The sequence below is a fragment of the Nicotiana sylvestris genome, chromosome 10, assembly GCF_000393655.2.
Source record: "Nicotiana sylvestris chromosome 10, ASM39365v2, whole genome shotgun sequence".
NCBI lineage: Eukaryota > Viridiplantae > Streptophyta > Magnoliopsida > Solanales > Solanaceae > Nicotiana > Nicotiana sylvestris.
Genome location: NC_091066.1, coordinates 93,876,864 through 94,021,042, shown reverse-complemented (window position 1 = coordinate 94,021,042; position 144,179 = coordinate 93,876,864).

Below are 144,179 nucleotides of genomic sequence, written 5' to 3'. Positions count from 1 at the left end.
TGATCTTGCTCATTATGCCACTGTGATACTCCGCACCGATATAGAGAGGGTGCAGAGGTTTATTGATGGGTTGGCCCAGCCGATCCGTGTTCAGATGGCCATGAGTGCCGGTAGTGAGATTTCATTTCAGGAGGCGGCAGATGGTGCCCACTGGATAGAGATGGCACTTGCTCAGGGAGGTGGTCATGGGTCAGATAAGAGGCCCCGTCATTCTGGTAGATTCAGTGGTACCTCGTCTAGAGGTAGGGACTCTTATGGTAGAGGCCATCCTTCGAGGCCCTTTCAGTCAGCTCTCCAGGCTTCTCATGGTACACCAGGTGGTCGTGGTTCTCAGCCGCAGTATTCTGACCAGCAGCTTTTCAGTTCTTCATCAGCACCTATCAGTACACCACAACTTCATTATTCTCAGCAGCCGAGGGCTTGTTATACCTGCGGCGATGTGAGTCACATTGCTAGATATTGCCCTCGAGTTTCCAGCAGCTCGCAGCAGCAGGGTTCTCGCCCGATGATCCAGGCACCAGTTGCCCCATAGCTTGCCCAGCCAGCTAGAGGCGGGGGTAGAGGACATAGAGGTGGAGGTAGAGGTTTTAGAGGTGGAGCTCAGACCGCTAGAGGTAGGGGTCAACCAGCAGCAAATCGTCCCAGGGATATGATTCAGGGAGGTGGGGCCCAGCCCCGTTGTTATGCTTTGCCAACCAGGCCAGAGGCTGAGTCATCAGATGCTGTGATTACAGGTACTATTCTGGTCTGTGATAGGGATGCTTCTGTGCTATTTGATCCCGGATCTACCTATTCATATGTGTCGTCCTATTTTGTACCCTATTTGGTTATACCTAGTGACTCGTTGAGTATTCCTGTTTATGTGTCAACACCGGTGGGTGACTCTATTGTAGTCAACCAAGTTCATCGTTCTTGTATCGTAGTGTTTGGGGGTCTTGAAACCCGTGTTGATTTGTTGCTTTTGGACATGGTCGACTTTGATGTTATATTGGGGATGGATTGGTTATCCCCGTACCATGCTATCTTGGATTGCCATACCAAGACCGTGACCTTAGCCTTACCGGATTTACCCTGTTTTAGAGTGGAGAGGGACTTCTGGTCATTGTACCCGCAGTGTTATCTCGTATATGAAAGCTCGACGTATGGTCGAGAAGGGATGTTTGGCCTACTTGGCGTATGTTCGCGATTCTAGCGTAGATGCCCCTTCTATTGATTCTGTGCCCGTTGTTCGGGAGTTTCCTGAGGTTTTCCCTTCAGACTTGCCGGGTATGCCGCCCGATAGGGATATCGACTTTTGTATTGATTTGGCCCCGGACACGTAGCCCATTTCTATCCCGCCATATCGTATGGCCACACCGGAGTTGAAAGAGTTAAAGGAACAGCTGCAGGATTTGCTTGAGAGAGGTTTCATTAGACTCAGTGTTTCGCCTTGGGGTGCGCCGGTGTTGTTTGTTAAGAAAAAGGATGGTTCAATGAGGATGTGCATCGATTAATGGCAATTGAACAAGGTTACAATTAAGAATAAGTATCCACTGCCGAGGATTGACGATTTATTCGACCAGCTTAAGGGTGCGGGGGTGTTTTCAAAGATAGATTTGAGATCTGGCTACCACCAGCTGAGGATTAGGGCGTCTGATGTCCCTAAGACAGCATTTCGCACTCGGTATGGGCACTATAAGTTTTTGGTCATGTCATTTGGATTGACTAATGCCCCAGCAGCGTTCATGGAGTTGATGAACCGAGTGTTCAGACCTTATTTGGACTTGTTCGTGATAGTCTTCATTGACGATATTCTTATATACTCCCGCAGTCAGGAGGAGCATGAGCAGCACCTCAGAGTGGTCCTTCAGACCCTAAAGGATAGTCAGTTGTATGCTAAGTTCTCAAAGTGCGAGTTTTGGTTGAGTTCGGTCGCATTCCTGGGTCATGTCGTATCAGCAGCAGGTATTCAGGTAGACCCGAAGAAGATAGAGGCAGTCAAGAACTGGCCTCGACCAGCTTCAGCTACGGATATTCGAAGTTTCCTGGGGTTGGCAGGTTACTACTGTCGGTTCGTGTAGGGGTTTTCATCCATTGCAGCCCCTATGACCAAATTGACCCAAAAGGGTGTCCAGTTCAGGTGGTCGGATGAGTGTGAGGCGAGCTTTCAGAAGCTCAAGAGGGCTCTGACTACGGCACCGGTATTGGTTTTGCCCATAGGTTCAGGGCCATATACGGTCTATTGTGATGCGTCTCGTATTGGGCTTGGTGCAGTGTTGATGCAGGAAGGCAAAGTCATTGCCTATGCTTCGAGGCAGTTGAAGATCTACGAGAAGAATTATCCGGTTTATAATCTCGAGTTGGCAGCCATTGTTCATGCCTTGAATATCTGGAGGCATTACTTATATGGCGTGACGTGTGAGGTTTACACTGATCACAAGAGTCTTCAGTATCTGTTCAAGCAGAAAGAGTTGAATTTGAGGCAGAGGAGGTGGTTAGAGTTGCTAAAGGATTATGATGTTACTATCTTATACCACCCGGGGAAGGCCAATGTGGTGGCCGATGCATTGAGCAGGAAGTCCGCCAGCATGGGTAGTCTTGCTTATATTCCAGTCAGCCAGAGATCGCTTGCTTTGGATGTTCAGGCCTTGGCCAATCGTCTTGTGAGGTTGGATATTTCTGAGCCTAGCAAAGTGTTAGCTTGCACGGTTGCTCGTTCCTCACTATTAGAGCGTATCCGCGAGCGGCAGTTTGAGGATCCCCATTTGTGTGTCTTGAGAGACACGGTGCAACGTGGAGGTGCCAAGAAAGTAACCTTAGATGATGATGGTGTATTGAGATTGCAAGGGCGAGTTTGTGTGCCCAATGTTGATGGGATTCGAGAGTTGATCTTAGTGGAGGCCCATAGTTCTCGGTATTCTATTCACTCGGGTACCGCGAAGATGTATCAAGATCTGAGGCAGCACTATTGGTGGCGTAAGATGAAGAAAGACATCATTGCGCACGTGGCTCGATGTTTGAATTATCAGCAGGTTAAGTACGAGTATCAAAGACCTGGTGGTCTATCTCAGAGGATTGCACTTCCCGAGTGGAAGTGGGAGCGGATTATGATGGATTTCGTTACTGGACTTCCGATGACTCGGAAAAAGTTTGATGCAGTTTGGGTCATTGTTAATAGGCTGACCAAGTCAGCGCATTTTGTTCCTGTTGTAGCCACATATTCGTCCGAAAGGTTAGCCTAGATTTATATCAGGGAGATTGTTCGCCTTCATGGGGTGCCGCTATCTATCATTTCGGATCGGGGTACGCAGTTTACCTCACATTTCTGGAGAGCTGTTCAACGAGAGTTGGGCACCCAGATTGAGTTGAGTACAGCATTCCATCCCCAGACGGACGATCAGTCCGAGAGGACTATTCAGGTTCTTGAGGACATGCTCCGAGCCTGTGTCATTGATTTTGGAGGATCGTGGGACCAGTTTTTGCCTTTAGCAGAGTTTGGCTACAACAACAGCTACCAGTCCAACATTCAGATGGCTCCGTACGAGGCATTGTATGGTAGGCGATGTCGGTCTCCAGTTGGATGGTTTGAGCCGGGAGAGGCTTGATTATTGTGTACGGATCTGGTTCAGGAAGCCTTGGACAAAGTCAGGATTATTCAGGATAGACTTCGTACAGCTCAGTCCAGACAGAAGAGTTACGCAGACCGCAAGTTCAGAGATGTTGCATTCATGGTTGGTGAGCGGGTATTGCTCCTGTATCGCCTATGAAAGGCGTGATGAGATTTGGGAAGAAGGGCAAGCTCAGCCCTAGGTTCATCAGTCCATTTGAGATTCTTGATCATGTGGGAGAGGTGGCTTATAGACTTGCCTTGCCACCTAGCTTGTCAGCTGTGCATCCCGTGTTTTATGTGTCTATGCTCCGGAAGTATCGCGAAGATCCATCGCACGTGTTAGATTTCAGCACTGTCCAATTGGACAAGGATCTGTCATATGAGGAGGAGCCGGTGGCTATTCTAGACCGGCAGGTTCGACAGTTGAAGTCGAAGAGTTTTCCTTCGGTGCGTGTTCAGTGGAGAGGTCAGCCTCCTGAGGCATCGACCTGGGAGTCCGAGTCCGATATGCAGAGCCGTTATCCTCATTTATTTCCCGACTCAGGTACTTCTTTCTTTTGTCCGTTCGAGGACGAACGGTTGTTTTAGAGGTGGAGAATGTGACGACCGAAGGGGTCATCACCGTAATTCTTCCTTGTTCCGTGCTCCCGAGGCCTTGAAAACCTCGCTTTTAGTTGCCTCGATTGGCGTGCGCAGTTCAGGCGCGTAGCCGGAAAGTTTTTATGTTAGAATATGTGAATTATGTGAAAGATTTGATGAATTTTTTTATTAATATGCATAATGTTGACTTCGGTCAACATTTTGGGTAAACGGACCCGGACCTGTGATTTGACGGTCCCGGAGGGTCCGTAGAAAAATATGGGACTTGGGCGTGTGCCCGGAATCAAATTCTGAGGGCCCAAGCCCGAGAAATGAATTTTTGAAAGAAATTGTTTTTCTGAAATTTGATATGAAAATTTGAAATGAAAAGGAGTTAGAAAATATAGGTATCGGGCTCGTATTTTGGTTCCGACGCCCGGTACAAGTCTTAAATATGTGTTAAGCACTATCTGTAAAGTTTGGCTAAAAACGGACGTCATATGACGTGTTTCGGACTAAAAATGGAGAATTTGAGTTATGAAAGTTGAAGAAAAGAAAATCATGTGTTTGAGGCTTGATCCTATGTATATGATGTTATTTTGGCGATTTGATCGCACGAGTAAGTCCGTAAGATGTTTTTAAGGTTGTGTGCATGTTTGGTTTGGAGCCCCGAGGGCTCGGGTGAGTTTTGAATGGGGCCCGGGAGGTCTTGGACTTAAGAAAATGCAGGTTCAGGTGTTGCAGACACCAGCGCGGCCGCGGTCATTTCCGCGCGGCCGCGATGCCTTTCTGTGCGATCCGTGCGGCTGAGTTTGAAGGCTAGGGTTTCAGGTTAGCCAGCGCGGCCGCGCACCAAAACAGTGCGGTCCGCGCTGGAAGGGTTCAGAGAAGCCCCACTTTTCTTCCACTCGGCGCGGCCGCAACACATTTTTTTGCGGTCCGCGCCAGGTCCTCAGAAAGGTATACAAGTTCGGAAATCTCAGTCATTTTTCACTTTTCAAAAACCCAAAACCTAAGAGGCGATTTTCCAAACAACTTTTCTTCTCCAAAACGATTGGTAAGTGATTTCTAACTTAATTTCTTTATCCCTTAACATCTTTTAACATAATTTCAACTTCAAATCAAAGATTTTCATGGGGAAAATTGGGTGTTTTGGGTAGAACCTAGGTTTTCTACAAATTGAGAAGTTGGACCTCAATTTGGGGTCCGATTTAAAAACAAATCATCTATTGGGATTCATGGGGGAATGGGTAACCGGGTTTTGGTCCGAACCTCGAGTTTCGACCACGTGGGTCCGGGGGTATTTTTGACCTTTTTGGGAAAAACCTTGAAAAATCTATTTTCATGCATTGGGGATGATTCATTTAGTAATTATTAATGTGATTAAGTAACTTATGACTAGATCCGAGCGGATTGGTGGTGGAATCAAGAGGTAAAGCTATACTAGAAGCGTGAGTTGAGTTTGGAGCATTTGAGGTAAGTGTTTGTTCTAACTTTGACTTGAGGGAATAGGATTAGGATGATATTTGCTACTTGCTAATGTGGAGTACGGTGTATAGACATGGTGACGGTTATCTATGCACCGGAGTCTAGCATGACCGTGAGTCTTGATTGCTTTTAATTCGAATAATGTGACACAAGCTCCATGTTTATTTGATAAGTTTCATATAATGTGAACGGTTGAGGAAGAATGATTTAAAAGAAGAATGTGTTGTGAATACTCCCTTGCCGGGATGTGTAGACTGATATATATATATTCTCCCTTGTCGGGATATTTTGGGCTGTTAGCTGTACCCTTGCCGGGTTAAAGGTATTGAGTTGTTATTCTCCCCTGAAGGGGTCTACTATATGAAGTCAGATATTATGAACTATAATATGGGATCGTGTGGCACGCCGTCCACTTATATATGATATTATGGGATCGTGTGGCACGCCGTCCACTTATATATGATATTATGGGATCGTGTGGCACGCCGTCCACTTATATATGATATTATGGGATCGTGTGGCACGCCGTCCACTTATATATGATATTATGGGATCGTGTGGCACGCCGTCCACTTATATATGATATTATGGGATCGTGTGGCACGCCGTCCACTTATATATGATATTATGGGATCGTGTGGCACGCCGTCCACTATATATATATATATATATCATGTAAACCGGAGTTTCTTCTATTTATTTCCGATATTTCATTTTTATCTGTTACTCCCCGATAGCATGTCCCCTCCCAGTTTTACTTTGTATTATCTTGTTATTGTTTTCTTCCACTTGTATATATATCTGTACAGGTTAATTGTGGTAGGTACTGTCTAGCCTCGTCACTACTTCGTCGGGGTTAGGCCAGGCACTTACCAGCACATGTGGTCAGTTGTGTTGATGCTACACTCTGTGTATTTTTGGTGCACAGATCAGGGAGCAGCTTACGGACCGCAACAGTAGGACTTCTGGGAGCTATCTTCAGTCCAGGGACTCTCGAGGCAGCCTAGCTGGCATTCGCAGGCCGAAGTCCCTTTCCATGTTTTTTTTTGTTTGTTTATCTAGTATCAGACAAACATAATGTATTTTCCCTTCAGACATTGATTGTAGTATTCTGCAGTAGTCCGTGAGCTAGTGACACCAGACTCTGGGTAGCATTTTGGTTCAAACTTCCGCACTTTTGGTTTTCAGTTGCTTTAGATTTAAAGTCTTCCGCTTAGATTTTGTCTCGTTTATTTTATTGTTTGAAAGAAAGCTGGAAAGGTGTTTTAAATATTTGGCTTGCCTAGCTCCGATAGTAGGCGCCATCACGACATCCGATGGTGGGAAATCCGGGTCATGACAATCCTAAAGGTTCAACTCATATCCACAAAAGTTCAAGTCAAATCCTAAAATTTCAATTTATAAACTAAAATTCCAGCACATAAACCAAAATTTCAATTCATATCCTAAAGGTTCAACTCATATCCACAAAAGATCAAGTCATATCCTAAAATTTCAATTTATAAACTATGATTCCAATACATAAACCAAAATTTCATTCATATCCTAAAGGTTCAACTCATATCCACAAAAGTTGAAGTAAAATCCTAAAATTTCAATTTATAAACTAAGATTCCAATACATAAACCAAAATTTCAATTCATATAATAAAGGTTCAACTCATATATACAAAGGTTCAAGTCAAATACTAAAATTTCAATTTATAAACTAAAATTCCAATACATAAACCAAAAATTCAATTCATATCGTAAAGGTTCAACTCATATCCACAAAAGTTCAAGTCATATCCTCATATTTCAATTTATAAACTAAAATTCCAATACACAAACCGAAATTTCAATTCATATCCTAAAGGTTCAACTCATATCCACAAAATTTCAAGTCAAATTCTAAAATTTCAATTTATAAACTAAAATTCCAATACACAAACCAAAAATTCAATTCATATCCTAAAAGTTCAACTCATATCCACAAAAGTTCAAGTCATATCCTAAAAATTAAATTTATAAACTAAAATTCCAATACATAAACCAAAATTTCAATTCATATCCTAAAGGTTCAACTCATATCCACAAAAGTTCAAGTCAAATCCTAAAATTCCAATACATAAATTAAAATTTAAATTCATATCCTAAAGGTTCAACTCATATCCACAAAAGTTCAAGTCATATCCTAAAATTTTAATTTATAAACTAAAATTTCAATACATAAACCAAAATTTCAATTCATATCCTAAAGGTTCAACTCATATCCATAAAAGTTCAAGTCAAATTCTAAAACTTCAATTTATAAACTAAAATTCAAAGACATAAACCAAAATTTCAATACATATCCTAAAGGTTCAACTCATATCCACAAAAGTTCAAGTCAAATCCTAAAATTTCAATTTATAAACTTAATTTCCAATACACAAACCAAAATTTCAATTCATATCCTAAAGGTTCAACTCATATACACAAAAGTTCAAGTCAAATCCTAAAATTTCAATTTATGAACTAAAATTCCAATACATAAACCAAAAATTTCAATTCATATCGTAAAGGTTCAACTCATATCCACAAAAGTTAAAGTCAAATCCTAAAATTTTAATTTATAAACTAAAATTCCAATTCATAAACCAAAATTTCAATTCATATCCTAAAGGTTCAACTCATATCCACAAAAGTTCAAGTCAAATCCTAAAATTTCAATTTATAAAATAAAATTCCAATACACAAACCAAAATTTCAATTTATAAACTAAACTTCCTATACATAAACCAAAATTTCAATTCATATCCTAAAGGTTCAACTCATATCCACAAAATTTCAAGTCATATCCTAAAATTTCAATTTATAAACTAAAATTCCAATACATAAACCAAAATTTCAATTCATACCTAAAGGTTCAACTCATATCAACAAAAGTTCAAATCAAATTCTAAAACATCAACTTATAAACTAAACTTCCAATACATAAACCAAAATTTCAATTCATATCCTAAAGGTTCAACTCATATCCACAAAAGTTCAAGTTAAATCCTAAAATTTCAATTTATAAACTAAAATTCCAATACATAAACCAAAATTTCAATTCATATCCAAAATGTTCAACTCATATCCTAAAATTTCAATTTATAAACTAAGATTCCAATACATAACCCAAAATTTCAATTCATATCCTAAAGGTTTAACTCATATCCACAAAAGTTGAAGTCTAATCCTAAAATTTCAATTTATAAACTAAAATTTCAATTCATATCCTAAAGGTTCAACTCATATCCACAAAAGTTCAAGTCATATCCTAAAATTTCAATTTATAAACTAAAATTCCAATACATAAACCAAAATTTCAATTCATATCCTAAAGGTTCAACTCATATCCACAAAAGTTCAAGTCAAATCCTAAAATTTCAATTTATAAACTAAAATTCCAATACATAAACCAAAATTTCAATTCATATCCTAAAGGTTCAACTCATATCCACAAAAGTTCAAGTCAAATCCTAAAATTTCAATTTATAAACTAAAATTCCAATACATAAACCAAAATTTCAATTCATATCCTAAAGGTTCAACTCATATCCACAAAAGTTCAAGTCATATCCTAAAATTTCAATTTATAAACTAAAATTCCAATACATAAACCAAAATTTCAATTCATATCCTAAAGGTTCAACTCATATCCACAAAAGTTCAAGTCAAATCCTAAAATTTCAATTTATAAACTAAAATTCCAATACATAAACCAAAATTTCAATTCATATCCTAAAGGTTCAACTCATATCCACAAAAGTTCAAGTCAAATCCTAAAATTTCAATTTATAAACTAAAATTCCAATACATAAACCAAAATTTCAATTCATATCCTAAAGGTTCAACTCATATCCACAAAAGTTCAAGTCATATCCTAAAATTTCAATTTATAAACTAAAATTCCAATACATAAACCAAAATTTCAATTCATATCCTAAAGGTTCAACTCATATCCACAAAAGTTCAAGTCATATCCTAAAATTTCCTATACAGATATATATACAAGTGCAAGATAACAATAATAATATAATACAAAGTAAAGCTAGGAGGGGACATGTTATCGGGGAGTAACAGATAAAAATGAAATATCGGAAATAAACAGAAGAAACTCCGGTTCCCATAATATATATATATATATATATATATATATATATATATATATATATATAGTGGACGGTGTGCCACACGATCCCATAATATCATATATAAGTGTTACGACCCAAAATCCCAACCCGGTCATGATGGCTCCTCTCGTGAGAACAAGGCCAGCCAATCAACAAAACAGTACATCTCTTTATAATTACTTAGCAGGAATAAGTCTAAATCATGGGCAATATAATCTTAAATGGGAAATAAACGTGATAGAACAAGGAAAACCCTCCCAACTCAGCCCGAAATCAGGGTGTCACAAGTCATGAGCTACTACAGAGTTTACTAATAGTTTACAAAGTCTGGAATTATCATAAATAACAAAGATAAGGGAGAAAACGGGGCTGCGGACATCAACAACTACCTCATTACTCCTAGTCACTGCCTGGTCTGGAAAGAATCAGCGCTCAGGAGCGAACTCAGCTCTGCCTGTATCTGCACACATGGTGCAGGGAGTAATGTGAGTACTCCGACCCAGTGAGTAATAAAAATAAATAACGACTGAAAACATGAAATCTCATAACGGCACAATATAGCGCTATCCCAAGCAGTAAAATCAGTTATACAGTAAAATAGTGAGTATCAGATAATTCTTCTTTTAAAACAGTAAAGACAAATAATTTCCACAGTAAGGATAAATCAAAAGCTTGCCCCTCGGGCTCAATATGTAAATCTCAGTATAGTATCAGCCCCTCGGGCTCACTCCCAACTCACCAGCACACAACATCAGCCCCTCGGGCTCACTCCCAACTCACCACACACAAGCAACGGCCTCTCGGGCCCACTCCCAACTCACCTGGGTACCCTGCGCTCACTGGGGGTGTGTACAGACTCCGGAGGGGCTCCTACAGCCCAAGCGCAATATCAATAGGCCTGAAAGCCTTCACACATCACACACGAGGCCTGAAAGCCTCCTCATATAACACTCGAGGCCTGAAAGCCTCCTCACATCACTCAACATATCCTCACGTATGGCCCTCGGCCTCAATCAGTCCAGAAAATAATCATAAGCCTCTTGGGCATCAGTAAAACAATAGTGCTCAGCTCAACAGCATTATAAATATCATTAAATCTCGAGTTGAGTATAAATGTAGCTGAGTTCACAAAATAATATAATTCAATTGGACTGAGTTCAAATAATATTTCAATTCGTGAGGAAAATAGTGATATAAATTCACAAAAGATTTCAGATAATTGGCACGAAGCACAAATATGGCAATAACCCCAATCATAGTGAAAAACAATATATCTTTATCAATTACGCGGTAAAAATATCAACTGGGATGGACCAAGTCACAATCCCCAATAGTAAATGACCCCGCGCTCATCATACAACGCGTGTCTCATCTCAACATAGCAGTATGTTGTGCAATCCGGGGTTTCAAACCCTCAGTGCATCATTTAAAATCATTACTCACCTCAAGACGGTCCAACGTCTACTCCGCTATGCCCTTGCCTCTCAAATTTACCTCTTCACACGTCAAATCTGGTCAAAACCACAACGAATACATTACAATAGGCTAAGGGAATATAACCCAATCAAAAAGACTCGAAAAATATCGAAATTCACGAAATTCGCAAAACCCGAGCCCCGAGCCCACTTCTTGAAAAATTACATAAGTCACATCAGCGGATTCCTCGTCTCGCCACGAGTCCGTACATATAAAATTTACCAAAATCGGAGTTTAAATGGCCTCTCAAATCTTATTTTCAAATCCCTAGGTCTAAATCTTCAATTTACTCCTCAAAAACATGTAATCTAGTCGGATTATTCGATGATAATTCAATATTATGAAGTAGAAATGATCACAAGTGACTTACCTCAAGATTTCCCAAGATTTCTTGCTAAAAATTGCCCAAAATCCGAGCTTGGAAGTCAAAAAAAATGACCAAACTCGGACTGCTGGACATTAAATCTGTCCAGAAATTTTCGGTACTGTTCACGCGGGGCACTGTTCATGTGCGTGAGGTCACTGTTCACTGTTCACCCGCGCAGTTACGGTTCACGCACGGGTACTGTTCACTGCTGCAGAAAATACAGCAGCTTTTAAGAAATTTGCAGCACAGCCATTTTTCACTAAAATGGCTCTAACTCCATCATATGAACTCGGAATTAGACGATTCTTGTTCCTATGAGTCACAAATAATAATACGAACACAACCCTTCAATGAAAACTCAATTCGAATCTCGTTTGCGCACTTCAATACCCATTTCACTTGTTAAACAATTAACTCACATTTCACGTCAAAAACCCAATCGCGACTTGATGAAATTAAACCAAAATTTTCTAGATTAGTCCTATAATTCATGATTTAAATTCTGGAAGTCTCGAAATCAAATTTGGATCTCTAGAACTAAAAATGAACCTTTAGATCATTACATTTATGCTCAAAACGGCAAAAAAATCTTCCAAAAATGACCCGTTGGGCATCCGAAACACACCTGAGGCCCCCGGGACCCCGACCAGTGATACCAACCAATCCCAAAATACATTACGGACTTGCACGAGGCCTCAAATCACATCAAACAATGCTAAAATCATGAATCAACCTCCAATCCAAGTTTTATGAACTTTAGAATTTCCAACTTCTATTTCAGATGCCGAAACCTATCAAATCACATCCGATTGACTTAAAATTTTGCACACAAGTCCAAAATGACATAACGAAACTACATAAATTCTCGTAATTCCATTCCGACCGTCGGAACAAAATTTCACCTATCAACCGGAAATTGCCAAAATACTAACTTCGCCAAAATGAGCTAATTTCTTCACCGGACCTCCAAAATCAATTCCGATTGCGCTCCTAGGCCTTAAATCATCCCCCAAAACTAACCGAATCATCGGAATTTAATTTCGAGCCCTCTAACTCACAAGTCAACGTCCGGTTGACTTTTCCAAACTAATTCTTCCTTAAAGAGACTAATTGTCCCATTTCATACCCAACTCGATCCGAAGTGACTCAAATTCACCAAGTACACATATTGAAACATGAATAAGCATTTAACGAGGAATACAAGACGAAAATACAGGAAACAACGATTCGGGTCGTTACATTCTCCCCAAATAAAACAAACGCTCGTCCTCGAGCGAGTTAAGAAACATACTTGGAGTTTCAAATAGGTGCGGGTACCTGCTCCGCATCTCCTGCTCGGTCTCCCAAGTAGCCTCCTCCACGAGCCGACCTCTCCACTGTACTTTCACTGATGCTATATCTTTTGATCTCAATTTTTGAACCTGTCGACTCAAAATAGCCACTTGCTCCACATTATAAGTCAAATTTTCATCTAATTGTACTGTACTGAAATCTAAAATATGAGACAAGTCCCCAATGTACTTCCGGAGCATGGACACATGGAATACCGGATGAACACCCGACAATCTAGGCGGCAAAGCAAGCTCGTAAGCCACCTCTCCAATCCTCCTAATTACCTCAAATGGTCCAATAAATCGCAGACTCAACTTCCCTTTCTTTCTGAACCTCAGAACACCCTTCATCGGCGAAACCTTCAGCAAAACCTTCTCGCCCTCCATAAATGACACATCTCGGACCTTCCGGTCTGCATAACTCTTCTGACGCGACTGAGCTGTGCGAAGTCTTTCCTGAATCACCTTCACCTTTTCTAAGGCATCCTGGACCAAATCTGTCCCCAACAACCTAGCCTCACCGGGCTCAAACCAACCCACTGGAGTTCTACACCGCCTCCCGTATAAGGCCTCATACGGTGCCATCTGAATACTGGACTGATAGCTGTTGTTGTAGGCAAACTCTGCAAGTGGTAAAAATTCAACCCAAGAACCTCCAAAATCAATCACGCAAGCACGCAACATATCCTCCAATATCTAAATAGTACGCTCGGACTGTCCGTCCGTCTGAGGATGAAATGCTGAACTCAACTCCACCTGAGTGCCCAACTCGTGCTGAAAAGTCCTCCAAAACTGAGAAGTGAACTGAGTACCTCTATCCGAAATAATAGTAACTGGAACACCATGCAACCGCACAATCTCCTGAATAAAGATCCTAGCCAGCCGCTCCGCAGAATATGTGGTACACACCGGAATGAAATGCGCTGACTTGGTCAGCCTATCCACAACGACCCAAATCGAATCAAAATTCTTCAAAGTCCGAGGAAGGCCACTCACGAAATCCATAGTAACTCTCTCCCATTTCCACTCAGGAATAATCATCTGCTGAAGCAAACTGCCCGATCTCTGTTGCTCATATTTCACCTGCTCACAGTTGAGACACCGAGCCACATATCCCACAATGTCTTTCCTCATTCTCCTCCACTAGTAATGTTGTCTCAAGTCCTGATACATCTTCGCAACACCCAGATGGATGGAATACCGCAAACTGTGGGACTCCTCAAGAATCAAATCTCTAAGCCCATCAACATCGGGCACACAAATACGGCCCTGCATCCTCAATACGCCATCATCACCTATTGTCACATCTTTGGCATTATCATGCTGAACTCTGTCCTTAAGGACAAGCAAATGCGGATCATCATACTGGTGCTCTCTGATGCGATCATATAAGGAAGATCGATGTCACGACCCAAATCCCAGTCGTGATGGCGCCCATCACACTACTAGGCAAGCCCGACCATTATTCAACACTTAACCCAATTTATCAAAAATAGCGGAAAGAAATATCAATTAAGCAAGATTAAAGTACTGAAGAATTTAACAAAATACACAATATAATCTCACTAGGACCCGGTGTCACGAATCTGAGCCTCTAGAATACAGAATATCATCCTAATACATGGTATATCCAAAGTCTGATAATGCGGAAATAAAGAGATAGGATAGGAGGGAGAAGATCAATGGCTGCGAACGCCGTGCAGCTACCTCGATACTCCCAGAGGCTGGATCTGCTGATCAACTGGATCTACTGAGCCTGAGACTGCCCTGGATCTGCACACAAGGTGCAGGGAGTAAAGTGAGTACTCCGACCCAGTGAGTAATAAAAGTAACTACAGTCCGAAGATAAGAAAATCCAGTAAATACACAAAGTAAGCTACAATCCGAATATACAGCAACATATGGAACTGAGCAGCTAAACACCAGTATAAATACAAATACATGAATGCAATGCAATGCATATGATGGTACATTCCAGTACCCACTGCGGCGTGCAGCCCGAGCCATCCATATTTATTTATCGTCGACGGCGCTCACTGGGGGTGTGTACAGACTCCGGAGGGGCTCCTACAGCCCAAGCGCAATATCTTGGTCAGTCATTGTTACCTGACCGGTCAGCCATTGTTACCTGACCAATTTATATCATACAGTGCCATTGTTACCACTGTTCAAGTATATCATCCAGTGTCATTGTTACCACTATTTCAAGTATATCACACAGTGTCATTGTTACCACTGTTTCAAGTATATCACACAGTGTCATTGTTACCACTGTTTCAAGTATATCACACAGTGTCATTGTTACCACTGTTTCAAGTATATCACACAGTGTCATTGTTACCACTGTTTCAAGTCACTTTATAATCAGTCCAGAAAATAATATAATAAGCCCCTTGGGCATTTACAAAACAGAAGTTCCCAGCCCGGAATACATTTAAAAATATCATTTAAGTTTTCAACACTTAGAATTATGGCTGAGTTTGCAAAACAACATTTAAAACCTTGGACTGAAATTAAATGATATGCAAATCATGCTAAGCAGTAATATCAATCCTCGAAGGATTTTACAAATCGGCACAAGGCCCCAAACATGGCATCAAGCCCAGTAATATCAATGAAGTATGTGTATCAATCACCAGTATAGTATAAACATCACACGGGATGGACCAAGTCACAATCGCCAATAGTATCCGACCCCGCACTCTCCATGGAGTGCATGTCACGCCTTAATATAGCGTTACAATGTGAATGTTCGGGGTTTCAAACCCTCAGAACAGCATTTACATCTATTACTCACCTCAAGACGGCCAAAAGTCTACTCCGCGATGAACTTTCCTTTCGAATCGACCTCCTCGCGCGTCGAATCTTCCCAAAACCACAAGGAATATATTACAATAGGCTAAGGGAATATAACTCAATCAAAAAGACTCGAAAAATATCGAAAATCACGAAATTTGCAAAACCCGAGCCCTGGGCCCACTTCTCGAAAAATTACGAAAGTTACATCACCGGTTTTCTCGTCTCGCCACGAGTCTGTACATATAAAATTTACCAAAATCGGAGTTCAAATGACCCCTCAAATCTTCATTTTAGAATTTCAATCTCAAGCCCTAATTTCTTATAATTTGGCTATGTTTTTTTGGATTTCAAGGATGATTCTTCAATAAAATCATGTATTTAACTCATAAAACTTACCGCCAATCGATCTCAGTTGAAACTCCCTTCAATCCCCATCCAAAAGCTCTCAAAATGACTGAAAATGGTGGAAAAATGATCCAAAATCGGATATAAACTCACTGCCTAGATTTTTCGCAATTACTGTTCACCCGCGCGGGTTACTGTTCACTGCTGCTAAAAAAATGCACCAGCAGCCCTATAATTCATTATCAAAATTTCGGAAGTCTCGGAATCAAATTTGGATCTCTAGAACTAAAAATGAACCTTTAGATCATTACATTTATGCTCAAAACGACAAAAATCTTCCAAAAACTCTTCCAAAATTTGTCCGAGCCTCATGGAATCCCAACAAAGTATACTAACAAGTCCCATAATATGACACAAACTTAGTTGTTCCTTAGAATCACCAAAAACAACGCAAAAATACTAAATTCACTACGGATTCAAGCCTATGAACTTTGAAACTTCAAATTTTCACATCCGGTGTCGAAACACGTCAAAACTAGTCCGAATGATCTCAAATGTTGCAGACAAGTCCAAAATGACATACCGAAGCTACATCAACTCTCGGAATTCCATTCCGAGCCTCAAATCAAAATCTTACCTATCAACCGGAATTCGCCAAAATACTAACTTTGCCGATTCAAGCTTAATTCTACACCGGTCATCACAAAAATATTCCGGACACACTCCTAAGTCCCAAATCACCTAACAAAGCTATCCGAACCATAAAATTCACATTTCGAGCGCTCTAACACATAAGTCAATATCCGGTTGACTTTTCCAACTTAAGCTTCCTTAAAAGAGACTAAGTGTCTCAAACCTTACCAAAATCATTCAGGAATGACTTCAAATTTTGCACACAAGTCACATTCGACATTACGGACTTGCCCCAACTTTCGGAATCGCATTCCGACCCCGATATCAAAATTTCCACTTCCGGTCGAATTTTCTCAAAAACCTTCAAATTTCTATATTTAGCCAAACGGCTCCAAAATGACCTACGGACCTCCGAATTCACTTCCGATCGCGCTCCCAAATCCAGAATCACCATACGGAGCTACTCCCAGTCTCGGAATTCCAAACGGACATCAATAACACTGAAATGCATTTTAAGCCAAACTGATGCAATTTCTTCTAAAATGCTATCTTCCACAATAGGCGCCAAAACGCTCCCGGATTATCCAAAACCTGATCCGGGCATATGCCCAAGTATGAAATTATCATACTAACCTGCTGGAACCTTAGGATCCCAATTCCGAGGTCTTTTACTCAAAATTCCAATCCTAGTTCATTTCTTCAATTTTAAGCTTTCAAAATGAGAATTTCCATTTAGATTTGACTCCAAACTTCCTGAATTTTAATTCTGACCATACACTCAAGTCAATATACCTGAGATGAAGCTTATCATGGCCTCAAACTACTGAATGACGCACCGGAGCTCAAACATACGTTCGTCCTCGAACGTGCTGAGTACTACACTAAAGTAGTATGAAATCACTTGTTTAACACCTCATGCACCTTCCCGTGCTACCACCACTGAGTTGAGCATATTAGCTCGAAAACTCTGTAGGTATACTCCCTTATTCAAGAAAATAAGCCATTAGGTCCAATTCAAACTGTCACACCTCTTTTTTACGCACCCGCAGGGGCGTAGGGGAGTTTTTTCCAATTAAAGGACAATCGAAACGGGATTTGTTTATTTATTTCAGAGTCGCCACTTGGGAGATTTAGGGTGTCCCAAGTCACCAATTTTAATCCCGAATCGAGGAAAAGAATGACTCCATATTACAGTCTGCATACCAGAAATCCGGATAAGGAATTCTGTTAACCCGGGAGAAGGTGTTAGGCATTCCCGAGTTCCGTGGTTCTAGCACGGTCGCTCAACTGTTATATTCGGCTTGATTATCTGATTTTATACAAATATGAACTTATGTGCAAATTTTATCTTTTAACCGCTTTATTATTATTGTTTTTAAAAGAAATATGAACATCGCTTAAAACACGTCTTTGGACTGCGTTACATGAAATGCACCCACAATCCGGAACACGTTTTATTTGATGTTTTGGGATTTGGATTCGGGTCACATGAAATGCACACCCAGGCTTAAGAAAGTAAAATATTAAACACGCGCCTAAAGAGACTATCGCGTTATTATTTTGGGGAAGACCGTGAAATTCGCTAAACGGTCCTTCCGAATTCTAATTAAACCATACATTTTGTGAGGGCCCCGCAATCTATACGTTTTATTTGGCGAGGCTCGTCTCATTTTTATTTTTAAAGGATAAACCTACAATGACTATATTTTCTATTAAGTTCGTCTCTAAAATAAAAGAAAATCTCTTAATTATTTACATGCTGAAAAACGTAACTTATTAGTTATTAGTTTACGGCTAATGCGAATGGAAAATTGCGATCGAGTTTGTACAAAGAAAAACTGCTTTCATTTTATATTCTGTTATTCAATAATACTAGAACATGAGATTGACCATAATATCAAAACAGATTAATTATTCTCCGTAATTTAAACTAACATTATTAGATGAAGAAAGTATACATATGCAACCTCATTATTCATTAATCATTCAACTACATCTTTATACGAAGAAAGAAAAATTATATTCAACCACAAATCTAAACAGGAGGAATTCAACAGGAACAAAGCCTGATTAATATTTCATTTTTTGCTACTGATTTTCCGACGAGGACCTGCTTGGTCCGTTTCAACTTGGGCTCGACCTTCGTGAGGTTGAGACCGTAAACTTGTGTTCTTTGTTCTAAAGGTGTGGTTTATCAATTATAATAAGGCAGTTTATCAAAAGGGAGGGAGATTAACTAATGATGGATAATTTTCATGCATTAATGGACATGCTAATCACAGACATAGCTAACTTCTGAGCTATAGCCTATTATACTGTCAAACCTTTTATCTATCAACCTACACACATAATAAAATATCCAGTTACCCTACAATTGACATTTTGCTATGTATGAGAGCTAACCCCAGTATCCAAACAGAAATGTAAAACTACTATACATCCCGTGATATTCAGTATACAGGCTATGTCTAAAAATAAACAATCTTCAAATCTTCTCTTTTGTATTCATGCTCAACTTTCAAGTTACATGGACAGTATTAGTTGTGTACCTGGTATGGGAAAACAAAAGAAGGAGAATGATCAGCTGAGTAGTATGCAACAACGCAGCAACAGCAGATAAACAACAACAACACAGCAACAAACAACCAGCCACAATGATGAAGCTCACAAGTGGTCGAGCAACAAACAAGCAATCCCAGAAACAGAATAGTGAACCACCAGAAAAACCAGAGTATTCAATGTAACAGCACCAGCAGTTCAACAATCACAAACAGCTCGGCAAATAACAAACAACAATTAGCAAAGACAGCTTGACCAACTTGAACTTTTATGCAGTTTTCAGACAGTACTCATTCACAGTATTCTGAAATTTCTTTCTGTTTTTCCCTCTCTGAAGACTAAAAGTGTCCAGCCCTTTTTATGTTTTGAGACAGCTTATTTATAAGCTAATAACCCAGTACAGTCAAGCTGCCTGGATCCTGCAAATTGCAGTCTGCCCATACCCCTTAGCTTCCCATGCCTAAAGGCATTTTTCTTGGTAAACTTAATCAGCCCCCATGCTTTGTCCTATTGCTCTAATCAAGAGTTATGGGTTTAAAGTATTCATTTAATCCCCATGCTCTTATGTTTTGTTCCCCATTGTCATTAGGTTAATAATACTTTAATTACCACTTGACATGCTCTTAAGTTAATGCCTGACCAAACTCTGTTTAATGCCAAGATTAACCTTAAACCTTGCATATTACTGTATTACCCTAACTCTTAATAGCCAGTATATAAACCTCTCTGATTTCAACTAATCACTGACTACTAATTACCTAACTTAAACTCAATGCTCACTTTAGGTGGATCTGTTAGCTTTCCATAGCTAACAATCAATTTTCAGCCTAAATTTAGCCAATGATTCCAATTCAATCAAACAGGGGTGCCAATTAAAGGGTACGAGTTGGTCATGCTGATACAAGTAATACCAAACAGAAACAGGCATAGTAACCAATGCTGAAATTCAACTCCTGATTTTCTAATGTTTTAAGTGAAATTTAGTTGACGACACCTATTTAGATGACTATACGAACTATAATATACAGCAAACAATCATCAAAACTATAAAACAAACTAAACATTTAACTCAAAATTCAAATACATGGACAGACAGGTCAGAAACCAAACCTAACCAGAACATGAACGACAGATAGAATTTAGGAAGACAAAGGAAAAGGGAAAATTACCTCGGGGATATTAATTTAAGACTGACTCAAGCTCGAACTCGGACCAGGTCATTTTGGGGTCTAATGGACTTTAACCTAAGTGTTCTCAACTGAGAACACCTCGGTAAAAGTCTACTAGACCTTGATCCTGCTACTGATTCGGACAGACCCCCCATAGATCTGAGTTCTAGGGTTCTTGAGGTTCGAGTTAGGGGTTCGAGCCCCTTTGGTTAGATTTGAATGAAAACAAAGCCGTTCAGGGGGTGAGGGAGGTCAGGAGATGCTGTGGTGTGAGTTTGGGGTCAAGGGGTGTAGATCGGGGTTTGGTCTCGAATCTTCAAATCAAGATTCGAGATGACGGAGTGTGATTCGAGGCCAGGGAGTAACAGATTTGGGTTTGGGGTGGTGAAATGCATCATGGGTGTTATTTTGGTGATCATCGGAACCGTGGTTGCCGGGCTTACGGTGGAAAACCTAGGGCTGCTAGGGTTTGAGAGGAAAGAGGTTTTGGGACGAAGGGTGAACAATGGGTTGGGGGGGGGGTTTGGTTTGGGGCGTGGGATAAGAGGGTTAGGTTTATATATGCATTGAGGGTTTAGATCCTGGCCGTTGGATCAAGTGAGATCTATGGCCAGGATCTATTCAGTTAGAAAGGACGACGTCGTTTAGGCGTGTTGTGGGTGAGACCAGGTAGGGAAATGGGTCGGATCAGATTAACGGGTCTAGGGGAGGGCCTGGGTCCGTTGGATCAATGGGGTTGGACGGCTCAGATCAACTTGCTTGAAACGGCATCGTTGGGGGTAAATGAGCAACCTGATCAGGACCGTTCGTTTGAATCAGATCAACGACTCCAAGAGAGACGTTGATACGACGTCGTTTGGGTCCGTGCTTGGGCATGCCTGATCTGGACTGGACCTGTGTGCTGATGTTGGGCCTCACTTTGGGGTCCAATCCGATTTTCCCACAACCTTTTCCCTACAACCCAATTAACAAAATTAAACTAAAATTCCTAAATAAAATTTTGTAAAAATTAAAGATGAAATCATACACATATTGGTTAACACCTATAACAATTTACACACAATTTAACATTAAATACAAATTACTCAATGAGAAGACACATTTTCTTTTCTTTTTTGGAGTAACTTTCGTGAAGCAAAAATCACGTGCTTACAACTGCCCCTCTTTGCCCGAAGACACGAAGGGTTTTCGCGCAAAGATAAAGCGGGCGATTTTTGCTCGTCCGAGTACTCCGTGTGAAGCATTTTTTTTTAAAAAGACTTGACCGAACCTTTGCTTCAGAGGTTTCCTACATATCCTAGGCTGAACAGGAATCAGGTCAATGTAGTTAGGGAAGTTTTGGTAGCTGGGACTACCGTGTGACTGTAGTGTTCACTGCTGTTGTGTGCTGTTACATGCTGCTGGAGGATGTTACCGCTTATCGATCTCCTGGTTACATTGTTCTAAAAGGAAAAACAATAAGCTAGGCTAGACTATGGATCATAAGATCTCATCTATCTTCAACTCGTTCTTGTCGCCTTGCTTTCTTGTTGTCTTGCGCTTTCCTCCGATGCTTTTATTTTGTGAACTTGGGGGATGACACTGGTCCTTTGCCTTTTCTGAATGCCAGTTCTCATTATTTTGCTTGGTCCGCTGGGGACATGGACTTCTTCATAAAGCTTTCAGTGGTTCCTCTGGCGGTACAGTTCTCTTCATCAGACTTGTTATGCTGGGTATGATTTAATGTTCACCAGCTGCTTCTTTCAAGACGCGTCTTTTCTTCCTTTTGACTCATGCGCCTGAATTTGTGCTGGGACCTCTTATTGCAACCTTTTGCTTCCCGGTGCTGGGGATTTTTATTGTTTCCTGCTGGGGATTCCTGTTGTAACCTTCTACCTTCCGGTGGGGTTACTAATTTCAAAATCTGCAGTATAAGACTAAAAAGTATTCCTCTTGTTATACAGGTGGGCAACTGAATGCAAAATATGTATGCCCGCATTATACTGGTGGGCGACCTAGAACAGAAATGTATTCCCGCATTATACTGGTGGGCGACCTAGAACATGAAATGTATTCCCACATTATACTGGTGGGCGACCTAGAACATGAATGTATTCCCGCATTATACTGGTGGGCGACCTAGAACATAAAATGTATTCCCGCATTATACTGGTGGGCGACCTAGAACATGAATGTATTCCCGCATTATACTGGTGGGCGACCTAGAACATAAAATGTATTCCCGCATTATACTGGTGGCCGACCTAGAACATAAAATGTATTCCCGCATTATACTGGTGGGCGACCTAGAACATAAAATGTATTCCCGCATTATACTGGCGGGCGACCTAGAACCTGAATGTATTCCCGCATTTTACTGGTGGGCGACCTAGAACATAAATGTATTCCCGCATTATACTGGTAGGCGACCTAGAACAGAAAGTATTCCCGCATTTTACTGGTGGGCGACCTAGAACACGAATGTATTCCCGCATTTTACTTGTGGGCGACCTAGAACATAAAATGTATTCCCGCATTATACTGGTGGGCGACCTAGAACATGAATGTATTCCCGCATTTTACTGGTGGGCGACCTAGAACAGAAAGTATTCCCGCATTATACTGGTGGGCGACCTAGAACATGAATGTATTCCCGCATTTTACTGGTGGGCGACCTAGAACAGAAAGTATTCCCGCATTTTACTGGTGGGCGACCTAGAACAGAAAGTATTCCCGCATTTTACTGGTGGGCGACCTAGAACACGAATGTATTCCCGCATTTTATTGGTGGGCGACCTAGAACATAAAATGTATTCCTGCATTATACTGGTGGGCGACCTAGAACATAAAATGTATTTGAATTTGTTTCCTCGTTCTTCCGAGAAAGTTTTTGACAATGGCAGAAAATTTTCTGCCCCGGTTTTGGTGATTTCCCTGGCATCGCATCCTGCTGCCATCATCAACCTCTATTTTCCTGCAGTAGACAAAAGGATTTAGTTAGTTTTAATCAGGGTGGGCAGCGGTGTCCCTCCTGCGGGGGATGATTTTTCCCTTTCTTTTCCTTGCTCGGTGCCCCCACCACTAGTTGGGGGACAAAGTTGCTTGCTGGGGGTGACCTGTCTGATGGGTATGGTTTTCCATTTATCCCCTTTTCTGCTTTCCTCTTTATAGAATCAAGCTGTGTGAGTCCGCTTCCCTCCAGAAACCACTCCTTTAGGAGTTTTATTTCCTCCCGGAATTGCATGGCATAGAATTGCATTGCCTGGGGATATCTTGCACCGGATTGATTTCCCTTTAACGTGGCGTCTGACCACTTCGGATTTGGGTCAGGGATTTATCCACATTCTGCGGGGAAACCTTCTCAGAACTTGGTCCACAAGTCCTTCACCCGTTATTTTCCGCTCTCTTTACGTCACCCTTCTTTCTACATAATTCGTCCTTTGGTTTTGCAGCCGATGCCTTTTGTCTTATTGCCTCGGCTCCTGGCCTATCCTCTCGTGTTTTGCTTTTGTACCCCTTCGGCCTCTGGTAGTAAACTTTGAAAAATCTTTTTCAAAACGAATTCTTAGCAAGAAAAATGAAAAAGATAGAAAAGGAGGAAAATCTCTCTGAACCAATACTTGGTGGAAAAAGGAAAAGAGAAGAACTTATCTGGAAGACATGACTGGTCCTTGTGATCATGACATGCACCGTAGATTCCTGACCCAGTCTATTTGTATCAATCAACTTGCCTGATGACCTTACTTGCTGGGGATAAATGGGTGTCCATTTCTTTGTGAACGCGGACCCTTTTGTTGATCTGTCTTGTCGCCTCATAGTGCCCTTCGAGGGGTTTTCACTAATGAGACTCTCTCTTTTCTCTCAGCTCCCGGCGCCTTATGGTGCCTGTGAAGGTTTTCACCGATAAGACTCTCTCGTTTTATATCTCTCATCTTTCATTGCCTTGTGGTGCCTGCGAAGGTTTTCACCGCCAAGACTCTCTCATTTTATTTCTTCCACGAAGAATTGGAGTGCTGTCGATATGATCCTCTCTTTTGGAGATTCCTTTGGACTGTCGATTCATTTCCAGTTTTATGATCCTCTTCTTCGCCGGGGATCAGTGTATTATTCTCGGCTTTATTTGCCTAACTTGGCACCTCTTGGATATTGATCGGGAGGTCTTTTGGACGTCGATGTTGGTTTTGGTGTGGGGCTAAAAGAAAGGCTATCAAAAAAATGAAATAACTTTGATGGGTGATCCACTACAACTTTTGGAATCTTCAAAACATAACCTCTGCCCCAGTTTTCTTGCTTGGGGGATTTTATTTTTTACACTATGTTGAGCTACGTGCGTTACGCACACTGTACCTATTATGCACACTATGTACACTATGCATACTATGCACACTATGTACACTATGCATACTATGCACACTATGACCGAGCTGTGAGGCGCCTACGTATCCTCTTTGAGGAATCAGGTCAAACGTAGTTCCCAACGTTTTGTTTTTCTTGTGATTTTTATCTCTTTCTTTTTTTTTAAAATTTTTTTCTTTTCTTTCTCCTTTTCATATCTTTCCATTAGCGATTCCAAAAGAGGGGTATGAAAGAATAACTTAAGGCTCAAAAGGGGGAAACAAGGGTTAACAATGTTTGTATAGAAGAAAGAATTGTCTCCGTCATTTCATTATCCAATAAGTACCAAGTACAAACAAACGAACCAATAATTGCCATAATCAAAGAAATTATGCATAATACCTTTTGACTGCATCCGAATTGATAGCCATGTCAACACATCTCCCCTCGATATCCGTCAAACACAAAGCACCATTGGACAATACCCTGATCATGATATAAAGCCCTTGCGAATTTGGGGCGAACTTGCCTTTTGCCTCGACCTGACGTGGGAGGATCTTCTTCAATACCTGCTGCCCTATTTCAAACTTCCTGGGGCGTACCTTCTTATTGTATGCCCTTGCCATTCTCTTCTGATATAGCTGACCATGGCACACTGCTGCCAATCTTTTCTCGTCTATCAAGCTCAACTGTTCTAGTCGAGCTTTGACCCATTAATCATCATCAATTTCGGCTTCAGCGACAATTCGGAGGGACGGAATTTCGACCTCCGCTGGTATTACGGCCTCAGTTCCGTACACCAACCAATAAGGAGTTGCACCTATGGAAGTCCGGACGGTAGTGCGATAACCCAACAAAGCAAAGGGTAATCTCTCGTGCCATTGTCTGGACCCTTCCACCATCTTCCGCAGTATCTTCTTGATGTTCTTATTAGCTGCTTCGACCGCTCCATTCGCCTTGGGACGATATGGGGTGGAATTGCGGTGTGTAATCTTGAATTGTTGGCATACCTCTCTCATCAGGCTGCTGTTAAGATTTGCACCGTTATCCGTGATGATTACTTTTGGGATCCCAAATCTGCAGATGATATGGGAGTGCACAAAATCCACCACTGCCTTTTTAGTTACCGACTTGAAGGTTTTAGCCTCAACCCATTTGGTGAAGTAGTCAATGGTTACTAGAATGAACCTATGACCGTTGGATGCTGCCGGCTCGATAGGTCCAATGACATCCATGCCCCATGCCACAAACGGCCAGGGTGCTGACATCGTATGTAACTCTGTTGGCGGAGAATGAATCAGATCTCCATGTATCTGACACTGATGGCATTTTCTCATGAAAGAGATACAGTCATGCTCCATGGTAAGCCAATAATACCCCGCTCGAAGGATCTTCCTTGCCAATACATATCCGCTCATATGTGGCCCGCAAACTCCAGCATGTACCTCTACCATGACCGTCGTGACTTGACCGGTGTCTGTACATCTTAACAATCCCAAATCCGGGGTTCTTCTGTACAAAACTCCTCCGCTGAGGAAGAAACCATTTGACAAACACCGAAGGGCTCTTTTTTGGTTTCCAGTGGCCTGTTCCGGATATATCCCCATTTTGAGGTACTCCTTGATATCATGAAACCAGGGCTCGCCATCCGCTTCCTCTTCCACGGTGTTGCAATAAGCGTGCTGATCGCCAACCTGGATGTGCAGAGGGTCAACATACATTTTGTCAGGGTGGTGCAACATTGATGCTAAGGTGGCCAATGAATCTGCAACCTCGTTATGAACTCTCGGGATATGTTTGAACTTCACCGATCGAAATCGCTTGCTCAGATCGTGCAAGCATTGTCGATATTGTATGAGTTTCAAATCCCGTGTTTCCCATTCATCCTGAATCTGATGTACCAAGAGGTCCGAGTCTCCCAAGACCAAAACGTCTTGGACATCCATGTCCACAGCCCATCGCAGACCCAAAATGCAAGCTTCGTACTCGGCCATATTATTGGTGCAATAGAAGCGTAGTTGAGCCGTAACAGGATAATGGCATCCTGTTTCAGAAATGAGTACTGCTCCTATTCCAACCCCTTTCGCGTTTGCAGCTCCATCGAAGAAAAGCTTCCAACCCGGTTCCTCGGGTAACGCCAGCTCACTTGTATGCATCACTTCTTCGTCGGGAAAATACGTTCTTAAAGGCTCGTATTTTTCATCAACGGGATTCTCTGCCAAATGGTCGGCCAGCGCTTGGGCTTTCATGGCTGTCCTCGTCACATAGACGATATCGAACTCTGTGAGCAGAATTTGCCATTTTGCCAACCTCCCTGTGGGCATAGGTTTCTGAAAGATATACTTCAATGGGTCCAAACGGGATATGAGATAAGTAGTATACGAGGACAGGTAGTGTTTCAACTTCTGAGCTACCCAAGTTAGGGCGCAACATGTTTTCTCGAGTTGAGTGTACTTGACCTCATATACTGTGAATTTCTTGATAAGATAGTAAATGGCCTGCTCCTTCCTTCCTGTGTCATCGTGTTGCCCCAGTACACAACCAAATGAATTTTCCAGGACCGTCAGATAAAGAATTAAGGGCTTCCCTGGCTTAGGCGGGACCAACACGGGTGGATTAGACAGATACCCTTTGATTTGGTCGAAAGCCTCTTGACACTCTGCCGTCCAACTTACCGCAACATCCTTTTTCAGCAGCCGAAATATGGGCTCACAAGTCGCTGTGAGTTGAGCGATGAACCTGTTGATGTAATTGAGTCTACCTAACAGACTCATTACCTCTATTTTGTTCTTTGGCGGTGGCAAATCTCGGATGGATTCGATCTTGGATGGGTCTAACTCAATACCCCGTCTACTGACGATGAATCCTAACAACTTTCCTGATGGAACCCCGAATGCGCATTTGGCCGGGTTGAGCTTGATATCATACCTTCGGAGTCTTTGAGAAAAATCTCCTTAGGTCTGCTACATGGTCTTCTTGGTGCCAAGACTTTATGATCACATCATCTACGTACACCTCAATTTCTTTGTGTATCATGTCGTGAAACACAGTAGTCATTGCTCGCATGTACGTTGCCCCGGCGTTCTTCAATCCGAACGGCATTACCCGATAGCAGTAAGTTCCCCATGGCGTAATAAAAGCTGTCTTTTCCGCATCTCCCTCGTCCATTAGGATCTGATGATAACCCGCATAACAATCCACAAAGGATCCGATCAGGATATGGATGTTGGGCAATGGAAAATTGTCCTTGGGACTTGCTTTATTGAGGTTGCGGTAGTCGACGCACACCCTGATTTTTCCATCCTTCTTTGGAACTGGTACCACATTGGCCAACCACTTGGGATATCGAGTGACCCGAATGACCTTCGCCTGCAGCTGCTTAATCACCTCTTCTTTGATCTTTACACTCATTTCTGTTTTAAATTTCCTTAGCTTTTGCTTGACCGGAGGGTATGCCGGGTCAGTGGGCAATTTGTGAACCACTAAATTGGTGCTTAATCCCGGCATATCATCATATGACCATGCAAAAACATCTTTGAATTCCACGAGGGTTTTGATCAATTCCTCCCTGACATTCGGCTCAATATGGATGTTGATCTTGGTTTATCGGACATTATCAGCGTCTCCTAGATTCACAGCCTCAGTGTCATTTAGGTTAGGTTTGGGTTTTTCTTCAAATTGGCACAGTTCTCGGTTTATCTCTTCGAAGGCTTTATCTTCGTCATATTTAGATTCATCGTCACAAACGACCTCTTGTATCCTTAAGTCGGATTCAGATTGATTTATTAGACTGGGTCGAAGATCCGTTGTGCATGCCATTCATTAGAACTAGTAAAAAGAGAACTGTTCAGAAAGAAAAAGAACAAAACAAAATTAAAATAAGACAAAAGAAGAGAACTTTATTAAACTTGCGGGATAAAAGGGTTCACACTTTTACAAAACAAAAGTAAAATTTGGATTACACCCTGGACTAATCCGAACAAAACAAAACAAACAAAAACATAAATCAAAGCCTACTACCAAGACTCCCCCCGGACAGGAAGAGGAGTAACCGTCCAATTGTTGGTTTTGGCCTCAGGCCCCACAAACTGTATCTCTGCTCTGTTGGAACCTTCTCCAGCTTCTACCATACTGACATCAGTGAATAACCTCTCAAAACCCTGATTCAGGTCTCCATCCATACCAATCAATGGTCCTAGAATCTTTGGGACCGGTGGCCCTTTGGCGCTTGCTCTGACAAAAGATCTTGAAAGAAGTGGCACGGGTTTGGGAAGATACTGGACTTTCTTCTTCATTTTCCGCGCTTGCTTTACATCTGCTGCGGTTGGTTTGAACCCCAACCCAAAAGTTTCCAGATTTTTAGGCAGGGAGACAGGTTGGACAATCCCCTGAAGCTCGACTCCTAGGCCCTTTCCCGGCACAAATCCATTACCCAGCATTTCCGAGACCATCATGACTGTCGCGGCAGCTACCCTAGGGTGCGGGATGATTTATCCTTCAGAAATTTTGTTTGCCGACACTATATCAAAAATCTAGTAGACCCAAGGACCTTTGTCATCATCGGTCTCTATGAAGGGTACAATGGCGCCACCCATGGTGCACGCCGTGTCCTCGCCGTATAGTACGACCTCCTGCCTATCCCACTCGAACTTCACCATCTGATATACAGTGGAGGGCACTGCTTTGGCTGCATGAATCCACGGTCGTCCTAACAGAAGGTTATAAGATACTATGGCATCTAACACCTGGAACTCCATGGTGAACAAGACTGGACCGATGGTCAATTCAAGTACAACATCCCCTACAGTGGCTGTTCCATTTCCGTCAAATCCTCGGACACAGATGCTATTCTTGCGGATTCTTCCGTGGTCGATCTTTAACTGGTTCAGAGTGGATAATGGACAAATATTGGCACTTGAACCGTTATCCACCAATACCCGAGTAACTACCGAGTTTTCACATTTGACAGTTAGGTAGAGAGCTTTATTATGCTCCGTACCCTCCATCGGCAGGTCATCATCTGAGAATGTTACCCTGTTCACCTCGAAAATCTTGTTGGCAATGGTTTCCAGGTGGTATACAGAAATCTCGTTGGGCACGTGAGCTTCGTTTAATATCTTCATCAAGGCCCGATGATGCTTCTCAGAATGGATTAGTAATGACAGCAGCGAGATCTGGGCCGATGTTTTCCTCAGCTGTTCGACCACGGAGTAGTCCTGCACTTTCATCTTCCTCAGGAGCTCCTCAGCCTCTTCTTCGGACACAGGTTTCTTAGTTGCAGCTGGGTTGGTTCTTCTCAACTCCACCGGAGCGAAACACTATCCTGATCGAGTCAGCCCTTGCGCTTCACAACTAACTTCCTCCACTTGTTTTCCTTTGTACATCACCACCGCCTTTTCATATTTCCAAGGAACAGCCTTGATATCAATCATCGGCAGCTGGACTACAGGCTTTATGGTGACCAGTTCTCTGTATACCCCCTTCAACACAACTGCAGGTGTGGGCGGAGTCCCTGATATTACCAACTTGTTTGGCTCGGGTTTGCTTATTATGGCAGACGGGCTCTTTCCCATTATCACTATCGGCTTGACGCCTTCTCCCGTTCCTCCACTGGTCGATCCTTCTTTCGCAGCGGCTTGGATCATCATCACTGTTTGTGAGGGTTTTCTCAACTCTCTTCCCTCATACACCAACTCAATCATGTGAGTCTCGTGGTGTGCTGGCAGTGGGTTCTGGTTGATGTTGGGAGCCTCCGGTGTCTGGACCTCGATCTTATTGGTATCAATAAGATCCTGTATGGCATGCCTCAATTTCCAACACTTTTCGGTATCATGCCCCACCATCCCTGAGCAGTATTCACAACTTATTGATCGATCCAAATTCTGGGGTAGGGGATTTGGTTCTCGAGTCTGGACAGGACTAACCAAACCTAGTTGCCTCAATTTGTGGAACAAAGCGGTGTAGGTTTCTCCCAACTCCGTGAAAGTTCTGTGTTTCCGCAGCCTGTCATTCCTAGCATCTGGATTTCCCCGAAAGCCTGCCCCTGGAGGGTTTCTATACGCCCTCGGTGGAGGATAGGTGTTTTGTGGTGGTGCATATGTGTTCTGGGGAGCCGGCGCGCGCCATTGTGGGCGAACCGGAGGCTGAGTGTATGTCTGGGCCTGGTGTACGGAGCAATGTGGTTCTCGAGGCGAATAGCAATTTTGTGGTGGGTTGTTTGGGTAGTTTGGCCTGTGAGGTCTGGGTTGGTTGTAGTGTGGCTTGCCAGCCCTGGACCAACTGCCTGCCTCGATCGTGGCAATTTCTTCTTTCTTTCTTCTTCCCAGCGCACCTCCCGTGCCGCTCTGAATAGCCTGGGTCGTGGCCTTGAGTGCCGAATAATTCAGGATTTTGTCAGATCTCAGACCTTCTTCTATCATGACCCCTATCTTCACTACCTCGTTGAAGGATTTTCCAACTGTCGTCACCAAGTGACCAATGTAGGTTGGATCCAATGTTTGCAAGAAGTAGACCACCATCTCTCCCTCTCTCATGGGAGGATCGACTCTGGCCGCTTTCTCTCTCCAACGGAACCCGTACTCGCGAAAACTTTCCCCGGGCTTCTTCCCGGTCCTCAACAACATGAGACGGTCAGGGACTATCTCGAGATTGTATTGGAAATGACCCGCGAAAGCCTGCGCTAGATCATCCCAAGTGTACCATCTACTGGAATCCTGCCTGGTATACCATTCTAGTGCAGATCCGCTCAGACTTTGGCCGAAATAAGCTATCAGCAGCTCATCTTTGCCGCCTGCCCCTCTCATTTTGCTACAAAATCCCCGCAAATGTGCCATGGGATCACCGTGCCCTTCATATAAATCAAACTTAGGCATCTTGAACCCAGCCGGGAGTTGGACGTCCGGGAAAGGGCATAGATCTTTGTAAGCCACGCTGACTTGGTTGCCCAATCCGTGCAGGTTCCTGAAGGACTGCTCCAGGCTTTTGAACTTCCTCAATACCTCATCCTGTTCAGGGGCTTTAACCGGCTTTTCAATCTCTGCCGGTACCTCCAAGTGCGGATTGTAGGCCTGTGGTTTGGGGGCATGGAATGTAGGCTCAGGGGGATAGTATTGCGTATCGTGAGCCTGAAACAATGGCTCACTGGTCGTTCTTTGCAAGGTGTCTGATGTGGGTCCCATAAAAGTGGGAATATTTGGTGTTGGGAGAGGTTGATGGGGCGGTGGAGCTTGGGAATCATGGTGGCTTCTTTCCTGATGATAACGGGGATTCGGGAGGCTTGTTGAAGGGCCAGAGTGAGGGTATTCCGGCATGTGCCCCAGTGGCTCAGGGCTCTTTTGTGCTTTGGCTAAAGCTAGCTGCATTGCATTCATCTCTAGTCCCATCCTTTCAATCTTTTCCATTGCTTCTTTTAACAACTGGCTCATCGACCTTTCTTCCTCGGTAATATTCTCTGAAGTAGTCATGCTTGTTGCTACTGGTCCTTTGGATCTGGTTTGGTAAGGTTGTGTTGCCAGAATTCTTTAACAACTAACTGTCTGGATTCAGACAACAACAAACTTTGTTAGCGTTTAGAGTTTAACAGATTTGATCACAACACATAGAGGATGCAATGCTCCTAGACAGTTAACCGTTTCTACATGCTTTGCTTCAAATAACATGCATCATCCCGGCTTGCTCATTTGTCCCTTTTTAAAGTACTTTGGGAAACCCTGTATTTTATTTTATTTTGTATTTTCTTTTCTCTTTTTTTTCTTTCTTTATTAAAAGCGGTCGAATCTTATGGGGATTGCCTACGTATCACGTCCCCGCGCGAATCAGACCAGGCGTAGTTCTGCCACAAAGTAAAGACACATAAAAATTCTTCTGGAGTCACTTAATTTCATTATCAAAATTTGCTATTACAAATTACTTCAAACGAAGAATAGCAACAGTACAGACTCCAAGTTTTTAACCCTATTAGATTAAAAGAAAGGAAAATAACATATGGGAAAGTAACAAAGCCAAATAAACAGGACTCGACCAAAGATTAATTTTCCAACTTAGGGGCCCACGAGGCATCCTTCGGCCCTTTCGCGACCCTAGGTGTAAGGTCTCTCTGTAAGCTTCTCAATTCGTTCATGATCCGATGGACGCAGCCCATGATGGAAACAAGGAGGGTTTTCCGAGGCATTTTCTCGCATGCTAGGCATCTCATGTAGATGTAGTGCCCAATCTCGTCGATCCTTCCTCGAATGTTGTCCCTTTCAGCGAACAATTGCTTTATTTGCCGGTTCTTTAATCCCAGTTCTTGAACAATGTTGGCAAGTCGATCCTGGAACATCTCCATTTGTCTCTCCATGCAGGACATTGCATCGTAACAACGTCTTCTGTCGACTTGGGCATCTCGTGCTTGTTTGATGATCCGATCATGAAGAGTGGAGTTCGTTTTCCTTAATATCCCGATGCTCATTTCATAATCCCTTATGACCTGTTGTAGACGCTGCCTCCGGGCCATTGTGCCTTTTGCCCATCTGACCCTCATTCTTTCCATGCAAGCCTCTGATTGTTCTAAATCTTCTTGTCTTTGGCTGACCTGACTCCTTAAATCGGCTATCAATCTTTCATCGGAGCGACGTTTCTGTCGGTCAAGGTTACTCTTGCTAGCTTGGCGAATGCGGGCTTTTAGTGTCTGATTCTCTCGGGCTAACTCGTTCTTTTCGCCCCGCTCGGAAGCGACTTGCACGTTGTTCTCAAATATAATCCTTTCAACTTGCTGCTTTAACTTTCCGATTTCAACCCGGTAACCTTCCTCTTTTGCAAGCCAGCCCCATTGTTCTTGTGATGACTCAACAAAATCTTGGAGGTGAAGCCGTTTGGTTGGCCACTCTGCAACGTTCTTCTTATTATGCCAAGCGAGATGGGCCGGCGAGACTTATCCTCTAGACACATCACCTACCCGAGTATTTGCCATCAGGTACTGGCATTCACTCCATATGCAACGAACTGTCTTTTCAGGAAATTGGCCGTCACTGCTGACCTCGACTGCATAAGTGCTGAGATCATCGTCCGGGTGTACCCCCTGACACCTTCCTAATTGCCTCATCACCCTGTAAGGGGCATAAGGCTGAATACCTCTGAGTCCCATTAAGAGGAAGTGAGGACCAGTGGCGGGCATGTATACAATTTCTTCCATAGGAAGCCAACCCAAAGTCCAGTATATTTGTTCTGCAGTGATGGCACGGAGATAGGATATCCATTTTTCAAACCCTTTTGGTAATCGAAAACCTGATACCCTCAGGTTATAACCTTCGATGCAGTCCTTGTTTGTAGACATGTAGCGCATACACTGAGGATGGCGACACAAGTGTTCGATCATCCACATCTGTAATAACAAGTTGCACCCCTCGAAGAAATCTGCCCCGGCCTTACAAGCCGTGAGGGCTCGGTATATTTCCGACACTACCATAGGAGCAAAGATGCTTTTATCGTTGGTAATCAGGACCTTGACGATTCCAGCCACCTTCAGATCGATATTTCTATCTTTTCGGGGAAACACCACAATGCCCAAGAATGCCACTATTAAAGCGAACCGCCTATGCTCATTCCACTTTGCCAGATTACCTCTGCTGCAGATACCACTTTCTGGATCATTGAATCCTCTTATGTGCCCGTACCTCTGGTATATGAATTGCAAGGTAGAAAAACCTCTATCCAATTCAGCGTACGGGACTCCTTTTCTTATCTTCAACAGATCCATGAATTTGTGTGAATTCACAGCTCTTTGAGCGATCAGGTATTTGTGTCTCAAACCTTCAGTGATGTCCATGTAACCTGCCACTTCTTCTAAGGTTGGGGTGAGTTCAAAATCCGAGAAGCGGAATACGTTGTGGGCCGGGTCCCAAAATGTAACCAAAGCCTTTATGATGTCGCATCGGGGCCTGACATTCAACAAATTAGCCAGACATCCCAGGCGCAGTTTGATCTTGTCTTGCTCTGACTTTTCCAAATCCTCCCACCATAATCGCACCTCCAAAGGGATTTTTCTCCTAACTGTTACTGGAAAACTTGGACTTATGCTCATTCAGCATGTTTATTGGGGGTGATTAAGCAAAGATCCAGACTCATTAGACTTAAATACCAAATTGACACACCTTTCTTTCCTAGAAAAACGAAATTTGGTTGTTTCTGAAAAGCATGATGCCACCTTGACTATTTCAAAACTTTTGTTCTTTTGGACTGTACCTATATTTTTTGAAAAAGTAAGTTGGGCCCGATGGGGGTTGCCTACGTATCTCACACCCTGCGAGAATCAAACTGACGTAGTTCGGGCGGAAACATAAACCAAATTTTGGAAACCAAATTTCTCATGACAAACTATTTTTCCTTTTCCGTTCAAAAATAAAACAAAGACTCTTTTTTCTTTTTTCTTTTCTATTTTCTTTGGCTTTTAATAAAACAAATTAATAAGGCACATTTTGTTTATTTTCTCAAAATTCCGGCATAGTTTCAACCGTTTTTTGGGTATTGATTTTTCCGAAAATAATTAATTCCCTAACCGTTACTTCCTCTCTTTTTTCTTCTTTTTCACAACATTCCCAATATTCAAAAGTCGGTCAGCATGTAGGTCTTAAACAAGTAAATGCATAAAGCAAACAGGATGTAGCAGTATGGTCTTTCATTTTAGGTTGCTAGTCCTAGACAGACCCAACCCCTGTGTTGAGTCACCTAAGTTAAATGCAACGTGATGCAAATAAGCGTTCCTACTAGGGATCCAGCATGAAGTCATGTTATACTAAGCTGTAAAACCTAGGTGTTTGTTCTAGACCTGGCTTACCCGAGCGGACAACTCGAGCTGAGGATGGGAGCTGTGTACCGGTAACCAAAAGGCCATCCGGTTTTGCAACTCCTCCGAGTCTTCGTTCTATTTTGGTATATGACACTAACAGAAAGAAGTCACGACCAGCGTGCACTCCTCAAGAGAGAGAAGAGAGGGGTTTTGGCATAGTTTATATATACAGTCCAGATAATATCAAAACGGTAAAAGCATCATTTAGCACGTTAGGCATATATCATGTAACAGAATGAGATAAAACCAAATATAACAATTTATCTAAGCTCGAATTTCTAACCCTGAACTAGTGGTTCTGGGTCAATCATTTGAATCCCCAGCAGAGTCCCCAGAGCTGTCACACCTCCTTTTTCTGCACCCACAGGGGCGTAGGGGAGTTTTCTCCAATTAAAGGACAATCGAAACGGGATTTGTTTATTTATTTCAGAGTCGCCACTTGGGAGATTTAGGGTGTCCCAAGTCACCAATTTTAATCCCGAATCGAGGAAAAGAATGACTCCATATTACAGTCTGCGTACCAGAAATCCGGATAAGGAATTCTGTTAACCCGGGAGAAGGTGTTAGGCATTCCCGAGTTCCGTGGTTCTAGCACGATCGCTCAACTGTTATATTCGGCTTGATTATCTGATTTTATACAAATATGAACTTATGTGCAAATTTTTAACTCTTGACCGCTTTTATAATTATTATTATTTTTATAGGACTTGCAACGGTGTGAAAACATATCTCGAACCACGTTACATCAATGCACCCGTGGTTATTGATATATCTCGATTCGGTTGAGATTTGGATTTATGTCACATAAATGTGCACCCGAGTTAGGGAAAATAGATTATTAATAGCGTGCCTAAAGCAACTAGCGTGTTGTTGTTTGGAGAAGGCCGTAAAATTTGCTAAACGGCCTGCCCCGAATTATAAGTATTTCAATATATATATATTTAGAGGGCCCCGCAGCTTGTACATTTTTGTTTGTCGAGGCTCGTCTCATTTATTAAAAAAATGAATTGGCAACTTCATGGAAATGCATCTTGGACCACACCACAATCAATGTACCTGTGATTAGAGACACATTTCGATTCCGTTGGGATTTGGATTTGGGTCACATAAATGTGCACCCGAGTTTAAGGAGATAACATTATTAAATACGTGCTTAAAGAGACTATCGCGTTATTATTCTGGTAAGACCGTGAGATTTGCTAAACGGCCCGCCCTGGAAGCTAAGTGCTTTGATATATACATTTAACGAGGGCCCCGCAGCTTGTGCGTTTTTATTTGTCGAGGCTCATCTCGTCTTCATTTTAAAAGGATGCCCTATAGTAGCTATGTTTCTTGTCGCGTTTGTCTCTACTAATTAGAAGCAGAAATAGCCCTAATTAATTACATGCTTGCAGGTTATTTATAGCAGGATTCCGAATGCTTTTACAAAAATCAGAAACTGGGCCACGCCTACGGGCAAGCGATCGAATCTCATGGGCCCAAACCCAGCTTAGCGGGATTGGCCAGGCCTGGGCCACTGATTTTCCGACGAGGACCTGCTTGGTCCGTTTCAACTTGGGCTCGACCTTCGTGAGGTTGAGACCGTAAACTTGTGTTCTTTGTTCTAAAGGTGTGGTTTATCAATTATAATAAGGCAGTTTATCAAAAGGGAGGGAGATTAACTAATGATGGATAATTTTCATGCATTAATGGACATGCTAAGCACAGACATAGCTAACTTTTGAGCTATAGCCTATTATACTGTCAAACCTTTTATCTATCAACTTACACACATAATAAAATATACAGTTACCCTACAATTGACATTTTGCTATGTATGAGAGCTAACCCCAGTATCCAAACAGAAATGTAAAACTACTATACATCCCGTGATATTCAGTATACAGGCTATGTCTAAAAATAAACAATCTTCAATTCTTGTCTTTTGTATTCATGCTCAACTTTCAAGTTACATGGACAGTATTAGTCGTGTACCTTGTATGGGAAAACAAAAGAAGGAGAATGATCAGTTGAGTAGTATGCAACAACGCAGCAACAACAGATAAACAATAACAAACAACCAGCCACAATGATGAAGCTCACAAGTGGTCGAGCAACAAACAAGCAATCCCAGAAACAGAATAGTGAACCAGCAGAAAAACCAGAGTATTCAATGTAACAGCACCAGCAGTTCAACAATCACAAACAGCTCGGCAAATAACCAACAACAATTAGCAAATACAGCTTGACCAACTTGAACTCTTATGCAGTTTTCAGACAGTACTCATTCACAATATTATGAAATTTCTTTCTGTTTTTCCCTCTTTGAAGACTAAAAGTGTCCAGCCCTTTTTATGTTTTGAGACAGCTTATTTATAAGCTAATAACCCAGTACAGTCAAGCTGCCTGGATCCTGCAAATTGCAGTCTGCCCATACCCCTTAGCTTCCCATGCCTAAAGGCATTTTTCTTGGTAAACTTAATCAGCCCCCATGCTTTGTCCTATTGCTCTAATCAAGAGTTATGGGTTTAAAGTATTCATTTAATCCCCATGCTCTTATGTTTTGTTCCCCATTGTCATTAGGTTAAAAATACTTTAATTACCACTTGACATGCTCTTAAGTTAATGCCTGACCAAACTCTGTTTAATGCCAAGATTAACCTTAAACCTTGCATATTACTGTATTACCCTAACTCTTAATAGCCAGTATATAAACCTCTCTGATTTCAACTAATCACTGACTAGTAATTACCTAACTTAAACTCAATGCTCACTTCAGGTGGATCTGTTAGCTTTCCATAGCTAACAATCAATTTTCAGCCTAAATTCAGCCAATGATTCCAATTCAATCAAACAGGGGTGCCAATTAAAGGGTACGAGTTGGTCATGCTGATACAAGTAATACCAAACAGAAATAGGCATAGTAATCAATACTGAAATTCAACTCCTGATTTTCTAATCTTTTAAGTGAAATTTAGTTGACGACACCTATTTAGATGACTATACGAACTATAATATACAGCAAACAATCATCAAAACTATAAAACAAACTAAACATTTAACTCAAAATTCAAATACATGGACAGACAGGTCAGAAACCAAACCAAACCAGAACATGAATGACAGATAGAATTTAGGAGGACAAAGGAAAAGGGAAAATTACCTTAGGGATATGAATTTAAGACTGACTCAAGCTCGAACTCGGACCAGGTCATTTTGGGGTCTAATGGACTTTAACCGAAGTGTTCTCAACTGAGAACACCTCGGTAAAAGTCTACTAGACCCTGATCTTGCTACTGATTCGGACAGACCCCCCATAGATCTGAGTTCTAGGGTTCTTGAGGTTCGAGTTAGGGGTTCAAGCCCCTTTGGTTAGATTTGAACGAAAACAAAGCCGTTCAGGGGGTGAGGGAGGTCAGGAGATGCTGTGGTGTGAGTTTGGGGTCAAGGGGTGTAGATCGGGGTTTGGTCTCGAATCTTCAAATCAAGATTCGAGATGACGGATTGTGATTCGAGACCAGGGAGTAACAGATTTGGGTTTGGGGTGGTGAGATGCATCAGGGGTGTTATTTTGGTGGTCATCGGAACCGTGGTTGCCGGGCTTACGGTGGAAAACCTAGGGCTGCTAGGGTTTGAGAGGAAAGGGGTTCTGGGACGAAGGGTGAACATTGGGTTAGGGGGGGTTTGGTTTGGGGCGTGGGGTAAGAGGGTTAGGTTTATATATGCATTGAGGGTTTATATCCTGGCCGTTGGATCAAGTGAGATCTATGGCCAGGATCTATTCACTTAAGAAGGACGACATCGTTTAGGCGTGTGGTGGGTGAGACCGGGTAGGGAAATGGGTCGGATCAGATTAACATGTCTAGGGGAGGGCCTGGGTCCGTTGGATCAATGGGGTTGGACGGCTCAGATCAACTTGCTTGAAACGGCGTCGTTGGGGGTACATGAGCAGCCTGATCAGGACCGTTCATTTGAATCAGATCAACGGCTCCAAGAGAGACGTTGATACGACGTCGTTTGGTTCCGTGCTTGGGCAGGCCTGATCTGGACTGGACCTGTGTGCTGGTGTTGGGCCTCACTTTGGGGCCCAATCCGATTTTCCCACAACCTTTTCCCTACAACCCAATTAACAAAATTAAACTAAAATTCCTAAATAAAATTTTGTAAAAATTAAAGATGAAATCATACACATATTGGTTAACACCTATAACAATTAACACACAATTTAACATTAAATACAAATTACTCAATGAGAAGACACATTTTCTTTTCTTTTTTGGAGTAACTTTCGTGAAGCAAAAATCACGTGCTTACACCAACATCCTGAATTTCTTGCCAAGCCTGTTTCCATCATACGACCAACATATCAATCTCCACACGTTGTACCCAACATGGCTACATAACTTTGCTGAATTCACACTTTGCATCACTTTACTCATAGGACAACAATAACATTCTTTAAACATAATAGTCGAAATTCCACAAATCTGATGCTCCCATTGCATCTCATGACCTACATAGGTCTTGTTCTAGTTTTTACAACACCGATACGACTGAAGAGATGTGCCGAAATTCATAATCAACTGTTGAATCAACAATTCATTGGATCTATACTCCTGACAAGTTCCATTACTCTGTCTCAAACCAAAGAATGATCTTTGCTCTATAATATATTTCATATAATCAGTTTGCACTGACCCCAAATCTAGTAACCTCGTCTCACCCAGTACGAACTGCTCAGACAATAAGTCACCTCGGACATAATCAAAAATCCCACAAGACCCCACAATGTGCCAGTGGGCTACCAATTCAAACGCGATACAAAGAAAGGCAAACTCTGGGAGGAACTACTCAACTCGCACACTAACATGGACTTCCTCAGAAAACAGGGAAACATAAGACATAAAAGCAAATGTGGGCAATGAACTGAACATCACACTGTTGCGGCGCGCAACCCGATCCAAATATAGGACTCACATAAGAAGATATACGTCGATCTGAATAGCTCACCACATCCAAATACCGAATATCGGTCATAAACACACTAAGGTGCATAATACCATTCCCAAGGAAACATATAGCGTTATAGGCTACAACTCAAGCACAACTGAGGTGCGATACATGATCTAAGTCTCAAGAGCCATCCTGCTCATATAACATCACCGCTGAGCGGAACCTCAACACATAAGGAATTTACCAAGCCGTCTCACAACTCATACATCACAATATATCTTTATATGAATTATCTGACCATGAGATAAGACCGTGACTATCCTTCCATAAAGAGCGCATTGCTGAAATAAACACAACTAGCCTGATTTAAGGCTCACTTCCACATTTAAATCTATCCCCCGACCTCAAGTCGATCCTGATCGTTCCAAGCTAGGCCAATAATATTTCACAGGTCTATAACCCAATAAGCAGAGTGCCCTCCAGGCATAAATTCTCAAATGGATGATATTACCAAAATCCTCATACTTGGTTTAAATTTCTAATTAATCAAGTGACTACATGTCACACTTATACAATCTTCCCACGGGACAAGCTCCCACCATCTTCCGAAATAATTAACAGGCCTGCACATTCAAACCACCGGCTGCACTAACACTGAAAAGTGATCAGGAATCCCTAACCAGGATGCAAGACTTTTCTCACAGAACACCGATCTCAGGTGATACTGATGCCAATACCCATCTTATTCAAAACACTAAAACTCCTTTCCTGCTCATCCGAGCTCTTGACATCACATTCATTGACCAAACTGCGACCTTGGTCCTTACTTCAAATTCCATACCACTCACTGCACCTTATGTGCCGATATACGATAGACACGATCTCCATCACCACTCTGGAACCGACGATAGGCTAATACTTCATCACATAAGACCTTCTATTTAACTCACTTCAGGAGACCTGTAGCAACATACAGGCGAATTCTCATAACCGTCGAATATGCCAATCTCTAAGTAGTTGTCCAAGCCGCCATAACCCTTTCCAGGATCCGCCTACTCATAACAGGCCCTAACAGAAGCATGATTCAGAATAACATCAATCACTACGGACGACAAACCTCACACGCACCACCACAAATCACATGCATAACTCGATCACGCTGAACAAACCGATCATTGACACCAATATGCCAACTCAACTATGGCTAATCAATCTACTTCCTTCCAGTTTATCCTTGATTGCCTTAGACATAATAATATCTCCCTTCAACACCTAACTTATTCCAACTGTACTCACCCCGAGTGACCTTAAATCATGAGACCATGCTGTCTCAAAAACCATGACCATTTCATGTCTCTCAATGCTACACCGCAAGTCAAAACATCAGGCACCACACTTTGCCTCTTGAATTCACTAGGACCGCTATTGAGAGCCACCCAGCTCTGACTTGGCCCTGAATGCAACCAACTCTACTGAATTTTATAACATATGAATACCATCTCGATAAAGCACCCAACGGAATCACTTCCCTCGAAGCCTGCACCTATACAAGTCATAAATCATGAATCTTCTCTCAAGTCTAATATGAGCCAATAAGGCTAACCATAGCATGCATCTAACAATTCATTTACTCAAATTACCACTCATGGTCCTTTTCCGTAGCTGCAATAACATACCAATAAGCCAATAACCAGAATTCACGCAGGTAATAAACCGTACAATCAGTTAATCAACAGCAAGCTCCCCAACTTGGCTCGAAGCCATAGAGCACAACACATATACTCTATTGCTGTCGTGATATCATGGTGAGATTAAACTCACTCCATCATAAGCTCGTGGAAACACGAATCATCTGGAATTTTAACTCTCTGCAATTCTTACATTTACTCACACAACAGTTAAGCCCACTCTCTAGGCGACCAATTTTTTTTTTACTAAGTCCTAAATTTTTCAAAAATTTCGGCAGAGCCTCCTTTGTAATTGGTCCTATCCACCTGCCAGAGAGTCACCAAAACCATCCTAACAACACATCCACAACTTGACAAAGCATCACAATGCATATCAATTACATAAATCTAAATTGAAACATGGACATACGTTGCACCTATTTGAATCATAACACATAGAAAATACCCTTCAACCCTCCATTATTGGGCTATTCAACCAAGTAGGAACATATTCTTTCTTTAATATTTTCGACCTTCAAAGTGGTCTCCTTGACTCAACGATTTCGTCATAATACATTTACGGAAGCGATCTCAGCTCCTAAACTTATCTAACTAGGAGACACGAAAAATATTCTTCACGTGCCCATAAATCGGGCTACTCAACAGATCACAATAAGAAATGAATCACTTAACAGTTCATCTATTATCCAGCAGGCTTCTATGCCACTACCAAGTCGTACAAATACACCTCGCAACACTAACATACTCATCACATGGATATCTAACCGCCATTCCGGCTAACAAGGACAATAATGAACATATGAGTTAAAAATACTTTCTCACAAAAGCAGCACCACGGTACTCAAGCCATTGGCAAAGATTTGGCCTCAAGTCCTCCAGACTGGTCTAACTTCAAACTCACAGAGATTACACCTCGCCCCTCGATCGGGGAATCAAAGCCATCGAGACACATCTGATACTAAGCGCCCATTGGTGCATACGATCACGCATAAGGAATTTCAAAAGTTTCTTTTCAAGCTGAATCAAGGACGCACGATAAGAATTCAAGAATGTAAAGTTTTCCTAAAGGTTCGGCAGCCTCTCGAGGATAAGTACAGACGTCTCCGTACCGATCCGCGAGACTCTACTAAACCGGCTCATGACTCGTGAGACCAAGTAACCTAAGCTCTAATACCAACTTGTCACTCCCGGTCGTGATGGCGCCCAGCACACTACTAGGCAAGCCCGACCATTATTCAACACTTAACCCAATTTATCAAAAATAGCGGAAAGAAATATCAATTAAGCAAGATTAAAGTACTGAAGAATTTAACAAAATACACAATATAATCTCACTAGGACCCGGTGTCACGAATCTGAGCCTCTAGAATACAGAATATCATCCTAATACATGGTATATCCAAAGTCTGATAATGCGGAAATAAAGAGATAGGATAGGAGGGAGAAGATCAATGGCTGCGAACGCCGTGCAGCTACCTCGATACTCCCAGAAGCTGGATCTGCTGATCAACTGGATCTACTGAGCCTGAGACTGCCCTGGATCTGCACACAAGGTGCAGGGAGTAAAGTGAGTACTCCGACCCAGTGAGTAAAAAGTAACTACAGTCCGAAGATAAGAAAATCTAGTTAATTCACAAAGTAAGCTACAATCTGAATATACAACAACATATGGAACTGAGCAGCTAAACACCAGTATAAATACAAATACATGAATGCAATGCAATGCATATGATGGTACATTCCAGTACCCACTGCGGCGTGCAGCCCGAGCCATCCATATTTATTTATCGTCGACGGCGCTCACTGGGGGTGTGTACAGACTCCGGAGGGGCTCCTACAGCCCAAGCGCAATATCTTGGTCAGTCATTGTTACCTGACCGGTCAGCCATTGTTACCTGACCAATTTATATCATACAGTGCCATTGTTACCACTGTTCAAGTATATCATCCAGTGTCATTGTTACCACTATTTCAAGTATATCACACAGTGTCATTGTTACCACTGTTTCAAGTATATCACACAGTGTCATTGTTACCACTGTTTCAAGTATATCACACAGTGTCATTTTTACCACTGTTTCAAGTCACTTTATAATCAGTCCAGAAAATAATATAATAAGCCCATTGGGCATTTACAAAACAGAAGTTCCCAGCCCGGAATACATTTAAAAATATCATTTAAGTTTTCAACATTTAGAATTATGGCTGAGTTTACAAAACAACATTTAAAACCTTGGACTGAAATTAAATGATATGCAAATCATGCTAAGCAGTAATATCAATCCTCGAAGGATTTTACAAATCGGCACAAGGCCCCAAACATGGCATCAAGCCCAGTAATATCAATGAAGTATGTGTATCAATCACCAGTATAGTATAAACATCACACGGGATGGACCAAGTCACAATTCCCAATAGTATCTGACCCCGCACTCGCCATGGAGTGCGTGTCACGCCTCAATATAGCGTTACGATGTGAAAGTCCGGGGTTTCAAACCCTCAGAACAGCATTTACATCTATTACTCACCTCAAGACGGCCAAAAGTCTACTCCGCGATGCCTTTTCCTTTCGAATTGACCTCCTCGCACGTCGAATCTTGCTAAAACCACAAGGAATATATTACAATAGGCTAAGGGAATATAACCCAATCGAAAAGACTTGAAAAATATCGAAAATCACGAAATTTGCAAAACCCGAGCCCCGGGCCCACTTCTCGAAAAATTACGAAAGTCACATCACCGGATTCCTCGTCTCGCCATGAGTCCGTACACATAAAATTTACCAAAATCGGAGTTCAATGACCCCTCAAATATTCATTTTAGAATTTCAATCTCAAGCCCTAATTTCTTATAATTTGGCTATGTTTTCTTGGATTTCAAGGATGATTCTTCAATAAAATCATGTATTTAACTCATAAAACTTACCTCCAATCGATCTTAGTTGAAACTCCCTTCAATCCCCGTCCAAAAGCTCCCAAAATGACTGAAAATGGTGGAAAAATGGCCCAAAATCGGATATAAACTCACTGCCCAGATTTTTCGCAATTACTGTTCACCCGCACGGTACTGTTCACGCGCGGGTTACTGTTCACTGCTGCTAAAAAAATGCACCAGGAACCAATTTAAATTGCACCACGGCCATTTTTCACTAAAATGGCTCTAACTACATCATAGAAACTCGGAATTAGACGATTCGTGTTCCTATGAGTCACAAATAATAATACAAACACAACCCTTGAATCGAAACTCAATTCGGAGCTCATTTGCCCAGTGCGATATCCATTTCGCTCATTAAACAATTCCTCATGTTTCGCGTCAAAAACCTAATCGCGACTTGATGAAATTAGACCAAAATTTCCAGATCAGTCCTATAATTCATTATCAAAATTTTGGAAGTCTCGAAATCAAATTTGGATCTCTAGAACTAAAAATGAACCTTTAGATCATTACATTTATGCTCAAAACGACAAAAATCTTCCAAAAACTCTTCCAAAATTTGTCCGAGCCTCATGGGATCCCAACAAAGTATACTAACAAGTCCCATAATATGATACAAACTTAGTTGTTCCTTCGAATCACCAAAAACAACGCAAAAATACTAAATTCACCACGGATTCAAGCCTATGAACTTTGAAACTTCAAATTATCACATCCGATGTCGAAACACGTCAAAACTAGTCCGAATGATCTCAAATTTTGCAGACAAGTCCAAAATGACATACCGAAGCTACAAAAACTCTCGGAATTCCATTACGAGCCTCGGATCAAAATCTTACCTATCAACCGGAATTCGCCAAAATACTAACTTTGCCGATTCAAGCTTAATTCTACACCGGTCATCACAAAAATATTCCGGACACACTCCTTAGTCCCAAATCACCTAACAAAGCTATCCGAACCATAAAATTCACATTTCGAGCGCTCTAACACATAAGTCAATATCCGGTTGACTTTTCCAACTTAAGCTTCCTTAAAAGAGACTAAGTGTCTCAAACCTTACCAAAATCATTCAGGAATGACTTCAAATTTTGCACACAAGTCACATTCGACATTACGGACTTGCCCCAACTTTCAGAATCGCATTCCGACCCCTATATCAAAATTTCCACTTCCGGTCGAATTTTCTCAAAAACCTTCAAATTTCTATATTTAGCCAAACGGCTCCAAAATGACCGACGAACCTCTGAATTCACTTCCGATCGCGCTCCCAAATCCAGAATCACCATACAGAGCTACTCCCAGTCTCGGAATTCCAAACGGACATCAATAACACTGAAATGCATTTTAAGCCAAACTGATGCAATTTCTTCTAAAATGCTATCTTCCACAATAGGCGCCAAAACGCTCCCGGATTATCCAAAACCCGATCCGGGCATACGCCCAAGTACGAAATCATCATACGAACCTGCTGGAACCTTCGAATCCCAATTCCGAGGTCTTTTACTCAAAATTCCAATCCTAGTTCATTTCTTCAATTTTAAGCTTTCAAAATGAGAATTTCCATTTAGATTTGACTCCAAACTTCCTGAATTTTAATTCTGACCATACACTCAAGTCAATATACCTGAGATGAAGCTGCTCATGGCCTCAAACTACTGAATGACGCGCCGGAGCTCAAAATGATTGATCAGGTTGTTACAATCGAGAAACAACACTAGCCAATACCCGGCTATGCTCAGAAATATCTAACCGGACCAACTGATTGGCCAAGGTCTGAACATCAACTACAAGAGGCCTCTCCCCAACTGGGATGTAAGCCAAACTTCCCATACTGACTGCCTTTCGGCTCAACGCATCGACCACTACATTGGCCTTTCCCGGATGATATAGAATGGTAATATCATAGTCTTTAAGTAACTCAAGCCATCTCCGCTGCCTCAAATTAAGATCTTTTTGTTTAAATAAATGCTGAAGACTGCGATGATCAGTGAATACCTCACAAGATACGCCATATAAATAGTGCCTCCAAATTTTTAAGGCATGAACTATAGCAGCCAACTCCAAATCATGAACAGGGTAGTTCTTCTCATGGGGCTTCAACTGACGAGAAGCATAAGCAATAACTCTACCCTCCTGCATTAGCACACAACCAATCCCAACTCTGGAAGCATCACAATATACCGTGTATGAACCTGTAGCTGATGGTAACACCAACACTGGAGCTGTGGTCAGAAGTGCCTTGAGCTTCTGAAAGCTCTCCTCACACTCGCCGGACCATACAAATGGGGCACCTTTCTGAGTCAACTTGGTCAAAGGCGATGGAATAGAAGAAAACCCCTGAACAAATCGGCGATAATAGCCTGCTAGCCCAAGAAAACTCTGAATCTCTGTGACTGAGGACGGTCTAGACCAACTCTGCGCTGCTTCTATCTTCCTTGGATCAACCTGTATACCCTCGCTGGACACTATGTGTCCCAAAAATGCCACAGAACTTAGTCAAAATTTCCCCTTTGGAGAATTTTGCATAAAGCTTCTCCTCTCTCAATCTCTGCAACACTACACGCAAATGTTGGGCATGCTCCTCCTGGCTACGCGAGTACACCAGGATATCATCAATGAATACAATAACAAATGCATCCAGATAAGGCTGAAATACACTGTTCATCAAATGCATGAACGCTGCTGGGGCATTGGTCAGCCCGAAAGACATAACCAAAAATTCATAGTGACCATATCTAGTCCTGAAGGCAGTCTTGGGAATATCCGACTCCCTGATTTTCAACTGGTGATAGCCCGAATGGAGATCAATCTTAGAAAATACCCTCGCTCCCTGAAGCTGATCAAATAAGTCATCAATGCGAGGAAAAGGATACTTGTTCTTCACTGTTACCTTATTCAACTGCCTATAATCAATGCACATTCTCATTGTGCCATCTTTCTTCTCACAAATAAAATAGGTGCACCCCACGGGGACATGCTAGGCCGAATGAACCCCTTATGTAGGAGTTCCTAAAGCTGCTCCTTCAATTCTTTTAACTCTACTTGTGCCATATGATATGGCGGAATAGAAATGGGCTGAGTACCTGGCACTAAGTCAATGCCAAAATCAATATCCCTATCCGGCAGCATGCCCGGCAGGTCTGCAGGAAATACATTAGGAAAGTCCCTCACAACTGGGACAAAATCAATACTAGGAGTCTCAGCTCCAACATCCCACACAAAAGCTAGATATGATAGATAACCCTTCCCAACCATACGCTGGGCTTTCAAGAAAGAAATTACTATGCTAGAGACATAATCAGTAATGCCACGCCACTCGATCCTTGGAACACCCAGAATAGCCAAAGTAACTGTCTTAGCATGGCAGTCTAGAATAGCATGATATGGAGATAACCAAATCATGCCTAGAATAATATCAAAATCTACCATGCTCAACAGTAGTAGATCAACTCGGGTCTCCAGACCCCCAATAATCACAACATATGACCGATACACACGGTCCACAATAATAGTATCGCCCACCGGGGTAGACACATGAACAGGTAAAGTAACAGACTCCCGGGGCATACTCAAATGATAGGCAAAATATGAAGACACATAAGAATAGGTGGATCCCAGATCAAATAAGACAGAGGCATCTGTGTGGCAGACTGAGATAATACCTGTGATAACAGCATCTGACGCAAGAGCATCTGCTCGGTCTAGAATAGCATAAAATCGAGCCGGACCACCGCCCGCTCGACCTCCCCCTCTAGGGCGGCGTCTAGCTGCCTGACCCTCACCTCTAGCTGACTGGCTGGGTGCTGAAGTAGCTGGTGCAGAAGATGAGGACTGACCCCTCTGCTGTGATGAACTGGTGGTACGACGAGGACACTGCTTCCACACATGTCCTAACCCTCCTCAGTCATACCAACCCCTAAGTGCTGGAGGATGGGATTGAAAAGAACCCCTCGCACCGGAGTGACTAGCTGGTGCACTCGGTGCAGAAGGACCCTGAACTGACGGGGCACGTGAAGAACTCTGCACTGGAAGGGCACTGAGTGATGACTGGCCCTGCTGAAATCCCTGATGACCACGGCCTGAAGATGGCCCGCGGTACTCTGGACGAGCTGACTGATGAGGCCTGTAAGAACGACCTCTACTCTGCTGAAACTGGCCCCTAGACGGAGCACCACTGTGACTAGCTGATCCACAAGGCCTCTTAGCCTCCCGCTCCTCTCTCTCTAGACGACGATCCGTCTCAATGTCGCGAGCAACATCTACTGCATCCTCAAAAGTATGGCTCAGAATCCTTTTTCGAGCCATCAGAATACGAATGAGATAATTAAGCCCATCCACGAACCTCCTAATCCTTTCTCAATCAGTCGGGACCATCCATGGAGCATAACGAGCCAGCTCCGAGAACCTCACCTCATACTGAGATACGGTCATATCTCCCTAACGAAGATACTCAAACTGTCTGCGCATCTCCTCTCTCTGAGATCGCGGTACCCACTTCTCCAGAAAGAGAGTGGAGAACTCCTGCCAGGACAAGGGCGCTGAACCTACCGGCCTACGCCGCTCATATGCCTCCTACCAAGTGAAAGCTGCACCTGAGAACTGAAAAGTAGTAAAGGATACACTGTTAGCCTCCAAGATCCCTGATGTCCTCAGCATACGTCTACACTTGTCAAGAAAACCTTGGGCATCCTCACCTTGAGCACCACTGAAAGTAGGAGGTGCAAGTCTGCTGAATCTCTCAAGACGACGCTGCTCATCGTCTGGCATAACTGGGACCATATTATCCTGAACCGGTGCAACCGGCTGAACTGGGGCAACCTGTTGTACTGGTGGTGCCTCTAGTGTCTGTAATCCCTGTATTATTGGCTGAGGTGTGCGAGCAGTGGGGGTCTGATTGCCCCCCTGCCTGTGAAGTAGTTGCTGCAGTGGTGGCTGAAACTGCCTGAGCCAGGCCAGTGCAAACTGTCAGAATCTGAGCCAGGGCCTCCTTAAGACCCGGAATAACAATAGGCACAGCTGGTGCCTGAGCAGGTGCTGCTGGAGTCTCTGCAGCTGGAGCCTGATCCTGAGCCGGGGCAACTGGTGGGTCTATAGATGCTGCCCCTGCGGGTCTACCTCGACCACAACCTCGACCACGACCGCGTCCACGGCCTCTGGTGGCCTCAGTAGGTGGCAATGGTGGTCGTCCATCCTATCCATTAGCGCGTGTTCTCGCCATCAATGAGAGAATAGAACAACAGAATTTAGTTTTCGGACGAACAAAGTCGAACGACAAGAATTTCCAAGAATATGAAATTTTCCTAAAGGTTCTGCAGCCTCTCGAGGATAAATACAGACATCTCCGTACCGATCCGCGAGACTCTACTAAACCAGCTCATGACTCACGAGACCTAGTAACCTAGGCTCTGTTACCAACTTGTCACGACCCAAAATCCCAACCCGGTCGTGATGGCGCCTCTCGTGAGGACAAGGCCATCCAATCAACAAAACAGTACATCTCTTTATAATTACTTAGCAGGAATAAATCTAAATCATGGGCAATATAATCTTAAATGCGAAATAAATGTGATAGAACAAGGAAAACCCTCCCAACTCAGCCCGAAATCGGGGTGTCACAAGTCATGAGCTACTACAGAGTTTACTAATATTTTACAAAGTCTGGAATTATCATAAATAACAAAGATAAGGGAGAAAACGGGGCTGCGGACGTCAACAGCTACCTCGTTACTCCTAGTCACCGCCTGGTCTGGAAAGAATCAGCGCTCAGGAGCGAACTCAGCTCTGCCTGTATCTGCACACATGGTGCAGGGAGTAATGTGAGTACTCCGACCCAGTGAGTAATAAAAATAAATAACGACTGAAAACATGAAATCTCATAACGGCACAATATAGCGCTATCCCAAGCAGTAAAATCAGTTATACAGTAAAATAGTGAGTATCAGATAATTCTTCTTTTAAAACAGTAAAGACAAATAATTTCCACAGTAAGGATAAATCAAAAGCTTGCCCCTCGGGCTCAATATGTAAATCTCAGTATAGTATCAGCCCCTCGGGCTCACTCCCAACTCACCAGCACACAACATCAGCCCCTCGGGCTCACTCCCAACTCACCACACACAAGCAACGGCCTCTCGGGCCCACTCCCAACTCACCTGGGTACCCTGCGCTCACTGGGGGTGTGTACAGACTCCGGAGGGGCTCCTACAGCCCAAGCGCAATATCAATAGGCCTGAAAGCCTTCACACATCACACACGAGGCCTGAAAGCCTCCTCATATAACACTCGAGGCCTGAAAGCCTCCTCACATCACTCAACATATCCTCACGTATGGCCCTCGGCCTCAATCAGTCCAGAAAATAATCATAAGCCTCTTGGGCATCAGTAAAACAATAGTGCTCAGCTCAACAGCATTATAAATATCATTAAATCTCGAGTTGAGTATAAATGTAGCTGAGTTCACAAAATAATATAATTCAATTGGACTGAGTTCAAATAATATTTCAATTCGTGAGGAAAATAGTGATGTAAATTCACAAAAGATTTCAGATAATTGGCATGAAGCCCAAATATGGCAATAAGCCCAATCATAGTGAAAAACAATAAATCTTTATCAATTACGCGGTAAAAATATCAACTAGGATGGACCAAGTCACAATCCCCAATAGTAAATGACCCCGCGCTGATCATACAACGCGTGTCTCATCTCAACATAGCAGTATGTTGTGCAATCTGGGGTTTCAAACCCTCAGTGCATCATTTAAAATCATTACTCACCTCAAGATGGTCCAACGTCTACTCCGCTATGCTCTTGCCTATCGAATTTACCTCTTCGTGCATCGAATCTGGTCAAAACCACAATGAATACATTACAATAGGCTAAGGGAATATAACCCAATCGAAAAGACTCGAAAAATATCGAAATTCACGAAATTCGCAAAACCCGAGCCCCGGGACCACTTCTCAAAAAATTACGAAAGTCACATCAATGGATTCCTCGTCTCGCCACGAGTCCGTACATATAAAATTTACCAAAATCGGAGTTCAAATGACCCCTCAAATCTTCAAATCTTATTTTCAAATACCTAGGCCTAAATCTTCAATTTACTCCTCAAAAACATGTAATCTAGTCGGATTATTCGATGATAATTCAATATTATGGAGTAGAAATGATCACAAGTGACTTATCTCAAGATTTCCCAAGATTTCTTGCTAAAAATCGCCCAAAATTCGAGATTGGAAGTAAAAAAAAAATGACTAAACTCGGACTGTTGGACATTAAATCTGTCCAGAAATTTTTGGTACTGTTCACGCGGGGGCACTGTTCATGCGCATGAGGTCACTGTTCACTATTCACCCGCGCGGTTACTGTTCACGCGCGGGTACTGTTCACTGCTGTAGAAAATACAGCAGCTTTTAAGAAATTTGCAGCACAACCATTTTTCACTAAAATGGCTCTAACTCCATCATACGAACTCGGAATTGGACGATTCTTTTGTCTATGAGTCACAAATAATAATACGAACAGAAACCTTCAATCGAAACTCAATTCAGAGCTCGTTTGCCCAGTTCAATACCTATTTCGCTCGTTAAACAATTAACTCACATTTCACGTCAGTCCTATAATTCATGATTTAAATTCTGGAAGTCTCAAAATCAAATTTGGATCTCTAGAACTAAAAATGAACCTTTAGATCATTACATTTATGCTCAAAACGGCAAAAAAATCATCCAAAAATGACCCGTTGGGCATCCGAAACACACCCGAGGCCTCCGGGACCCCGACCAATAATACCAACCAGTCCCAAAATACATTACAGACTTGCTCGAGGCCTCAAATCACATCAAACAACGCTAAAATCATGAATCAACCTCCAATCCAAGTTTTATGAACTTTAGAATTTCCAACTTCTATTTCCTATGCCGAAACCTATCAAATCACGTCTGATTGACTTCAAATTTTGTACACAAGTCCAAAATGACATAATGAAGCTATAGAAATTCTTGGAATTCCATTCCGACCATCGGATCAAAATTTCACCTATCAACCGGAAATCGCCAAAACACTAACTTCGCCAAAATGAGCTAATTTCTTCACCGGACCTCAAAAATTAATTCTGATTGCGCTCCTAGGCCTTAAGTCATCCCCCGAAACTAACCGAATCATCGGAATTCAATTCTGAGCCCTCTAACTCACAAGTCAGCGTCCGATTAACTTTTCCAAACTAATTCTTCCTTAAAGAGACTAATTGTCCCATTTCATACCAAACTCGATCCGAATTGACTCAAATTCACCAAGTACACATATTGAAACATGAATAAGCATTTAACGGGGAATACAGGATGAAAATACAGGAAATGACGGTTCGGGTCGTTACAATAAGTGGACGGCGTGCCACACGATCCCATAATATCATATATAAGTGGACGGCGTGCCACACGATCCCAATTTCATATACCACGTGGTAGGCGTACCACTCGTTCCCATTTCATCTTTATCACAGTGCGCAATATGTCACCGGCAACAGAGGCCAATAACCAATAATCACTCCAATTTGTGGTAGGCGTACCACTCGATCCCATTTCGTAAAATATACCTGAGATGAAGCCGCTCATGGCCTCAAACTGCTGAATGACGCGCCGGAGCTTAAAACGACCGGTCGGGTCATTACAGAATGATTTTAAGTTGTTCATATTTATTCAAATCAGAACTAGAAGTACCACGTTAGTAAGTTACTATAAGAAGCAGCTATCGGTGTAAGATAAAGATATGGCAATTCCCCCTTAGGTTATATGACTAAATGATTACCCGGGATGTTTATAGTATGATATGATTTTATATTATATAGAAAGTTTGGGGTTACATATTCTAATTATGTTTAAGACAGATGAATTTCACTAAGTGTGATCCATGTACATAGTTCAAAAAGAATGATAGTGTGTGACAAAAAAAATATGGTCAGATGATGAGGGAATTTAGGAGTAACCTTATGCTTCACTTTAGTTATTCAAAGCAGGAGAAGAAAATATGATGCTAGTAGGTGGTTAGTAAAAGAAGAGTAAGTAAGTTTTGAGTTGATATAGTGAATTAGCACTTTCAGCAGAGCTAGTAGGGGTACAATTTGATTCACTTATCCAGGTTAACTCTGGTGAGTGGATGACAATTTGAAATACTGAACGTGTGTTAGAACCCAAAGAGTTTAAGTTAAACTCGAAGTACAGTACCAGTGGGGAAAAAAATATTAGCTAGCAGTGAGAGCACAAACTATAGAAGAATAACATTTATTATCGTAATGTGGTTTCTCCAGGATTGACAGTGTGAGCAGAGTTAAATTATTAAGATTGTATATGATAGCTGTGAATACATTAGCTTTCTGTTAAGTGAATAATTTAATTTTTCCTAGTAAGAAAGATTTCTCAGAAATAAGTTGGAAGATGAGTCGGCATTGATGTAGAGTGCAAAGAATTGCAGAGAATAAGGAAAGTTATTTGGATCCCAGCAAAATGAGAAGGATCTACAAGTATAAGACCTGTGGTCTAAGGGGTGATGTGAAAATTTTCAATAAGCCCAGTTGGAGATCTGAAACTCGAATAGTAGCATGGGATATGAAAAAGAAAATCAATTCGGTAATGAGGGAAAATTGTATAATTACCACACAGATTATGTCTAGCAAGTGTAAGAAAAACAAAGTGAGTAGAATGATCACCGACTTTAGTTATTGATGATAAAATGATCACAGAAAGCTATAGAATCATGCCCAGTTATGTATCACGAGGGTAGTGCCATTGCACGAGACTCTAGTCTTCGGAGTACTAGTTAAAGACTTAGCTCACAACAATTCTATAAGTGTTTTCAGGAAGTTCTTAAGAAGATAAAGTGTGGGAAGTATAACTCATGATTGCGGTAGATAAGATAACTTTGGTAAAAGAAGTTCACCGACCAAGATAGGAGTTCGACTTCGGACTCTAAAAGATGACAAAGTTGTTGTCTAGAATATGACTTGTTCCCCCTTAGTAGGCGAAGTGAAGGAGAAATAGTTTGATGATCCCTACTTGTTGTAGCTGAAAGAGGAGATTCACAAGTATAAGATGATGGCTTTTGAATAAGGGGGAGATGATGGTACTTTGAGGTACAAAGATTGTGTGTTCCAGACATAGATGGACTTAAAAAGGGAAGATCATATTAGAAGCCTATAATTCCTGGTATTATTTCCATCTAGGTCCCCCAAATATGCATCATGACCAAGGAGATTGATTAGATGAACTACATGAAAAAGAACGTCGCACACTTGCGGCCAATTGTCTTAATTGTCAGCAAGTGAAAGTCGAGCAGCAGAAAGCCTAGTGTTTTATCACAGAATACACATATTTTGTGTGGATATGGTAAATATGAAATTTATAAACGGGATTATCTTTCTCATTTTTAAAGCATTATTTGATTGGATGATTGTAAATCGACTTACCAAGTCAGCACATTTCTTGCCAGTAAAGACTACAGATTCAACAGAAGATTATACCAAGTTATACATTCAGGAAATCGTCTAATTACATGGGACTCCGTGGTCCGTCATTTGGGACTGTGGTGCTCAGTTTAAAATGAAATTTTAGAAGTTCTTTCAGAAATGATTAGGGACACGTTTTTCATCCTCAAAAAAAATGGCAAGGCAGAGCGCATTGTTCAAACAATTGAGGATATTTTCTGTGACGAACCAAAGGGTCATCACCGTAGTTCTTCCTTATTCCACGCTTCTGAGGCCTTGGAAACCTCGATTTTAATTGCCTCGATTTGCATGCGTAGTTCGGGCACGTAGCCGGAAAGTTTTTATGTTAGAATATGTGAATTTTGTGAAAAAATTGATGAATTTTGATATTAATATGCATAATATTGATTTCGGTCAACATTTTGGGTAAATGGACCCGGACCTGTGATTCGACGGTCCCGAAGGATCCGTAGAAAAATATGGGACTTGGGCGTGTACTCGGAATCAAATTCCGAGGTCCCAAGCCCGATAAATGAATTTTTGTGTGAAATTATTTTCTGAAATTAATTAAGGAAAATGAAGAAGAAAATTGATCAGAAAACTATGGTATCGGGCTCTTATTTTGGTTTCGACGCCCGGTACGAGTCTTAAATATGTTTTAAGCACTATCTGTAAAGTTTGGCTAAAAACGGACGTCATATGACGTGTTTCGGACTTAAAATGGGGAATTTGAGTTTTTATGAAAGTTGAAAGAAAATCATGTATTTTGAGGCTTGATCCTATGTATATGATGTTATTTTGGCGATTTGATCGCACGAGTAAGTCCGTAAGGTGTTTTCGAGATCATATGAATGTTTGGTTTGGAGCCCCGATGGCTCGGGTGAGTTTTGAGTAGGGTCCGGGAGGTCTTAGACTTAGAAAAATATACAGGTTCAAATGTTGCAGGCCCAGCGCGGCCGCGGCCATTTCCGCGCGGTCCGCGCTGATAGCCACGCATCCGCGGTGCTTTTCTGTGCGGTCCGCGTGGTGGGGTTCATAGAGTCGACCAACGCGGCCGCGCACCAAATCAGTGCGGTCCGCGCTGGGTGGTTCAGAGAGAGCCCGCTTCTCCCCTACCTCGGTGCGGTCGCGGTGCATTTCTATGCGGTCTGCGCCAGCCCCCAGCAAAATGTATAAATTCGGGATTTTCAGTCATTTTTCCACTTTTCAAAAACCCAAAACCTAAGAGGCGATTTTCCAAAAAACGTTTCTTCTTCAAAACGATTGGTAAGTGATTTCTAACTCATTTTCTTCACTTCTTAACATCTTTTAACATGATTTCAACTTCAAAACAAAGATTTTCATGGGGGGAGATAGGGTGTTTTAGGTAGAACCTAGGTTTTCTACAAATTGAGGAGTTGGACCTCAATTTAGGGTCCGATTTCAAAACAAAACATATATTTGGATTCGTGGGAGAATGGGTAACCGGGTTTGTCCGAACCACGAGTTTCGACCATGTGGGTCCGGGGGTGTTTTTGGCCTTTTTGGGAAAAACCTTGTAAAAATTATTTTCATGCATTGGAATTGATCCATTTAGTAGTTATTAATGTGATTGAGTAAATTATGACTAGATTCGAGCGGATTGGTGGTGGAATCAAGAGGTAAAGCTATACTAGAAGCGTGAGTTGAGTTTGGAGCATTCGAGGTAAGTGTTTGTTCTAACATTGGCTCGAGGGAATAGGATTAGGATGATATTTGCTACTTGCTAATGTGGAGTACGGTGTATAGGCATGGTGACGGTTATCTATGCACCGGAGTCTAGCATGACCATAAGTCTTGATTGCTTTTAATTCGAATAATGTGACACAAGCTCCTTGTTTATTTGATGAGTTTCATATGATGTGAACGGTTGAGGTAGAATTGTGATTGGTGTACTCTTGGAGCGTTAGCTCGAACATGAATGTGTTAGTTGAGGAAGAAGTGATTTAAAAAAAGAATGTGTTGTGATTACTCCCTTGCCGGGATGTGTAGACTGATGTATATACTCTCCCTTGTCGGGATATTTTGGGTTGTTAGCTGTACCCTTGCCGGGTCAAAGGTATTGAGATGTTATTCTCCCCTGAAGGGGTCTACTATATGAAGTCAGATATTATGAACTATATTATGGGATCGTGTGGCACGTCGTCGACCTATATGATGTTAAAAGGGATCGTGTGGCACGTCGTCCACCTATATATTGTTAAAAGGGATCGTGTGGCACGCCGTCCACTTACATACTATATTATGGGATCGTGTGGCACGCCGTCCACTTATATACTATATTATGGGATCGTGTGGCACGCCGTCCACTTGCATACTATATTATGGGATCGTGTGGCACGCCATCCACTTATATATAATTATATGGGATCATGTGGCACGCCGTCTATAAGCACGTGATTTTTGCCCTATGAAAGAATTACTCCCAAAAAATTCAAAATAAAACGATTTTCCTTGGTGTGCAATTTTTGAATTTTTGTGGTATTTTTGTATAATTATTTGTATTTTTGTCTGTGCATGTTTATTTGTTTAAATTAATAAAAATATAAAATATATGCATTTTCATTTAGTATTTATTTAAGTTTGTTTTACAAAAATGAGAAAATCATAAAAAAAATAATGTACGTTGCATTTTAGCATTTAACGTCTAAATTGTGCGATTTTATCGTTAATTGCTATTTAAATGTGCGATAATAGTTATTTGGAATGAATTAGTATTTTTGATAAGTTAATTTAGTTTATAAGTTAATTTAGAATTTTAGTTTTTTTAATTAGGAAGTAAAAGAAAAGAGAGGAAAACAATATAAAGAAAATCGGAATTGGGCTCTTCTTCAAATTCAAGCCACAGGCCCAACAAATACCCAATCATCCCCATGACCCGGTCCATCTCAACACGGGTCGACCCGGTCCGCCCCGTAACCCCTCTTCATTTTCATTTTTTTTCCCAAAAAACAAAACAAAACAAAAAAAAACAAAAATCCTAAACAATAACCAATCCGCCCCCACCTTCTCTTCTCCTTCACTATCCCAAACATCCCAAACACCCTAAGCAGCCATGGTTGTTGCCCTCCCCCCCCCCCCCCCGTCGTCCGCTTCATCCTCCGTCAACCCGCACGCACAGACACAACACAGCCACAGCCACCCTCACCCCCACGTCGAACCTCCATAGCGACACCAAACCACCACCATGAATGACCTCTCCATTCCATGGCTGCCATGGCTGCTGCGCGTCTCCTTCTTCTTATCCGTCGCTGCTGCTGCTTGTGTGTGTGTACGTCCAACCAAGGACGAGCTGCAGCTCGTTGCTGCTGCTTCTTCCAGCTTCACCGCTGCCCGACGCTGCTGCTTCTATTCCTTCTGCCATGGCTGCGTCTTCTTCTCCTCCGTCGATGCTGCTGCGTTCTTCATCCTCGCTGCCATGGCTGCGTCAAGCTCGTCGAGCAGTTGCTCCGCGTGCAACACCCATCATCATTGCTGCTGCTGCTTCTTCGTCACGGCCAAACGACCCTCGACGAGCTTCTGCTTCACGTCCAGCTGACCTTCAGTTTCTTCTTATTCGGATTGTCTTCGTCGTCGAGTTATTTTGGTGCGATATTTGTTTCCAGGAATATTTGTTTTCGTTCGAGTTCATCATCGTTCCGATCCGGTTAGTTGGTTTAAGTTTCGTTCCCGTCCGTAATTTGTTTGATATTTTCGGATCTGAAATCATTAAATGTTTGATTCTTGTTCTTTATTTTTATTCAGTTTGTTTCATTTTTCTTATTTATTTTTAGATAGAAATTGTTAGTTTAATTATAATGTTTTTAGATTTAAGTTGAAGTTCAATTAATTACTTCTTCAGTTTGTTTTATTAATTTAAAAGGATTTAGTTTTAATATAGAAAAGTGTTAGTTTAAATCATTTGAATCCGTCATGTTTGTTGTAGATTTAATTCGTGTTCATTTTGTTTGAAGTTCGTTTTTAATTCAGTGATTTAATGTGAGTTTATGTTTTGGTTTTTAATTTTTTGATTTAGATTGAATCATGTATCTTTGTTGTATGTTGGATTTAATTTGAAGATCAATTGATTATTTGAGTTTAGAGTTCGAATCTGTTTATTTATTTTGTTTAAAGTTTAATTTGAATTTGAGCTCATGATTTGAATATACTTATTTGTTATTGTTGTTGAATCTGAAAGTAAATTTGTTGTTTAAAGATTGTTCAATCAAAATAATTCCAGTTGTTTCTTTGTTGTTCATCATATAGTTTGAGTTTGTTCATAAAATCTGATTAGGAATTGGTTATAGCTGCTATATTTTGGTTAGAATTGATTAGTTGAACTTGTTATAGCTGACGGGGTAGATTGGTAAATTACAGTGTTTTCAGGGTCAAAAAGGTAATTTCAGTAAGGTTATAGGGGTATTTTTGGAATTAAAATTCTGAACAATTATTTATTTTGAGTGCTATGTCCATTAAGATTAAAATAATATTAAAATAATCAATAATTGGGGACAAGACATAATGGTGGGGAATAATGTACTTGTTTAATAAAAAATGGGGAACAAGACATAGTGGGATTGCGGGCTCAAGAAAAGTTGTTTAAATAAATAATAATTGTATTTTTTATGTAGTAGTGGGTTTGGTAAGAGAAAGTGGTTGTTTTATTATTTGATTAATTGATTAAAGGGTTTGGGATGGAAGATAAATAGAGAGACTTGATTAGATTTTAGGGAGAAAAAAAAGGACAGAAAGAAGAAAAAAGATAGAGAGAGAAATTCCGAAAATACTAAGACTCCAAAAATAAAAAGGAAAACATTCTGGAAATTCAAAAGAAGAATAGTATACACCTGATATACAATCTAAATATTTTGATATACGGATTCAGAAATTAAGGGTTAAACACTAACTAGTCTTTCAAATCTGAAAAGATTCCCTTTGCTTCTGTCCGTTGATTGTTGTCGGTGTTTCTGGATTTTTATCTTGATTTCAAAATCTGTCACGGGTTTCTCGTTGCTGGTTGTTACTGGTTGCTGGGTATTGTTGTTGTTGTATGCTACTGATTTTCTGTTGATCTCCCTTTTCTTTTGCTTCCAATATCAGGTACACGACTGTAATACTAGCTATTGCAAGCTAATAATGTGGAAGCGTGAATACATATGAAGAATTGAATTTTGAAGTTTTAATTTCGCTTTTCTTTGTTCCTTTTATTGATTGTATTTAGGCTATTTCATGTATTACTGAATAATAATTAGAATAAGAGAAAATAACATAAGTTAGTCTTTAATGAATCAGTTTGGCAAAACGGGTTAATTCACTAGTTATGAAGGTTTTAAGATTATCAACAGCAGGTTAATCGTGCACAAGTAGCTAAATTTAGCTAAGGTATGAATTTAAACTCAATTTCGTGAATTAGGCATTAAGGCACGATTTGAGTTCAAACAAGATTAGAAAAACGTTTAAGTTTAATAAACTTTCTAATAAGCATTAGTAATTATGGTTAAATCTAGTTTCAAATGGTGGTGAATAATTAATCTCAATGGTTTTTTTGTTATAACAATGCGAGTTTTAATCTAGTTATATTTGATTCATTTGAATATTAGTTGTCGAATTTTTATTTTATTTATAATTTCGAATTTTTGAGTAAAATTCCTTTTCATCAATATTTGTATTAATCTAGCAATTAGTATGCCATTCTTTCTTAAATAAATAAAAAAACAAAAGCTCGTAATTAATTAGGATTTTCTTTCTTTATTTTAGAGACTAATTTTAATAGAAAAATGTAGTCGCTTTAAGATTTGTCCATTTAAAATAAATGAGACGAGCCTCGCCTAGTAAAATATGTAGATTGCGGGGCCCTCACAAATGTATGCATTAATTATTTAGACCATCGGAGTTGGTCGTCTAGTGAAATTTTACGGCCTTTCCCAAAACAACAATACGCTAGTTGCTCTAGGCGCGTCTTTAACAAATTATTTTCTTAAATATGGGTGTGCATTTATGTAACCCAAATCCAAATCTCAACGGAGTCGAAATGTGTCGATAACCACGGTGCATTGATTGCGACGTGGTTTGAAATATGTTTTCACAATGTTGCAATTCTCCGTAAAATAATAACAGTAAATAAAAATAATAAAAGCGGCTAAAGGATAAAATTTGCACATAAGTTTATAATATGTATTATATCAGATAATCAAGCCGATTATAACAGTTGAGCGACCGTGCTAGAACCACGGAACTCGGGAATGCCTAACACCTTCTCCCGGGTTAAAATAATTCTTTATCCGGATTTCTGGTTTGCGGACTGTAATACAGAGCCATTCTTTTCCTCGATTCGGGATTAAAATTGGTGATTTGGGACACCCTAAATCTCCCAAGTGGCGACTCTGAAATAAATAAACAAATCCCGTTTCGATTGTCCTTTAATTGGAAAAAACTCCCTTCCCCGCCCCTTTGCGGGCGGCGAGGGCGAAAAAGGAGGAGTGATAGCTCTGGCGACTCTGCTGGGGAGATTTGACCCAGAACCACTGGTTCAGGGTTAGAAATTCGAGCTTATATAAATTGTTATATTTGGTTTTATCTGATTTTGTTACATGTTTGGACTCAATGTGCTAATTGGTTGCCTTTTACCGCTTTGATATTACGTGAACTGTATATAAACTGTGCCGAAACTCATCTCCTCTCTGAGTCTTCTAAATCATGAAGAAGGGTGTACTTCGTACGACTTCTTTTCTGTATAGTGTCAAATCCTAATTTAGAACGAGGTTCAGACAAGTTGTAAAGCCGGTGAAGCTTCTGTATTCCCGGTACGCTGCCCCCCCCCCCCCCCGGCTCGAGTTGTCCGCTCGGGTACACTGTCTAGAACACCGACCCAGGTTTTGAACATAGAATAACGTGACTTCATGCCGGATCCCTAGTAGGAACGCTTATTTGCATCACGTTGCATTTGACTTAGGGGACTCAACACAGGGGTTGGGTCCGTCTAGGACTAGCAACCTGATATGAAAAGACCATCCTGATGCATCCTATTTGTTTTCCGTGCATTTATTTGTCTCGCGCCCGCATGCTGGCCGGTTTTTGAATATTAGGAATATTGGGAAATTGAAAAAAAAAAAGAAATAGCGGTTAGGGAGTTAATTGTTTATTTTTGAAAAACCCAATGCCCAAATACCGTCGAACTCTGCCGAAATTTTGAGATAATAAAAAAAATGTTGTATTAATTTGTTTTACTAAAAGCAAAGGAAAAATAGGAAAAAAAAATCGTTGTTCTGTCTCGTTTTCAAAAAAATAGAAAAAGGAAAATAGTTTGTCTTGTCATGGAAAATGAAAATGAAAAAAAGGGTCTTATTTTTAAAATAGTTTGTTTTATTTTTCTGAAAATGCCCAAAATCGAAAAGGAAAAGAGTCGTGCGTTGAAAGTGGTTTTGATATTTGCTGCCAAAAATGAATGAAAAAAAGTTTAAAATAGTTCAGTTAATTGCCCGAACTACGCGGGTTTGATTCTCACCGGATGTGAGATACGTAGGCAGCCCTAATCGGGTCCAACCTCCCCTTTTGCTAAAATAGCCAAAAAAAAATACGTCAAATCTTAATTTCATCATAAAGAAGTAAGGTGATGTTGTTTTGTCAAAACATAGCCGAATGTTCCCGAAAGGAACGCCGAAAGGCTGACTTTGCATAAACAGCCACCTTTGAGTCATTTTTTTTTAGATTTGGTCCAGTTGACCCACACAGCCTTAAAAATCTTCGTCCTAGAGGCGCTGAAAGGCCGTGTTTGAAAAGCTTGTGTCCTAGAGGGTCTTTTATTCTAATTTGAAAAAAAAAACAAGAAAAGAGTCACAAAAAAGTTGGGTCACGCCGTTTTGTCTAAAATAGCCGAATGTTCTCGAAAGGGACGCCGGAAGGCTGATTTTGCGTAAACGACCATCTTTGGTCATTCTTTTGGGTTGCGGCCAGTTATCCCACACAACCTTAAAATCTTCGTCTCCGAAGTGCTGAAAGGCCGTGTTTGCAAAACCAGGTCTTTTTTTATTTGAAAAAAAACAAGAATACCGGCCTCAAGTGAATACCGTTTGGTTTTTAATTAAAATAAGCCAGCCCGGTTTCGGTGATGTCTTAAACCGTTCTTGCCGAGATAGCCTTAGAGTATCTTTCAGTTGTCGAAGGGCAATTTTCGTAAAAGAACGAACAAGTTTGTGAAAGGCTGTAAAATAATCCTTCCCGGCCTCAAAATTCATATGAAATTTGGAAGGGGCCACAGTTGCAAAAAATAACCGGTTGGTTGCATTTGTCAAACGGGGAAAGGAACTGGCCGTTTGTTTTTGAGTTTGTAATTCTTTGATGAGAGTATGCGAGTTAATTGATTTTCGAGGCCGTTTGTTGTCTTTTTTCAAAGTCTGTTAGTATGGTCAATTTTTAAACTTTTGTAATCAAGTTTGTTTTAATATGAAAATTGAAAATTCCAAAAAAAAATGTTTTATTATTATTTATCTTTTATTGGTCCGAACTACGCAAGGTCTGATTCATGCGGGGTCGCGATACGTAGGCAATCTCCATAAGATTCGACCACCATTGAAAAAAAAAGAGAAATAAAGGAAAGTGTGGGAGATTTTCAAAGGGGCACAATTACAAGAAGCCGGAACGACACACGTAACTGAAGTGAATGCGTGATAGAACGGTCTAACTGCTTAGGGGCACTGTATCTCTGATATATGATTATCTGTCAAATGCCTTAACACTAACGTGATGGCTTCACTTTGCTGTTGTTCATATATAGAAAAGTGGTTGGTTGTGGTAACTCCTCCCTGCAAAGCAAAGTCAAAGGAAAATGACTCAGAACCTCAGAACCAAGTGGGTCGGTACTGATGACCGACAACAACTGGTCGAACGGAACAACGGGTTGGTAGAAGAAGTGAAAATGCTGAGACAGCATGTGGCAGACATGTATCAGGCATGGATGACTGGTAAATCACCACCCCCGCCACCGCCAAGCTTCTTGAACTCTGTCCTTACCAAAGCACCCAACATCATAACGGATGATCCCCCATACTCTCCATCCCAACCTACTTATGGTAGCTTTCCCAGCTACCCGAGTAGCTCCATCACTCGTCAATGCTACTCCCCTCCCCAACACTACTTCTCTCCACGGGACTCCCAAAGACATGCTTCACTTTCCAAATACCCAGCTCCACAAAAGGCCTATCCACCCTCACAAGCCTACCGGAAGCCCCCTGGATCAGGTTTCCGGCCTAATCAAGCATTTAGGAACGAGAGGTTACTGAAACGAGGAAAGGCTCTCACCCCTATCGGAGTATCTTATGCAAGTCTGTTTGAAAGGCTAAGGCATGCTGGCTTGATTGAGCCGCTCCCTGCATATACTCTAGATTCACGTGCAAAAAGCTTTGATCCTGCTGCACGATGCACATATCACTCCAATGTCAGAGGGCACATCATTGAGAGTTATCGTAATTTGAAAATGGAAGTAGAAAGAATGATCCAAAAAGGGAGGATTGTGATCGATGACAGTGACATGGAGCACTCGAATCCTATTGGGAACTTGTTGACTGAGGTTAATGATATTGAAGTTGGTAATGGTCTTGGCAATGTTGACGCGAAGCTCAGTGGCTAAGATGCCAGGTTCGGTAATTGGGAGGGCGCTTCGTTCCTTGGTTAACAAGAGAGAAGTTTTTGATGGTTTATTTTGTTGTCATTTCTGTTCTCCGGATTATTAGGGTTGTAATTCGGATATTGTCTTACGTCAAACTTTCTTATCTTTCCATTTTGTCATAGCGGTTTGTTTAAGTTTTGTCCAGGCTGTTCTAGGATTTTATTCTGGTTTGTTTTGTTTGTTTTGTTATTCAAACCATTAAACCGGTAGTCTAATGCAAAATCCGGTCTTTTATTATTTCCAGTCATCTTTTTGTTTGGTCCTTTTATCATTTTTGTTCAGCGCCGATTCTAGTGACATGACATGTGCACACAGTTTGGGCCTAATCTTAAAAGTTAATCATAAAACCCTGAAAAGGTGACCAGAACATTTAAAGGAAATAAGGACGGTTTGAGATTATTCGGAGCTCGAGTCATACGGAACTAGGGCAAGTAAAACACAAAGAAAACCGTTAAAAGCAAGATTCGCCTTTCATAATAATGAGAGTGAGAGTGTCGCCCAGCGGTGCTTTAGAAATGACAAATGAAAAGCAAATGTTGAATATAATTGTCAAGTCCAGCACCATCAGAAGATACTACAAATCTATATTCAATTGTGTTGTTTGCACTTGACATGTTTTGAAGACTAGAATGACGAAGGCATTTCGTTCTGCTACCTAAACACTTTATCTTTCATTACAACTTTTGAGCCTTGTTTATTTTTCTTTCGTACACCTCATTCAGAATCAGTAGCAACGACTAGAAAACACAAGCGTGGAAGGTAAACAAAATAAAAAAAAAACAAAAGAAAAGGAAACAACAAAACGACAAAAGAGAAAGGAGAAATGAGAAAAAGAAAAGAAAAGAAAATAATAGGTAAATGGAAAAAAAAGGAAAGAGGAATTAGGAACTACGTTCGACCTGATTCCTCAAAGAGGATACGTAGGCGCCTCACGGCTCGGTCATGGTGTAGTAAAATTTAAAAAAATAAAAAATAAATAAATAATCCCCAAGCAAGAAACTGGGGCAAGGGTTGCGCTTGTTGTAAACAAATATGGTTCCGAAGGTTGTAAATTTGAACCCCAAATTGATTTGTTTTTGAGCCTTTAATACCCTTTCTTTCTAGCCTATCCAAAAACCCACATCACGGTCCAAAGAAAGACCTTCTGATCAGTCTTCAAAAGCTGTCAAGTCAGACAAATGAGAGTCTTACAACATAACACTTTGATCCACAACAGAAAGGACTCTAATCCCCAGCAGAGAGAGTCATATCGACAACACTCCAAATTCCTAACTGGAAAGTGATACAAATGAGAGAGTATTACCGGTGAAAATCTTCACGGACACCATAAGGCGATGAAAGCTGAGAGAAAAAACAAAATGAGAGAGGCTTGATAGTGAAAACCTTTCGGGCACTACAAGTCGAATAAGATTGAGAATCAGATGGGGAATCGCCAAGCAAAGATCTTGAAAGACGATTGACGGCAGAGGATAGGCCACATGCGCATGTCATGACCATTAGAGTCGGTATCTGCGTTTGATAGGTTTTTATTTATAGTTTCTCTTGTTAAAGAGTCATATTTTTCCTTTGTCTTTTATTCGGTTCCCTTTTTGTTTATCTTTCTCCTTTCATAGAAAAATTCCCCAGTAGAGTCTGTTTGGTCAGAACCAATGAGAAATGACTTCAAAATCTGCCATCAGCTTTCCAATTATGCAAGATGAGATCTGACTAATACATCCAAGTGGTATAGTCAGCAAGGAACAAGAGCGAGGCCAGTGTCAAGAAAGATATCCCCAGCAAAAGGGAATTGACAAAAGGATTGACGAATGTCAAGAGGGATATCCTTGCCGAAATCAAAGGTTATAAACCTCAAGGCCAAGGCCCGGGGACCAATCAAGATAAGCAATGGGCATGATTTGGTAAATTCATACGAGACTAAAAGGTCGGGAAAATGACAGTTTTCGAACTATGCCACAAAAGAAGAGGGATATCCCCAACAGAAAGGGATCATTCCCAGCAAATAATATCATCCCCAGCAAGTTTTTTGGAACGCAGAGCAGGGAAGGAGAAAGGGAAAAGCCATCCCCAGTAGGAGTATCACAACCAACCACCATAGTCGAATCTTAAAAGGAAATGGCATTTATGGCGGAAAGGCATGCCACAAGGGAGATTGTCAAACTGGGGCAGAAAATTTTCTTTTCATTTAGAAAATTTTCTGGAAGTCAGATACCCATTCGGGGAAGAATAAATATAGCACCAGTCTCAAGGGAAGTGGTCTTTGAACCAGTTTTACCCCCAGCATAACAATTTTTAATAAAGGAAGTTGTTCCCCAGCAGACAGAACAAAAGGATGAAACTTGTGATCGGAAAAGCAAAAGGCCAGTATCATTCCCAGCAGCCTTCAGAAGAGTGAAGCACTAGTTTTGAAGGAATCAAAATCCCCCAGCAGTGTTATCCTCAACAGCGTTATCCCCGGCTAACAACATTTTATCCCCAGCAATGTTGAGAGAGAAAAGTTTTGAAGGAAGTAACTTTGGAGAAAAGGGGAAGAAAGGAGACTCCCCAATAATATTAGTCCCCAACAGGTAAGTAAATAATTCCCCAGCAGTGTTATCCCCAGCAGTCTCGGGGAAAGACAACACGAGCTTTTAAAGGAGATAACCATCCTCCAGCAAGGCCACAAATCGGCCACCATTTTTTTTAAAAAAAATACTGATAAAATTTTCTTTGCTTGAGAGTTGAAACAGGAACAAAGCAGCGCAAGGGAAAAAGAAAAGAAAAGAAGAAATTATCAAGGTAAGTTTCTCAAACCTTTGATCTCTACATTTTCCTCCTAGGATAAAAGTCCTAGTCCGATGAAATGTTCTCCTGAGATATCAAATCTTAGTCCGATGAATCTTTCTCCAAAGCTCGAAAGGAGCTTGATTTATTTTTAAAGTATTAGAGTTGGAAAAGTCAGGAGCCCGCCTGGAGAATGGAGGTGTTAATATTTAAGAAAGTTGTTGAGGTCAGGAGCCCCCCTGAAGAACAGAATCGCGATTTAAATTTCAAGTTTTGAAGTTGGGAGCCCGCCCATATAACAGAGGAACATATTTCAGTCTTTACATTTAAGTTGAATAAATTGGGTTCGTCCGCCCTCGAATAGGATATTTTGGGTTCGTCCGCCCTCAAATAGGATATTTTGGGTTCATCCGCCCTCGAATAGGATATTGAATTTAATCCTTTCTCCAAAGGACGTTTTGATTTATTTCGACTCGAGTGGTCCTGCTTGTATGAAAATTGCCAAAATATATGTTTCATAAATCATTGCCAATGGCATTTTATTTTCAAAGTTGTTGAAGTCAAGAGCCCGCCTGAAGAGAGGAAAGATGTTTTATTTTTAAAAGTTGTTGAAATCTCGCCAGCCTAAAGAAAGGAATGACATTTTATTTTCAAAGTTGTTGTTGAGGTCAGGAGCCCGCCTGAAGAGAGGAATGGCATTTTATTTTCAAAGTTGTTGTTGAAGTCAGGAGCCCGCCTGAAGAAAGGAAATGCGTTTTATTTATAAAAAGTTGTTGAAATCTCACCAGCCTAAAGAAAGGAATGGCATTTTATTTTCAAAGTTGTTGTTGAAGTCAGGAGCCCGCCTGGAGAATGAAGGTGTTAATATTTAAGAAAGTTGTTGAAATCTCGCCAGCCTAAAGAAAGGAATGGCATTTAATTTCCAAAGTTGTTGAAGTCAGGAGCCCGCCTGAAGAGAGGAAAGGCATTTTGTTTGTTGAAATCTCGCCAGCCTAAAGAAAGGAATGACATTTTATTTTCAAAGTTGTTGTTGAAGTCAGGAGCCCACCTGAAGAAAGGAAAGGCGTTTTATTTTTAAAAGTTGTTGAAATCTCGCCAGCCTAAAGAAAGAAATGGCATTTTATTTTCAAAGTTGTTGTTGAAGTCAGGAGCCCGCCTGAAGAGGGGAAAGGCGTTTTATTTTTGAAATCTTGCTAGCCTAAAGAAAGGAAATGCGCTTTATTTTTCAAAGTTTTTGTTGAGGTCAGAAGCCCGCCTGAAGAAAGGAAAGGCGTTTTATTTTTAAAAGTTGTTGAAATCTCGCCAGCCTAAAGAAAGGAATGACATTTTATTTTCAAAGGTGTTGTTGAAGTCAGGAGCCCGCCTGAAGAGAGGAATGGCGTTTTATTTGTTGAAATCTCGCCAGCCTAAAGAAAGGAATGGCATTTTATTTTTAAAGTTGTTGTTGAAGTCAGGAGCCCGCCTGAAGAGAGGAAAGGCATTTTATTTTTGAAATCTTTCCAGCCTAAAGAAAGGAATGACATTTTATTTTCAAAGTTGTTGATGAAGTCATGAGCCCGCCTGAAGAGAGGAATGGCGAATTTATTTTCAAAGTTGTTGGCTGAAGTTGGGAGCCCACCCATATAATAGAGGAATACATTGCAAGTCAATAAAGCAGAAGAATCCAACAGGAATCCCCAGCGGGAAACAATAAAAATCCCCAGCACCGGAAAGCGGAAGGTTGCAACAAGAGATCCCAGCGCAAAATCAAGCGCATGAGTCAAAAGGGAGAAAAGACGCATCTTGAAAGAAACGGCCTGTGAACATTGAATTCTGCCCAACATAACAAAGCTTAATGAAGAAAGCCATATCCCCAGCAGACCGAACCAGACAGTGAGAATTGGTATTCAGAGTAGCAAAAGGTCGGTGTCATCCCCGTTAGTTCTCGGAAGAAAGAAGCACCGGAATCGACGCAAGCCGACAATAAAGCAAGGCATCAAGAACAAATGGAAGATAGATGAGATCTTGTAATCCGTAGTCTATCCTAACTTCTTGATTTTTCTTTTAAGCATGGTGTAATAAGGAGGTCAGCAAACAAGTAAAAGTAGCATGCAACAGCAGTAACATTGCAGTCCCATGGTAGTCCCAACTACCAAAACTTCCCGAACTACATGGACCTGATTCCTATTTAGCCCAGGATATGTAGGAAACCTCTGAAGCAAAGGTTCAGTCAAATCTTTCAAAAAAAAAAATGCTTCACACGGAGTACTCGAATGGGCAAAAATCGCTCACTTTATCTTTGCACGAAAACCCTTCGTGTCTTCGGGCAAAAAGGGGCAGCTGTAAGCATGTGATTTTTGCTCTATGAAAGGATTACTCCCAAAAAATTCAAAATAAAACGATTTTCCTTGGTGTGCAATTTTTGAATTTTTGTGGTATTTTTGTATAATTATTTTTATTTTTGTCTGTACATGTTTGTTTGTTTAAATTAATAAAAATATAAAATATATGCATTTTCATTTAGTATTTATTTAAGTTTGTTTTACAAAAATGAGAAAATCATAAAAAAAATAATGTACGTTGCATTTTAGCATTTAACGTCTAAATTGTGCGATTTTATCGTTAATTGCTATTTAAATGTGCGATAATAGTTATTTGGAATGAATTAGTATTTTTGATAAGTTAATTTAGTTTATAAGTTAATTTAGAATTTTAGTTTTTTTTAATTAGGAAGTAAAAGAAAAGAGAGCAAAAAAATATAAAGAAAATCGGAATTCGGCTCTTCTTCAAATTCAAGCCACAGGCCCAACAAATACCCAACCTTCTCCATGACCCGGTCCATCTCAACACGGGTCGACCCGGTCCGCCCCATAACCCCTCTTCATTTTTCATTTTTTTCCCAAAAAACAAAACAAAACAAAACAAAACAAAAACAAAAAAACCCTAAACACTAACCAATCCGCCCCCCACCCTCTCTTCTCCTTCAGTATCCCAAACATCCAAACACCCCAAGCAGCCATGGCTGCTGCCCTTCCCCCCCGTCGTCCCCTTCATCCTCCGTCAACCCACACACACACACAAAACACAGCCACCCTCACCCCCACGTCGAACCTCCATAGCGACACCAAACCACCACCATGAACGACCTCTCCATTCCATGGCTGCCATGGCTGCTGCGCATCTCCTTCTTCTTCTCCGTCGCTGCTGATGCTTGTGTGTGTGTATTTCCAATCAAGGATGAGCTGCAGCTCATCGCTGCTGCTTCTTCCTCTTCATCCAGCTTCACCGCTGCCCGACGTTGCTGCTTCTCTTCCTTCTGCCATGGCTGCGTCTTTTTCTCCTCCGTCGTTGCTGCTGCGTTCTTCATCCTCGCTGTCATGGCTGCGTCAAGCTCGTCGAGCAGTTGCTCCGCGTCCAACTCCTATCATCATTGCTGCTGCTTCTTCTTCGTCGCGGCCAAACGACCCTCGACGAGCTTCTGCTTAACGTCCAGCTGACCTTCAGTTGCTTCTTATTCGGATCGTCTTCGTCGTCGAGTTATTTTGGTGCGATATTTGTTTTCGGGCAAATTTGTTTTCGTTCGAGTTCATCATCGTTTCGATCCGGTTAGTTGTTTTAAGTTTCGTTCCCGTCCGTAATTTGTTTGATATTTTCGGATCTGAAATCATTAAATGTTTTATTCTTGTTCTTTATTTTTATTCAGTTTGTTTCATTTTTCTTATTTATTTTTAGATAGAAATTGTTAGTTTAATTATAATGTTTTTAGATTTAAGTTGAAGTTCAATTAGTTACTTCTTCAGTTTGTTTTATTAATTTAAAAGGATTTAATTTTAATATAGAAAAGTGTTAGTTTAAATCATTTGAATCTGTCATGTTTGTTGTAGATTTAATTCGTGTTCATTTTGTTTGAAGTTCGTTTTTAAATCAGTGATTTAATGTGAGTTTATATTTTGGTTTTTAATTTTTTGATTTAGATTGAATCATGTATCTTTGTTGTATTTTTTTGGATTTAATATGAAGATCAATTGATTATTTGAGTTTAGAGTTCGAATCTGTTTATTTATTTTGTTTAAAGTTTAATTTGAATTTGAGCTCATGATTTGAATATACTTATTTGTTATTGTTGTTGAATCTGAAAGTATATTTGTTGTTTAAAGATTGTTCAATCAAAATAATTCCAGTTGTTTCTTTGTTGTTCATCATATAGTTTGAGTTTGTTCATAAAATCTGATTAGGAATTGATTATAGCTGCTATTTTTGGTTAGAATTGATTAGTTGAACTTGTTATAGCTGACGGGGTAGATTGGTAAATTACAGTGTTTTCAGGGTCAAAACGGTAATTTCATGTCACGACCCAAATCCCGGTCGTGATGGCGCCCAGCTCACTACTAGGCAAGCCCGACCATTTTTCAACACTTAACCCAATTTATCAAAAATAGCGAAAAGAAATATCAATTAAGCAAGATTAATGTACTGAAGAATTTAACAAAATACACAATATAATCTCACTAGGACCCGGTGTCACGAATCTGAGCCTCTAGAATACATAATATCATCCTAATACATGGTATATCCAAAGTCTGATAATGCGAAAATAAAGAGATGGGATAGGAGGGAGAAGATCAATGGCTGCGAACGCCGTGCAGCAACCTCGATACTCCTAGAGGCTGGATCTGCTGATCAACTGGATCTACTGAGCCTGAGACTGCCCTGGATCTGCACACAAGGTGCAGGGAGTAAAGTGAGTACTCCGACCCAGTGAGTAATAAAAGTAACTACAGTCCGAAGATAAGAAAATCCAGTAAATACACAAAGTAAGCTACAATCCGAATATACAGCAACATATGGAACTGAGCAGCTAAACACCAGTATAAATACAAATACATGAATGCAATGCAATGCATATGATGGTACATTCCAGTACCCACTGCGGCGTGCAGCCCGAGCCATCCATATTTATTTATCGTCGACGGCGCTCACTGGGGGTGTGTACAGACTCCGGAGGGGCTCCTACAGCCCAAGCGCAATATCTTGGTCAGTCATTGTTACCTGACCGGTCAGCCATTGTTACCTGACCAATTTATATCATATAGTGTCATTGTTACCACTGTTCAAGTATATCATGCAGTGTCATTGTTACCACTATTTCAAGTATATCACACAGTGTCATTGTTACCACTGTTTCAAGTATATCACACAGTGTCATTGTTACCACTGTTTCAAGTATATCACACAGTGTCATTTTTACCACTGTTTCAAGTATATCATACAGTGTCATTGTTACCACTGTTTCAAGTCACTTTATAATCAGTCCAGAAAATAATATAATAAGCCCCTTGGGCATTTACAAAATAGAAGTTCCGAGCCCGGAATACATTTAAAAATATCATTTAAGTTTTCAACATTTAGAATTATGGCTGAGTTTGCAAAACAGCATTTAAAACCTTGGACTGAAATTAAATGATATGCAAATCATGCTAAGCAGTAATATCAATCCTCGAAGGATTTTACAAATAGGAACAAGGCCCCAAACATGGCATCAAGCCTAGTAATATCAATGAAGTATGTGTATCAATCACCAGTATAGTATAAACATCACACGGGATGGACCAAGTCACAATCCCCAATAGTATCCGACCCTGCACTCGCCATGGAGTGCGTGTCACACCTCAATATAGCGTTACGATGTGAAAGTCCGGGGTTTCAAACCCTTAGAACAGTATTTACATCTATTACTCACCTCAAGACGGCCAAAAGTCTACTCCGCGATGCCCTTTCCTTTCGAATCGACCTCCTCGCGCGGCGAATCTTGCCAAAACCACAAGGAATATATTACAATAGGCTAAGGGAATATAACTCAATCGAAAAGGCTCGAAAAATATCGAAAATCACGAAATTTGCAAAACCCGAGCCCCGAGCCCACTTCTCAAAAAATTATGAAAGTCATGTTCACCGGATTCCTCGTCTCGCCACGAGTCCGTACATATAAAATTTACCAAAATCGGAGTTCAAATGACCCCTCAAATCTTCATTTTAGAAATTCAATCTCAAACCCTAATTTCTTATAATTTGGCTATGTTTTCATGGATTTCAAGGATGATTCTTCAATAAAATCACGTATTTAACTCATAAAACTTACCTCCAATCGATCTCAGTTGAAACTTCCTTCAATCCCCGTCCAAAAGCTCTCAAAATGACTGAAAATGGTGGAAAAATGACCCAAAATCGGATATAAACTCACTGCCCAGATTTTTTGCAATTACTGTTCATCCGTGCGGTACTGTTCACACGCGGGTTACTGTTCACTGCTGCTAAAAAATTGCACCAGCAGCCAATTTAAATTGCAGCACAGCCATTTTTCACTAAAATGGCTCTAACTCCATCATACGAACTCGAAATTAGACGATTCTTGTTCCTATGAGTCACAAATAATAATACGAACACAAACCTTCAATCAAAACTCAATTCAGAGCTCATTTGCCCATTGCAATATCCATTTCACTTGTTAAACAATTACTCATGTTTCGCGTCAGAAACCTAATAGCGACTTGATGAAATTAGACCAAAATTTCTAGATTAGTCCTATAATTCATTGTCAAAATTCTGGAAGTCTCGGAATCAAATTTGGATCTCTAGAACTAAAAATGATCCTTTAGATCATTACATTTATGCTCAAAACGGCAAAAATCTTCCAAAAACTCTTCCAAAATTTGTCCGAGCCTCATAGGATCCCAACAAAGTATACTAACAAGTCCCATAATATGACACAAACTTAGTTGTTCCTTCGAATCACCAAAAACAACGCAAAAATACTAAATTCACCACGGATTCAAACCTATGAACTTTGAAACTTCAAATTTTCACATCCGATGTCGAAACACGTCAAAACTAGTCCGAATGATCTCAAATTTTGCAGAAAAGTCCAAAATGACATAACAAAGCTACAGCAACTCTCGGAATTCCATTTCGAGCCTCGGATCAAAATCTTACCTATCAACCGGAATTCGCCAAAATACTAACTTTGCCGATTCAAGCTTAATTCTACACCGGTCATCACAAAAATATTCCGGACACACTCCTAAGTCCCAAATCACCTAACAAAGCTATCCGAACCATAAAATTCGCATTTCGAGCGCTCTAACACATAAGTCAATATCCGGTTGACTTTTCCCACTTAAGCTTCCTTAAAAGAGACTAAGTGTCTCAAACATTACCAAAATCATTCAGGAATGACTTCAAATTTTGCACACAAGTCACATTCGACATTATGGACTTGCCCCAACTTTCGAAATCGCATTCCGACCCCGATATCAAAATTTCCACTTCCAGTCGAATTTTCTCAAAAACCTTCAAATTTCTATATTTAGCCAAACGGCTCCAAAATGACCTACGGACCTCCGAATTCACTTCCGATCGCGCTCCCAAATCCAGAATCACCATACGTAGCTACTCCCAGTCTCGGAATTCCAAACGGACATCAATAACACTAAAATGCATTTTAAGCCAAACTGATGCAATTTCTTCTAAAATGCTATCTTCCACAATAGGCGCCAAAACGCTCCCGGGTTATCCAAAACCCGATCCGGGCATACGTCCAAGTCCGAAATCATCATACGAACCTACTGGAACCTTCAGATCCCAATTCCGAGGTCATTTACCCAAAATTCCAATCCTAGTTCATTTCTTCAATTTTAAGCTTTCAAAATGAGAATTTCCATTTAAATTTGACTCCAAACTTCCTGAATTTTAATTCTGACCATACACACAAGTCAATATACCTGAGGTGAAGCCGCTCATGGCCTCAAACTGCTGAATGACGCGTCGGAGCTCAAAACGACCGGTCGGGTCGTTACAATCTCCCCCACTTAAACATATGTTCGTCCTCGAACGTGCTGAGAACTACACTGAAGTAGTCTGAAATCACTTGTTTAACACATCATGCACCTTCCCATGCTACCACTACTCCGTTGAACACATTAGCTCGATAATTCTGTAGATATACTTATTTATTCAAGCAAATAAGCCATTAGGCCCAATTCCAACATCCTGAATTTCCCTGCCAAGCCTGTTTCCATCATACGATCACCATATCAATCTCCACACGCTGTACCCAAACATGACTGCATAACTTTGCTGAATTCACACTTTGCATCACTTTACTAATAGAACCACAATAACATTCTTTAAACATAATAGTCGAAATTCCACGAATCTGATGCTCCCATTGCATCTCATGATCTACACAGGTCTTGCTCTAGTTTTTTTTCAACACCGATACGACTGAAGAGATGTGCCGAAATTCACAACCAACTGCTGAATCAACAATTCATTGGATATACGCTCCTGACAAGTTCCATTACCTTGTCCCAAAACAAAGAATGGTCTTTGCTCTATAATATACTTCATATAATCAGTTTGCACTGACCCCAAATCTAGTAACCTCGTCTCACCCAGTACGAACTGCTCAGGCAATAAGCCACCTCAGACATAATCAAAAATCCCACAAGACGCCACAATGTACCAGTATGCTATCAATTCGAACGCGATACAAAAGGAAGGCGAACTCTAGAAAGAACTACTCAACTCGCACACTAACATATACTTCCTCAGAAAACAGGGAAACAGAACACACAAAAGCAAATATGGGCACTGAACTGAACATCACACTGTTGCGGCGTGCAACCCGATCCAAACAACATACCCATGGCAGTGTGCAACCCGATCCACATGTAAAACTCACATAAGGAGATATACGTCGAGCTGAATAGCTCATCACATCAAAATACTGAATATCAGTCATAAACACACTAAGGTGCATAATATCATTCCCAAGGAAACATATAGCGCTATAGGGTACAAACTCAAGCACAACTGAGGTGCGATACATGATCTAAGTCTCATCCTGCTCATATAACATCACCGCTGAGCGGAACCTCAACACATAAGGAATTTACCAAGCCGTCTCACAACTCATACGGTGCAATATATCTTTACATGAATTAACTGACCACGAAATAAGACTGCGACTATCCTTCCATAAAGAGCGCATTGCTGAAATAAACACAACTGGCCTGACGTAAGGCTCACTTCCACATTTAAATCTATCCACCGACCTCAAGTCGATCCTGATCGTGCCAAGCTAGGCCAATAATCTTTCACAGGTCCATAACCCAATAAACAGAGTGCCCTCCAGGCATAAATTCTCAAATGGATGATATTACCAAAATCCTCATACTTGGTTTAAATTTCTAATTAATCAAGTGACTACATGTCACACTTATACAATATTCCTGTGGGACAAGCTCCCACCATCTTCCGAAATAATTAACGGGTCTGCACATCCAAACCACCGGCTGCACTAACGCTGAAAAGCGATCAAGAATCCCTAACCAGGATGCAAAGCCTTTCTCACAGAACACCGACCTCAGGTGATACTGACGTCAATACCCATCTTACTCAAAACACTGAAACTCATATACTGCTCATCCGAGATCGTGACATCACAGTCATTGACCAAACTGCAACCTTGGTCCTTACTTCAAATTCCATACCACTCACTGCACCTCACGTGCCAATATACGATAGACGCGATTTCCATCACAACTCTGGAACCGCCGATAGGCTAATACTTCATCACATAAGACTTTCCATTTAACTCACTTCAGGAGAACTATAGCAGCATACAGGCGAATCCTCATAATCGTCGAATATGCCAATCTCTAAGTAGTTGTCCAAGCCACCATAACACTTTCTGGGATCCGCCTACTCATAATAGGCCCTAACAAAAGAATGCTTCAGAATAACATCAATCACTGCGGCCGACAAGCCTCACATGCATAACTCGATCACGCTGAACGAACCGATCACTGACACCAGTATACCAACTCAACTATGGCTAATCAATCTACTTCCTTCCAATTTATCCTTGATTGCCTTAGAAATAATAATATCTCCCTTTAACACCTAACTTATTTCAACCAAACTCACCCCGAGTGACCTTAAATCACGAGACCATGCTGTCTCAAATACCATGACCATTTCATGTCTCTCAAATGCTACACCGCAAGTCAAAACATCATAGAACATTCTGTGCCTTTCTTCATAAGCTGCTTCAAAAGCTTGACTCTTAACCGTACTTATAGACTCAAAATCATTAGGCACCACACTTTACCTCTTGAATTAACTAGGACCGCTATTGAGAGCCACCCAGCTCTGACTTGGCCCCGAATGCAACCAACTCTACTGAATTTTATAACATATGAATACCCTCTCGATAAAGCACCTAGAGGGATCACTTCCCTCGAAGCCTGCACCTATACGAGGCATAAATCATGAATCTTCCCTCAAGTCTGAACATGAGCCAATAAGGCTAACCATAGCATGCATCCAACAATTCATTTACTCAAATTACCACTCATGGTCCTTTTCCGTAGCTGCAATAACCCACTAATATGCCAATAACCAGAATTCACGCAGGTAATAAACCGTGCAATCAGCTAATCAATAGCAAGCTCCCCAACTTGGCTCGAAGCCATAGATCACAACACATATACTCTATTGCTGTCGTAATATCATGGTGAGATTAAACTCACTCCATCATAAGCTCGTGGAAACATGAATCATCTGGAATTTTAACTCTTCTGCAATTCTTGCATTTACTCACACAACAGTTAAGCCCACTCTCTAGGCGACATTTTTTTTTTACTAAGTCCTAAATTTTTCAAAAATTTCGGCAGAGCCTCCTTTGTAATTGGTCCTATCCACCTGCCAGAGAATCACCAAAACCATCCTAACAACACATCCACAACTTGACAAAGCATCACAATGCATATCAATTACATAAATCTAAATTGATACATGGACATGCGTTGCACCTATTTGAATCATAACACATAGAAAATACCCTTCAACCCTCCATTATTGGGCTATTCAACCAAGTAGGAACATATTCTTTCTTTAATATTTTCGACCTTCAAGGTGGTCTCCTTGACTCAACGATTTCGTCATAATACATTTACGGAAGCGATCTCAGCTCCCAAATTTATCTAACTAGGAGACACGAAAAATATTCTTCAGGCGCCCATAACTCGGGCTACTCAACAGATCACAATAAGAAACGAATCCCTTAACAGTTCATCTACTATCCAGTAGGCTTCTTCGCCACTACCAAGTCGTACAAATACACCTCGCAACACTAACATACTCATCACGTGGATATACAACCGTCATTCCGGCTAACAAGGATAATAATGAACATATGAGTTCAAAATACTTGCTTACAAAATCAGCACCTCGGTGCTCAAGCCATTGGCAAAGATTTGGCCTCAAGTCCTCTAGACTGGTCTAATTTCAAACTCACAGAGATTACAACTCGCCCCTCGATCGGGGAATCAAAAGCCATCGAGACACATCTGATACTGAGCGCCCGTTGGTGCATACGATCACGCGGAAGGAATTTCAAAATTTTCTTTTCAAGCTGAATCAAGGACGCACGATAAGAACTCAAGAATGTGAAGTTTTCCTAAAGGTTCGGCAACCTCTCGAGGATAAGTACAGACGTCTCCGTACCGATCCGCGAGACTCTACTAAACCGACTCATGACTCGCGAGACCAAGTAACCTAGGCTCTGATACCAACTTGTCACGACCCATATCCCGGTCGTGATGGTGCCCAGCACACTACTAGGCAAGCCCGACCATTTTTCAACACTTAACCCAATTTATCAAAAATAGCGGAAAGAAATATCAATTAAGCAAGATTAAAGTACTGAAGAATTTAACAAAATACACAATATAATCTCACTAGGACCCGGTGTCACGAATCTGAGCCTCTAGAATACAGAATATCATCCTAATGCATGGTATATTCAAAGTCTGATAATGCGGAAATAAAGAGATAGGATAGGAGGAAGAAGATCAATGGCTGCGAACGCCGTGCAGCTACCTCGATACTCGTAGAGGCTGGATCTGCTAATCAACTGGATCTACTGAGCCTGAGACTGCCCTGGATCTGCACATAAGGTGGAGGGAGTAAAGTGAGAACTTCGACCCAGTGAGTAATAAAAGTAACTACAGTCCGAAGATAAGAAAATCCAGTAAATACACAAAGTAAGCTAAAATCCAAATATACAGCAACATATAGAACTGAGCAGCTAAACACCAGTATAAATACAAATACATGAATGCAATGCAATGCATATGATGGTACATTCCAGTACCCACTGCGGCGTGCAGCCCCAACCATCCATATTTATTTATCGTAGACGGCGCTCACTGGGAGTGTGTACAGACTCTGGAGGGGTCCTACAGCCCAAGCGCAATATCTTGGTCAGTCATTGTTACCTGACCGGTCAGCCATTGTTACCTGACCAATTTATATCATACAATGCCATTGTTACCACTGTTCAAGTATATCATCCAGTGTCATTGTTACCACTATTTCAAGTATATCACACAGTGTCATTGTTACCACTGTTTCAAGTATATCACACAGTGTCATTGTTACCACTGTTTCAAGTCACTTTATAATCAGTCTAGAAAATAATATAATAAGCCCCTTGGGCATTTACAAAACAGAAGTTCCCAGCCCGGAATACATTTAAAAATATCATTTAAGTTTTCAACACATAGAATTATGGCTGAGTTTGCAAAATAGCATTTAAAACCTTGGACTGAAATTAAATGATATGCAAATCATGCTAAGCAGTAATATCAATCCTCGAAGGATTTTACAAATCGGCACAAGGCCCCAAACATGGCATCAAGCCCAGTAATATCAATGAAGTATGTGTATCAATCACCAGTATAGTATAAACATCACACGGGATGGACCAAGTCACAATCCCCAATAGTATCCGACCCCACACTCGCCATGGAGTGCGTGTCATGCCTCAATATAGCGTTACGATGTGAAAGTCCGGGGTTTCAAACCCTTAGAACAACATTTACATCTATTACTCACCTCAAGACGGCCAAAAGTCTACTCCGCGATGCCCTTTCCTTTCGAATCGACCTCCTCACGCGTCGAAACTTGCCAAAACCACAAGGAATATATTACAATAGGCTAAGGGAATATAAACCCGAGCCTCGGGCCCACTTCTCAAAAAATTACGAAAGTCATATCACTGGATTCCTCGTCTCACCACGAGTCCGTACATATAAAATTTACCAAAATCGGAGTTCAAATGACCCCTCAAACCTTCATTTTAGAATTTCAATCTCAATCCCTAATTTCTTATAATTTGGCTATGTTTTCATGGATTTCAAGGATGATTTTTCAATAAAATCACGTATTTAACTAATAAAACTTACCTCCAATCGATCTCAGTTGAAACTCCCTTCAATCCCCGTCCAAAAGATCTCAAAATGACTGAAAATGGTGGAAAAATGACCCAAAATCGGATATAAACTCACTGCCCCAGATTTTTTGCAACTACTGTTCACCCGCACGGTACTGTTCACGCACGGGTTACTATTCACTGCTGCTAAAAAAATGCACCAGCAGCCAATTTAAATTGCAGCACAGCCATTTTCACTAAAAAGACTCTAACTCCATCATACGAACTCGAAATTAGGCGATTCTTGTTCCTATGAGTCACAAATAATAATACGAACACAACCCTTCAATCAAAACTCAATTCGGAGCTCATTTGCCCAGTGCGATATCCATTTCGCTCGTTAAATAATTACTCATGTTTCGCGTCAGAAACCTAATCGCGACTTGATAAAATTAGACCAAAATCTCCAGATCAGTCCTATAATTCATTGTCAAAATTCCGGAAGTCTAGGAATCAAATTTGGATCTCTAGAACTAAAAATGAACCTTTAGATCATTACATTTATGCTCAAAACGGCAAAAATCTTCCAAAAACTCTTCCAAAATTTGTCCGAGCCTCATGGGATCCCAACAAAGTATACTAACAAGTCCCATAATATGACACAAACTTAGTTGTTCCTTCGAATCACCAAAAACAACGCAAAAATACTAAATTCACCACGGATTCAAGCCAATGAACTTTGAAACTTCAAATTTTCACATCCGATGTCGAAACACGTCAAAACTAGTCCGAATGATCTCAAATTTTGCAGACAAGTCCAAAATGATATAACAAAGCTACATCAACTCTCGGAATTCCATTCCGAGTCTCGGATCAAAATCTTACCTATCAACCGGAATTCGCCAAAATACTAACTTTGCCGATTCAAGCTTAATTCTACACCGGTCAACACAAAAATATTACGGACATACTCCTAAGTCCCAAATTACCTAACAAAGCTATCCGAACCATAAAATTTACATTTCGAGAGCTCTAACACATAAGTCAATATCTGGTTGACTTTTCCAACTTAAGCTTCCTTAAAAGAGACTAAGTGTATCAAACCTTACCAAAATCAATCAGGAATGACTTCAAATTTTGCAAACAAGTCACATTCGACATTACGGACTTGTCCCAACTTTCAGAATCGCATTCCGACCCCGATATCAAAATTTCCACTTCCGGTCGAATTTTCTCAAAAACCTTCAAATTTCTATATTAAGCCAAACGGCTCAAAAATGACCTACGGATCCCACATTCACTTCCGATCGCGCTCCCAAATCTAGAATCACCATACGGAGCTACTCCCAGTCTCAGAATTCCAAACGGACATCAATAACACTGAAATGCATTTTAAGCCAAACTGATGCAATTTCTTCTAAATGCTATCTTCCACAATAGGCGCCAAAACGCTCCCGGGTTATCCAAAACCCGATCTGGGCATACGTCCAAGTCCAAAATCATCATACGAACCTGCTGTAACCTTCGGATCACAATTCCGAGGTCGTTTACTCAAAATTCTAATCCTAGTTCATTTCTTCAATTTTAAGCTTTCAAAATGAGAATTTCCATTTAAATTTGACTACAAACTTCCTAAATTTTAATTCTGACCATACACACAAGTCAATCTACCTGAGATGAAGACGCTCATGGCCTCAAACTGCTGAATGACGCGTCGGAGCTCAAAACGACCGGTCGGGTCGTTACAATTCAGTAAGGTCAGAGGGGTATTTTTGATATTAAAATTCTGAACAATTATTTATTTTGAGTGCTCTGTCCATTAAGATTAAAATAATATTAAAATAATCAATAATGGGGGACAAGACATAATGGTGTGGAATAATGTACTTGTTTAATCAAAAATGGGGAACAAGACATTGTGGGATTGCGGGGCTCAAGAAAAGTTGTTTAAATAAATAATAATTGTATTTTTTATGTAGTAGTGGGTTTGGTAAGAGAAAGTGGTTGTTTTATTATTTGATTAATTGATTAAAAGGTTTGGAATGGAAGATAAATAGAGAGACTTGATCAGATTTTAGGGAGAAAAAAAAGGACAGAAAGAAGAAAAAAGATAAAGAGAAAAATTCCGAAAATACTAAGACTCCAAAAATTAAAAGAAAAACATTCTGGAAATTTAAAAGAAGAATAGTATACACCTGATATACAATCTAAATATTCTGATATACGTATTCAGAAATTAAGGGTTAAACACTAACTAGTCTTTCAAATCTGAAAAGATTCCCTTTGCTTCTGTCCGTTGATTGTTGTCAGTGTTTCTGGATTTTTATCTTGATTTTAAAATCTGTCACGGGTTTCTCGTTGCTTGTTGTTACTGGTTGCTGGGTATTGATGTTGTTGTATGCTACTGAATTTATGCTGATATCCCTTTTCTTTTGCTTCCAATATCAGGTACACGACTGTAATACTAGCTATTGCAAGCTAATAATGTGGAAGCATGAATACATATGAAGAATTGAATTTTGAAGTTTTAATTTCGCTTTTCTTTGTTCCTTTTATTGATTGTATTTAGGCTATTTCATGTATTACTGAATAATAATTGGAATAAGAGAAAATAACATAAGTTAGTCTTTAATGAATCAGTTTGGCAAAACGGGTTAATTCACTAGTTATGAAGGTTTTAAGATTATCAACAGTAGGTTAATCGTGAACAAGTAGCTAAATTTAGCTAAGGTATGAATTTAAACTGAATTTCGTGAATTAGGCATTAAGGCACGATTTGAGTTCAAACAAGATTAGAAGAACGTTTAAGTTTAATAAACTTTTTAATAAGCATTAGTAATTATGATTAAATTTAGTTTCAAATGGTTGTGAATAATTAATCTCAATGGTTTTTTTTGTTATAACAATGCGAGTTTTAATCTAGCTATATTTGATTCTTTTGAATATTAGTTGTCGAATTTTTATTTTATTTATAATTTCGAATTTTTGAGTAAAATCTTTTCATCAATATTTGTATTAATCTAGCAATTAGTATGCCATGCTTTCTTAAATAAATAAATAAAAAAAAGCTCGTAATTAATTAGGATTTTCTTTCTTTATTTTAGAGACTAATTTTAATAGAAAAATGTAGTCGCTTTAAGATTTGTCCATTTAAAATAAATGAGACGAGCCTCGCCTAGTAAAATATGTAGATTGCGGGGCCCTCACAAATGTATGCATTAATTATTTAGAACATCGGAGTTGGCCGTCTAGTGAAATTTTACGGCCTTTCCCAAAACAACAATACGCTAGTCGCTCTAGGCGCGTCTTTAACAAATTATTTTCTTAAATATGGGTGTGCATTTATGTAACCCAAATCCAAATCTCAACGGAGTCAAAATATGTCGATAACCACGGGTGCATTGATTGCGACGTGGTTTGAAATACGTTTTCACAATGTTGCAATTCTCCGTAAAATAATAACAATAAATAAAAATAATAAAAACGGCTAAAGGATAAAATTTGCACATAAGTTTATAATATGTATTATATCAGATAATCAAGCCGAATATAACAGTTGAGCGACCGTGCTAGAACCACGGAACTCGGGAATGCCTAACACCTTCTCCCGGGTTAACAGAATTCCTTATCCGGATTTCTGGTTCGCGGACTGTAATACAGAGTCATTCTTTTCCTCGATTCGGGATTAAATTGGTGACTTGGGACACCCTAAATCTCCCAAGTGGCGACTCTGAAATAAATAAACAAATCCCGTTTCGATTGTCCTTTAATTGGAAAAAACTCCCTTCCGCGCCCCTTTGCGGGCGGCGCGGGCGAAAAAGGAGGTGTGACACCGTCCACTATATATATATATATATAGCATGGAAACCGGAGTTTCTTCTGTTTATATCCGATATTTTATTTTTATCTGTTACTCCCCGATAGCATGTCCCCTCCCAGCCTTACTTTGTATTATCTTGTTATTGTTTTCTTGCACTCGTTATATATATCTGTACAGGTTAATTGTGGTAGGTCATGTCTAGCCTCGTCACTACTTCGCCGAGGTTAGGCCAGGCACTTACCAGCACATGAGGTCGGTTGTGCTGATGCTACACTCTGTGCATTTTGTGCACAGATCAGGGAGCAGCTTACAGACCGCAGCAATAGGAATTCTAGGAGCTATCTTCAGTTCAGGGACTCTCGAGGTAGCCTAGCTGGCATTTGCAGTCCGAAGTCCCTTTCCATGTTTCTTGTTTGTTCATCTTGTACCAGACAAACATGATGTATTTCCTTTCAGACATTGTTTGTAGTATTCTGTAGTAGTCTGTGAGCTAGTGACACCAGACCTTGGGTAGTGATGTGTATTAAACTTTCGCACTTTTGGTTTTTTTCAGTTGCTTTAGATTTAAAGTCTTCCGCTTAAATTTTGTCTCGTTTATTATATTGTTTGAAAGAAAGAAGGAAAGGTGGTTTAAATATTTGGCTTGCCTAGCTCCGATAGTAGGCGCCCTCACGACACCCGATGGTGGAAAATCCGGGTCGTGACATTTCCTTGATGTTAAAAGTAATTGGGATGATCACATACCTCTTATTGGCCTTGCTAATAATAATGTACCATTCTAGTATCAAGATGACACCGTACGAAGCTATGTGTGGGGGAAGGTGTAAATCACCAATTGGTTGGTTCGAAGTTGGAGAAGTGGAGTTATTAGGACCTTATTTGGTCTATCAGACTATAGAGAAAGTTAAGTTGATTCAAGAGCGTTTGAAGAAAACTCAGAGCCACCAAAATGTTCTATTCGAGCGTGCGGCATAGAGACCTAGAGTTTCAAGTTGATGATTAGGTGTTTTTGAAAGTTTCGCCTATAAAAGGCATTATGAGATTTGAGAAGAAGGGAAAGCATAGTCCCTACTATATTGGGCCATATAAAATCTTGCAAAGGATCGGTCAATTAGCTTATGAGTTGGAGTTGCCACCAGAATTAGTGGTGGTACAACCAGTATTTCGCGTGTAACGTTATAACATTCAAGTTTCCAGCAATCAAATACTCATGTCAGTTCAGTACTCAGATACTTATGGCAGTTCAATACTCAGATATTCAAGTCCGTTCAATACTCAGCTACTCATGTCAGACCAATACTTAGATATTCATGCCAGCTTAGTACTTTGATATTGATGTTAGTTCAATTCTCAAATATTCGTGCCAGTTCAATATTCAGATATTCATGTTAGTTCAGTATTCACGTATTCATGGTAGATCAATATTTAGTCAATGCAGTTCAGTACAGCATCTCAACAGGTCACTAATCATGTATTCATAATATTTCAGTATTCTCATATCTCCATAACACCCATTTAATGACCATAGATAGCCATAGTTGCAGCCAGGACCATCATTCGAGGACGAATGATCCCAAGGGGGAGATAATGTAACACCCCATAATTTGAATCGGTTTTGGATGCAATTAACGAGTATTAGCATGATGGTAATTGAGTGGTTATGATAATAAGTGTACGAGGCATATTATAGGTGACTTGGGGTCTAAGGAGAGGCTTAAGTCCAAGCCAAGTTGAAAATTTTCATTATAGCTGAAAATTTTCAAATGAGTATGCACAAGACCTAACTTTGGGCGAGCATATCTACCTGGATACAATGAGTTGTGTGATGAACAACCTATCAAATTAAATCCCTTTGAGTCTAGTTTCCAACGCAACAAACCTTTCATCATTTGGAGGTGTATACAGAAAGTTATGACCATTTTACTGGGCAGGTGTCACTAGCGCAAACAGGTGCACGAAGTCGCGCGTTTTTGCTGAGTATTCTGCCTCCCGCGCGCAAACAGGCGCGCAAGCTCGCGCGTCTGGAAGGTTTTAAATATCTTAAAGACCGGAAATAAGAGAAATTGAGTCATTTCTCAAGCTTAGGGCTTCCTCTACACCCCCAACTCGACCAAGGCATCGAATTGCACACCTAAGGTGAGTTTTTAAGTGTGTTATCATGGTGATTTCACTTCTCAATCACTAGTTATAACATGATTTTGATTGGGTTTCATAGGATTTCTTCAAAATCTCAAGAACACCCCAAAAGTTGTCTTTCAATACTTGGTCTACAAGAGGTAATCCTACACCCTTAGACTTACATATATGGTGTTATTATGGAATTATGAGTATGAATCAAGTATTACAACTTATGGTATGGTGATTGGAAGTCATAAATTCCCAATTTAAATGCATGACCATGGTAGGGATTTAAAGGTGATTATTTGATAGGATTTGTTGGTTGGGTGTGAATGGATGGTCATACATATGTTGTTGGAAGTTATAAATTTGTTAGGAATGATGGTGGAATGAATTGTTGGTTAATGGTGATAGTTGGATGAACCAACACTATAGTTATGAGGTGTAAATATCTATGCCTACAAGGTGTTTGATAATATGCCTAAATGGCATAAGTTATGGAATTTATTACTAATATTGGGTTCCATTGGATGTTGTTGTTGTAGATTGAAGGTTCTTAGTAGTGTGGATCATTGTAGTATCACTAAGGGGCAAATTGAGGTATGTAAGGCTAACTCTTTACGTTTGGGAATATCTATGATCCTCCCTACGTCCCATTCATAATGAACATTACTAGTTTCCTCAGAAAGTAATTATGCCTTGGTTCCATGAATAGAAGTAGAACTTATATTCTCTAGATGAAATAGTTTCATAATCATTCGATATTCTATGAGTTTCAGTTATGACAAATCAACTTATTATGAATACTCATCTCAGTTTAATCCTATTCACTATACCAGTATCATGCAAGTCGGTATGGCTCATTATTTCAGTATCACATATTACAGTATGATTCTCAGTTCTTGATTTAAATTCCTGAATGTTGAACACCTACATTTGGGCCTGAGGCCGCAGTTTATGCTTTATGCATCTTTGGGCCTGAGGCCGCAGTTTATGCTTTATGCATTTTGGACCTGAGGTCACAGTTATGTATACGTATACTTGGGCCCGAGGCAGCAGTTGTGCATACATACATATATATATATATATATATATATATATATATATATATTGGGCCTGAGGCCGCAGTTTAATGTTCAGATAAACAGGTTGTTCATCAGTCAGAAGAGGGAGTATTCACATCCTTACTTCCTTGTTCAGTTATCAGTTTATCAGCTAGCAGTTTAGTTTCAGTTTCAGTGTTGACAGTTCTTTTGTTCAGCTATTTTACATACCAGTACAATTCAAATGTATTGACTTCCCTTTTGCCCTGGGCCTGCATCTCGCGATGCAGGTAAAGATTTACAGGTTGATGATTCAGAGTGCCAGGAATCTCGTACCAGCTATTTGGTGATCCCCAGTTTTTTCAGGGCATTATCATTGCTACAGTCTTTAGTATTCACATACAGTCAGTGTTTTCAGTACTCAAATAGAGGCTTCATAGACTAGAGTAACAGTTAGACAGAGTCACAGGCTTTTCATATTAAGCTATAGGTTCAACTCATATCCACAAAAGTTCAAGTCAAATCCTAAAATTTCAATTTATAAACTAAAATTCCAATACATAAATTAAAATTTCAATTCATATCCTAAAGTTTCACGACCCTAATTCCCCACCGTCGGGAGTCGTGATGGCGCCTACTGTCGGAGCTAGGCAAGCCAACCTTAACATACCTTTTCAACTAATTTTTAACAAGATAATAATAAAAACAATAAATTCAAGCGGAAGCCTTAATTTAATATTAAATGAACGAAAATGCAGAAAAATTAACATCATCCTCTACCCAAGATTTAGTGTCACAATATTCACAGACTACTATAAGATACTACAAATAAGAGTTTTGAAAGAAAATACATAAGGAGTCTGCTTCGATACAATAAAAACAAACAGAAATAAAATAGATGAGACTCAGGGCCCACACACGCCAGCGAACTACCTAGGAATCTCTGGACTGAAGGCACGCTCCCAATCTACTGCTACTGCGGTCCGTAAGCTACTCCCGAATCTGTGCACAAAAAGGGCACAAAAGTGTAGCATCAGCACAACCGACCCCATGTGCTGGTAAGTGCCTGGCCTAACCCCAGCGAGGTAGTGACGAGGCTAGACCGGAACTACCTCAAATAACCTGTACAGATATATGTGCAACAACGGAAAGATATACAGAATTTAAACAGATAATAGGGAGGGGACATGCTGTGGGGTGTAACAACTTAGATATAAGACCAACGAACAGAGAGATGGAAACTGAATAATTAGCATCTATGAAAGAGAGCAAGTGAATCAACAACTGTACTGCAACAACCTTCGTGCTTTTACTCTCAATTCTCACCAAAACTGTCAAATATAGTGCACGACATCACCCTTCGTGCTTTTCCTCACATAACTCTCACATCAAGGCACGGAATGACCCTTCGTGCTCAAATAATTAGAGACATGGCACGGAAAGACCCTTCGTGCATAAATAATTAGAGACATGGCACGGAAAGACCCTTCGTGCATAATTATCAAAACATGGCACGGAAAGACCCTTCGTGCATAATCGCTCTTCCTCACCCAATCATCAGTCACAACCAATCGGGGAAGGGAATATACAACAAGATTAAACATCCCGGCAAGGGAGAACAAATCAACAATAGGTCCCGGCAAGGGAAAAATACCACACTTCCTTCTTTAACTCATCTGCTTCTCAACTATCACTTCATAATTATATTAGCAAGTAATTAGCTCAACTGTTTCACATCTTTCGAATTTAAAAGCAACTACGACTCACGGTCATGCTAGACTCCGGTGTATAGATAACCGTCACCATGCCTATACACCGTACTCCACAGTTAACACGTAGCAAATAATATCCAAATCCTAATCCCTCAAGCCAAAGTTAGAACAAACACTTACCTCGAATGCTCCAAACTCAACTCACGCTTCTAGTATAGCTTTACCTCTTGATTCCACCACCAATCCGCTCGAATCTAGTCATAAGTTACTTAATCACATTAATAATTACTAAATGAATCATCCCCAATGCATGAAAATAGATTTTTCAAGGTTTTTCCCAAAAAGGTCAAAAATACCCCCGGACCCACGTGGTCGAAACTCGAGATTCGGACCAAAACCCAGCTACCCATTCCCCCACGAATCCAAATATATGATTTGTTTTTAAATCGGACCCCAAATTGAGGTCCAACTTCTCAATTTGTAGAAAACCTAGGTTCTACCCAAAACACCCAATTTTTCCCATGAAAATCTTTGATTTGAAGTTGAAATTATATTAAAAGATGTTAAGGGATAAAGAAATTAAGTTAGATATCACTTACCAATCGTTTTGGAGAAGAAAAATTGTTTGGAAAATCGCCTTTTAGGTTTTGGGTTTTTGAAAAGTGAAAAATGATTGAGATTTCCGAACTTGTATACCTTTTCTGAGGACCTGGCGCGGACCGCACAAAAATGTGTTACGGCCACGCCGAGTGGGAGGAAAACTGGGGCTTCTCTGAACCCTTCCAGCGTGGACCACACTGTTTTGGTGCACGGCCACGCTGGTTGACCTGAAACCCTAGCCCGCAGACTCAGCCACGCGGACCGCACAGAAAGGCATCACGGCCGCGTATCTCCAGCGCGGACCGCGCGGAAATGACCGCGGCCGCGCTGGTGTCTGCAACACCTGAACCTGCATTTTCTTAATTCTAAGACCTCCCGGGCCCCATTCAAAACTCACCCGAGCCCTCGGGGCTCCAAACCAAACATGCACACAACCTTAAAAACATCTTACGAACTTACTCGTGCAATCAAATCGCCAAATAACATCATATACATAGGATCAAGCCTCAAACACATGATTTTCTTTTCTTCAACTTTCATAACTCAAATTCTCCATTTTTTTAGTCCGAAACACGTCATATGACGTCCGTTTTTAGCCAAACTTTACAGATACTGCTTAACACATATTTAAGACTTGTACCGGGCGTCGGAACCAAAATACGAGCCCGATATCTATATTTTCTAACTCCTTTTCATTTCAAATTTTCATATCAAATTTTAAAAAAACAATTTCTTTCAAAAATTTATTTCTCGGGCTTGGGCCCTCAGAATTTGATTCCGGGCACACGCCCAAGTCCCATATTTTTCTACGGACCCTCCGGGACCGTCAAATCACAGGTCCGGGTCCGTTTACCCAAAATATTGACCGATATCAAAATTATGCATATTAATACCAAAATTCATCAAATGTTTCACATAATTCACATATTCTAACATAAAAACTTTCCGGCTACACGCCTGAACTACGCACGCCAATCGAGGCAACTAAAAGCGAGGTTTTCAAGGCCTCGAAATCGCAGAACAAGGAAGAACTACGGTGATGAACCTTCGGGTCGTCACATTCTCCACCTCTAAAACAACTGTTCGTCCTCGAACGAACAAAAGAAAGAAGAACCTGAGTCGGGAAATAAATGAGGATAATGGCTCCGCATGTCAGACTCGGACTCCCAGGTCGATGCCTCAGGAGGCTGACCTCTCCACTGAACACGCACCGAAGGAAAACTCTTCGACCTCAACTGTCGAACCTGCTGCTCTAGAATAGCCACCGACTCCTCCTCATATGACTGATCCTTGTCCAATTGGACAGTGCTGAAATCTAACACGTGCGATGGATCTCCGCGATACTTCCGGAGCATAGACACATGAAACACGGGATGCACAGCTGACAAGCTAGGTGGCAAGGCAAGTCTATAAGCCACCTCTCCCACACGATCAAAAATCTCAAATGGACCGATGATCCTAGGGTTGAGCTTGCCCTTCTTCCCAAATCTCATCACGCCCTTCATAGGCGATACATGGAGCAATACCCGCTCACCAACCATGAAGGCAACATCTCTGAACTTGCGGTCTGCGTAACTCTTCTGTCTGGACTGAGCTGTACGAAGTCTATCTTGAATAATCCTGACCTTGTCCAAGGCCTCCTGAACCAGATCCGTACCCAATAATCAAGCCTCTCCCGGCTCAAACCATCCAACTGGAGACCGACATCGCCTACTGTCACACCTCCTTTTTCCGCACCCGCGGGGCGTAGGGGAGTTTTTCCAATTAAATGACAATCGAAACGGGGATGGTTTATTAATTTCAGAGTCGCCACTTGGGAGATTTAGGGTGTCCCAAGTCACCAATTTTAATCCCGAATCGAGGAAAATAATGACTCTATATTACAGTCTGCGTACCAGAAATCCGGATAAGGAATTCTGTTAACCCGGGAGAAGGTGTTAGGCATTCCCGAGTTCCGTGGTTCTAGCACGGTCGCTTAACTATCATATTCGGCTTGATTATCTGATTTTATACAAGTGTGAACTTATGTGCAAAATTTAACTTTTAACCGCTTTTATCATTTTACTGTTTTTATCAGGAATTGCAACGTTGTGAAAATGTATCTCGAACCGCGTTACAATCAATGTACCCGTGGTCGTCGACACACTTTGACTCCGTTGAGATTTGGATTTGGGTCACATCAATGCGCACCCGAGTTTAAGGAAATTAAATTATTAAAGACGCGCCTAAAGCGACTAGCGTATTTATTTTGGGTAAGACCGTGGAATTTTACTAAACGGTCCATCCCGAAATCCAAATAATTTTTAAAGCAAATATTTACTGAGGGCCCCGCAATTTGTATTTTTATTTGGCGAGGCTCATCTCGTTCTTTATTTTTAATGAATTTGCAATGTCATGGACATGCAGCTCGAACCACGTCACAATCAATGTACCCGTGATTAGAAACACATTTCGACTCCGTTGAGAATTGGATTTGGGTCACATAAATGCGCACCCGAGTTTAAGAAGGTAAGATTTATTAAGGCGCGTCCTGAAGAGTCTAACGTATTGTTATTTTAGAAGGGTTGTGAGATTTGATAAACAACCCGTCCTGGAACCTAAATGCTTCGATAATATACATTTAAACAAGGGCCCCGCATCTGCACGTTTTGTTTATTTTCATCGAGGCTCATCTCGTTCTTATTTGAAAAGGATATCCTAGAGCAACTACGTTTCTTATCGCGTTTGTCCTTATCAATTGAAAACAGTAGATAGTCCTAATTAATTACATGTTTGCAAGTTGTTTGTAACAACATTCAGAAATGCCTAAAATCAGAAACGAGGCTGTCCGAACAAATAATCACGGGCCCAAATCTAGCCCAAGCGTGATTGGCCAGACCTGGGCCACTGCTTGTTCGAAGCAGGCGGGCTTGGCCTGTTTTGGCCTGAACTCGACCTTTGTGAGGTTGAGGCCCTGAATTTGTGTTTCGGATCTTAAAACATGGTTTTAAGAGTCATATATAGCAATTTATTGGAAAGGAAAGAACTTAGTTAGTGTACGAATTTCATGCTTGGCATACACTACAGGCTTATACTACACTTTTGAACTAAATATGAGATACAAACTACTGCCTTGGGCATACTCTCATCACCAACCTATATGCACATTCTAGCATTCAACTACCATACATTGACATTTATAGGCATGAAGACTACCTCTAGTACCCAGAACAAAAATGTAAAACTATTACACATTGCATGAATATTTAATGTAACAATCTATATCTATAAAAAAACATTCTTCAGGTCTTTCCTTTACATTCATGCTCAAATTTCCAGCTACATCTGACAGTGTCTTAGGTGTGTACCTGGTATAGAGGAACAGAAGAAGAAGGAAAGGGATAAGCCGAGTAGCACACAGCAAACAACAGCAATCAGCAGATTCACAGCAACAACACAGCAACAGACAACCAGCCAATAATGATGAAGCTCAGCAAAGAGTCGAACAACAAATGAACAATCCTAGTGATGTCTACAGTCCACAGACAAACAACAATATTTTCCAGAACCAAAGAGAACCCGCAAATAGTCGAGTACCAAATCAGTGAACCCAGAAAGAGTGATGAAACAACAGCAACAACAGAGTATTCAATGCAGCAACAAGGAACTCTCGTATGTTTTCAGTCTTTTCTTTAAACTCACAAACCTTTCTTAAGACTTAAAGATTCCAGCCTCAAGACTCAAAATTCTTCCTTTTTCTGAAGACTAAAAAGTCCAGCCCCTTTTAAGTTCTCAAATGGCCTCTTTATAGGCCAAATGCATCAGTGCAGCTGAGCTGCCTGCCCTGGCGATTGGCAGAATGCCCTTACTCTTTAAAGCCCATCCTAAGCATCTTTTGGTGCCAGCCCCTTTATTCCCCACGCCTGGTTTTTGTTTAATCAAGAGTTATGGGCATCATTTTATTATTCATTTTAAGCCCCATACTCTCATGTCTTGCTCCCCATTGGTATTAGTTTAATCCTAAATTAGTACCCTACTTGTCAGCTCATTTAAACTAATCTTTCTGTCCTTTTTAACACCCCAGAATACCCCTGCTTAACCTTGATTATTACTGCCCTGCCTATTGCAGCATCAGGGCAGTTTTGAACTGATGAAAGTTCAAATTCAAGGCTGCCTGGACTGAACCTTTCCAGTCATTTTTTACAATGCAAACAAACCATTTTAAACAATGCTGGGGCATTCAGTTAGTGGCAACGTTCAATTAGTCATGTGACATTATTAGCTAATTCGATTCATTAGTTATAGAAAACTAATCAACGACATTTATCGAGTCGACTATACTAATTATAGCAGGTAATAATCAGTCGCTCATATAAACAATATGTTCGGGGACCTAAAGGGCATCAACCAATTTTGTGTTCAATTACTGGGAACCTATATAAGTTTATTCATGCGACGACTATACTAATCAGACATGCTTATCATAGGATACATTTAAATCATACACAGAACACAATCGACCAAATAAAAGGTCTTTACAGAGATGAAAGAATTTAAGAAACTATCAGAAAGTAACAAACAATCAACACAAAGCATGCTAATGACTTAATCAGCAGTTGATATAAACGAAAAGGGAAAGAAAAACTTACCGACAAAGTTTGAAATCAAAATGGACCCCAAGTCAGACTCAACTTCGAACTCTTGAGGCCGAACAAACTTTAATCAGGGTGTTCTCACATGAGAACACCTTGATTAAGGTCTATTAGACCTCAGACCCTTGTCGAGAACCGGCCGGATTCCCCAGGTGCATGTGTTTTAAGGTCTGGATTTCCAGATCTGATCTTTAGGGAGTTGTGGGTAGATTCGGATCAAACCAAGCTTGGTTTGGTCACGAGGAAGGTCAGGGGAGTGTCTGGTACGAAGATGGGGTAACTTGGCATAGGTCCGGGTTCGACTCAAATCTTCAAATGAAGATTCGAGACGAACGAAAGTGATTCGAGGCAAATGGATAGTAGATCCATGTTCAGGAGAGTGAGGGGGTCTTAGGGTGTTCAGGAGGTGGTCACCGGCGTTCGTGCCGCCGGCTTTAATGGCGAAGGAGGCTAGGGCGGCTGCTAGGGTTCGGGGGGTTTCAGGTTTGGGTTTGGGGACGATGAAGGGTGGGGTTGGTATAGGGGGTGCGGGGTACGATAGGAGGCTTATATACGGGGAGGCTGATTGGATCTGAGCCGTTAGATCAGATGATCTCAACGGCTTAGATCTGATACTGAGAAATGAGACGGGGTCGTTTGGTAGTTAAACGGGGTCGTTTGGTTTAAGTGGGGGGTTGGGTCAGACTGGTTATTGGGTCGGGTTTGAAAACGGGTCGTTGAAAGGGGTCCTGAGCCGTTGGATTGGCCTGGACGGATGGCTCAGATCGAACGCCCTTATACGGCGTCGTTTGAATTGCTGCTTGGGCAGCCGGTTTTGGACTGGACTCGAGTGTCTGTTTGGGCCTGCTTTGTTTTATTTCTTTGGGCCCAAACCGATTTTCCTTCACTCTTTTGCTTTTTTTTTTTTTTTTCTTTTAAACAAAAAATGAAATAAGATAGTGAAATTGAAATCAACCACACTATAACATTTTCACATAGTTATCACACAAAAAAAAAAGAATATTTAAGTAAGTTAAATCACAACCTAGACCGAACGATGCACACATATATATATATTTTTTGAATTTTCTTTTACTGACACATATTTTTGTATTTTTGTTTGATAATGACTGGATGCAAAATGGACAGACCCACAAATGACCAACAACACATGTTACAGAAAGATCGAAAAATTGTACAGCGAAACCATTTGTCACTATTTTTATTTTCTTTTGGAGCGATTGTCCGTGAGGCAAAAATCACGTGCTTACAGCTGCCCCTCTTTGCACGAAGATACGAAGGGTTTTCGCGCAAAGATAAGCGAGCGATTTTTGCCCGTACGAATACTCCGTGTGAAGCATTTTTGAAAAAGGTTTGACCGAACCTTTGCTTCAGAGGTTTCCTACATATCCTGGGCTGAAACAGGAATCGGATCAATGTAGTTCGGGAAATTTTGGTAGCTGGGACTACCGTGTGACTGTATTGCTTGCTGCTGTGGCGCGCTGTTGCATGCTGCTGTAGGATGCTACTGCTCAACCGATCTCCCTATTACATTGCTCTAAAAGGAAAAACAAGAATTTAAGCTAGAGTATGAGATCTCATCTATCTCCCACTTGTTCTTGTTGTCTCGCTTTCTTGTCGGCTAACGCTTTCCTCTGACGCCTTTATTTTGTGAACTTTGGAGATAATGCTGGTCCATCGCCTTTCTGAATGCCAGTTTTCATCACTTTGTTTGATTTGCTGGGAACATGGCTTTCTTCTTTAAATCTTCCACTGGTTTCTTCAGTGGTATGTCTCTTCATCAGTATTGTCATACTGGGCATGCTACAATGTTTCCGAACTGCTTCTTCTGAGACGCGTTCCTTTTTCCTTTTGAATGTGCGCTTGCTTTGGCAGACTTCTGCTTCTTGGCGCTGGGGATTTTATTGTTTTTCCTGCTTGGGGCTCTCTGTTGTAACCTTCCGCCTTCAGGTGGGGCTACTGATTCCAAACTCTAGAGCTAAAGTATTCCCGCATTATACTGGTGGGCGACCTAGAACTTAAATGTATTCCCGCATTATACTGGTGGGCGACCTAGAACTTAAATGTATTCCCGCATTATACTGGTGGGCAACCTAGAACTTAAAAGTATTCCCGCATTATACTGGTGGGCGACCTAGAACTTAAAATGTATTCCCGCATTATACTGGTGGGCGACCTAGAACTTAAAATGTATTCCCGCATTATACTGGTGGGCGACCTAGAACTTAAAATGTATTCCCGCATTATACTGGTGGGCGACCTAGAACTTAAAAGTATTCCCGCATTATACTGGTGGGCGACCTAGAACTTAAAAGTATTCCCGCATTATACTGGTGGGCGACCTAGAACTTAAATGTATTCCCGCATTATACTGGTGGGCGACCTAGAACTTAAAAGTATTCCCGCATTATACTGGTGGGCGACCTAGAACTTAAAAGTATTCCCGCATTATACTGGTGGGCGGCCTAGAACTTAAAAGTATTCCCGCATTATACTGGTGGGCGACCTAGAACTTAAAATGTATTCCCGCATTATACTGGTGGGCGACCTAGAACTTAAAATGTATTCCCGCATTATACTGGTGGGCGACCTAGAACTTAAAATGTATTCCCGCATTATACTGGTGGGCGACCTAGAACTTAAAAGTATTCCCGCATTATACTGGTGGGCGACCTAGAACTTAAAATGTATTCCCGCATTATACTGGTGGGCGACCTAGAACTTAAAAGTATTCCCGCATTATACTGGTGGGCGACCTAGAACTTAAAAGTATTCCCAGAAAATTTTCTGCCCCGGTTTTTGGTGACTTCCATGGCGGTGCATCTTGCTGCCATCATCAATCCTTTGTTTTCCTGCAGCAGACAAAAGGATTTGATTAGTTTTTATTGTGGTGGTAGAGGGTGCCTTTCTGGCGAGCAATTTTTCTCTCTTCCCCTTTTCTTGCTCTTTGTCCCCATAATTGGTTGGCGGGCAAAGTTGCCTGTTGGGGGTCTCTAGCCTGCTGGGGATTGGTTTTCAATTTATCCCCTTTTCTGCTTTCTTTTAAAACACATGATGTGGGAGTCTGCTTCTAACTCCCGAAACCACTCCCTTTTGGAGCTTACTTCTTCCAACATTTCCGAGCACAATCCCTGCATTGCCTGGGGCCGGCCTTTAAGACTGTTTGTATTATCCTGCATTGGATGAATTCCCCTTCGGTTTCTGGTAGTAAGCTTTGAAAAATCCTTTAAAGACACATTTTAGGAAAAGAAATAAAGATATGGAAAGGAGAAAATCTTTCTGAACCAATATTTTGTGGGAGGAGACAATCAAAAGAACTTATCTGGAGGACACAACTGGTCCCCGTGATCATGGCGTGCACCATAGATTCCGACCCAGTCTATTTGTATCAATTGATTTGCCCGATGGTTTGACTTGCTGGGGATGATAAAGGAGTGTTCATTTCGTTTCGAATGTGGTAGCTTTGCTGATCTGTCTTGTCGCCTCATAGTGCCCTTCGAGGGGTTTTCACTAATGAGACTCTCTCTTTTCTCTCATCTCCCGGCGCCTCATGGTGCCTGTGAAGGTTTTCACCAATAAGACTCTCTCATTTCATATCCCTCATCTTACATCGCCTCTCGGTGCCTGTGAAGGTTTTCACCGATAAGACTCTCTCATTTTATTTCTTTCGAGGATCCGGGGTGTTGTAGATACGACCCTCTCTTCCGGGGATTCTTTTGACTATCAACTCATTCCCAGTCTTACGATCCTCTTCTTTGCTGGGGATCAGTGTATTATTCTCGGCCTTATTTGCCGGATTTGGCATCTCTCGAACATTGATCGGGAGGTCTTTTGGATGTTGATGTTGGTTTTGGTGTGGGATTGAAGAAAGGCTACAAAAATGAAAACAATTTGAAGGGTGATGTGCTACAACTTTTGGAATCAAACCTTTGTTGGAACTTAAAACATAACCTCTGCCCCAGTTTTCTTGCTTGGGGAATTTATTTTTTATGCTTATGTTGAGCTATGTGCGTTACGCACATTGTGCCTATTATGCACACTATGTACATTATGCATCCTATATTTGCTATGATGCATACTATGACCGAGCCGTGAGGCGCCTACGTATCCTCTTTGAGGAATCAGGTCAAACGTAGTTCCCACGGTTTTATATTCCTTGATTTTTCTTTTCTTTCTTTTCATTTTCTTTTCCTTTTCTTTTTCTTTTTCTTTTCTTTTCCTTTCTTTTCTTTTCTTTGGGTATGAAAGAATAACTTAAGGCTCAAAGGGGGAAGCAAGGGTTAAACAGTGTTTGGGTAGAAAGAAGAATTGCCTCCGTCATCTCATTATCCAATAAATGCCAAATACAAATAAACAAACCGAATAATTGCCATAATTAAAGAAATTACGCATAATATCTCTTGACTGCATCTGAATTGATAGCCATGTCGACACATCTACCTTCGACATCTGTCAAACACAAAGCACCGTTGGACAATACTCTGGTCACGATATAAGGCCCTTGCCAATTTGGGGCGAATTTGCCTTTTGCCTCGACCTGATGTGGGAGGATCTTCTTCAATACTTGCTGCCCTACTTCAAACTTCCTGGGGCGCACCTTCTTATTATACGCTCTTGCCATTCTCTTCTGGTATAGCTGACCATGGCACACTGCTGCCAATCTTTTCTCATCTATCAGGCTCAACTGTTCCAAGCGAGCTTTGATCCATTCATCATCATCAATTCCGGCTTCAGCGACAATTCGGAGGGACGGAATTTCGACCTCCGCTGGTATCACGGCCTCAGTTCCATACACCAACAAATAAGGAGTTGTGCCTATGGAAGTCCGGACGGTAGTGCGGTAACCCAACAAGGCAAAGGGTAATTTCTCGTGCCATTGTCTGGACCCTTCCACCATTTTTCGCAGTATCTTCTTGATATTCTTATTGGCTGCTTCGACTGCTCCATTTGCCTTAGGACGATATGGGGTGGAATTGCGGTGTGTAATCTTGAATTGTTGGCATACCTCTCTCATCAAGCTGCTATTAAGATTCGCACCGTTATCCGTGATGATCACTTTTGGGATCCCAAATCTGCAGATGATATGGGAGTGAACAAAGTCCACCACTGCCTTCTTGGTTACTGATTTGAAGGTTTTAGCCTCAACCCATTTGGTGAAGTAATCAATGGTCACTAGAATGAACCTATGACCGTTGGACGCTGCTGGCTCGATGGGCCCAATGACATCCATGCCCCATGCTACAAACGGCCAGGGTGCTGACATCATATGTAACTCTGTTGGCGGAGAATGAATCAAATCTCCATGTATCTGGCACTGATGGCATTTCCTCACGAAAGTGATACAGTCATGTTCCATGGTGAGCCAATAACACCCTGTTCGAAGGATTTTTCTTGCCAATACATATCCACTCATGTGTGGCCCACAAACTCCAGCGTGTACTTCTGCCATAATCGACGTTGCCTGCCCGGCATCTATGCATCTCAACAATCCCAAATCCGGGGTTCTTTTGTACAATACTCCTCCACTGAGGAAGAAACCATTCGACAACCGCCGAAGGGCTCTTTTTTGGTCTCCAGAGGCATGTTCTGGATATATCCCCATCCTGAGGTATTCTTTGATATCATGAAACCAGGGTTCGCCATCCGCTTCTTCTTCTATGGCATTGCAGTAGGCGTGCTGATCACGGACTTGGATGTGCAGAGGATCAACATACATTTTGTCAGGGTGGTGCAGCATTGATGCTAAGGTGGCTAAGGCATCCGCAACCTCATTGTGAACTCTCGGGATGTGTTTGAACTTTACCGATCGAAATTTCTTGCTCAGATCATGCAAGCATTGTCGGTATGGTATGAGCTTTAGATCTCGTGTTTCCCATTCACCCTGAATTTGATGTACCAAGAGGTCCGAGTCTCCCAAGACCAAGACGTCTTGGACATCCATGTCAGCAGCCAAGCGCAGACCCAGAATGCAAGCCTCATATTCGGCCATATTGTTGGTGCAATAGAAGCGTAGTTGAGCCGTAACAGGATAATGCCGTCCTGTTTCAGAAATGAGTACTGCTCCTATTCCAACCCCTTTTGCGTTTGCAGCTCCATCGAAGAAAAGCTTCCAACCTGGTTCCTCGGGTAATTCCAACTCATTCGTATGCATCACCTCTTCGTCAGGAAAATACGTTCTTAAGGGCTCGTATTTTTCATCAACGGGATTCTCGGCCAAATGGTCTGCCAGCGCCTGGGCTTTCATGGCCGTCCTCGTCACATAGATGATATCAAACTCTGTGAGCAGAATTTGCCATTTTGCCAACCTTCCCGTGGGCATAGGTTTCTGAAAGATATACTTCAATGGGTCCAAGCGGGATATGAGATAAGTAGTATATGAAGACAGGTAGTGCTTCAACTTCTGAGCTACCCAAGTTAGGGCGCAGCACGTTTTCTCGAGTTGAGTGTACTTGACCTCATGCACTGTGAATTTCTTGCTAAGATAGTAGATGGCTTGCTCCTTCCTCCCTGTGTCGTCATGTTGCCCCAGTACACAACCAAATGAATTTTCCAAGACCGTCAGGTAAAGGATTAGGGGTTTCCCGGGCTTAGGTGGGACCAATACGGGTGGATTAGACAGATACCCTTTGATTTGGTCGAAAGCTTCCTGACACTCTGCTGTCCAACCTACTGCAGCATCCTTTCTCAGTAGCCGAAATATGGGCTCACAAGTTGCTGTGAGTTGAGCGATGAACCTGCTGATATAATTGAGTCTACCCAGCAAGCTCATTACCTCTGTTTTGTTCCTTGGCGGTGGCAAATCTCGGATGGATTCAATTTTGGATGGGTCTAACTCAATCCCCCGTCGACTGACGATGAATCCTAGCAACTTCCCTGATGGAACCCCGAATGCGCATTTGGCCGGGTTAAGCTTGATATCATACCTCCGGAGTCTTTGGAAAAATCTCCTTAGGTCTGCTACATGGTCCTCCTGACGCCAAGATTTGATAATCACATCATCGACGTACACCTCAATTTCCTTGTGTATCATGTCATGAAACACCGCAGTCATTGCTCGCATGTATGTTGCCCCAGCGTTCTTTAACCCGAACGGCATTACCCGATAGCAGTAGGTGCCCCATGGCGTAATAAATGTTGTCTTCTCAGCATCCTCCTCGTCCATTAGGATCTGATGATAACCCGCATAACAATCCACAAAGGATCCGATTTCGCGCCCAGCGCAATTGTCGATCAGGATATGAATGTTGGGCAGCGGAAAATTGTCCTTGGGACTTGCTTTGTTAAGGTTGCGGTAATCAACGCACACCCTGATTTTTCCATCCTTCTTTGGGACTGGTACCACATTGGCCAACCACTCGGGATATCGAGTGACCCGAATGACCTTCGATTGCAACTGCTTAATCACTTCTTCTTTGATCTTTACACTCATTTCTGTTTTAAATTTCCTTAGTTTTTGCTTGACCGGAGGGTATGCCGGGTCAGTGGGTAATTTGTGAACCACTAAATTGGTGCTTAATCCAGGCATATCATCATATGACCAGGCAAAAACGTCTTTGAATTCCCTGAGAGTTTTGATCAATTCTGCTCTGACATTCGGCTCAATGTGGATGCTAATTTTGGTCTCTTGGACGTTATCAGCGTCTCCTAGATTCACAGCCTCGGTGTCATTTAAGTTAGGCTTGGGTTTCTCTTCAAATTGGCACAGTTCTCTGTTTATTTCTTCGAAGGCTTCACCTTCGTCACATTCAGATTCATCGTCACAAACGACCTTTTGCATCATTGAGTCGGTTTCAGATTGATTTATTAGACTAGGTCGAAGATCCGCTGTGCATGCCATGTCATTAGAACCAGTAAAAAGAGAACTGTTCAGAAAGAAAAAGAACAAGACAAAAATTAAAATGAGACAAAAGAAGAGAACTTTATTAAATTTGCGGGATAAAAGGGTTCACACTTTTACAAAAACGAAAGTAAAATTTGGATTACACCCTTGAATAATCCGATCAAACAAACAAACAAACAAAACATTAATCAAAGCCTACTACCAAGACTCCCCTCGGACAGGAAGAGGAGTAACCGTCCAATTGTTGGTCTTGGCCTCAGGCCCCACAAATTGTATCTCTGCTCTGCTGGAACCTTCTCCAGCTTCCACCATACTGACATCCGCGAACAGCCTCTCAAAACTCTGATTCAGGTCTTCATTTATACCGATCAAAGGTCCTCGAATCTTTGGGATCGCTGACCCCTTGGCACTTGCTTTAACAAAAGACCTTGAGAGGCGTGGCACTGGTTTAGGCAGAAACCAGACCCTCTTCTTCATTCTTCGCGCCTCCTTCCTGTCTGCTGCGGTTGGTTTGAACCCCAACCCGAAGGTTTCCAGATTCTTAGGAAGGGAAACAGGTTGGACTATCCCTTGAAGTTCAACTCCCAGGCCTTTTCCCGGCACAAATCCATTACCCAGCATTTCTGATACCATCATGACTGTTGCGGCAGCTACCCTAGGGCGCGGGATGATTTCTCCTTCAGAAATTTTGTTGGCCGACCCTGTATTGAAAATCTGGTAGACCCAAGGACCTTTGTCATCAGTGGTCTCTATGAAAGGCACAATGGTTCCGCTCATGGTGCATGTTGTATCCTCGCCGTGCAACACGACCTCTTGTCTTTCCCACTCGAACTTCACTGTCTGATGTAGGGTGGAAGGCACCGCTTTAGCTGCATGAATCCAAGGTCGTCCTAACAGCAAGTTGTAAGATACCGTGGCGTCCAATACCTGGAATTCCATGGTAAACAGGACCGGACCAATGGTCAGTTCAAGTACAACATCCCCCACAGTGGCTGTTCCGTTTCCGTCAAACCCCCGGACACAGATGCTATTCTCCCGGATTCTTCCACGGTCAATCTTTAACTGGTCCAGGGTGGATAATGGACAAATATTGGCGCTTGAGCCATTATCCACCAATACTCGGGTTACCACCGAGTCTTCACATTTGACAGCTAGGTATAAAGCTTTATTGTGCTCCGTTCCTTCCACCGGCAGGTCATCATCTGAGAATGTCACTCTGTTCACCTCGAAAATCTTGCTGGCAATGGTTTCCAGGTGGTTTACAGAAATCTCACTGGGTACATGAGCCTCGTTCAATATCTTCAACAGGGCCCGACGATGTTCCTCAGAATGGAGGAGTAATGACAATAGTGAGATCTGGGCCGGTGTTTTTCTCAGCTGCTCAACCACAGAATAGTCTTGTACCTTCATCTTCCTCATGAATTCTTCAGCCTCTTCTTCTGACACTGGCTTTTTGGTTGCCACTGGGTTGGTTTTTCTTAACTCCACCGGAGCAAAACATCGACCTGATCGAGTCAGCCCTTGCGCTTCACAACTGACTTCTTCCACCTATTTTCCTTGGTACGTCACCACTGCCTTTTCATATTTCCAGGGCACAGCCCTGCTGTCAATCATCGGTAGTTGGACCACCGGCTTTATGGTCACCCGTTCTCTACATACCCCTTTCAACATGACTGCCGGTGTGGGCAGGATCCCTGGTATTACCAACTTGCTTGTCTCGGGTTTGCTTGCTATGACGGACGGGCTCTTCCCCAATATTACTACCGGCTTGACGCCTTCTCCCTGCGACCGTACACTCGTTCCTCCACTGGTTAAGACTTCTTTCGGGGCGGCTTGGATCATCATCACTGTTTGTGAGGGTTTTCTTAATTCTCCTCCCTCACACACCAACTCAATCATGTGAGCTTCGTGGTGCGCTGGCAGTGGGTTTTGGTTGATGTTAGGGGCCTCCGGTGTCTGGACCTCGATCTTATTGGTGTCAATAAGATCCTGTATGGCATGCCTTAACTTCCAACACTTCTCGGTATCGTGCCCGAGCATCCCTGAACAGTATTCACAACTGATTGAACGATCCAAATTCTGAGGCGGGGGATTTGGTTCCCGAGTATGGACAGGACTAACCAAACCCAATTGCCGCAGCTTGTGGAACACAGCGGTGTAGGTTTCTCCCAGTTCGGTGAAGGTTCTTTGCTTCCGCAACCTGTCATTCCTAGCATCTGGATTTCCCCGGAAACCTGCCCCTGAAGGGTTTCTATATGCCCTTGGTGGAGGGTAGGTGTTTTGTGGTGGTGCATATATGTTCTGGGGAGCCGGTGCGCGCCATTGTGGGCGAACCGGAGGCTGAGTGTATACCTGGGCTTGGTGTACGGAACAATGTGGTTCTCGAGGTGGATAGAAATTTTGTGGTGGGTTGTATGGGTAGTTTGACCTGTGAGGCCTGGGTTGGTTGTAGTGCGGCCTGCCAGCCCTGGACCAACTGCCTGCCTCGATCGTGGCAACCTCTTCTTTCTTTCTTCTTAGCGCACCTCCCGTGCCGCTTTGAATAGCCTGGGTTGTGGCCTTAAGTGCCGAATAGTTTAAGATCTTGTCCGACCTCAAACCTTCTTCTATCATGACCCCTATTTTGACCACCTCGTTGAAAGATTTTCCAACCGTTGTCACCAAGTGACCAAAGTAGGTTGGATCCAATGTCTGCAAAAAGTAGTCTACCATCTCTCCCTCTCTCATGGGAGGATCGACCCTAGCTGCTTGTTCTCTCCAGCGGAACCCGAACTCGCGAAAACTTTCCCCGGGTTTCTTCCCAGTTCTCAATAACGTGAGACGGTCAGGGACTATCTCCAGATTGTATTGGAAATGACCTGCAAAAGCCTGTGCTAGATCATCCCACGTGTACCACCTGCTGAAATCCTGCCTGGTATACCATTCCAGTGCAGATCCGCTCAGACTTTGGCCGAAATAAGCTATCAAAAGCTCATCCTTGCCTCCTGCCCCTCTCATTTTGCTACAGAATCCCCGCAAATGTGCCATGGGATCACCGTGCCCTTCATATAAATCAAACTTGGGCATCTTGAACCCAGCCGGGAGTTGGACATCTGGGAAAGGGCACAGATCTTTGTATGCCACGCTGACTTGATTGCCCAGCCCGTGCAAGTTCCTGAAGGATTGCTCCAGGCTTTTGAACTTTCTCAACACTTCATCCTGTTCAGGGGCCTTAACCGGCTTCTCAACCTCTGCCGGTACTTCCAAATGGGGATTGTAAGCCTGTGGTTCCGGTGCGTGGAATGTAGGCTCGGGGGGATAGTATTGGGTGTCGTGAGCCTGAAACAATGGCTCACTAGTCGTTCGCTGCAAAGGGGATGATGTAGGCCCACAAAAATGGGAATGTTGGGTGTTGGGAGAGGTTGATGGGGTGGTGGAGATTGGGAATCGTGAGGGCTTCTTTCTTGATGATAGAGGGGATTTGGGCGGCTTGTGGAAGGGCCAGAGTGAGGGTATTCCGGCATGTGTCCCAGTGTCTCAGGGCTCTTTTGCGTTTTGGCTAGGGCTAGCTGCATTGCATGCATCTCTAGTCCCATCCTTTCAATCTTTTCCATTGCTTCTTTTAGCAATTGGCTCATCGGCCTTTCTTCCTCATTGCTATTCTCCGAAGTAGTCATGCTTGATGCTATCGGTCCTTTGGATCTGGTTTGGTATGAATGTGTTGCCAGAATTCTTTAACAACTAACTGTCTGGTATCAGACAACAACAAACTTTGTTAGTGTTAGAGCTTAACAGATTTGATCATAACACATAGAGGATGCAATGCACCTAGGCAGTTAACCGTTTCTACATGCTTTGCTTCAAACCACATGCGTCATCCCGGTTTGTTCATTCGTCTCTTTTTAGAGTATTCTGCGAAACCCCGCGTTTTATTTTATTTACATTTTCTTTTCTTTATTTATTAAAAGCGGTCGAATCTTATGGGGATTGCCTACGTATCACGTCCCCGCGTGAATCAGACCAGGCGTAGTTCTGCCTTAAAGTAAAGAAACACACAATTCTTGTGAAATCATTAAATTCATTCTCAAAATTTTGCTATTACAAATTACTTCAAGCAAGGAATAGCAATAGTACAGACTCCACAGTTCTTAACCCGTTTTGACTAAAAGAAAGGAAAACAACATATGGAAAAGCGACAAAGCCAAATAAACAGGACTCAACCAAAGATTAATTTTCCAACTTAGGGACCCGCGAGGCATCATTCGGCCTTTCCGCGGCCCTAGGTGTGAGGTCCCTCTGCAGGTTTTTCAGCTCATTCATGATTCGGTGGACGCAACCCATGATGGAAACAAGGAGGGTCTTTCGAGGCTTTTGCTCGCATGCCAGGCATCTCATGTAGATGTAATGCCCAATCTCGTCGATCTTTCCCCGAATGTTGTCCCTTTCCGCGAACAACTGCCTTATCTGTCGGTTCTTCAATCCTAGTGTTTGTGCATTGCTGGCAAGCTGGTCCTGGAACATCTCCATCTGCCTTTCCATTCTGGTCATTGCCTCGTAACATTGCCTTCTGTCGGCTTGGGCATCTCGTGTTTGCTTGAAGATCCTCTCTTGAAGAGAGGCATTCGTTTCCCTTAATGTCCCGATGCTCAGTTCATAATCCCTTATGACTCGTTGCAGGCGCTGCCTCCGAGCTATCGCACCCTTTGCCCACTTGGTCCGCAATCTTGCTGTGCTAGCCTTGGCTCTTTCCAAATCTTCCTGACATTCCGCAACCTGATCCTTTAACCCTGCTATCAATCTTTTATCTGCTCGGCTTCTCAGCTGGCTATTAGCCTCCTTTTTCATTCTCCGGATCTGAGCTTTGAGGATTTCGCCTTCTCTGATTAATCTGTTCTTTTCTCCCTTGTGGGCAGCAGACTGTAATTGGCACTCAAACCTCATATCCTGAACTTGTTGCTTCAGTTTGCCTGCTTCGGCAAGATATTCCCGCTCTTTGGCCAACCAGCCCCACTGCTCTTGTGAAGATTTGGCAAATTCTTGCAGGTGAGGTCTTTTGGTCGGTCTTCCACCCGGGCGAAACTTCCCCCTTTGCCCGATTCATTACACAAGTATTTGCTTCTAAGTATTGACATTGGCTCCAAATTTGACGCACCCTTGCTTCGGGAAACTGGCCGTCGGGACTGATCTCGATCACCTGGGTGCTTAGATCCTCATCTTTCGGCACTATCTGATACCTTCCCAGTTGCCTTAAAACCCGATGCGGCGCGTATGGTTGAATGCTCTTGAGTCCCATTAAGAGAAAATGGGGTCTGGCTGCTGGCATGTATATGACTTCGTCGATCGATAACCATCCTAGCGCCCACTGTATTTGACTGGAGTTGAGGGTACGGAAATATGAGGTCCATGCTACGACTCCTTCTGGTAGGTATGTCTTATTAACTCTGGTATAGAATTCCTCTATGCAGGTTTTTCCAGCGGATCCATGGCTCAGAAACTGGGCTCGGTGACATAGGTGCTCGGTCATCCACATTTGCAACAACAAATTGCAACCCTCGAAAAAGCTTCCTCCGGCTTTGCAAGATGTGAGAGCCCGGAACATATCCGACACTATCATGGGTGCCAACGTACTATCACTCTGTGTGAGCAACGTACTGACGACCCCTGCTATCTTTATGTCAATATTCCCGTCTTTTCTTGGGAATACTAGCAGTCCTAAGAAAGTTATCATGAAAGCAATCCGTCTATGTTCTTCCCACTTTTGGCGATTACCTTTGCTGCACAACTGGTTTTCTGGCTTGTCGAATCCTCCTATGTGACCATATCTTTGATATATGAAACTCATGCTGCAAAAACCTTTTGCCAAGTCAGGGTTATGAATTGTTCTGACTATCTTTAAGGAGTCCAGAAACCGGTGTATTGCTACAGCTCTTGGAGCAATCAGATATTTGTGCCTCAAAGGAGTCTCAGCGCTGCCGATATACCCTGCTATTTCTTCTAAAGTTGGGGTAAGTTCAAAATCTGAGAAACGGAAGACATTGTGCGCAGGATCCCAGTGGGGAACTAGTGCCCTTATGATATCTCCTCGTGGCCTGATATCCAACAAACTCGTGAGGCCTTTCAGATACTTCTTGATTTCGTCATGCCCTTCTTTGCCTAAATCATTCCACCAGAGCCGCAATTGGAGGGGGATTTTACTCATGATTGAAAAGGGTTCATTCGGAGTCGTGCTCATTCTGCACATTTATTAATAAGATTTTAACAAACGACACTTATCCTGATAAAACAAAAAAAAATATATGCGATTTTTTTTAATTTTGAATTCTCGTATATATATAAAAAAAACTTTCTGAAGAAGTCAATAACGGAAAATATTTTTTGATTTTTGTTTCGAAAACTGGGAGCCTAAAAGAACTCTCTAGACCCTTGGCAAGACAAATACTTTTGCAACAAATAAAGATATATATACATTTTTTTTTGAAGTAAAGAAAGACTTTTTGAATTTCCATATATATATACATATATATATTTGCAACAAATAATAGAAGTAAAGGCAAAATAAGACTCCCTTTTTTTATATTATTTTCGAATTTTCATAAAAACCATTTTAAAAATAAGATTCCCCTTTTTTTTTTTTTTTTAAATTTTTATTTTTATTTTTATGGCAAGACAAACTATATATTTCTATTTATATTTTAAACAAAAACAAAACAGAACAATGATTTTTCAAAATTTTGGCAGGGTTTTGACAGTATTTGTTTTTTTTCAAAAATAATCAATCAATTCCCTAACCGTTATTTCTTTTTTTTTCACAATTTTCTAAATATTCAAACATCGGTCAGCATGCGGGCATGAGACAAATAAATGCACGGAAAACAATAGGATGCATCAGAATGGTCTTTTTCATATCAGGTCGCTAGTCCTAGACGGACCCAACCCCTGTGTTGAGTCCCCTAAGTCATATGAAACATGATGCAAATAAGCGTTCCTATTAGGGATCCGGCATGAAGTCACGTTATTCTATGTTCAAAACCTGGGTCGGTGTTCTAGACAGTGTACCCGAGCGGACAACTCGAGCTGAGGAAGGAGCTCCTTTCCGGGAACCAAAAGGCCAGCCGGCTTAGAAACTTTCCGAGCCTCTTTTATTTAGGGTATGACACTAACAGAATAGGGAGTCTCAACCAGTGAGCACATCCCCGGAGGTAAGAAGAGAAAGGTTTCGGCACAGTTTATATACAGTTCAAATAATATCAAAGCGGTAAAAGCAGCATTTAGCACATTAGGCTCAAAACATGTAATAATCAGATAATAAATAAAGCCAAATAATAACAATTACTCTAAGCTCGAATTCTTAACCCTGAACCAGTGGTTCTGGGTCCCAATCCCCAGCAGAGTCGCCAGAGCTGTCACACCTCCTTTTTCCGCACCCGCGGGGCGTAGGGGAGTTTTTCCAATTAAAGGACAATCGAAACGGGGATGGTTTATTAATTTCAGAGTCGCCACTTGGGAGATTTAGGGTGTCCCAAGTCACCAATTTTAATCCCGAATCGAGGAAAATAATGACTCTATATTACAGTCTGCGTACCAGAAATCCGGATAAGGAATTCTGTTAACCCGGGAGAAGGTGTTAGGCATTCCCGAGTTCCGTGGTTCTAGCACGGTCGCTTAACTATCATATTCGGCTTGATTATCTGATTTTATACAAGTGTGAACTTATGTGCAAAATTTAACTTTTAACCGCTTTTATCATTTTACTGTTTTTATCAGGAATTGCAACGTTGTGAAAATGTATCTCGAACCGCGTTACAATCAATGTACCCGTGGTCGTCGACACACTTTGACTCCGTTGAGATTTGGATTTGGGTCACATCAATGCGCACCCGAGTTTAAGGAAATTAAATTATTAAAGACGCGCCTAAAGCGACTAGCGTATTTATTTTGGGTAAGACCGTGGAATTTTACTAAACGGTCCATCCCGAAATCCAAATAATTTTTAAAGCAAATATTTACTGAGGGCCCCGCAATTTGTATTTTTATTTGGCGAGGCTCATCTCGTTCTTTATTTTTAATGAATTTGCAACGTCATGGACATGCAGCTCGAACCACGTCACAATCAATGTACCCGTGATTAGAAACACATTTCGACTCCGTTGAGAATTGGATTTGGGTCACATAAATGCGCACCCGAGTTTAAGAAGGTAAGATTTATTAAGGCGCGTCCTGAAGAGTCTAACGTATTGTTATTTTAGGAGGGTTGTGAGATTTGCTAAACAACCCGTCCTGGAACCTAAATGCTTCGATAATATACATTTAAACAAGGGCCCCGCATCTGCACGTTTTGTTTATTTTCATCGAGGCTCATCTCGTTCTTATTTTAAAAGGATATCCTAGAGCAACTACGTTTCTTATCGCGTTTGTCCTTATCAACTGAAAACAGTAGATAGTCCTAATTAATTACATGCTTGCAAGTTGTTTGTAACAACATTCAGAAACGCCTAAAATCAGAAACGAGGCTGTCCGAACAAATAATCACGGGCCCAAATCCAGCCCAAGCGTGATTGGCCAGACCTGGGCCACTGCTTGTTCGAAGCAGGCCGGCTTGGCCTGTTTTGGCCTGAACTCGACCTTTGTGAGGTTGAGGCCCTGAATTTGTGTTCCGGATCTTAAAACATGGTTTTAAGAGTCATATATAGCAATTTATTTGAAAGGAAAGAACTTAGTTAGTGTACGAATTTCATGCTTGGCATACATTACAGGCTTATACTACACTTTTGAACTAAATATGAGATACAAACTACTGCCTTGGGCATACTCTCATCACCAACCTATATGCACATTCTAGCATTCAACTACCATACATTGACATTTATAGGCATGAAGACTACCTCTAGTACCCAGAACAAAAATGTAAAACTATTACACATTGCATGAATATTTAATGTAACAATCTATATCTATAAAAAAACATTCTTCAGGTCTTTCCTTTACATTCATGCTCAAATTTCCAGCTACATCTGACAGTGTCTTAGGTGTGTACCTGGTATAGAGGAACAGAAGAAGAAGGAAAGGGATAAGCCGAGTAGCACACAACAAACAACAGCAATCAGCAGATTCACAGCAACAACACAGCAACAGACAACCAGCCAATAATTATGAAGCTCAGCAAAGAGTCGAACAACAAATGAACAATCCCAGTGATGTCTACAGTCCACAGACAAACAACAATATTTTCCAGAACCAAAGAGAACCCGCAAATAGTCGAGTACCAAATCAGTGAACCCAGAAAGAGTGATGAAACAACAGCAACAACAGAGTATTCAATGCAGCAACAAGGAACTCTCGTATGTTTTCAGTCTTTTCTTTAAACTCACAAACCTTTCTTAAGACTTAAAGATTCCAGCCTCAAGACTCAAAATTCTTCCTTTTTCTGAAGACTAAAAAGTCCAGCCCCTTTTAAGTTCTCAAATGGCCTCTTTATAGGCCAAATGCATCAGTGCAGCTGAGCTGCCTGCCCTGGCGATTGGCAGAATGCCCATACTCTTTAAAGCCCATCCTAAGCATCTTTTGGTGCCAGCCCCTTTATTCCCCATGCCTGGTTTTTGTTTAATCAAGAGTTATGGGCATCATTTTATTATTCATTTTAAGCCCCATACTCTCATGTCTTGCTCCCCATTGGTATTAGTTTAATCCTAAATTAGTACCCTACTTGTCAGCTCATTTAAACTAATCTTTCTGTCCTTTTTAACACCCCAGAATACCCCTGCTTAACCTTGATTATTACTGCCCTGCCTATTGCAGCATCAGGGCAGTTTTGAACTGATGAAAGTTCAAATTCAAGGCTGCCTGGACTGAACCTTTCCAGTCATTTTTTACAATGCAAACAAACCATTTTAAACAATGTTGGGGCATTCAGTTAGTGGCAACGTTCAATTAGTCATGTGACATTATTAGCTCGTTCGATTCATTAGTTATAGAAACTAATCAACGACATTTATCGAGTCGACTATACTAATTATAGCAGGTAATAATCAGTCGCTCATATAAACAATACGTTCGGGGACCTAAAGGGCATCAGACAATTTTGTGTTCAATTACTGGGAACCTATATAAGTTTATTCATGCGACGACTATACTAATCGGACATGCTTATCATAGGATACATTTAAATCATACACAGAACACAATCGACCAAATAAAAGGTCTTTACAGAGATGAAAGAATTTAAGAAACTATCAGAAAGTAACAAACAATCAACACAAAGCATGCTAATGACTTAATCAGCAGTTGATATAAACGAAAAGGGAAAGAAAAACTTACCGACAAAGTTTGAAATCAAAATGGACCCCAAGTCAGACTCAACTTCGAACTCTTGAGGCCGAACAAACTTTAATCAGGGTGTTCTCACATGAGAACACCTTGATTAAGGTCTATTAGACCTCAGACCCTTGTCGAGAACCGGCCGGATTCCCCAGGTGCATGTGTTCTAAGGTCTGGATTTCCAGATCTGATCTTTAGGGAGTTGTGGGTAGATTCGGACCAAACCAAGCTTGGTTTGGTCACGAGGAAGGTCAGGGGGTGTCTGGTACGAAGATGGGGTAACTTGGCATAGGTCCGGGTTCGACTCAAATCTTCAAATGGATATGAGACGAACGAAAGTGATTCGAGGCAAATGGATAGTAGATCCATATTCAGGAGAGTGAGGGGGTCTTAGGGTGTTCAGAAGGTGGTCACCGGCGTTCGTGCCGCCGGCTTTAATGGCGAAGGAGACTAGGGCGGCTGCTAGGGTTTGGGGGGTTTCAGGTTTGGGTTTGGGGACGATGAAGGGTGGGGTTGGTATAGGGGTGCGGGGTAATATAGGAGGCTTATATACGGGGAGGCTGATTGGATCTGAGCCGTTAGATCAGATGATCTCAACGGCTTAGATCTGAAACTGAGAAATGAGACGGGGTCGTTTGGTAGTTAAACGGGGTCGTTTGGTTTAAGTGGGGGGTTGGGTCAGACTGGTTATTGGGTCGGGTTTGAAAACGGGTCGTTGAAAGGGGTCCTGAGCCGTTGGATTGGCCTGGACGGATGGCTCAGATCGAACGCCCTTATACGGCGTCGTTTGAATTGCTGCTTGGGCAGCCGGTTTTGGACTGGACTCGAGTGTCTGTTTGGGCCTGCTTTGTTTTATTTCTTTGGGCCCAAACCGATTTTCCTTCACTCTTTTGCTTTTTTTTTCTTTTAAACAAAAAATGAAATAAGATAGTGAAATTGAAATCAACCACACTATAACATTTTCACATAGTTATCACAAAAAAAAAAGAATATTTAAGTAAGTTAAATCACAACCTAGACCGAACGATGCACACATATATATATATTTTTTGAATTTTCTTTTACTGACACATATTTTTGTATTTTTGTTTGATAATGACTGGATGCAAAATGGACAGACCCACAAATGACCAACAACACATGTTACGGAAAGATCGAAAAATTGTACAGCGAAACCATTTGTCACTATTTTTATTTTCTTTTGGAGCGATTGTCCGTGAGTCAAAAATCACGTGCTTACACCTACCATACAACGCCTCATACGGAGCCATCTGAATGCTGGACTGGTAGCTATTGTTGTAGGCAAACTCTGCTAAAGGGCAAAACTGGTCCCATGAGCCTCCAAAATCAATGACACAGGCTCGGAGCATGTCCTGAAGAACCTGAATAGTCCTCTCGGACTGACCGTCCATCTGGAGATGGAATGCTGTACTCAACTCAACCTAGGTGCCCAACTCTCGCTGAACCGCTCTCCAGAAATGTGAGGTAAACTGCACACCCCGATCCGAAATGATAGATAGCGGCACCCCATGAAGGCGAACAATCTCCCTGATATAAATCTCGGCTAACTTTTCGGACGAATAGGTGGCTGCAACAGGAACAAAATGCGTTGACTTCGTCAGCCTATCAACAATGACCCAAACTACATCAAACTTTTTCCGAGTCATCGGAAGTCCAGTAACGACATCCATCGTAATCCTCTCCCACTTCCACTCGGGAAGTGAAATCCTCTAAGATAGACCACCAGGTCTTTGATGCTCGTACTTAACCTGCTGACAATTCAAACATCGAGCCACATGCGCAACGATGTCTTTCTTCATCTTACGCTACCAATAGTGCTGCCTCAGATCCTGATACATCTTCATGGTGCCCGGGTGAATAGAATACCGAGAACTGTGGGCCTCTGCTAAGATCAACTCTCGAATCCCATCAACATTGGGCACACAAACTCGCCCCTTCAATCTCAATACACCATCATCATCTAAGGTTACTTTCTTGGCACCTCCACGCTACACCGTGTCTCTCAAGACACACAAATGGGGATCCTCAAACTGCCGCTCGCGGATACGCTCTAATAGTGAGGAACGAGCAACCGTGCAAGCTAACACTTTGCTAGGCTCAGAAATATCCAACCTCACAAGACGATTGGCCAAGGCCTGAACATCCAAAGCAAGCGATCTCTGGCTGACTGGAATATAAGCAAGACTACCCATGCTGGCGGACTTCCTGCTCAATGCATCGGCCACCACATTGGCCTTCCCCGGGTGGTATAAGATAGTAACATCATAATCCTTTAGCAACTCTAACCACCTCCTCTGCCTCAAATTCAACTCTTTCTGCTTGAACAGATACTGAAGACTCTTGTGATCAGTGTAAACCTCACACGTCACGCCATATAAGTAATGCCTCCAGATCTTTAAGGCATGAACAATGGCTGCCAACTCGAGATCATGAACCGGATAATTCTTCTCGTGGATCTTCAATTGCCTCGAAGCATAGGTAATGACTTTGCCTTCCTGCATCAACACTGTACCAAGCCCAATACGAGACGCATCACAATAGACCGTATATGGCCCTGAACCTGTGGGAAAAACCAATACCGGTGCCATAGTCAGAGCCGTCTTGAGCTTCTGAAAGCTCGCCTCACACTCGTCTGACCACCTGAACTGGACACCCTTCTGGGTCAATTTGGTCATAGGGGCTACAATGGATGAAAACCCCTCCACAAACCGACGGTAGTAACCTGCCAACCCCAGGAAACTCCGAATATCCGTAGCTGAAGCTGGTCGAGGCCAGTTCTTTACTGCCTCTATCTTCTTCGGGTCTACCTGAATACCTGCTGCTGATATGACATAACCCGGGAATGCGACCGAACTCAACCAAAACTCGCACTTTGAGAACTTAGCATACAACTAACTATCCTTTAGGGTCTGAAAGACCACTCTGAGGTGCTGCTCATGCTCCTCCTGACTGCGGGAGTATATAAGAATATCGTCAATGAAGACTATCACGAACAAGTCCAAATAAGGTCTGAACACTCGGTTTATCAACTCCATGAACGCTGCTAGGGCATTAGTCAATCCGAATGACATGACCAAAAACTCATAGTGCCCATACCGAGTGCGAAATGCTGTCTTAGGGACATCAGAAGCCCTAATCCTCAATTGGTGGTAGCCAGATCTCAAATCTATCTTTAAAAACACCCTCGCACCCTAAAGCTGGTCGAACAAATCATCAATCCGCGGCAGTGGATACTTGTTCTTTATCGTCACCTTGTTCAACTGCCGGTAATCAATGCATATCCTCATCGACCCATCAAGCAAGTCCTGAAGCTGCTCTTTCAACTCTGGTAGGGCCAAGCGATATGGCGGAATGGAAATAGGCTGAGTGCCCGAAGCCAGATCAATACAGAAATCAATATCCCTGTCGAGCGGCATACCCGGCAGGTCTGAAGGGAAAACCTCGGGGAACTCCCAAACAATAGGAACAGAGTCAACTGATGGAACCTCTGCACTAGAGTCGCGAACATACGCTAGATATGCTAGACACCCCTTCTCGACCATACGTCGAGCCTTGACATACGAAATAACACTGCGGGTGGCATGGCCTGGGGTCCCTCTCCACTCAAGTTGGGGCAAAATCTGGCAAGGCCAAGGTCACGGTCTTGGCGTGACAATCCAGAATAGCATGATACGGGGACAACCAGTCCATCCCCAATATAGCGTCAAAGTCCACCATATCTAAAAGCAATAAGTCGACACGGGTCTCAAGACCGTCAAATACCACCACACATGAACGATACACTCGGTCGACCACTATAGATTCACCAACCGGTGTGGACACATACACATGAATACCCAAAGCCTCACTAGGCATGATCAAATAGGGTGCAAAATAGGACGACACATAAGAATACGTAGATCCCGGGTCAAATAACACAGAAGCACCCCTACCACAGACCAGAATAGTACCTATAATCACAGCATCTGATGACTCGGCCTCTGGCCTGGCCGGCAAAGCATAACAACGGGGCTAACCCCCACCTCCCTGAACTGTGTCTCTGGGGCGATCGGCTGCTGGCTGACCCTGCCTCTGGCGGTCCGAGCTCCACCTCTACGGTCTCTCCCTCCACCCCTATGATCCCTACCCCCGCCTCTAGCTGGCTGGGCGGCCTATGGATCACTTACTGCTTGAATCGTAGGGCGAGGACCCTGCTGCTGAGAACTACTCGAGGCTCGGGGGCAAAACCTGACAATGTGACTCGGGTCACCACCACCATAACATGCCCTCGGCTGCTGGGGCTGCTGGCCCTATCGACCTGTATGTCCTCCCCTGAAGCTCTAAAGTGGCGGTGCACTGATGGGGGCTGGTGGTGCGCTGAAGGTTTGCTGACCCGAATAATACTGCTGAGGAACACCACCGCCTGGAGTACCATGAGAAACCTGAAGTGCCGACTGGAAGGGCCTCTGAGAGTGGCCTCTGTCATATGAATCCTTACATCCAGACGAGGTACCACTAAATCTACCGGAATAACGGGGCCTCTTATCAGACCCATGACCACCTCCCTGAGCAAGTGACATCTCTATCCGGCGGGCACCATCTGTCGCCTCTTGAAATGAAATCTCACCAACGGCACTCATGGCCATCTGAACACGGATCGGCTGGACCAACCCATCAACAAACCTTCGTACCCCCTCTCTCTCGGTGGGGAGTATCACAATGGCATGACTAGCGAGATCAATGAACCGGGTCTCATACTGGGTGACCGTCATAGGACCCTGCTGGAGACGCTCAAACTGCCTGCGAAGAGCATCTCGCTGAGTAACTGGAAGGAACTTCCCCAGAAATAACTCTGAAAACTGATCCCAGGTCAATGATGGTGACCCTGCTGGCCTGGCTAAACAGAAATCCCTCCACCAAGTCTTGGCGGATCCTACCAGGCGAAAAGTGGCGAAATCAACTCCATTAGTCTCTACAATGCCCATAGTCAGTAGAACCTCATGACAGCTAAATATGAAATCCTGAGCATCCTCTGAGGGAGTGCCACTATATGTAGTAGTGAAGAGCTTGGTGAAACGATCAAGCCTCTACAAAGCATCCGCGGACATAGCTGCACCATCACTGGACTGAGCCGCAATACCTGGTTGGGCTGCCACAACTGGCTGAACTGCTGGAACCTGAGCCTGAGGAGCTACCGGCTCTGGAGTATGACTATCGGGAGTCTGAATTCCTCCCCCAGCCTGAGATGTGGCTAGAGCTGCGAGAAGCAAACACGCTCTAGAAATGCCCTCCATAAAGCCTACCAGTCGGACCAAAGCGTCCTGAAGCACTGGAGTGGGTATTAAACCCTCTAGCACCTGAGTTGGGCCCACTGGAACAGCTGGGGCCGGAACCTCCTCCTCAAAATCGACCTGAGGCTCCGTCACTGGAAATGATGCTCGGGGCTGAGCCCTGCCCCGGCCTCGGCCTCTGGCACGGCATCGCCCTCTGCCCCTAATAGGGGCTGCTGCTGGGGGCTCAGCCTGTTGCGCGGTAGAAGAGGAAGCACGTGTCCTCGCCATCTGCGAAAGAACAGAGTGGAAAGACAATCAGTACTTGAGAAACAGAATCACACGACAAGAATGAACAAGGTGAAGTTTTCCTAACTCGGTAGCCTCTACGGGATAAATACGGACGTCTCCGTACCGATCCCTCAGACTCTACTGAGCTTGTCCGTGAGTTGTGAGACCTAAGTAACCTAGGGCTCTGATACCAACTTGTCACGACCCTAATTCCCCACCGTCGGGAGTCGTGATGGCGCCTACTGTCGGAGCTAGGCAAGCCAACCTTAACATACCTTTTCAACTAATTTTCAACAAGATAATAATAAAAACAACAAATTCAAGCGGAAGCCTTAATTTAATATTAAATGAACGAAAATGCGGAAAAATTAACATCATCCTCTACCCAAGATTTAGTGTCACAATACTCACGGACTACTATAAGATACTACAAATAAGAGTTTTGAAAGAATATACATAAGGAGTCTACTTCGATACAATGAAAACAAACAGAAATAAAATAGACGAGACTCAGGGCCCACACACGCTAGCGAACTACCTAGGAGTCTCTGGACTGAAGGCACGCTCCCAATCTACTGCTACTGCAGTCCGTAAGCTACTCCCGAATCTGTGCACAAAAAGGGTACAGAAGTGTAGCATCAGCACAACTGACCCCATGTGCTAGTAAGTGCCTGGCCTAACCCCGACGAGGTAGTGACGAGGCTATACCGAACCTACCTCAAATAACCTGTACAGATATATGTGCAACAACGGAAAGATATACAGAATTTAAATAGATAATAGGGAGGGGACATGTTGTGGGGTGTAACAACTTAGATATAAGACCAACGAACAGAGAGATGGAAACTGAATAATTAGCATCTATGAAAGAGAGCAAGTGAATCAACAACTGCACGGCACCAACCTTCTTGATTTTACTCTCGATTCTCACCAAAACTGTCAAATATAGTGCACGGCATCACCCTTAGTGCTTTTCCTCATATAACCCTCACATCAAGGTACGGAATGACCCTTCGTGCTCAAATAATTAGAGACATGGCATGGAAAGACCCTTCGTGCATAAATAATTAGAGACATGGCACGGAAAGACCCTTCGTGCATAATTATCAAAACATGGCACGAAAAGACCCTTCGTGCATAATCGCTCTTCCTCACCCAATCATCAGTCACAACCAATCGGGGAAAGGGAATATACAACAAGATTAAACATCCCGGCAAGGGAGAACAAATCAACAATAGGTCCCGGCAAGGGAAAAATACCACACTTCCTTCTTTAACTCATCTGCTTCTCAACTATCACTTCATAATTATATTAGCAAGTAATTAGCTCAACTGTTTCACATCTTTCGAATTTAAAAGCAACTACGACTCACGGTCATTCTAGACTCCGGTGTATAGATAACCGTCACCATGCCTATACACCGTACTCCACAGTTAACACGTAGCAAATAATATCCAAATCCTAATCCATCAAGCCAAAGTTAGAACAAACACTTACCTCAAATGCTCCAAACTCAACTCACGCTTCTAGTATAGCTTTACCTCTTGATTCCACCACCAATCCGCTCGGATCTAGTCATAAGTTACTTAATCACATTAATAATTACTAAATGAATCATCCCCAATGCATGAAAATAGATTTTTCAAGGTTTTTCCCAAAAAGGTCAAAAATACCCCCGGACCCACGTGGTCGAAACTCGAGGTTCGGACCAAAACCCGGTTACCCATTCCCCCATGAATCCAAATATATGATTTGTTTTTAAATCGGACCCCAAATTGAGGTCCAACTTCTCAATTTGTAGAAAACCTAGGTTCTACCCAAAACACCCAATTTTCCCCATGAAAATCTTTGATTTGAAGTTGAAATTATGTTAAAAGATGTTAAGGAATAAAGAAATTAAGTTAGAAATCACTTACCAATCGTTTTGGAGAAGAAAAGTTGTTTGGAAAATCGCCTCTTAGGTTTTGGGTTTTTGAAAAGTGAAAAATGACTGAGATTTTCCGAACTTGTATACCTTTCTGAGGACCTGGCGCGGACCGCACAAAAATGTGTTGCGGCCGCGCCGAGTGGGAGGAAAATTGGGGCTTCTCTGAACCCTTCCAGCGCGGACCACACTGTTTTGGTGCGCGACCGAGCTGGTTGACCTGAAACCCTAGCCCGCAGACTCAGCCACGCGGACCGCACAGAAATGCATCGCGGCCGCGCGTCTTCAGCGCGGACCGCGTGGAAATGACCGCGGCTGCACTGGTGTCTACAACACCTGAACCTACATTTTCTTAAGTCCAAGACCTCCCGGGCCCCATTCAAAACTCACCCGAGCCCTCGGGGCTCCAAACCAAACAAGCACACAACCTTAAAAACATCTTACGGACTTACTCATGCGATCAAATCGCCAAAATAACATCATATACATAGGATCAAGCCTCAAACACATGATTTTCTTTTCTTCAACTTTCATAACTCAAATTCTCCATTTTTTTTAGTCCGAAACACGTCATATGACGTCCGTTTTTAGCCAAACTTTACAGATAGTGCTTAACACATATTTAAGACTTGTACCGGGCGTCGGAACCAAAATACGAGCCCGATACCTATATTTTCTAACTCCTTTTCATTTCAAATTTTCATATCAAATTTCAGAAAAACAATTTCTTTCAAAAATTCATTTCTCGGGCTTGGGACCTCAGAATTTGATTCCGGGCACACGCCCAAGTCCCATATTTTTCTACGGACCCTCCGGGACCGTCGAATCACAGGTCCGGGTCCGTTTACCCAAAATGTTGACCGAAGTCAACATTATGCATATTAATACCAAAATTCATCAAATGTTTCACATAACTCATATCCACAAAAGTTCAAGTCATATCCTAAAATTTCAATTTATAAACTAAAATTCCAATACATAAACCAAAATTTCAATTCATATCCTAAAGGTTCAACTCATATCCACAAAAGTTCAAGTCATATCCTAAAATTTCAATTTATAAACTAAAATTCCAATACATAAACCAAAATTTCAATTCATATCCTAAAGGTTCAACTCATATCCACAAAAGTTCAAGTCAAATCCTAAAATTTCAATTTATAAACTAAAATTCCAATACATAAACCAAAATTTCAATTCATATCCTAAAGGTTCAACTCATATCCACAAAAGTTCAAGTCATATCCTAAAATTTCAATTTATAAACTAAAATTCCAATACATAAACCAAAATTTCAATTCATATCCTAAAGGTTCAACTCATATCCACAAAAGTTCAAGTCAAATCCTAAAATTTCAATTTATAAACTAAAATTCCAATACATAAACCAAAATTTCAATTCATATCCTAAAGGTTCAACTCATATCCACAAAAGTTCAAGTCAAATCCTAAAATTTCAATTTATAAACTAAAATTCCAATACATAAACCAAAATTTCAATTCATATCCTAAAGGTTCAACTCATATCCACAAAAGTTCAAGTCAAATCCTAAAATTTCAATTTATAAACTAAAATTCCAATACATAAACCAAAATTTCAATTCATATCCTAAAGGTTCAACTCATATCCACAAAAGTTCAAGTTATATCCTAAAATTTTAATTTATAAACTAAAATTCCAAAACATAAACGAAAATTTCAATTCATATCCTAAAGGTTCAACTCATATCCACAAAAGTTCAATTCAAATCCTAAAAGTTCAATTTATAAACTAAAATTCCAATACACAAACCAAAATTTCAATTCATATCTTAAAGGTTCAACTCATTTCCACAAAAGTTCAAGTCAAATCCTAAAATTTCAATTTATAAACTAAAATTCCAATACATAAATCAAAAATTCAATTCATATCCTAAAGGTTCAACTCATATCCACAAAAGTTCAAGTTATATCCTAAAATTTCAATTTATAAACTAAAATTCCAATACATAAACCAAAATTTCAATTCATATCCTAAAGGTTCAACTCATATCCATAAAAGTTCAAGTCAAATCCTAAAATTTCAATTTATAAACTAAAATTCCAATACACAAACCAAAATTTCAATTCATATCCTAAAGGTTCAACTCATATCCACAAAAGTTCAAGTCAAATCCTAAAATTTCAATTTATAAACTAAAATTCCAATACATAAACCAAAATTTCAATTCATATCCTAAAGGTTCAACTCATATCCACAAAAGTTCAAGTCAAATCCTAAAATTTCAATTTATAAACTAAAATTCCAATACATAAACCAAAATTTCAATTCATATCCTAAAGGTTCAACTCATATCCACAAAAGTTCAAGTCAAATCCTAAAATTTCAATTTATAAACTAAAATTCCAATACATAAACCAAAATTTCAATTCATATCCTAAAGGTTCAACTCATATCCACAAAAGTTCAAGTCAAATCCTAAAATTTCAATTTATAAACTAAAATTCCAATACATAAACCAAAATTTCAATTCATATCCTAAAGGTTCAACTCATATCCACAAAAGTTCAAGTCAAATCCTAAAATTTCAATTTATAAACTAAAATTCCAATACATAAACCAAAATTTCAATTCATATCCTAAAGGTTCAACTCATATCCACAAAAGTTCAAGTCAAATCCTAAAATTTCAATTTATAAACTAAAATTCCAATACATAAACCAAAATTTCAATTCATATCCTAAAGGTTCAACTCATATCCACAAAAGTTCAAGTCATATCCTAAAATTTCAATTTATAAACTAAAATTCCAGAACTTTTGTGGATATGAGTTGAACCTTTAGGATATGAATTGAAATTTTGGTTTATGTATTGGAATTTTAGTTTATAAATTGAAATTTTAGGATATGACTTGAACTTTTGTGGATATGAGTTGAACCTTTAGGATATGAATTGAAATTTTGGTTTATGTATTGGAATTTTAGTTTATAAATTGAAATTTTAGGATATGACTTGAACTTTTGTGGATATGAGTTGAACCTTTAGGATATGAATTGAAATTTTGGTTTATGTATTGGAATTTTAGTTTATAAATTGAAATTTTAGGATTTGACTTGAACTTTTGTGGATATGAGTTGAACCTTTAGGATATGAATTGAAATTTTGGTTTATGTATTGGAATTTTAGTTTATAAATTGAAATTTTAGGATATGACTTGAACTTTTGTGGATATGAGTTGAACCTTTAGGATATGAATTGAAATTTTGGTTTATGTATTGGAATTTTAGTTTATAAATTGAAATTTTAGGATTTGACTTGAACTTTTGTGGATATGAGTTGAACCTTTAGGATATGAATTGAAATTTTGGTTTATGTATTGGAATTTTAGTTTATAAATTGAAATTTTAGGATTTGACTTGAACTTTTGTGGATATGAGTTGAACCTTTAGGATATGAATTGAAATTTTGGTCTGTGTATTGGAATTTTAAGTTATAAATTAAATTTTTAGGATTTGACTTGAACTTTTGTCGATATCAGTTGAACCTTTATGATATGAATTGAAATTTTTGTTTATGTATGGGAATTTATATATTGGAATTTTGTGGATATGAGTTGAACCTTTAGGATATGAATTGAAATTTTGGTTTATGTATTGGAATTTTAGTTTATAAATTGAAATTTTAGGATATGACTTGAACTTTTGTGGATATGAGTTGAACCTTTAGGATATGAATTGAAATTTTGGTTTATGTATTGGAATTTTAGTTTATAAATTGAAATTTTAGGATTTGACTTGAACTTTTGTGGATATGAGTTGAACCTTTAGGATATGAATTGAAATTTTGGTTTATGTATTGGAATTTTAGTTTATAAATTGAAATTTTAGGATTTGACTTGAACTTTTGTGGATATGAGTTGAACCTTTAGGATATGAATTGAAATTTTGGTCTGTGTATTGGAATTTTAAGTTATAAATTAAATTTTTAGGATTTGACTTGAACTTTTGTCGATATCAGTTGAACCTTTATGATATGAATTGAAATTTTTGGTTTATGTATTGGAATTTTAGTTTATAAATTGAAATTTTAGGATTTGACTTGAACTTTTGTGGATATGAGTTGAACCTTTAGGATATGAATTGAAATTTTGGTTTATGTATTGGAATTTTAGTTTATAAATTGAAATTTTAGGATTTGACTTGAACTTTTGTGGATATGAGTTGAACCTTTAGGATATGAATTGAAATTTTGGTTTGTGTATTGGAATTTTAGTTTATAAATTGAAATTTTAGGATTTGACTTAAACTTTTGTGGATATGAGTTGAACCTTTAGGATATGAATTTAAATTTTGGTTTATGTCTTTGAATTTTAGTTTATAAATTGATGTTTTAGAATTTGACTTGAACTTTTGTGGATACGAGTTGAACCTTTAGGATACGAATTGAAATTTTGGTTTATGTATTGGAATTTTAGTTTATAAATTGAAATTTTAGGATATGACTTGAACTTTTGTGGATATGAGTTGAACCTTTAGGATATGAATTGAAATTTTGGTTTATGTATTGGAATTTTAGTTTATAAATTGAAATTTTAGGATATGACTTGAACTTTTGTGGATATGAGTTGAACCTTTAGGATATGAATTGAAATTTTGGTTTATGTATTGGAATTTTAGTTTATAAATTGAAATTTTAGGATTTGACTTGAACTTTTGTGGATATGAGTTGAACCTTTAGGATATGAATTGAAATTTTGGTTTATGTATTGGAATTTTAGTTTATAAATTGAAATTTTAGGATTTGACTTGAACTTTTGTGGATATGAGTTGAACCTTTAGGATATGAATTGAAATTTTGGTCTGTGTATTGGAATTTTAAGTTATAAATTAAATTTTTAGGATTTGACTTGAACTTTTGTCGATATCAGTTGAACCTTTATGATATGAATTGAAATTTTTGTTTATGTATGGGAATTTTCATTTATAAATTGAAATTTTAGGATTTGACTTGAACTTTTGTGGATATGAGTTGAACCTTTAGGATATGAATTGAAATTTTGTTTATGTATTGGAATTTTAGTTTATAAATTCAAATTTTAAGATTTGACTTGAACTTTTGTGGATATGAGTTGAACCTTTAGGATATGAATTGAAATTTTGGTTTGTGTATTGGAATTTTAGTTTATAAATTGAAATTTTAGGATTTGACTTAAACTTTTGTGGATATGAGTTGAACCTTTAGGATATGAATTTAAATTTTGGTTTATGTCTTTGAATTTTAGTTTATAAATTGATGTTTTAGAATTTGACTTGAACTTTTATGGATACGAGTTGAACCTTTAGGATACGAATTGAAATTTTGGTTTATGTATTGGAATTTTAGTTTATAAATTGAAATTTTTGGATATGACTTGAACTTTTGTGGATATGAGTTGAACCTTTAGGATATGAATTGAAATTTTTGTTTAGGTATTGGAATTTTAGTTTATAAATTGAAATTTTAGGATATGACTTGAACTTTTGTGGATATAAGTTGAACCTTTAGGATATGAATTGAAATTTTAATTTATGTATTGGAATTTTAGTTTATAAATTGAAATTTTAGGGTTTTACTTGAACTTTTATGGATATGAGTTGAACCTTTAGGATATGAATTGAAATTTTGGTTTATGTATTGGAATTTTAGTTTATAAATTGAAATTTTTGGATATGACTTGAACTTTTGTGGATATGAGTTGAACCTTTAGGATATGAATTGAAATTTTAGTTTATGTATTGGAATCTTAGTTTATAAATTAAAATTTTAGGATTTTACTTCAACTTTTGTGGATATGTGTTGAACCTTTATGATATGAATTGAAATTTTGGTTTATGTATCGTAATCATAGTTTATAAATTGAAATTTTAGAATTTTACTTCAAATTTTGTGGATATGAGTTGAACCTTTAGGATATGAATTGAAATTTTGGTTTATGTATTGGAATCTTAGTTTATAAATATGTAACGACCCGACCGGTTGTTTTGAGCTCTGACGCGTCATTCAGCAGTTTGAGGCCATGAGCAGCTTCATCTCAGGTATATTGACTTGTGTGTATGGTCCGAATTAAAATTCAGGAAGTTTAGAGTCAAATCTAAATGGAAATTCTCATTTTGAAAGCTTAAAATTGAAGAAATGAACTAGGATTAGAATTTTGAGTAAACGACCTCGGAATTGGGATCTGAAAGTTCCAGCATGTTCGTATGATGATTTCGGACTTGGGCGTATGTCCGGATTTGGTTTTGGGTAACCCGTGAGCATTTCGGCGTATATTGTGAAAGTTAGTACTTTAGAAGAATTTCATAAATTTGGGTTGGAAGGCATTTCAGTGTTATAGATGTCCGTTTGGGATTCCGAGTCTGGGAATAGATCCGTATGGTGATTCTAGAGTTGGGAGCACGATCGGAAGTGAATTCGGATGTCCGGAGGTCATTTTGAAGTCATTTGGCTAAATATAGAAATTTGAAGGTTTTTGAGAAAATTCGACCGGAAGTGGAAATTTTGATATCGGGGTCGGAATGCGGTTCCGAAAGATGGGGCAAGTCCGTAATGTCGAATGTGACTTGTTCGCAAAATTTGAAGTCATTCCGGAATTATTTTGGTGAAGTTTGAGACACTTAGTCTCTTTTAAGGAGGTTTAAGTTGGAAAAGTCAACCGAACGTTGACTTATGTGTTAGAGGGCTCGGATTTGAATTCCGATGATTCGGTTATCTTCGGGGGATGATTTGTGACATAGGAGTGTGATCAGAAGTAATTTTGGAGGTCCGGTGTAGAATTAGGCTTGAATTGGCGAAGTTAGTATTTTGGCGAATTCCGGTTGATAGGTGAGATTTTGATCCGGGAGTCGGAATGGAATTCCGAGAATTGTTGTAGCTTTGTTATGTCATTTGTGATGTGTGCAAAAAAGTTCAGGTCATTCGGACATCGTTTGGTCGGGTTTTTGATCGAAAGTGTATTTTCGGAAGTTTTTGGAAACTTAGGCTTGAATTCGACGAGTTTTGGGTAATTTGATGTTGTTTGAGGTATTTTGATGATTTGAGAAGGTTTTAATGATGTTATGAATTATGTTGGTATTTTTGGTCGGGGTCCCATGAGGCTCGGATATGTTTTGGAAGAGTTTTTGGAAGATTTTTGTCGTTTTGAGCATAAGCATGTAATGATCCAAGGGTCCATTTTTAGTTATAAAGATCCAAATTTGATTTCGAGACTTCCAGAATTTAAATCATGAATTATAGGACTGATCTGGAAATTTTGGTTTAATTTCATCAAGTCACGATTGGGTTTTTGACGTGAAATGTGAGTTAATTGTTTAACAAGCGAAATGGGTATTGAACTGGGCAAACGAGCTCCGAATTGAGTTTCGATTGAAGGGTTATGTTTATATTATTATTTGTGACTCATAGGAATAAGAATCGTCTAATTCCGAGTTTGTATGATGGAGTTAGAGACTTTTTAGTGAAAATAAAAGCTGCTGCAATTTCTGCTGCTAAGCTGTCTTTGGACAGCAATGTGCAGTCGTGGAGCGTACTTCGGAGACCTATATCTTTTGATCTACAAGAAATTTTGAGATGATTCAAAAATGACAGTTGTATCCCTTTGTATCTAGTTTCCAGAAAGCTAAAGAATATGTAATTTGGATATTTGTAGAGAAAGTTATGATTGATTGAAGATGACTGGTGGAGCAGTTTCTCCAGAAATTTTCTTATTTCATGGAGCCGATTTAGAAGCTCATATCTCAGGATATATAAAGAGTTATATAGTGTACAACCTATCAAATTAAAAATCTTTGAGTCTAGTTTCTAAATCTTCAAATCGTTTGTCATTTAGATATTTATACAATATGTTATGGGTGTTTAAACAGAAGGTGTCCGACAAGGAACAATATTAATAGGATGTACAACCTGTATAGCACAAGTGCAAGGTACAACTCGACGAAGCACGGGCAGATTCTTTTAAACACGGATTTGGCTTATTTCTTTCATTTGGCTTGGATTATTTTGGAGAGAATTTCAAGGGGGATTTTCTCAAGCATCAAAGGTGAGTTGTTTCTACTTATTTCCAAGTTAAATACATGGATTAGAGCTGAAAACTCAAGTAATTTATGGACAAAAATGGAGGTTTAGGGCTTGAAACTTAAGAGAATTAAATGGTGATTTGAGGGGTCAAATGAACTCCGATTTTTGTGAATTTTGTATGTATAGACACAAGGCGAGATAAGGGTCGTATTGATGTAAAAAAATTTGAATTTCGAGACGTGGGCCCGTGGCTCGGGTTTTGCTAATTTCGGAATTTTCGACATTTTTCGAGTCTTTTCGATTGAGTTATATTCCCTTAGCCTATTGTAACATATTCGTTGTGGTTTTGACTAGATTCGACACGCGAAGAGATCAATTCAAGAGGAAAGGGCATTGCGGACTAGTCTACGGCCGGTTAAAGGTGAGTAATAGATGTAAATGTTATTCTGAGGGTTTGAAACCCCGGGTTTTCACATCGTAACGCTATATTGAGGTGTGAAACGCACTCCATGGTGAGTGCGGGGTTGGATACTATTGGGGATTGTGACTTGGTCTATCCCGTGTGACATTCACATCGTAACCCTATATTGAGGCGTGACACGCACTCCATGGCGAGTGCGGGGTCGGATACTACTTGGGATTGTGACTTGGTCCATCCCGTGTGATGTTTATATTATACTGGTGATTGATACACATACTTCATTGATATTACTGGGCTTGATGCCATGTTTGGGGCCTTATGCCGATCTGTAAAATCCTTCGAGGATTGATATTACTGCTTAGCATGATTTGCATATCATTTAATTTCAGTCCAAGGTTTTAAATGATGTTTTGCAAACTCAGCCATAATTCTAAGTGTTGAAAACTTAAATGATATTTTTAAATGTATTCCGGGTTGGGAACTTCTGTTTTGTAAATGCCCAAGGGGCTTATTATATTATTTTCTAGACTGATTATAAAGTGACTTGAAACAGTGGTAACAATGACACTGTGTGATATACTTGAAACAGTGGTAACAATGACACTGTGTGATATACTTGAAATAGTGGTAACAATGACACTGGATGATATACTTGAATAGTGGTAACAATGGCACTGTATGATATAAATTGGTCAGGTAACAATGGCTGACCGGTCAGGTAACAATGACTGACCAAGATATTGCGCTTGGGCTGTAGGAGCCCCTACGGAGTCTGTACACACCCCCAGTGAGCGCCGTCGACGATAAATAAATATGGATGGCTCGGGCTGCACGCCGCAGTGGGGTACTGGAATGTACCATCATATGCATTGCATTACATTCATGTATTTGTATTTATAATGGTGTTTAGCTGCTCAGTCACATATGTTGCTGTATATTTGGATTTTTGCTTACTTTGTGTATTTACTGGATTTTCTTATCTTCGGACTGTAGTTACTTTTATTACTCATTGGGTCGGAGTACTCACTTTACTCCCTGCACCTTGTGTGCAGATCCAGGGCAGTCTCAGGCTCAGTAGATCTAGTTGATCAGCAGATCCAACCTCTGGGAGTATTGAGGTAGCTGCACGGCGTTCGCAGCCATTGATCTTCTCCCTCCTATCCTATCTCTTTATTTCCGCATTATCAGACTTTGGATATACCATGTATTAGGATGATATTCTGTATTCTAGAGGCTCAGATTCGTGACACCGGGTCCTAGTGAGATTATATTATGTATTTTGTTAAAATCTTCAGTACTTTAATCTTGCTTAATTGATATTTTTTTCCGCTATTTTTGATAAAATGGGTTAAGTGTTGAATAATGGTCGGGCTTGCCTAGTAGTGTGCTGGGCGCCATCACGACCGGGATTTGGGTCGTGACAAAGTTGGTATCAGAGCCTAGGTTACTTGGTCTCACGAGTCATGAGCTGTTTTAGTAGAGTCTCGTGGATCGGTACGAAGACGTCTGTACTTATCCTCGGGAGGCTGCAAAACCTTTAGGAAAACTTCACATTCTTGAATTCTTATCGTGCGTCCTCGATTTAGCTTGAAAAGAAACTTTTGAAATTCCCTCCGCGTGATCGTATGCACCAACGGGCGCTCAGTATCAGACATGTCTCGATGGCTTTTGATTCCCCGATCGAGGGGCGAGGTGTAATCTCTGTGAGTTTGAAGTTAGACCAGTCAGGAGGACTTGATGCAAAATCTTTGCCAATGGCTTGAGCACCGAGGTGCTGATTTTGTGAGCAAGTGTTTTGAACTCATATGTTTATTATTGTCCTTGTTAGCCGGAATGGTGGTTGGATATCCACGTGATGAGTATGTTAGTGTTGCGAGGTGTATTTGTACGACTTGGTAGTGGCGAAAAAGCCTACTGGATAGTAGATGAACTGTTAAGTGATTCGTTTCTTATTGTGATTTGTTGAGTAGCCCGAGTTATGGGCGCATGAATAATATTTTTCGTGTCTCCTAGTTAGATAAGTCTGGGAGCTGAGATCGCGTCCGTAAATGTATTATGAAGGAATCGTTGAGTCAAGGAGACCACCTTGAAGGTCGAAAATATTAAAGAAAGAATATGTTCCTACTTGGTTGAATAGCCCAATAATGGAGGGTTGAAGGGTATTTTCTATGTGTTATGATTCAAATAGGTGCAACGCATGTCCATGTATCAATTTAGATTTATGTAATTGATATGCATTGTGATGCTTTGTCAAGTTGTGGATGTGTTGTTAGGATGGTTTTGGTGATTCTCTGGCAGGTGGATAGGACCAATTACAAAGGAGGCTCTGCCGAAATTTTTGAAAAATTTAGGACTTAGTAAGTGGGCTTAGTTGTTGTGTGAGTAAATGCAAGAATTGCAGAAGAGTTAAAATTCCAGATGATTCGTGTTTCCACGAGCTTATGATGGAGTGAGTTTAATCTCACCATGATATTACGACAGCAATAGAGTATATGTGTTGTGATCTATGGCTTCGAGCCAAGTTGGGGAGCTTGCTGTTGATTAGCTGATTGCACGGTTTATTACCTGCGTGAATTCTGGTTATTGGCGTATTGGTGGGTTATTGCAGCTACGGAAAAGGACCATGAGTGGTAATTTGAGTAAATGAATTGTTGGATGCATGCTATGGTTAGCCTTATTGGCTCATGTTCAGACTTGAGGGAAGATTCATGATTTATGCCTCGTATAGGTGCAGGCTTCGAGGGAAGTGATCCCTCTAGGTGCTTTATCGAGAGGGTATTCATATGTTATAAAATTCAGTAGAGTTGGTTGCATTCGGGTCCAAGTCAGAGCTGGGTGGATATCAATAGCGGTCCTAGTTAATTCAAGAGGTAAAGTATGGTGCCTAATGATTTTGAGTCTATAAGTACGGTTAAGAGTCAAGCTTTTGAAGCAGCTTATGAAGAAAGGCACAGAATGTTCTATGATGTTTTGACTTGCGGTGTAGCATTAGAGAGACATGAAATGGTCATGGTATTTGAGACAGCATGGTCTCGTGATTTAAGGTCACTCGGGGTGAGTTTGGTTGAAATAAGTTAGGTGTTAAAGGGAGATATTATTATTTCTAAGGCAATCAAGGATAAATTGGAAGGAAGTAGATTGATTAGCCATAGTTGAGTTGGTATACTGGTGTCAGTGATCGGTTCGTCCAGCGTGATCGAAGTTATGCATGTGAGGCTTGTCGGTCGCAGTGATTGATGTTATTCTGAAGCATGCTTTTGTTAGGGCCTATTATGAGTAGGCAGATCCCAGAAAGTGTTATGGTGGCTTGGACAACTACTTAGAGATTGGCATATTCGACGATTATGAGGATTCGCCTGTATGCTTCTATAGTTCTCCTGAAGTGAGTTAAATGGAAAGTCTTATGTGATGAAGTATTAGCCTATCGGCGGTTCCAGAGTTGTGATGGAAATCGCGTCTATCGTATATTGGCACGTGAGGTGCAGTGAGTGGTATGGAATTTGAAGTAAGGACCAAGGTTGCAGTTTGGTCAATGACTGTGATGTCACGATCTCGGATGAGCAGTATATGAGTTTCAGTGTTTTGAGTAAGATGGGTATTGACGTCAGTATCACCTGAGGTCGGTGTTCTGTGAGAAAGGCTTTGCATCCTGGTTAGGGATTCTTGATCACTTTTCAGCGTTAGTTTAGCCGGTGGTTTGGATTTGCAGACCCGTTAATTATTTCGGAAGATGGTGGGAGCTTGTCCCACAGGAATATTGTATAAGTGTGACATGTAGTAACTTGATTAATTAGAAATTTAAACCAAGTATGAGGATTTTGGTAATATCATCCATTTGAGAATTTATGCCTGGAGGGCACTCTGTTTATTGGGTTATGGATCTGTGAATGATTATTGGCCTAGCTTGGAACGATCAGGATCGACTTGAGGTCGGTGGATAGATTTAAATGTGGAAGTGAGCCTTACGTCAGGCCAGTTGTGTTTATTTCAGCAATGCGCTCTTTATGGAAGGATAGTCGCAGTCTTATTTCGTGGTCAGTTAATTCATGTAAAGATATATTGCACCGTATGAGTTGTGAGACGGCTTGGTAAATTCCTTATGTGTTGAGGTTCCGCTCAGCGGTGATGTTATATGAGCAGGATGAGACTTAGATCATGTATCGCACCTCAGTTGTGCTTGAGTTTGTAGCCTATAGCGCTATATGTTTCCTTGGGAATGATATTATGCACCTTAGTGTGTTTATGACCGATGTTCGGTATTTTGATGTGATGAGCTATTCAGCTCGACGTATATCTCCTTATGTGAGTTCTATATGTGGATCGGGTGGCACACCGCCATGGGTAGTATAAACATCACACGGGATAGACCAAGTCACAATCCCCAATAGTATCCAACCCCGCACTCACCATGGAGTGCGTTTCACACCTCAATATAGCATTACAATGTGAAAACCCGGGGTTTCAAACCCTCAGAATAGCATTTACATCTATTACTCACCTTTAACCGGCCGTAGACTAGTCCGCAATGCCCTTTCCTCTTGAATCGATCTCTTCGCGCGTCGAATCTAGTCAAAACCACAACGAATATGTTACAATGGGCTAAGGGAATATAACCCAATCGAAAAGACTCGAAAAATGTCGAAAATTCCGAAATTAGCAAAACCCGAGCCACGGGCCCACGTCTCGAAATTCAAAATTTTTTACATCAATAGGACCCTTATCTCGCCTCGTGTCTATACATACAAAATTCACAAAAATCGGAGTTCATTTGACCCCTCAAATCACCATTTAATTCTCTTAAGTTTCAAGCCCTAAACCACCATTTTTGTCCATAAATTACTTGAGTTTTCAGCTCTAATCCATGTATTTAACTTGGAAATAAGTAGAAACAACTCACCTTTGATGCTTGATGAAATCCCCCTTGAAATTCTCTCCAAAATAATCCAAGCCAAATGAAAGAAATGAAAGAAATAAGCCAAATCCGTGTTTAAAAGAACCTGCCCGTGCTTCGTCGAGTTGTACCTTGCACTTGTGCTATACAAGTTATACATCCTATTAAAATTGTTCCATGTCGGACACTTTCTGTTTAAACACCCATAACGTTTTGTATAAATATCCAAATGACAAACGGTCTGAAGATTTAGAAACTAGACTCAAAGATCTTTAATTTGATAGGTTGTACACCATATAACTCTTTATATATCCCGAGATATGAGCTTCTAAATCGGCTCCATGAAATCAGAAAATTTCTGGAGAAACTGCTCCACCAGTCATCTTTAATCAATCATAACTTTCTCTACAAATGTCCAAATTACGATTTCTTTCATTTTTGGGAAACTAGATACGAAGGGCTACAACTTTCGGTTTTGAATTTTCTCAAAATTCCTTGTAGATCAAAAGATATAGGCCTTCAAAGTACGCTCCACGATTGCAGTCCAAAGACCTGCACAAAATTGCAGCAGAAATTTCTGCAGCTTTTTCTTTTCTTTTTGGTCCGAATTTCATTCTGTTAACCTTCCGAAATCCACCCGAGGCCCTCGGGACCTTAACCAATTATATCAACATGTCCCAAAATATCATTCAAACTTGTCCCAACCTTCAAAACACCCAAAATAACATCAAAACATCAAATCATCATCGGATTCAAGCCTATGAATCTCACGAACTTCCAAATTCCATTTTTGATCAAAAACTCAACCAAACCACGTCCGAATGACCTCAAATTTTGCAGACAAGTCCAAAATGACATAACGAAGCTACAGAAACTCTCGTAATTCCATTCCGACCCTCGGATAAAAAATCTCACCTATCAAACGGAATTTGCCAAAATACTAACTTTGCCAATTCAAGCTTAATTCTACACCGGTCATCACAAAAATATTCCGGATACACTCCTAAGTCCCAAATCACCTAACGAAGCTATCCGAACCATAAAATTCATATTTCGAGCTCTCTAACACATAAGTCAATATTCGGTTGACTTTTCCAACTTGAGCTTCCTTAAAAGAGACTAAGTGTCTCAAACCTTACCAAAATCATTCCGGAATGACTTCAAATTTTGCACACAAGTCACATTCGACATTATGGACTTTGCCCATCTTTCGGAACCGCATTCCGACCCCAATATCAAAATTTCCACTTCCGGTCGAATTTTCTCAAAAACCTTTAAATTTCTATATTTAGCCAAATGACTTCAAAATGACCTCCGGACATCCGAATTCACTTCCGATCGCGCTCCCAACTCCAGAATCACCATACGGAGCTATTCCCAGACTCGGAATCCCAAACGGACATCTATAACACTGAAATCCCTTCCAACCCAAATTTATGAAATTCTTCTAAAGTACTAACTTTCATAATATACGCTGAAATGTTCATGGGTTACCCAAAACCAAATCCGGACATACGCCCAAGTCCGAAATCATCGTACGAACATGCTGGAACTTTCAGATCCCAATTCCTAGGTCGTTTACTCAAAATTCTAATCCTAGTTCATTTCTTCAATTTTAAGCTTTCAAAATGGTAATTTCCATTTAGATTTGACTCCAAACTTCCTAAATTTTAATTCTGACCATACACACAAGTCAATATACCTGAGATGAAGCCGCTCATGGCCTCAAACTGCTGAATGACACGCCGGAGCTCAAAACAACCGGTCAGGTCGTTACAATCTCCCCCACTTAAACATACGTTCGTCCTCGAACGTACTGAGAACTACACTAAAGTAGTCCAAAATCACTTGTTTAACACATCATGCACCTTCCTATGCTACCACTACTCCGTTGAGCACATTAGCTCGATAATTCTGTAGATATACTTATTTATTCAAGCAAATAAGCCATTAGGCCCAATTCCAACATCCTGAATTTCCATGCCAAGCCTGTTTCCATCATACGACCACCATATCAATCTCCACATGCTGTACCCAAACATGACTGCATAACTTTGCTGAATTCACACTTTGCATCACTTACTCATAGAACCACAATAACATTCTTTAAACAGAATGGTCGAAATTCTACGAATCTGATGCTCCCATTGCATCTCATGAACTACACAGGTCTTGCTCTAGTTTTTTTTATATATATTTTTTTCAACACCGATACGACTAAAGTGATGTGCCGAAATTCACAACCAACTGCTGAATCAACAATTCATTGGATCTACACTCCTGACAAGTTCCATTACCTTGTCCCAAACCAAAGAATGATCTTTGCTCTATAATATACTTCATATAATCAGTTTGCACTGACCCCAAATCTAGTAACCTCGTCTCACCCAGTACGAACTGCTCAGGCAATAAGCCACCTCAGACATAATCAAAAATCCCACAAGACGCCACAATGTGCCAGTATGCTATCAATTCGAACGCGATACAAAAGGAAGGCGAACTCTAGAAGGAACTACTCAACTCGCACACTAACATAGACTTCCTCAGAAAACAGGGAAACAGAACACACAAAAGCAAATATGGGCACTGAACTGAACATCACACTGTTGCGGCGTGCAACCCGATCCAAACAATATACCCATGGCGGTGTGCCACCCGATCCACATATAGAACTCACATAAGGAGATATACGTCGAGCTGAATAGCTCATCACATCAAAATACCGAACATCGGTCATAAACACACTAAGGTGCATAATATCATTCCCAAGGAAACATATAGCGCTATAGGCTACAAACTCAAGCACAACTGAGGTGCGATACATGATCTAAGTCTCATCCTGCTCATATAACATCACCGCTGAGCGGAACCTCAACACATAAGGAATTTACCAAGCCGTCTCACAACTCATACGGTGCAATATATCTTTACATGAATTAACTGACCACGAAATAAGACTGCGACTATCCTTCCATAAAGAGCGCATTGCTGAAATAAACACAACTGGCCTGACGTAAGGCTCACTTCCACATTTAAATCTATCCACCGACCTCAAGTCGATCCTGATCGTGCCAAGCTAGGCCAATAATCTTTCACAGGTCCATAACCCAATAAACAGAGTGCCCTCCAGGCATAAATTCTCAAATGGATGATATTACCAAAATCCTCATACTTGGTTTAAATTTCTAATTAATCAAGTGACTACATGTCACACTTATACAATATTCCTGTGGGACAAGCTCCCACCATCTTCCAAAATAATTAACGGGTCTGCACATCCAAACCACCAGCTGCACTAACGCTGAAAAGCGATCAAGAATCCCTAAACAGGATGCAAAGCCTTTCTCACAGAACACCGACCTCAGGTGATACTGACGTCAATACCCATCTTACTCAAAACACTGAAACTCATATACTGCTCATCCGAGATCATGACATCACAGTCATTGACCAAACTGCATCCTTGGTCCTTACTTAAAATTCCATACCACTCACTGCACCTCACATGCCAATATAAGATAAACGCGATTTCCATCACAACTCTGGAACCGCCGATAGGCTAATACTTCATCACATAAGACTTTCCATTTAACTCACTTCAGGAGAACTATAGCAGCATATAGGCGAATCCTTATAATCGCCGAATATGCCAATCTCTAAGTAGTTGTCCAAGCCACCATAACACTTTCTAGGATCCGCCTACTCATAATAGGCCCTAACAAAAGCATGCTTCAGAATAACATCAATCACTGCGGCCGATAAGCCTCACATGATCACGCTGGACGAACCGATCACTGACACCAGTATACCAACTCAACTATGGCTAATCAATCTACTTCCTTCCAATTTATCCTTGATTGCCATAGAAATAATAATAATATCTCCCTTTAACACCTAACTTATTTCAACCAAACTCACCCCGAGTGACCTTAAATCACGAGACCATGCTGTCTCAAATACCATGACAATTTCATGTCTCTCAAATGCTACACCGCAAGTCAAAACATCATAGAACATTCTGTGTCTTTCTTCATAAGCTGCTTCAAAAGCTTGACTCTTAACCGTACTTATAGACTCAAAATCATTAGGCACCACACTTTACCTCTTGAATTAACTAGGTCCGCTATTGAGAGCCACCCAGCTCTGACTTGGCCCCGAATGAAACCAACTCTACTGAATTTTATAAAATATGAATACCCTCTCGATAAAGCACCCAGAGGGATCACTTCCCTCGAAGCCTGCACCTATACGAGGCATAAATCATGAATCTTCCCTCAAGTCTGAACATGAGCCAATAAGGCTAACCATAGCATGCATCCAACAATTCATTTACTCAAATTACCACTCATGGTCCTTTTCCGTAGCTGCAATAACCCACCAATACGCCAATAACCAGAATTCACGCAGGTAATAAACCGTGCAATCAGCTAATCAACAGCAAGCTCCCCAACTTGGCTCGAAGCCATAGATCACAACACATATACTCTATTGTTGTCGTAATATCATGGTGAGATTAAACTCACTCCATCATAAGCTCGTGAAAACACGAATCATCTGGAATTTTAACTCTTCTGCAATTCTTGCATTTACTCACACAACAGCTAAGCCCACTTACTAAGTCCTAAATTTTTCAAAAATTTCGGCAGAGCCTCTTTTGTAATTGGTCCTATCCACCTGCCAGAGAATCACCAAAACCATCCTAACAACACATCCACAACTTGACAAAACATCACAATGCATATCAATTACATAAATCTAAATTGATACATGGACATGCGTTGCACCTATTTGAATCATAACACATAGAAAATACCCTTCAACCTCCATTATTGGGCTATTCAATCAAGTAGGAACATATTCTTCCTTTAATATTTTCGACCTTCGAGGTGGTCTCCTTGACTCAACGATTTCGTCACAATACATTTACGGAAGCGATCTCAGCTCCCAGACTTATCTAACTAGGAGACACGAAAAATATTCTTCACGCGCCCATAACTCGAGCTACTAAACAAATCACAATAAGAAACGAATCACTTAACAGTTCATCTACTATCCAGTAGGCTTCTTCGCCACTACTAAGTTGTACAAATACACCTCGCAACACTAACATACTCATCTCGTGGATATCTAACCGCCATTCCGGCTAATAAGGACAATAATGAACATATGAGTTCAAAACACTTGCTCACAAAATCAGCACCTCGGTGCTCAAGCCATTGGCAAAGATTTGGCCTCAAGTCCTCCTAACTGGTCTAACTTCAAACTCACAGAGATTACACCTCGCCCCTCGATCGGGGAATCAAAAGACATCGAGACACATATGATACTAAGCGCCCGTTGGTGCATACAATCACGCGGAAGGATTTTCAAAAGTTTCTTTTCAAGCTGAATCGAGGACGCACGATAAGAATTCAAGAATGTGAAGTTTTCCTAAAGATTCTGCAGCCTCCCGAGGATAAGTACAGACGTCTCATGAGACCAAGTAACCTAGGATCTGATACCAACTTTGTCACGACCCAAATCCCAGTCGTGATGGCGCCCAACACACTACTAGGCAAGCCCGACCATTATTCAACACTTAACCCAATTTATCAAAAATAGCGGAAAAAAATATCAATTAAGCAAGATTAAAGTACTGTAGATTTTAACAAAATACACAATATAATCTCACGAGGACCCGATGTTACGAATTTGAGCCTCTAGAATACGGAATATAATCCTAATACATGGTATATCCAAAGTCTGATAATGTGGAAATAAAGTGATAGGATAGGAGGGAGAAGATCAATGGCTGCGAACACCGTGTAGCTACTCGATACTCCCAGAGGTTGGATCTGCTGATCAACTGGATCTACTGAGCCTGAGACTGCCCTGGATCTGCACACAAGGTGCAGGGAGTAAAGTGAGTACTCCAACCCAGTGAGTAATAAAAGTAACTGCAGTCCGAAGATAAGAAAATCCAGTAAATACACAAAGTAAGCTAAAATCCAAATATACAGCAACATATGGAACTGAGCAGCTAAACACCAGTATAAATACAAATACATGAATGCAATGCAATGCATATGATGGTACATTCCAGTACCCACTGCGGCGTGCAGCCCGAGCCATCCATATTTATTTATCGTCGACGGCGCTCACTGGGGGTGTGTACAGACTCCGGAGGGGCTCCTACAGCCCAAGCGCAATATCTTGGTCAGTCATTGTTACCTGACTGGTCAGCCATTGTTACCTGACCAATTTATATCATACAGTGCCATTGTTACCACTGTTCAAGTATATCATCCAGTGTCATTGTTACCACTATTTCAAGTATATCACACAGTGTCATTGTTACCATTGTTTCAAGTATATAACACAGTGTCATTGTTACCACTGTTTCAAGTATATCACACAGTGTCATTGTTACCACTGTTTCAAGTATATCACACAATGTCATTGTTACCACTGTTTCAAGTCACTTTATAATCAGTCCAGAAAATAATATAATAAGCCCCTTGGGCATTTACAAAACAGAAGTTCCCAGCCCAGAATACATTTAAAAATATCATTTAAGTTTTCAACACTTAGAATTATGGTTGAGTTTGCAAAACAGCATTTAAAACCTTGGACTGAAATTAAATGATATGCAAATCATGCTAAGCTGTAATATCAATCCTCAAAGGATTTTACAAATCGGCACAAGGCCCCAAACATGGCATCAAGCCCAGTAATATCAATGAAGTATGTGTATCAATCACTAGTATAATATAAACATCACACGGGATGGACCAAGTCACAATCCCAAGTAGTATCCGACCCTGCACTCGCCATGGAGTGCGTGTCATGCCTCAATATAGCGTTACGATGTGAATGTCTGGGGTTTCAAACCCTCAAAATAGCATTTACATCTATTACTCACCTCTAACCGGCCGTAGACTAGTCTGCAATGCCCTTTCCTCTTGAATCGACCTCTTCATGCGTAGAATCTAGTCAAAACCACAACGAATACGTTACAATAGTCTAAGGGAATATAACCCAATCGAAAAAACTCGAAAAACGTCGAAAATACCGAAATTAGCAAAACCCGAGCCCCGGGCCCACGTCTCGAAATTCAGAAATTTTTACATCAATACGACCCTTATCTCGCCACGAGTCTATACATACTAAATTCACAAAAATCGGAGTTCATTTGACCCCTCAAATCACCATTTAATTCTCTTAAGTTTCAAGCCCTAAACCTCCATTTTTGTCCATAAATTACTTGAGTTTTCAGCTCTAATCCATGTATTTAACTTGGAAATAAGCAGAAACAACTCACCTTTGATGCTTGATGAAATCCCCCTTGAAATTCTCTCCAAAATAATCCAAGCCAAATGAAAGAAATGAAAGAAATAAGCCAAATCCGTGTTTAAAAGAATCTGCCCGTGCTTCGTCGAGTTGTACCTTGCACTTGTGCTATACAAGTTGTACATCCTATTAAAATTGTTCCTTGTCGGACACCTTCTGTTTAAACACCCATAACGTCTTGTATAAATATCCAAATGACAAACGGTCTGAAGATTTAGAAACTAGACTCAAAGATCTTTAATTTGATAGGTTGTACACCATATAACTCTTTATATATCCCGAGATATGAGCTTCTAAATCGGCTCAATAAAATCAAAAAATTTCTGGAGAAACTTGATACGAAGGGCTACAACTTTCGTTTTTGAATCATCTCAAAATTCGTTGTAGATCAAAAGATATAGGCCTCCGAAGTACGCTCCACAATTGCAGTCCAAAGACCTTCTGCAGAAAATTGCAGCAGAAATTTCTGCAGCTTTTTCTTTTCTTTTTGGTCCGAATTTCATTCCGTTAACCTTCCGAAATCAACCCGAGGCCCTCGGGACCTTAACCAATTATCAACATGTCCCAAAATATCATTCAAACTTGTCCCAACCTTCGAAACACCCAAAATAACATCAAAACATCAAATCATCATCGGATTTAAGCCTATGAATCTCACGAACTTCCAAATTCCATTTTTGATCAAAAACTCAACCAAACCACGTCCGAATGACCTCAAATTTTGCAGACAAGTCCAAAATGACATAACGAAGCTACAGCAACTCTCGGAATTCCATTCCGACCCTCAGATCAAAAATATCACCTATCAACCGGAATTCGCCAAAATACTAACTTTGCCAATTCAAGCTTAATTCTACACCGGTCATCACAAAAATATTTCGGATACACTCCTAAGTCCCGAATCACCTAACGAAGCTATCCGAACCATAAAATTCGCATTTCGAGCTCTCTAACACATAAGTCAATATTCGGTTGACTTTTACAACTTGAGCTTCCTTAAAAGAGACTAAGTGTCTCAAACATTACCAAAATCATTCCGGAATGACTTCAAATTTTGCACACAAGTCACATTCGACATTATGGACTTGCCCCATCTTTCGGAAACGCATTTCGACCCCGATATCAAAATTTTCACTTCCGGTCGAATTTTCTCAAAAACCTTCAAATTTCTATATTTAGCCAAATGACTTCAAAATGACCTCCGGACATCCGAATTCACTTCATCGCGCTCCCAACTCCAAAATCACCATACGGAGCTATTCCCAGACTCGGAATCCCAAACGGACATCTACAACACTGAAATGCCTTCCAACCCAAATTTATGAAATTCTTCTAAAGTACTAACTTTCATAATATACGCTGAAATGCTCATGGGTTACCCAAAACCAAATCCGGACATACGCCCAAGTCCTAAATCATCATACGAACATGCTGGAACTTTCAGATCCCAATTTGAGGTCGTTTACTCAAAATTCTAATCCTAGTTCATTTCTTCAATTTTAAGCTTTCAAAATGAGAATTTCCATTTAGATTTGACTCCAAACTTCCTGAATTTTAATTCTGACCATACACACAAGTCAATATACCTGAGATGAAGCTGCTCATGGCCTCAAACTGCTGAATGATGCGCCGGAGATCAGAACGACCGGTCGGGTCGTTACACATATCCTAAAGGTTCAACTCATATCCACAAAAGTTGAAGTAAAATACTAAAATTTCAATTTATAAACTAAGATTCCGATACATAAACCAAAATTTCAATTCATATCCTAAAGGTTCAACTCATATCCACAAAAGTTCAAGTCAAATCCTAAAATTTCAATTTGTAAACTAAAATTACAATACATAAACCAAAATTTCAATTCATATCCTAAAGGTTCAACTCATATCCACAAAAGTTCAAGTCAAATCCTAAAATTTCAATTTATAAACTAAATTTCCAATACATAAATTAAAATTTCAATTCATATCCTAAAGGTTCAACTCATATCAACAAAATGTCACGACCCAAAAATCCCTCCGAAGGAGTCGTGATGACACCTAGTCTCTAAACTAGGTAAGCCTAAAATTTACTAAAATAACATTGATATTTATTAACTTCAAATGATATTTCTCTAAATGATTTACAATTCCCAAAACCGGTAGTACAAGTCATAATCCTTTCTAGGAGTAGTCATACAACATAATTACATCACTATTCCGAAACAAATAAATGGAAATAAGTACAATTGAAGGTGAATCTGAGGACTACGAACGCTGTAGCAGGTTTACCTTGAGTCTCCAGCGCAACGAATAGCTACTATCGATCAAATACCTGGATCTGTACACAAAAATGTACAGAAATGTAGTATCAGCACAACCGACCCCATGTGCTGGTAAGTGCCTAGCCTAACCTCGGCGAAGTAGTGACGAGGCTAGGACCAGACTACCAAATAAACATGTGCAATATAGCGTAAAAAAATAATACGAAGCAGGTACCGATGATGGCAACAATGATCAACCAATGATATAAAAAGCAGGTAAAAAGAATACCATAAATTTTTCTCAACAATTAATAAATACAAGTGCAATCATCTAATCAAGTCCTTCAAATATAAATCTTTCACCTATAAATCCTTCAAGTAATAATCTTTAAGA